We start from the raw sequence: 139,540 nt of genomic DNA on the forward strand, positions 1-139,540 counted from the left end.
GGTTGTCGATGTTATAATAAAGAGGCGAACGGAAATGAGTTACTAAATTTTGATGAACTAAAACTTAAATACCATAGCTAAAAAAAAAGCTTTTTTTTGAAAATATGGTTTTAAAAATTTTAAATAAAGTAATGTTACGTTTCAAAATGTATTAAAAAAAATTCATTAAATTTGAAAAATGTTTTTGTGATTTTTATTCAATTCTTTCCCAAGAAAATCTTGATAAAAGAGTTTGACTTTGACTTTTGTATATTTAAAATTTACCCAATTTATTGGAGACGTCCCCCATGAACTTTAGGGGGGTTAATGTTTCCAGTTAATTAGTTTTTCGCTAGAGCTTGTAGCAACGTAAAGGATTTCGCGAGCGGAATATTTTTTTCCAGAAAGTTTAAAAACGGGTACCGTATCAAAAATTACGGAAATATTTTAATAAATTTTTACAATCGTAATTTTGTTTTATTTCTAAATTTTAAATAGTGTTTTAAAAACTCTTCTGCTAAAGGGGATTACCCGCTTTTTTTTTATGGCGTGTGATTTAAAAACTTCGTAAGATTTTGGGTCATGGAAATTTTTCTGTGTTTTTACAAAAATCTTTAAGGTTTTTTTAAAAAGAAGTTTGATACTTTTAAAAGACATACTGTGTTTAGTGTTAAAACCTTTTACAGTTGCCCTAGTTTTCCCCTTTTTTTTATTGCATTGCGGCCCAAAGTGGGAGACTCTATGATGGATAGTTCGAAAACCCCTTTGGGATGAATTGTTTTAAATGTTGGTCTTCTGTCTTGCTTCGTGGGCCCCTTGTAGGTGATTTTCTTGTTGTTGTTTCCTTTTAGGACTTGAGTTTTTGTTAGGGTCTTAGATTTTTTTTTTTTGTTTAAAATACTTTTATGTTTTACTTATTTCTTTTGAAACCCATGACAACTTTTAGAATTTAAATGGGGGGATTATTTTATTTACACTGCTCGTTTTAGAACTGGTGGGCAAAGAGGGGGTTTTTGGGCCCCCTTAACTTTTAAAACCCCCAAGAGTCATTATTATGCTGCTACCTTTTAAGGCGGCGCCCACTGTTTTCCCTTGATGTATGTTATTTTTGTTTTCTATTTTTGGGTTTTTGCGGCCCCTTGTTTTTTTCCTTTGGAAGTATCTTCCCCATTGCTCTATTTTTTTATTTTTTGATTATCCCCCCTCCCCCTTTCCCCCGGTTCCTGTTCTTCCCCTTTGTGGGGCCCATTTTATTTTCTTTGAATTCCTAAAGAGTTACAAATTATTTATCATTTTTAAAGATTAACCCGTGTGCTCTGTATTTCCCCCTCCCGTTTTTTTTTTTGGGTCCCCCTGGGCTCCTTTTCCCTTGGTTCTTGTTGCTGGTCAAAGGGGGTTGCGTTCTCGAAAGCCGCTTTTTGTTTATCTTTTTTTCATATTTTAAAAGAAAATGACGATTCATTTGATAGTTGATTATTTTAAGTCAAAAATTTACGTGAAGTAAAAACTTGGCAGGGCTAGAAAATTTTTTAGGTGCTCCTTTGGATGTTGAATATCCCTAACATTGTTTACTCGAACAAAGTTGGGTATGGGTTTAAAATAGATGAATATTACCCTCCGTATTGTGTTTTTGCGCCCACATGTATATATGGGAAGGGTGGGTTTAACTGCTGTTGCCCCTTTGTTGTACGGTGTGAAAAAAGCCCAAAAGGAAAAATTTAAAAAAGTTGCGGGGTCGGTTTTAATTGAGCTGTTATGGAAGGTACTGGCAAGTGTAAGGTACGTTACCCCCCTGCCAAATTTTGGCTAAATTTACCCTATCCCCGGATGAACAAGTTTTTCCGTGACCCCAAATGCAAACGCCGTTTTTAAAATTTCAGCAAAAACGGACCCAATTTAGGGATCATTTGAAGATATCTTTTTTTTTTTTCTGCACCACAAAATTAAAAACATAATTAGGGAACGGTTATTGGCTTTTATTTTATGTAGGTATATTTCGAGACTTATGTGTTTTTTTTTTAAAAATTGACACAAAAATTCTCTTTTTTCAGGAAACGCCGATAGGTTTTACCTTTATTCTTTTTTGTTCACTGGAAAACCCCCAGGGTGGGAAAAAAACTGAGTCGTTCCCACAAAATTAAAAAAAAGCCGCCCTCTTTTGGAAAGAAAAAGTATGGTTTTGTTTAAAACTTTTTTTTGGGAAATGACTGAAAACCAAATATGTTTTAACACCCCTACACTTTTTTTCCTTTCGTTCGGAAATATTTTGGGCTTGCAAAAACTTTTTTGAAAACAAAATTTATAGCGAATTGCAACCCCAAAAGGGGAGCAAAAATTTTTATGAAAATGTGTGGATACGCCCGCATTTCCCTTATTCCTTTTTTATATCGTTTCCCCTTTAAAATCAATTATATACTCTTTTTTAAGAGTTCCCCAATTAAATTTTTAAAACAAAATTTTTTGCATCATTTACTAAATTTTTTTAAAAAGGGGATTTTTTTTTTTTGGGGAAAATAATGTTTTTTTACAAAATGATACGACGCAGTAGAAAATAAAATATGTTTACGACGCAGTTTGTATTTTCATTGCGGGCCCTCATTTTGGGTTTTTAAAAACTTTTTTAAAATTTAAATTTGTTTGGGTTTTGCTAATAACGATCCAACAAAAAATTTAAAACCCAAAAGCAGAGGTAAACTCTTTGGTTCCATAAATTTTTAAAAAATGTAATACAATTCTTTTTAAGGTGCATTTTTCGGGTCCCCATTTCAGAAACCTACCATAAGCATCTACAAATTTTTTGAAGTTTGTATAAAATGCAATATACTTTAGACACTTTGATCGCCCACCCATATAAACAACGTGTTCCATGTTTTTTTAGCATCCCTTTCTAAAATTTTTTCCCCGTAAAGGTTCAAAAATGGGAGTGATTACTTTTTTTTTTCCAGTTTTAAACCTCCCCTGGCCCCCCTGTACTAATATTAATCAGGAAGCCCTTTTTTTTTTTAAAAAAAAGAGAGAAAAAAATTTAAAAAATTTTTTGAAAAGGTCTTTTTGCTATGGGAAGATTTAGCGCAAATTTTGATGCCTACCTTTGTTACTTGAAATTTTAGCAAAAATTTCCTTTCAATTCCGTTATTACTTATTCTTTTACGGGGGCGATTTTTTTGTATTCATTTTTTTTTAATGATGGGTTTGAGAACAAAATGAGTTTTAAATTAAATTTGAAACTGTTTAAAAAATTTTAAATTTTTAAAAAATTTTATATTAAAAAATGGTTAACTACTATTTTAAATGCGTTCCCTTTAGTCAATTTATTTTCAGCCCCGCGAAACTTTACCTCTGTTTTTGTCGTATTGCATTTCTTTATCGCCGATGAGGTTTGGGGCTACGGGAAAGTATTTTTTTTATTTTTTGCACTTTAAATATTATCTTCTCCATTAAAAAAAATTTAAATTTTTCATATGAATGATATGATTAAAAACTACAGATTATTTTGTTTAAAAAAGTTGTCCGTTTTGCCCAAAAGGGATTTAAACCCGGGGCACCGATAAATGTGAAAACAGAACAGGCAGACATGATCTTTCAACAGTATTTAAGAAGTTTTCAAAAATATTAAAAAAGAAAAAATTTTGGTCCCGATTATCACATCGAATTTTCAAAGACTAGAAAACATGGCATTTTTAAACCCTTTGGTGCCCGGGCCCTGTGGCAGCTGTAAAAAAATTGCCCCGTAAATTTTACTTCCCGTGTTGTTTATTTTTGGTCCTTCGGGGTCATTGGGTGCCACACTATTTAAGGGGGAGAATTGAATTTCCCCTTTAAGCCGGTGCTAGGGGGGGTGAGGATGTTGCACTTATTCATTTCTCTCATGTACAGGGCTCAATTTAAAACCGGGGTCTGCAATTTTTTTATGTAATTTTGTTTATTAATGCTTCCCAGGGATCACTTTTTCCAGAATTTCATTTCTAAAGTTTTGATTTTTATTTGATTTAAAAAATTGCCGAAAAATTAAACAAATGTTTCAGAAAATGACTTTTACAGAGGATTACCCCCTTTTTTTATATTGAAAATTTTTCTGCTAGTCTACCGAAATTTAAAAAATTTAAATGTTTTTTCTCTTTATTTAAATTTAAATCAAAATTTTATAATCTTAAAACTTTACGCCAGAAATTAAAAATAAAAACTTTGGGTTATTAGCAGCGTTAAAAAAATTTTTTTTGAAAAAACAATTTAGACAGGTTTTTCCGACCGTGGCCAGCTGTTTATGTTTTCTGAAATTTAAAACACTTTAAAATGAACTTTCTATGAATTTGAAAAAACCCTCAAGGGTTTTTTTTATTCTTTTTTGGGGTTTTGGGAAAAACCCATCAAGCTAGTTTTCAAAATTTTTCGATGGTTCTCTGCAGGGGCAACAATTTGTCTTTTAAATAATGCACCAAAAAGGGGCAAACCCGAGGTCCTCGCCCCCAGTTTAAAACTAATGTGAGAGTGAAAATTTTTAAAACAAACCACAAAAAAACAGTCTTTACCCAGAACATGCAAACCACAGTTAACTAATTAATTATCATTTTTTGATTAAACCTGTCCGTGCTCTGTCCTTTTGCCCCGTCCTGTTTTTGTTTGGGGGGCCCCCTGGGCCCTTGCCATTGGTTCTTGTTCTGGGGCATGTGGGGGTTTCGTTCATTTAAAGCCGCCTTTTTCCTTTGGGTTTACTTGTTTTTTCATTATTAGAGCGTTTGGGGCCCGCCAACATGAACTCAAGTTAATAGATTTCTATATTTCCCCCAGTTTTAAATTAAAGGTTTGTAGCTAAAAACATGAATTCAAGTTTAAAAGATTTCTATGTTTTTTGGGAAAAAAAATTTGGGAAAATATTGAAACATAAAAGGAAAAAATAAGGAAAAATTTTTTTAGATATTATGGGTCCCAATTTGGGAAAAATGTTCATGTTAAACTTGGGAAAAATAGTTTTCCCCAATTTTAAAAATTTTTAAATTAAAAAGTTAATTGGACATGACACATATTGTATGCTAAATAATCAACAGAACATTGCTTTACACCGCAAATGATCTGGGTTTTTATCTAGCGCAAGTGATTATTCCATAAAATAGAAAAATATTGCCAAATTATCCCTGTTGAATAGACTGCCAAAAATACAACTGCGTCGTATCATATTTTATTTTCAACTGCGTCGTATCATTTCGTAAAAATCATTATTTTCTTAGAAAATAAACATCTCTTTATAATAAAATTTTAGTAAATGATGCAAAATTATATTTCGAAGTTTATGGTGAACTCTGAAACAAATATATATTTGATTTGAAGGAAAAAAACGATAGATAAAGCAATATGAACTGCGTCGTATCCACACATTTTCATAAAAATTCTGCTCCGCTTCGAGTTGCAAGTTCGCTATAACTTTTGTTTTACAAAATAGTTGTGCAAGCAACATATACCGAACGAAGCGGAAAATAGTGTAGCGTGTTAATACATATATCTTGTTTTCAGTCATTTCAAACAAAAAGAGTTATAAACAAAAACATACGGTTTTCGTTCCAAGATGGCGGCGTTTGTTTACATTTTGTAGGATACGACGCAGTTTTGATTCCCAGCCCTGGAATTAATGATATTGGTGTTCGGATTTATTTTCTTAGTTTGACCATTTTCTATCATTCTAGATAGTTTTCAAAACAAAATTCAACAAAAAAGTTGTTTGTATTTATCAGATTTTTCAAACAAAATGGCGAAAGAAGTCCCTTAAAATAAATATGAGTTTTGACTCCGCCCACTTTCATATTTATATTTCATATTTATTTTTAAAAAATATGAAGTATATTTGACTGATATAGCACCATGTTTCATGGGTAAAATTAAATAAATGTATATATTTTAGTTAGTAAGCTATATATTTTTGTTCAATTTGTAAATTATACTGTAAGTACGCTATGTTAAAACTATGAAAACAAATAAAATATTCGAATCTACTCAGCAAAATATCTGCTTATTTGTATTACAAGATTTACTATAAACTGTTGACTATAAATTGCATGTGATTTAAAAAGTATGTAGAAGTTTTGTTTTTGTCTTATGTTACGTTGCGTTACGTTACATTCCGTTATATTATATTTTGTTTGTTATGAACGCACAATTATTATACATGTATATGTATTTTGCTACTGCTACTGCTGTGCTACTGCCAAGTTTACGTTTTATAAGTTTGCTACTGCATCTACTGCTACTGCTAAGTGATATTATTAATATTTTAGCATCAGAATATCATTTTTAATTGGCGCCATCCTATTCTATTCAATCTACTTTAATGTAAGAAACCAGTTATTTGGAAATAACCACATCTGATATCTTTGCATATATCTTCGAATCAGTGTATATATCAACATAAAAATGCTACTCTTGTTTATTTACATGCTTCTCAGAAAAAATGAATTTTCACCATGTTTATACTTGCATATTTGAAATTGTTGTTCGGTGTTTGCCCATATAAATTTCATTTACATGTACATTGACCAAAGGTCTGTACTGCTGATTTGCAGGGGGGGGGGACCCGATTAATACTACCAACCGCAGAAAATATCATGAAAGAATGAAAACATTATGAAATTATTAAGAGGATATTTTTTCGTTTGCGTGAAATATGGAATATATTTTCACGAAACATGATAAAATGCCACATATTTTCACGAGCCGGTACGGCGAGTGAAAATATGTGGCATTTTATCATGTTGAGTGAAAATATACCATGTTTCACGAAAAACGAAAAAATAACCTTTTTATTTAATTTCATTATCAAAGAAAATGGTAACGAATCCCCTTGCTTGCTACCAACTGCAATTGTACAGCGCGCAGTAATTAATGCGTAAGCACGCGCTGTTTGGCGCTACATTGTGACGTCATGTAAACAACACTTTTAAACGTCTGTACAGCGTTATTACTGAATTAAAGATATTGGTGTTCGGATTAATTTTCTTAGTTAGACCATTTTCTATCATGCTAGATAGTTTTCAAAACAATATTCAAGAAAAAGTTGTTTTGTATTTATCAGATTTTTCAAACAAAACGGCGAAAGAAGTCCCTTAAAATAAATATGAGTTTTGACTCCGCCCACTTTCATATTTATATTTCATATTTATTTTTAAAAAATATGAAATATATTTGACTGATATAGCACCATATTTCATGGGTAAAATTAAATAAATGTATATATTAAATGAAAGTTACGTACCTTCGTCGTCCAGTTTGTAAAGTGGAGAAAAGATATACATCATATACACATCATTTAATGATAAATTACAACGTTATGTTCGGTAATGAAATCAATTATATGTTCAGAAGTTTCAGCCAGCATTACAAAAGCAAACGATTCGATTGTAAAATTAAACTTTCTATAAAAATACAATTACATATCTGATGAAACAATTTATATAAAATTGTCTTTTTTCTTTCTAAAATATGTCTCTTTATTTAATTTTACCCATGAAATATGGTGCTATATCAGTCAAATATATTTCATATTTTTTAAAAATAAATATGAAATATAAATATGAAAGTGGGCGAAGTCAAAACTCATATTTATTTTAAGGGACTTCTTTCGGCGTTTTGTTTGAAAAATCTTTTTCTTGAATTTTGGTTTGAAAACTATCTAGCATGATAGAAAATGGTCTAACTAAGAAAATTAACCCGAACACCAATATCTTTAATTCAGTAATTAACGCTGTACAGACGTTTAAAGAGTTGTTTACATGACGTCACAATGTAGCGCCAAACAGCGCGTGCTTACGCATAAATTACTGCACGCTGTACCATTGCAGTTGGTAGCAAGCAAGGGGATTCGTTACCATTTTCTTTGATAATGAAATTAAATAAAAAGGATATTTTTTCGTTTTTCGTGAAATATGGTATATATTTTCACTCAACATGATAAAATGCCACATATTTTCACTCGCCGTACCGGCTCGTGAAAATATGTGGCATTTTATCATGTTTCGTGAAAATATATTCCATATTTCACGCAAACGAAAAAATATCCTCTTAATAATTTAGAATAAATGGTTTTCTAAATAACGTAAGTGTTATTGTTTAGTAATTGATGTTGAATAACAAAATGAACACTGAAAATCGTCATATTGTAAAGTTGTAATATGTATGTAAAAGCTAAATGATCGTTGAAAATATATTATTCATGTCACTGCTCAGCTATTTCTGTGCTACTGCTCCTGCTGTGCTATTGCTAACTGCTGTGCTACTGTTACTGCCAATTTCACATTTTATAATTTTGCTACTGCTACTGCTGTGCTGCTGCTACTGCTAACTTCACGTTTCCTACTGCTGTCGCTGCTACTGCCTCTTCCCATGCATCAAATCCAAATATTGTGATACCAAATTCTGTGATAACGTCACAAGAAACAGTGTCCTGTCTATTGCATATTGCTTAATGTCTATTGCAATGACATTGGTCAAAGAACTATAAGTTTGAGTGTTTGTGTATTTACTCATAGGTGGTAGTCACATAATAAATGTGACGCACGCATCCAGGCTATTTCAAAACTGTGTTCACTGCGACTATATAAAAACCTGGTTTTAATAAAGGATCGATCTTTTTATTCTTGATTTTACTACTTCTGGACCGAATAACATGCTCGATTTCGAAATATTCACTGTATATGCCTTGCTGGGGCTTGAGCGGTCAGAGAATCCTAGCGTATAGTATACCTTCCACCGACTACCTCACGATCGATTGGTGGCTGGTATCCAGGATAATAAGTATGCCCTAAACATTGGCATTTATACCCCCCACTCGGATCCTGGACATTGGCAGCGATATTTGAGACAGGTGCGTATACAATGGGTGTATTTCAATAACACTTGTCTTTAGGTTTACAATATTTACAAAGACGCAATTTAAGTATTTGAATGTCTACCAGTTTCAATGGCCAGATTGTTCGAGGAACATTTTACGAAATTCACTAATATTTACAAGGATATCGGTTCATCCATGCATTCTTAAAGTTTGGTACCATATATTGAAGAATTGACATCCTATATTGAGAAAATCAACTTATATAATGCTACCTTGGTTTCATGCACTAACAGTATGGTTTCATTTTGTAACTGTCGATTAATATGACTTCCGGTTTAATATGAACGTGTTTTCAATTCATATGTATGGTTAAATTAATTGAAAATGAACAATATAAGACAGGCATGGTTTTCCATACAATCCCGTGCATCCCGTGCATTCCTTTGACGTTGAGTATATAAGTTGCGTATAACAGCTACTTTTTGTTGTGTGTGTGTTGTTTATGTTTATTTGTTGGTTTTTTTTAATTTTTTTTTTTATAATTTCCCTTTATGACAATAAAATCGCAATGCGGTTCGCTCATAATTTTCTCAGAGAGAAAGAGAAAATAATCGGGACACAGTCTAACACGTCAACAGGTCACATGATCGATGGAGGAAGCCATTTTGGATTTCCGAAAACATACACACAAAATGTCTATGTAAATTTGACACATTTTCTCGAAGATAGCAGTTGACAGTGCTCAAATAAGTCAATAGGCGTCGTCAGGATAAAATATGGCGTTGAGCAAAGTAAAAGGGACACTCGAAAGAGTTTTAGATAAGAATTTACAAGATTTGGTGCGCGGCATCCGAAATCACAAGGAAAATGAAGTGAGTGGGAGTTGGCCATGTTAAAAGTTTAATGCTTGTTAAATGAATAATAAGTTTATTGGGAACGGAATTGCTAACGATGGAAATCCTGTCATTGGCCTGAAACTGTCCAATTTGCACCATTTGGCCTTTTCATGATTTTTAGGGTCTGCACAAATCATGTGCTTTTAAGACTTGTGCTGTTTTTCTTCTTCTTAAATATATAATAATCTGAGTGGTTCTGGCCAGGAAGTTTTAATTACTGTTCAGAACTAGCATCTGTGTGGTTCAGGACTGGTTATGTCACTGTTTCCTCTACTGGCGCTACACAACCTCAAAGTTTGGGACAGAAAAAAAATTGTCTGGAACATGTTCCAGTCCACTCGAATTCGGTTCTGACTGTTCTGGACCATAATTTGAGCCGACCCTATGCCACTGTTCAGGGCCAAAAAACCCTTCTTTGTAGAGGCTGAATATAGGCTGTTTCCCCAACCAAATTAGCCTCTTTTTTCGCCCAGTTTGGTCCTCAAAATTCCCCAGTCTTTTGAAATTTCCCATAGAATTTAGAACAAAATTAAATGATGGTGTTGAATTAAGGTCTTTTACTGCCGTATTAGTATTTCCCAGTGCTTTTTGCTTTTCTATTTTGAAGAACACGTTAAAAGTTTGTGTTAACTTTGAGACCCCTTTTCCCAAATTATCCCAAAATCACGCATATTTTCCCCAAGAAAAAGGCTGAGGCCCCTTCCCAAAAATTGGTGTTTTGGCCCTGCTGTTCCCACTACACAACATCCTCTATTGGGACAGAAAAACATTGTTCTGAACAATTTTCCTTTCCACTTGAATTCTGTTCCATGATTTGTGCAGACCCCTAGTCAAATTCTGCCAGTATTTTACAGATTATTTGCTTGTATTGTTGGTTTGTTTTCCCATTTTTGTCAAAGTTAGAACAACATTTTGAGGGTAGGCCTATAAACCTGCACTTTTAAGTCATGCCAGTTGACTGCTTCCTGGACATCATATATCTAGTATTACCCCAGTGTGGATTGTGAAAGTCAAAGACAACTGGGACATCATATAATAGGACAGGGTTATCTTTTTGTCTGTTTGTTTGGGTTAAAGTTGAATTTAAAATCTTTGGTTCTTTACCAACATAGTCTGACTGGCTTTGACAGAATTTTCCTGAACTGAGTGACATTTTACCAGTCAGGTCTGTTACAGCGGCACTTTTTGGAATGTCTGCACATTCAAGACTTCATTAATATTAGTTTCCTTTTATTAAAGTTTGGTATGTTAATGAAGTGGTAAAATAAAAAATTTGTAAATCACCTTTTATAATTTTTGAAGAGAAAAGTTATTTGTATAAACATTAAAAGCACATTGTATTATTTTCTTAACCATCCATGCATATTTTGCTATATATTTAGGTTAACCCTTAAAGGGCAACCTAGTATTAGTAGTAATCCTATGATAAAACATTATGTTTGAAATTTGTCACCATATGACCTACTATGTGTTGGTGCGACATCTGTTTATAATCCAGTTTTGGAAAAAGAATCTCTTCATGAAGATGAACCTTCCAGAATTAGTGCAGAATCAAAGTGATAGTTAGTATTAGTAACCCTGCTTTTATAACAATTCATATCCTCACCAAACATAGTTTAGAGGTGGGGCTATATCATATAGGAATCACTTTAGAACCAGTAGAGATTTTAACTTGAAACTTGGTAGAGCAATGCAATATTACAATGTCAGTTTCATAACTCTTGATAGTTAGTTTGACACAATTTGCCACATTTCAGTGTTCTTTTTTCCCAATATTTAATTTTACAGCCAAATAAAGGCTGTTTCCCCTAGCCGGTAGCCCAAAATAAGTATATATTCCCCTAAAAATTTCAGAAACTCTTAATTCAATTTTCGGGGAGTATTGTTCCCTCTTACATGCTTGATTCCTCAGAAAAGTACTATTGGCTAAACTTTGCAAGCTTATTGTTAAAGTCCCTGTCATACTATACTGCAATTCAACTGGATTGGAATAGAATTATTTTAATTTTCCATAGAGCCATAAGATCGCAAGAAAAATCTCATACTTTTCATAAAAATGGAGATTTCACAATGTTGCCACTATAGTCATTCCATTGCTACAGACCTTTCATTGCATTCTGTTGTTTTCCTACAGAGTTTCTTTTAGTTGAGTCAATTCAAGTGCTATGTGGGTGACTCTCAACCATGTTCAACTGACTAAGATAAATTATGATATTATTAATATAAGTCTAAGTCATATTGTTAAAATTTTCCAGTCATTTTGTTTTTATTAAATCAGATGTGAAACATTCAGCCTATTTTTTTTAAAACCGTATAGAATTTATATGGCATTTCTCACACTATCCTTAAATGGTAAGTGTATGTCAGGTAAATGCCAACATATTGTTGAATATACAATTTTACTTTGTAATAATAACAAATCAGGGAAATAAAATCGATAGTTTGTTTAATTGCTGTAATTATTTGATACTACTAGTGGTATTCTGTTGAGAGCATGATAAAAAGCACTGTTATATGACAGTAAATCATGTTTATGTTTCTTTTTGACTTGCATTAGTACCAGGAGGTAAGTGAAATTTAGAGACTGGCATAACCTATATAAAGCAACCTGGGAATATATTGTATGTTTTCATTTTACTCTAGTGAATTTCATTACAGGTTTCAGTATATGATCTACCGTTCTAGTCTTCTACCTAACACACATATACAGTAGTAAGATCATTTGGTGCTTAAAAGTTGAATAATTTATTTGTTTTTTGGCTTTATAGTGCTTTATATTAAGGTTACTATTTTAGAAAAGTTGGTGGTTTTGTAATTGTATGATTGAAAAAAAACCACAAAGTATTACAGTATTTCATTTATCCAAATTGTTATATTACATGGCTATTAAGAGCAACTAAAAATTCTGGCACTTTAATTATATCAATTTAAAATGATTTACTGCTTTATATGAACTGAATTTATAAACTTAAACTCATTTTCCTGCTAACAAAAGTAACATGCAATTGCATGAAGTTATAACACAGGGTTTTTTCCCAGGATTTGGGGAACTTGACCCATACCCATGGAATTGGGAATTTCAGCGATATTTTGTTAAAAATTGGGAAAAAATGCATGACTGAAAATTTGCAGTGACTGAATGAATGCAAACAATCACTGTCTAGGATGGTATCCTCAAACATTTAAGCTCTACAACAGCGAAGAAGCCCTTATTTTTCAAAGATTTTAGAGTTTTTTATTCAATATTTTTATTTTGTGGATTGTCAAAATAATATACTATTTTCAATTGGGAATATGACCAAATATTGGCTATAAAACAAGCAAAAAAAGTCCCTGTAATATTATACATCCTGCAGTTTCAGGAAGGTTTGTACTATATTTTGGTATCTTATTTCTAACTTTCAATAGACAATAACATCATTTTGTGTTCTTCAGTGTCTGATCAAGAAAATTGAAAACATAATTGCACAGTCAGTCAAGAGGTCATTAGTATCTATTCTATAAATATCTTGGCTCGTGAAATTCCCTTGAGTATATGATAATTGTTTACATACATTTTTTGTATTTATGTTTGTGTTATGTACTGAATGGATGCAAAGAATCATCATGCATTCAAGTTACCAGTTTCAAGTGGTAAAATGAAGCAATGCTTACAGTGCATTTATTTTAATTAACAATTATCATGTTAAATGGACTTGTCCAATCCATATTATCTTTCAAGCAGTACAAAACCACTTATCATTTTACGTGAAATTTCAAAATATGTACTGACTGAATGGCAAACAGCTCATGGCTTAAAATATTAATCAGTATATTCAGATATTTTGCATGCATAATACAATTTTAAAAAATCGGAGAGAATTATCAACTGAGAAGATATCTTTTATTGACATGTATGAAATACTGTAGTTAAATGTTCTCCTTGTTACTGAATGATGCACAGGAAATAGTTCTCTGTTGTTAATGAGGTAGCCTCTTTTATTATCCGTGTGATGTCTATTATGAGAATATTGATTATATCTTTGAGTTAGGACCATTTTTACATCATTGCTGACTGGATTGTAATAATACCAAACTTTCTACAGGCTTGTCGTGTATATTTACACTTGTCTTCTCCCATTGGGCTCTCCTGCTTGCATGATAACAATACTACTATAATGTATTACAGTGTCTGACTACAAGAAACTCTGGTGAAGGGAATTTATTTTAGACAGTACATGAATATACTGTCGACTTTAATCAGTATCTAAAGGTTCCCTGCTTATATTCCTTGCCATATTTGATATTTTATTTGTTTATGTTTTTGTATACAGTAACAAATTTTTTTAATTATGTCTGTATTGTGTTTATATCTCATGCATTGTGTATTTCTTCAAGCACTCTGATATAATTGTATACATTGGGCATACCATTTTAATTATTTATATACACTGAATGTTTCATATTGAAAAATAATGTTTATTTATTGTACTATTTAAATTAGAATTATCATCTTTTATCTCTTTTTGATACAAGACTTGAACTTCTATATAAATATTGTTATCATTATTGAAATGTGTGATGTTTATACTGGTGTATATATAGAGCTGATTCACATTTAATTTATCACTTTTGATAACAAAGCCATAATAATTATCCATGATTAGTTACTGGTGATTGGTCTAATTTTTGCATATCCTTTATTACAGTATTTTAGTATTTAAGGAACCATTCATCCTCAGAGTGACACCTTAAGTTTCCCTCCACCAGTAAAACTTGAGTCGCCATACAACCTATACTGTGTTGGTGTGACCTAAAATCCAACCCAAAAAGAATTATTCCATCTATCCTTTACAACAGTATTTCAATTGAAATACTGTTCACCATTTTAAGTCAATATCCATGATATTATAAGTGTGTTATGTTTATAGAACACAGAGTGATAAATGACCAGCAGATGTTTTCTATATATATCTTTTATACTGTCAGGAAGCTAGTTGTCTAGAGGCCATTTATAACTAGTGTCATTATACTCCATTGATTATGTCCCTTATGATTTTCTCAGTAATTTCTCTATAACAGGAATATGAATCATGGTCTTTTCTGTCCTTACTTAAATAATGCAGTGTTGAATTGAATTGTCCATTAATTTTAATAATAAATCAAATGCCTTTTCAAAGGCTATTTTGGGAGAAATCTCTGGTTTAAATTTTATAGAAAACTTTTCTAAATTGCATGTTTTTTGTTTGTTTTTTTTTAAACTGCGCAAAACATATATGTCATTTCTGAAATTTCAGAAAGTTGAAGAACTTCAAAATGTGCCTTATGTATGAAACCTTTTTCATTTTCTTTATTTATTTTTTTTATGCAGCTGATTGAACTTTTTTTTGAAAGAAGTTATTTTGGATTTGGTATGGTGCTTACAATACATGTATATCAACCTGTGGTGATTGGGCAAAAATGCCCCTGTATTTTATATTTTATAAATGCATTGTTACTTATTCAAGTGATGTTTATAAATTCAAGCTCTTACTGAAACAATATACTGATATAGCTCAAGGGATGGTTTGGTGTACTATAAACTTTAATAATGTACACAATTGCTGATTTATAATCATGAACTTCAATCAATAATGATTTTATATTGTAATCAACTAATGGTAGTCAATATTTTCTCTTTGCCATTGGCCATGTGCATCTGAGAAAATATTCCACACTAAAACCAATGTTTTCAAGTGAATTCAATTTTATAATTTGTTTTATCCATTTTCCCTCTGAACATGTAGAGTGTTTTGCAGCCGCAGATATGAGAAAATAGGTTATACTGTCAGTAGTTTTTGAAAGTGGTCAAGATTGTGCAAGAATGTTTTTTTCAGGGTTTTTTTTATGTGTAATATTGCACAGAGTTCATTTTAGTGGTATTTTATTAAGTTGTAGTTCATTGAAGCTTAAATGGAAACATTAAAAGCAATGATTTCCTATACATTTTTGAAATTTTATCTAATTAATACACTGTGTATAATTTTCAGCACAAGTATGTTGCAGAATGCTTGGATGAGATCAAATCAGAACTTCGTCAAGACAATATTGCTGTTAAGGCCATGGCAGTCAACAAACTCACATATGTAAGTGAATCATGTTAAAATGTTAAACTCGGTGCATCAGGCAGAGATCATTTAAGATTAATGTAACCAGTGAAGAACTAGGTGAGCCAGCACCTCTGTGCTTTTTTATCATGAAACCCAGAAAATAAAATTCATTTATGTGGAGTAGACAGTAGCTAGTTTTTTATGAAAATTCAGTGAGGAAAGCCCCCCCCTAGTTGCTGCATCCGAATTGCAGCCACTGTTTTTCTCTTTGTGATTGTAAGAGGTGACTGGGTTCTATGCATCTCTTAGCTCCAGAAGGTGTTATGGTTTTAACCCCTGGTGTTGCTTTAAGTTTGTAACACACATGGTTAGCCAAAATCATCTTTCCTGTTTTCGTGCCATGTGACCTAAATTGTGTTTGTGCACTGTAAAACCAGACAAAAACAAACAGTGAGGAAAGGTGTTATATAAAGCAAAACTAGAAAAGCTTATTGTGTGTTAGAAATTGTGTATTGTTAGCTCTACATTCATAATTCATAGCTGAATGTCTGCCAGTCATAAATAATTATCTATTTGGTTTGTAAATAATAAACTAAAGTGGGTTTGTTTAAAATGTCATAGATCATTCAAGTTGTCTTGGAGCAATATTTAATACTCTCAGAATTTTGCATGCTAGTTTTAAGCGAAAGATTTATTATGTGCAAATTATTTTGATATCTGCTTGATGCTATTAACAATTTATTGGGTGTATTTTAAGCGATTACTTTACAAACCAATGTATTTAATTGCATGTTTGTCATTGGCATTCTCTCTCTCAACTGTTACTCTGAGACTAAATGAAGTTTATGAGAGAGAAAACTATAGTCAAAACCAAATTATTTATTAAATGAAATTTTATGTACAAATTGTATTGTTCATAGTAGTAAAACTTGTTTTTATGCCCCCTTTTGAAAAAAAGGGGGTATATTGCTTTGCACTTGTCGGTCCGTCGGTCCGTCGGTCCGTAGACCAAATGGTTTCCGAGTGATAACTAAAGAACCCTTAGGCTAGGAACTTCAAACTTGGTATGGTGATTGGTCATGACAAGTACATGACCCCTATTGTTTTGGGGTCAAGGGTCAAAGGTCAAGGTCACATTGACCTTGTAAGCAAAAAACGGTTTCTGATCAATAACTAAAGAACCTTAAGGCCTAGGAACTTTCAAACTTGGTATGGTGATTTGTCATGATCAGTAGATGACCCCTATTGATTTTGGGGTCAAGGGGTCAAAGGTCAAGGTCACATTGACCTTGTCAGCAAAACGGTTTTTCCGATCAATAACTAAAAGAACCTTAAGGCCTAGGAACTTCAAACTTGGTTTATGGTGATTTGTCATGATCAGTAGATGACCCCTATTGATTTTGGGGTCAAGGGGTCAAAGGTCAAGGTCACATTGACCTTTAAGGTAAAAAACGGTTTCCGATCAATAAGTAAAGAACCCTAAGGCCTAGGAACTTCAAACTTGGTATGGTGATGGTCATGATCAGTAGATGACCCCTAATGATTTTGGGGTCAAGGGGTTCAAAGGTCAAGGTCACATTGACCTCTTGGGTAAAAACGGTTTCCAAATCAATAACAAAAGAGACCCTTAGGCCTAGGAACTTCAAACTTTGGTATGGTAATTGGTTATGACCAAAGCAGATGACCCTATTGATTTTGGGGGTTAAGTGTCAAAGGTCAAGGTCACATTGACTTGTAGGTAAAAACGGTTTCCGATCAATAACGAAAGAACCCCTTAGGCCTAGGGACTTCAAACTTGATATGGTGATTGGTCATGATCAGTAGATGACCCCTATTGATTTTGGAGTTAAGGGGTTAAAGGTCAAGGTCACATTGACCTTGTAGGTAAAACGGTTTCCGATCAATAACGAAAGAACCCTTAGGCCTAGGGACTACAAACTTGATATGGTGATTGGTCATGATCAGTAGATGACCCCTATTGATTTTGGGGTCAAGGGGTCAAAAGGTCAAGGTCACATTGACCTCTTAGGTAAAAACAGTTTCGGATCATCAATAACTAAAGAACCCTTAGGCCTAAGGAACTTCAAACTTGGTATGGTGATTGGTCCATTCATGATCAGTAGATGACCCCTATTGATTTTGGGGTCAAGGGGTCAAAGGTCAAGGTCACATTGACCTCTTAGGTAAAAAGCAGTTTCCGATCAATAACTAAAGAACCCTTAGGCCTAGGAACTTAAAACTTGGTATGGTGATTGGTCCATGACCAGCAGATGACCCTACTGATTTTGGGGTTAAGGGGTCAAAGGAAAGGTCACATTGAACCTTGTAGGTAAAAAATGCCTTTCCAATCAATAACTTAAGAACCCTTAGGCCTAGGAACTTCAAACTGGTTTATGGTGATTGGTCATGACCAGCAGATGACCTATTGTTTTTTTTGGGTCAAGGGGTCAAAGGGTCATGTAACATTGACCTTGTAGGTTAAAACGGTTTCTGATCAATTAACAAAAAACGCTTAGGCCTAGGAACTTCAAACTTTTGTATGATGATTGGTGGTGACCAGCAGATGACCCTATTGAGTTTTGGGTCAAGGGGTAAAAGTCAAGGTCACATCGACCTTGTAAGTAAAAAAACGGTTTCCTGATCAATAACTTAAGAACGCTTAGGCCTAGGAACTTCAAACTTGGTATGGTGATTTTTCATGACCAGCAGATTACCCCTTTCGATTTTGGGATCAAGGGGTCAAAGGTCAAGGTCCATTGACCTTGTAAGTAAAAACGGTTTTCTGATCAATAACTAAAGAACACTTGGGCCTAGGAACTTCAAACTTGGCATAGTGATTGGTCATGATCAGCAGATGACCCCTATTGATTTTGGGGTCAAAGGTCAAGGTCACATTGACCTTGTATGTTAAAACGGTTTCGGATCAATAATAAAAGAACCCTTAGGCTAGGAACCTTCAAACTTGGCATGGTGATTAGTCATGACCAGCAAATGACCCCTATTTGATTTTGGGGTCAAGGGCAAAGGTCAAGGTCATGACCAGTAGATACTTTGATAACCCTTATTAATTGTTTGATCACTGGGTCAGAAGTCATGCATAATTACTATCACATGAATTAATTTGGCTGCTGATAGGGGGCATACATGTTTTACAAACATATCTTGTTTTACTAGTTACTAAATTCTTGTATTATGATTACATGATTTTAACCTGAATGTGAAAATTCCAGTTATTGCTGTGTATGTTTTCAGCTTCAAATGTTGGGATATGATGTTAGCTGGGCAGCCTTTAATGTGATTGAAGTGATGAGCTCTACAAAATTCACCTTTAAGGTAACTATAACATGTATATGGTTGAGATATTATGATATGTGTAGTAATTGATATACAGAGAACAGAAACAGAATCTAACAATTCTTACAGCTGTTTATTGATTTTCATTTTTTACCCTAATTATAAGATATTAAAGATGAAAAAAGTATGTTTATGCTGAAATTGGACCCTTAGTAAAGGTTTTACTACAATGTTGATACTAGTAGAATCTGTCCTGTAAGTAGGTCATTGAAATGAAATAACCAGCAATTTAATCAGTCTTCAGTCAACCTTATTAACAACTGTATAGTATAGTTTTATTGATTGTAAGTCTGCTACCTGCTGTACATGATTAACATTCATATTGGAGTACCGTACCTATTATAGAGACAATGCCAGTATTGCCGTGAATAATTCAGCTGCTACCATTATATTAAATTATTGTGTTTCAGTTGGAAAAAAGGTTGTTCACAATTTATCATACTGTCCTTAAAGGCCCATTGTGCCCTAGAAATGTCTTATTTTTATTTCTTAAAAGCTTTTTATTTCTGTTGTCATATTATAGTTACCATAAAATTATTTATTGGCCTATTACCTTTACCATCTGTTTCTTCTGCTTTTCAGCATATAGTAACATAAACTAGGATTAGTGAGTGGGGGGGGGGAGCATTTTGAAAGCATATGTATGGAGAATGTATATCACTTATGTTAATTATGTTAATCCATAGTACTGACATATACAATTAATACCTTACATATACAAAGTATGAGCAAAAATTGACATAAAACACCTTTTCATAATGATACATATATTTCCTGTAGTTACAATCAGCATTCTTGAAAAGTAAGTATACAGTATGTTCAGCATTATATAAATAAGATATTTGTAAATTTTCATTTGTAGAGGATAGGATACCTTGCTGCCTCACAGAGTTTTCACGATGGCACTGATGTTCTTATGTTAACTACAAACATGATACGCAAAGTAAGTCATAAATAATGTGATTGAACTACAAATATGATATGCAAAGTAAGTCATAAATAATGTGATTAAACTACAAATATGATATGCAAAGTAAGTCATAAATAATGTGATTGAACTACAAACATGATATGCAAAGTAAGTCATAAATAATGTGATTGAACTACAAACATGATACGCAAAGTAAGTCATAAATAACGTGATTGAACTACAAACATGATACGCAAAGTAAGTCATAAATAATGTGATTGAACTACAAACATGATACGCAAGGTAAGTCATAAATAATGTGATTGAACTACAAACATGATACACAAGGTAAGTCATAAATAACGTGATTGAACTACAAACATGATACGCAAGGTAGGTCATAAATAATGTGATTGAACTACAAAAATGATACGCAAGGTAGGTCATAAATAATGTGATTGAACTACAAAAATGATACGTAAAGTAAGTCATAAATAACGTGATTGAACAACAAACATGATACGCAAAGTAAGTCATAAATAATGTGATTGAACTACAAATATGTTACGCAAGGTAAGTCATTAATAATGAGATTGAACTACAAACATGATAAGCAAGGTAAGTCATAAATAATGTGATTGAACTACAAACATGATACGTAAAGTAAGTCATAAATAACGTGATTGAACAACAAACATGATACGCAAAGTAAGTCATAAATAACGTGATTGAACTACAAATATGATACGCAAAGTAAGTCATAAATAATGTGATTGAACTACAAACATGATAAGCAAGGTAAGTCATAAATAATGTGATTGAACTACAAACATGATATGCAAAGTAAGTCATAAATAATGTGATTGAACTACAAACATGATAAGCAAGGTAAGTCATAAATAATGTGATTGAACTACAAACATGATACGTAAAGTAAGTCGTAATTAACGTGATTGAACTACAAACATGATACGCAAAGTAAGTCATAAATAATGTGATTGAACTACAAACATGATACGTAAAATAAGTAATATATAATGTGATTGAACTACAAACATGATACGTAAAATAAGTAATATATAATGTGACTGATTTGAAAACACAGATTGGAATGAATTGGTTGTATCATCTGTGTTATTGATAATTATGAGATAAATTGTTTCACGTAAGGTTCTTGGTAAATAAAATAGCCCCATATGGTACAGCCATTTTACAAACATTATATAGTACACAAATATTACATGTTTTATACACATAGCTGATAACATATGGCTCAGGTTTGTCGTTTATTGCCTACCACAGTCAATAAATAGCTTAATATAGTCATTTATTGTATACATAGAACTGTGAAGTTTTGTGAAACATCCTATTATAAAACTGTTCATATTGGCTAAAGTAATTTATTGGTTTACAACATTATTATATCACCATAGTTAAATTATTCTCACAAAACATTATAATCACATACCTGATAGAATACAACATGAGAATTTCCATGTTATTAATGCTTTTTACAGTCATGCAAAGAAAATTTGAGCCGCGCCATGACAAAACCAACATAATGGGTTTGCGACCAGCATGGATCCAGACCAGCCTGCGCATCCGCGCAGTCTGATCAGGATCCATGCTATTCGCTTACAAACCGTGCATGGATCCTCATCAGACTAGGCAGATGGGCAGGCTGGTCTGGATCCATGCTGGTCGCAAACGCACTATGTTGGTTTTGTCGTGATGCGGCTATTTTATAATTTTTGATTTCGGATTTGAGTATCAGGTCAGTATGACAGTGGCATTAATGGTTCATTTTCATCACCCCCGACCTCGTCAAATTTTCCCTATATCAGATTTGGGAAAGGGTTGGACATTAAAAAAATTTTAACAAAATTATATTCAATTTTTGCGTTTTAATTATTTTTTAAAATTTTTCCCAAAAATTTTGAAATTAAAAATTTCACAAATTATTTATGGGTATTTTCCCGAAAGTCACTGCAGTTTTTGTTTTTATTTTAAACAATAAATTGCTTTTTTAAAATGACACAACAAAACCATTTAGAAAGAAGGGGCCCTTTATTAAAATTTCCCGCATTCCCCGAACTCTCGCGCCTTTCCCCGCTGAAAAAAAATGGAGGATCCGATCAAGGCTATATTTCATTAAAACGATTTTTGCCCAAAAAAAAAATGAAGCTGTGATTCAACCCCGGCATTTTCTTTTTTAAATTTAATTTTCCATTTATTGAAATTTGGGTGTACTTAAAATCCAAAAACCCAAAAAATTATTTAACATTAAAATTTAAAATTTTTTTAAAGGGGATATTAATAAATTTTTATTTGATGGGTGTGAGTCTTATTGAGATTATAATTCAGTATATTGTCAAGTTAGATAATATTCATCCCAGTTTTTAAATTGTACCTAGCCAAAATAAAAAATCCCGATAGATAAATAAAATGTTTACCCACTGGGTAAAAATACCAGCAGGAATATACCCCCAAAGAAAATAAACCATTTAAAGTAAATAAAGCCCAACTAGAAAATAAACCCAGTCAAGGTAATTTTTAAACCCAAAACCAATAAAATACTCCGTTTGGGAAAAAGAAAACCTTTAAAGAAAAAAATGCCATGTTTTCCCTTTTACAGGTGATCTGCAGTGTGAAAGTTTATTAATTTCCGAAAAAACCGGGGAAAATTACTTTCATTTCACCCCTTGTTCTTCAAAATATTACAAAATAACAACGGGTTTTCATCAAAAATCATTAAATGTCATGTCAATTTTATCTTATTACAGTTCATTTTATTTTTCCCCCCATTTTACTACCTTTAAAAACAAAATAATTTATACATTATTGGTAATTTTTTTTTCATCCCCTTCAAAACACTTTTTTATCCCAACAGAAGTTAAAATTTTGCATTGGGGTATTTAAAAAGTTGAACTTTTCAATTTTAAAGTTTTGAAAAAATGATATTTTTAAAAACATTGAACAGGGGGTTTTTATTTGTTTTATATTATTTTGTTTAAATTGGGAAAAACTCATAAACCGTCTAGGAAAGAAATTAATAGAACCTTTAACAAATCTTATTCATAGGTAAATATTCTATTTATTGTTCATGGGAATTATTATGCCCCCATTTCGAAGAAAAGGGGGTATATTGCTTTGCACTTGTCGGTCCGTCGGTCCGTTGGTCCGTCGGTCCGTAGACCAAATGGTTTCCGAGTGATAACTAAAGAACCCTTAGGCCTAGGAACTTCAAACTTGGTATGGTGATTGGTCATGACCAGTAGATGACCCCTATTGATTTTGGGGTCAAGGGGTCAAAGGTCAAGGTCACATTGACCTTGTAAGCAAAAACGGTTTCCGATCAATAACTAGAGAACCCTTAGGCCTAGGAACTTCAAACTTGGTATGGTGATTGGTCATGATCAGTAGATGACCCCTATTGATTTTGGGGTCAAGGGGTCAAAGGTCAAGGTCACATTGACCTTGTAAGCAAAAACGGTTTCCGATCAATAACTAAAGAACCCTTAGGCCTAGTAACTTCAAACTTGGTATGGTGATTGGTCATGATCAGTAGATGACCCCTATCGATTTTGGGGTCAAGGGGTCAAAGGTCAAGGTCACATTGACCTTGTAAGCAAAAACAGTTTCCGATCAATAACTAAAGAACCCTTAGGCCTAGTAACTTCAAACTTGGTATGGTGATTGGTCATGATCAGTAGATGACCCCTATCGATTTTGGGGTCAAGGGGTCAAAGGTCAAGGTCACATTGACCTTGTAAGCAAAAACAGTTTCCGATCAATAACTAAAGAACCCTTAGGACTAGGAACTTCAAACTTGGTATGGTGATTGGTCATGATCAGTAGATGACCCCTATTGATTTTGGGGTCAAGGGGTCAAAGGTCAAGGTCACATTGACCTTGTAAGCAAAAACGGTTTCCGATCAATAACTAAAGAACCCTTAGGCCTAGGAACTTCAAACTTGGTATGGTGATTGGTCATGATCAGTAGATGACCCCTATTGATTTTGGGGTCAAAGGTCAAGGTCACATTGACCTTGTAAGCAAAAACGGTTTCCGATCAATAACTAAAGAATCCTTAGGCCTAGGAACTTCAAACTTGGTATGGTGATTGGTCATGATCAGTAGATGTCCCCTATTGATTTTGGGGTCAAGGGGTCAATGGTCAAGGTCACATTGACCTTGTAAGCAAAAACGGTTTCCGATCAATAACTAAAGAACCCTTAGGCCTAGGAACTTCAAACTTGGTATTGTGATTGGTCATGATCAGTAGATGACCCCTATTGATTTTGGGGTTAAGGGGTCAAAGGTCAAGGTCACATTGACCTTGTAGGTTAAACGGTTTCCGATCAATAACGAAAGAACCCTTAGGCCTAGGAACTTCAAACTTGGTATGGTGATTGGTCATGATCAGTAGATGACCTCTTTTGATTTTGGGGTCAAGGGGTCAAAGGTCAAGGTCACATTGACCTTGTAGGTAAAAACGGTTTCCGATCAATAAACTAAAAACGCTTATTCCTAGGAACTTCAAACTTTGTATGATGATTGGTTGTGACCAGCAGATGACCCCTAATAAGTTTTGGGTCAAGGGGTCAAAGGTCAAGGTCACATTGACTTTGTAAGTAAAAACAGTTTCTGATCAATAACTTAAGAACCCCTTAGGCCTAGGAACTTTAAACTTGGTATGGTGATTTGTCATGACCAGCAGATTACCCCTATTGATTTTGGGATCAAGGGGTCAAAGGTCAAGGTCACATTGACATTGTAAGTAAAAACGGTTTCTGATCAATAACTAAAGAACGCTTCGGCCTAGGAACTTCAAACTTGGCATGGTGATTGGTCATGAGCAGCAGATGACCCTATTGATTTTGAAGTCAAAGGTCAAGGTCACATTGACCTTGTATGTTAAAACGTTTCCGATCAATAACTAAAGAACCCTTAGGCCTAGGAACTTCAAACTTGGTATGGTGATTGGTCATGACCAGCAGATGACCTATTGATTTTGGGGTCAAGGGGTCAAAGGTCAAGGTCACATTGACCTTGTAGGTAAAAACGGTTTCTGATCAATTAACTAAAAACACTTTGGCCTAGGAACTTCAAACTTTGTATGATGATTGTTCGTGACCAGCAGATGACCCCTATTGAGTTTTGGGTCAAGGGGTCAAAGTTTAAGGTCATGACCAGTAGATACTTGATAAACCCTTATTAATTGTTTGATCACTCAGGGTCAGAAGTCATGCATAATAACTTTATCACATGACTAATTGGCTGCTGATAGGGGGCATACATGTTTTACAAACATATCTTGTTTATCTTTATGTTTGCAATAAGCTATATGGTCCTATAAAGCAGATAATTGTAGCTTTTATTGTTGATATAGATGTTTAAACATTACCTTAACTTAAAAGCATAAAAATAGGCTAATTAGGGACATACTAAATAAATAGCCTCCTTTAGTTTAATTTTAAGATCATTGTGTAAATAATAAAGTCATCAGTAGCAAGTTGTTGTAAACCACAAGTTGATTAATATAATTTTATAATTTGTGTGAAGGAGTAACTTGAAGTGTGGAAAACTTTTGGGGAAAAAATCTTAAGGTCTCCAAGTCTATACATAAGGAAGGTAAATCTGATTAGAAAGTTACCTGGTATTGTATGCTGTGCATACATGTATATTTTACTAATTTGACAATTTAGAGACAACTAGTTTGTATACAAAATCATAAAACAAAAACACACCAGTTTAGTCTGTACAAATTTATTTTAGTTTGATTGTGTTAGTAGCTATAAGCTTATTGAAACACTCGAGAATCCTTTCCTGGAACCAACCAGTACTAAGCAATGAATGTGAAGTTTCTTGCCTAAGGAAACAACAGCTTGCCCCTGACAGGGTTTGAACCCACATCTTCAGCAATTGTTAGATTACTAGTTCGACACATTAACTACTAGGTCACACTGCCACTCACTCAAGTTTGATTTCGAGTAATACAGTAATTAATGATTTAGATTGCCTTCTTTATAAATCTGTCTTTGGTTGTGTAATATTGCTGTATGTTATTGAATTAATACTGTGTATTTTATTTGATGATTTATAATTTCAGCACATCAGCAATGTCTCTCCTGTATGAATGTATCAACACTGTGATAGCTGGTAAGTTTGCATGTTGGCATGATTTTGTTTTGGTTTTTTCTCACATTTAGTTTTATCTTTTTATTTTTATTTATGCATATTTTTACATACTGGTATTGAAAACTTTTCATCATAAGTCTTTAATGATCAAAATATTTTTAATAAGAAAAAAAAAATGAAATTAAAAAAAACGTGTTATTTTTTGTATACAGTTTACTGTCAACTATGAATGAAGCTTTTTTTAAACTTTTTTTTGTTGTTTTTATATTTTATTTAATGCATATATTCATTAAGTTAATATTGTTTTCTGTTGTGTAAAGATTATGTTTATGTGGGTATATATTAGAAATCAACCTGTCTATATCAAACATGATTGTTGTCAAATATATTCAGCCAGTAAATGTTGTTATTTCCTCCTCATTTTACAACATACTATTTATTTATCTATTTATGAGATATAAAAGGATATTAGATGAACATTTATATTCAATACCAGTTTATAAATCAGAATGATAAGACAGTACAATTTGCATATGTTAATGCCCCCACTACTTTGAGGGTGGGGATAGATTTGCCCTTGTCCATCCCTCACGTTGCCCGTCAGTATACTGACAAAACAGTAGGTGCTTCCATATCTAATGAACACATATCTGGTTTATAATGTAGCTGTGTCAAATCCGTGTTCAAGAACCATTGTACAACACTCTTGAGTACATGTATAAATCAGCAAATACAATTCTTATAATTTACAGTGAAAAAAATAAATATTGCTTTGATAAATTATTGTGTTATTGTATTTTGTTAATTTCTGTTAATCACTATAAATTTTTAAACCATAAAGCTTATCATAAAAGTTCAATAAACACTGGCTGAATATATCAACTTTTTGTCAGTATTAGTGTCTGCAGTGAATCAAATTGGACATTTTAAGCATGTATAATACAATTGTTCATATTTATATACCCAGATTTATATGTTGTATATTTTGTAAAGATAATGCCTCTTTATCCGAATGACTTGTTTATAAATTTGACATAAATTTTGATAGAGTATAGTGTTGATATTTTACTCATTATTTAGTGTTTTTTTTATATTTTTTAATTTTAGTTTTTGCTTTTTAATCTCTAATACACAATATTTTATATGATACTACCATTTGTGGTCATAGTTTACAGACAATTACACTGCTGCTCTAATATTGCCCCTTAACATACATGATAATAGTTACATTAGCACTATACTAACATCACATATATTAGAACTAGTGTTTTTGTGTACTTGCTAGTATTTCACTCAATTCTGGTAAAAATTCAGTTTTAAATTCAATACATTTATAAATGGTCGAGTGTAAGCATACAGTCTAACCTTGGTAGGTGGGGAGGGGTCTATATTTAATTGGCTTTGAACATGTTAGACATAATGATGTTTTCTGACTGCCTCTCGGCTTTGAAATGATTATAAATTGTTTTAAAGCTAACATTTAGTTTTATACCCCCATTTGAGAGACATAAATTTGGTGTTGTCTGTATGTATGTCAGTACATATATTTTTGCAATGACAGAAAGAAGTTTATCAAATCTTATACAAATCTTTATTTTGATATTAATTTGTGTACATAGGTTATACATTTTATATCATCTAGTTATTACCATATAAGATGGTCTTTAACTAAAGTCAAGATTATGGTATGATATACATATGTTCTAATGTAATGTGACCAGACCATTCTCAAATATTTATTTATTTGGTCAAGGTATAGTAAAAGATTAGGGCAAACATGTCCAGTAGACATTGTTATGGTGTAATGTAGTTATATTCGGAATTCCTTAAGTATGTATCTGTAATTCTGGCTAATGCAGACATTGATCCACTGGTATACATAATACCACAGGGTACATATAAAGTGAGAACTCTTATTAAATTCTTATATCTTCCTAAAAATCAAAATTGAGAAAATGCAAGACACATCTACACGTTTTAAGATGCACCTAAGGCTTTAAATTTACAGGAAACAGAAACGATACAAGCTTGAAATTCTTAACTGTACATTATCAGACCCATTGTGGTGGGTTTATTATCTTGAGAAAGTGAAGAAGATGGTAGACAATTTGAACAGTAGAATGAATCAGATCTTTTTTCAAAGTGTTTCACAAAACACCATAAATAAAGACAATTTTTATTGCTAGGTTAACAGGGTGATAACAGTTTAGAATTTAGTTTGATTTCAAGTCTAATCTATATGCACATGTTTCTTTTAACATATAGCTTTTATATTGAAAAAGAAAGAAATTCCAGCTTGTATGAGAAGTATAAAGTGTGAAAAATTGAGAGAAGAAAATAGTGATTCACTGCGGGCACTTGTGTTATAACTGATTCATGTTTATTCTTACTTACAGTACTCATTTCTGTATCTACAGGCATTCCAAACCATACCGCCTCCATACAGGTAAAGTAACATGTTCTCTTTTATCATTGTCAAATATAATCATCCCCCCTAGCTTATGGGAAAGGGTGCTGTAATATGGCTTGGCTTATGTCTTCTCTAACAGATGCTTCTGCTATGGAAATCTCTTTGCTCTTACATCTAGAAAGAAGATCAAAGCTTTAGATGTTTCAATATAATGTATAAACTTTTGTAATTAGTAAAACAATACAAATAGGCCATTGTGGTTAGCTAATATAATAAAGCATATGTTGTAAAAGTGTTATACTATGTTAATGTACTATGTCATGTGGTCAAATAACATCTTAAAGAATGTTAAGAGCAAAACAATACAATATATTTTTAAAATGTCATATTCTAAAGACAGTTACATAGAATATATGTCATTTTTATAGGGCCGAAAATATTTTTGGCATATATTGTTAGGCATGTGGTCGTCTGTTTGTTAGCAATATTTGTGTTCCGTCTGTATCTTTTGGATCGGTGGAAGGAAATTGAAACTACTTGGCAGAAATGTTAACCATAGTCAGACAAAGTGCAGGGGATTTTGATTTAATATAAATTGTTTGGGCATGTAACATGCACTTATGTGGAGCCAAACAATAATTGTTATTAATCATGCCCCTATGGTTTTAATTAAGTTTTAATGCCCCTTGGGTTAATATATGGCCCGCCCCAGGACTCACTTTATTTATGTAGACTGACATAGACTTATATAGAAAAACAAATTTCAGTATTATTGTGTGAAAGCCCAAAGCTTAGGATATTTTGCCATGTAGCATCAATTGTAAGATTTCTAACAAAAAAAATTCTATAATCATGACCCGCGGGTCAGAAATTGGCCCTGCCCCTGGGAATGCAACTTTCTTTATGTAGATTATAAAGCTATAGGAAAGGACATTCTTATCATTTTTGTAACAAAAATACCATGCCATAAAATTTTGCATGAACTTGCCAAAGTAGACCTCTATAAATAGTTCTATGAATCATTGCAAACCAGCATTAAAAATTGCCACCACCATCGAGACCTAATAGTTCATAAAGAATAATTTAAGAAATAAAACATTTTTATACGCCCCGCACACAAAGTCACAGTTGCACGACACACACCTGGAATCAGCTTGTCGTCCGGGGCCGGACGTCCCCGGCCGTCCGGCTGTCTGTCGGTTTTTTTTAAGCTCGACTAATAACGAAGTATATGGAGAGCTGTTTCCTACTCCGGCCCCAGCATCGGCGTCCAACGGGCTGCGTCCAGATTTTCAGATTAAAGTTTTGGTGCAGTAAAATATTTTTCAAACTAATAACTTTGGTCATTTCTTGGTATCAAACTTCAAACTTTCAAAATATATGTCCTTATCATCAACCACATTCTTATGTGACAAGGTTCATAACTCCTAGCAGCCAAATATTTTAGGATTTATCTCCCCTTGAACTTAGAATTTTTCCCTTAAAAAAATAACTATTTTTTACTGTTACTTCTTTATTTTCTTAAGGGAATCAACCTCAATAAACTTCAAAAATATATGTATCTTATCATCATCTCCATCTTAGTGACAAGGTTCATAACTCTAGCACCAATTTTTTCAAGATTTAATCACCCCTTGAAACTTAGAATTTTCCTCAAAAAAATACTATTTTTTTACTGTTACTTCTTTATTTTTTTAAGGGATTCAACCCTCATACTTCAAATATAATTGTTACCTTAATTCATCCCAATCATTACCCCCCATCTTATTGTGACAAGGTTCATAAACTCAGCCCAAACAAATATTTTTAGATTTATCTCCCCTTGAACTAAGAATTTTTACCTTAAAAATATTATTTTTTAACTGTTACTTATTATTTCTAAAGGGATCCCAACTTCAATACTTCAAAATATATGTAACTTATCATCAATCCACATCTTATGTGACAAGGTTCATAACTCTAAGCACTAATATTGCAAGAATTAATCTCCCCATAAACTTAGATTTTTTTTACTAGAAAAATGTTTATTTTTTTACTATAACATTTTTAGTTTTAAAGTACCTCACCTCAAAACTTCAAATACTTATTCCTTATCATCATTTACATTTTATGTGACAATTTTTTCGTAACTCTTGAAGCAATATTTACAGATTTATCTTTCTTTGAACTTAGGATTTCTTTAAGAAATATTAATAACTTCTTTACTTTTTAAGGTATCTACTTCAAACTTCAAAAAATATATATTTTTTTTTAAATCAAAATTACCAAAACACATTGTTGTGTGACAAAGTTCATAACTTTAGCATGACTAAATTTCTAGAATTATTCCCTTGATCTTGGAATTTAGTTAACAAATAGAAATTTTTTTACTATAAACTTAATACATAATTATACATAATTGTTTTTCTTTTCATAGTTTTTTGTCCTCCTTACTGCATCCAGTATTTTATTAGTCGAGCTTGGCTGTCTCCTATGACAGCTCTTGTTTCTTGTCCGCCCAATAACTTAAGATTCCTTTGACCCACAGTCTTCATATTTGGCATGGAGGTTAGTCATGATTAGTAGATGACCCCTATTGATTTTGAGGTCACTTGGGTCAAGGTCACAGGGGCCTTGGCTTCAAAAAGCTTGTCCGCCCAATAACTTAGAAGATTCCTTTGACCCACAGTCTTCATATTTGGCATGGAGGTTAGTCATGATTAGGGGATGACCCCTATTGATTCTGAGGTCACCGGGTCAAAGGTCAAGGTCACAGGGGCCTTGGCTCCAAAAAGCTTGTCCGCCCAATAACTTAAGATTCTTTTGACCCAGTCTTCATATTTGGCATGGAGGTTAGTCATGATTAGTAGATGACCCCTATTGATTTTGAGGTCACGGGGTCAAAGGTCAAGGTCATAGGAGCCTTGACTTCAAAAAGCTTGTCCGCCCAATAACTAAAGATTCCTTTGACCCACAGTCTTCATATTTGGCATGGAGGTTAGTCATGATTAGTAGATGACCCCTATTGATTTTGAGGTCACTGGGTCAAAGATCAAGGTCACAGGGGCCTTGACTAAAAAAGTTTGTCAACCCATTAACTTAAGATTCCTTTGACCTTCATTTTTGGCATGGAGGTTGATCATGACCATAAGGTGACCCCTATTGATTTTGAGATCACTGGGTCAAAGGTCACAGGGACCTTGACAAAAAAATAAGTTTTTCCCCTCAATTGCTTAAGAATGCCTGTCCGCAGTGTATTGATTTTGACATTTTCACATTTGAAGCATGTAGAATACATAACTTAGCAATGCACTGGCTTAGTAACCTCAGATTTGGCAGGGAAGTTGTCCTTGAGCTCTAATTGGCCACTGTTGATTCTGACAAAGTGGTATGCGGGGGTATTCACGCCATGACAGTGGCAGTTCTAGTTCAGGCAAGTTTTTGATTGGGTCTCTTCCCAAATTGATTAGTTATTTTTGATTACTCAAACAAATTTACATTTGGGTGTATATTGCCCTTCAGTTGTGGTGCTTAGTAACAAACTATGATTGTGATTTGACTATACTATAAAGCAATTTGAAAAATAAATTGTTAGATTGTTCTTTGTCTCTGTAAAACTCTTTCTCTCATTAATACTGGTTAATACCTGTAACATCTCTATGTCTATGCCATCTAACTCAGAATAAATTATTATTATATGTGACTCAATTTCCTGATGGATCAATACATTAAGTTAACCATTTTCAACTTTGAACGATGCATGATATTTTCCTCAGTAAGTTGAATAGTTAAATGTTAACAAAGAGGAAAAAAAATGTATTTTAACTAGCAAGGTTAGTGTATAGAATCCTTGATTATGAAATCAAAATAAGCAGATCTTATGATTGCAACTAGGTCAAAATATCTTGTGTGTGTGTGTGTGGTTTAACCAAATACAGAAAAAAAATTAGTACCTTGGTTAAGTTATATTGAATCTCAATTACAAAACATGATAAATGTTTGAAGGTATCATATTTTGTGAACAGATTTTAGAAATACCTTATAATGCTAGCTATCTAATTGTGTATGAGTCAGTCTCATAATTCAAACAAGAAATTGTTGATATTTGAGAAGTTTGATCTTGTAAAACAAAATAAAAATGTTAGAGGGATCATATTTTAAAAAGTTCATGACAGTCTTCCCAAAACCTTTCAGTAAAATGTATATAATATTGTGATAGTGAATGCATTCTATCAATTAAAACAACTTTGTTTGATTAAGCGTGTTCATGAGAACACCAAATTTATGTTTAACCACATGCTACCCAGAGTAGTTACACAGATTTATAGTAAGAAATTGCATTATATTTACGTGACACAAGCTGTAATATATACAGATTGTGTATAAAAGAAGAAAAAAGGTTGGAAGTCCGTTATATTTTAAGAAATGTAAATGTGACTTAAGATATTTGAAATATTGTTTCAAAAAACAATCTAATAAGTTTTTATGACAATGGGGGTATACGGATTTGTCCCTGCTTGCCTTATGTAGGCTGACAAAACAGTTGAATGTTCCATGGACACATTTCTAGCTATGAATTAAGATACTAAGTATTAACTTGCTTTGATTTAAGTTGTAGTTTTGATATTTATAAGAATAAACATCTGCTATGTAATTAAAGACTTTCAACTGTAGAACTTTTTTCATAAGTAATTGTGATGCAAATTTAAGTAGCAAGAATGAAAAACAGATACATTTAAATATATATTGTTATTGAACATTTATATTTATGTTTTGGTTGATGGTTATTTCTTTTTTTGTTATTTTTCTTTGGGTATGTTAAGGCATGTTTAGAGGGCTTTGATAAATCACCTATGGGATAATTGTAAGTTTTGCTTTTCAGCTTTGTGTTCAGAAACTGAGAATTCTTATAGAAGATTCTGACCAAAACTGTAAGTTGTTTTAAACAATAAATTATCTGTACAAGTGTATAGGAAATCATAGAGTTGATTTTCACAGAGAAATATGTTTTTTTCTACAACTTTTGCTTATTTTAAAAGATGTTAGTTGAATGTGCACCTGAAGAAATATCCTTGTTTCATTTGTCAGACAAGAATCTTAATATTTTAACTTCTAGTGATGTAATTATTGTGTAGTCCACTTGGAAAACATTTTAATTGTTAAATGTTAATTAAGTGTTCTCCAGCTTCTCGTAGCTTTAAATGTGAACCTGCACACCTACCAGAAATTGAAGAAATGTTTTTGAAGACAAATGCCTCAAATATATTTAGATATTTAGCCCTTAATATGTTGAATTTCTTTAATGGATATGCCCTGCTTTGAATTTGGAACATTCCATTAAAAGTTAAAAGGATTGAAATTAAATATCAAAACACAATAAATAAGCTATTAACAGTTTAGAGCCTGGTCAGACTGAAAATATTAGCTCGCTAGCCTGGCTCTACATCAGTGGCAAAGAATAATTTATTTTGACTTTTGTAGGTTAAGAGATAAAAATTCAGCTGTTCTTTCCAGTGATGTTTTTAGCATAGAAATAAATATTACAGTGTTTAATTATAATGTTATATCGTTATGCTTCCAGTGAAGTATCTTGGCTTGCTTGCTATGTCTAAGATTCTACAGACTCATCCAAAATCTGTACAGACACATAAAGACTTGATACTTCAGTGTCTTGATGATAAAGATGAATCTATCAGGTTTAGAGCATTAGATCTCCTCTATGGCATGGTAAGTGACCAAGGCAGTTATTTCATAATTTTTCTTCATGGCATATTCTATTAGTTAGGTTTTTATGCTCAATATTTGATAGATTAGGAGGGCATATTGGTTTTTGATTGTCTTTTGGCTGTCACAAAAAGTCCTTATGCCTACAGCCCCAAACTTCATAGTTTGAAGAGTTTTACTTGCCAGACTGACTAAGTCTTTAAAGGATTTGGGGTCAAAGTTCAAGGTCATTATTAACCTTGGCCTTAAATACAAATCTTTCCATTCGTGGCCTTCAAACTTGACACATGTATGCACCTTGATTTTCTCTATTCACTAGACCAACTTAGTAGTCAAGGGATCAAAGGTCTAGGGGTCAGGGGTCAAGACCCATTCCCCATCCTTTTCTCTCCCATGGACATAGAAATCATATTTGATAGTGAATGTTACTCTTGAAGTGAATTTCAAGTTTTCTAATTATGACTAGTAATTAGGTGCACATTATGAATATTTATATTATACATACAGGTATCTAAGAAGAATTTGATGGAGATAGTGAAGAAATTGATGATACATATGGATAAAGCCGAGGGAACAAATTATAGGGATGAGTTACTGGCTAAAATTATAGAAATCTGTTCACAATCTAACTACCAATATGTCACAAACTTTGAATGGTAAGTTTTGATGTTCACAATCATACTTATCATATGTCGGAATTTTTGTCTTGTGAGTGTTTTGGTACCATCTCTTCACAATTTGACTATATGTATGCTACAGACTTTGGATGGTAAATCTTTATGTTCATCATAATCTGTCCTTATGTCTCTAACTTTACAGGTAATTCATTAAGCACCTTTCTAATTAATTTGCTGTTCAATCTACAATTCATACTTTTGCATGAGTTTTAGGTGATGATCATGGAGTAATTAATGTGAGTCCTGTAAATGTATAAAAGTAAGTTTGATCCACTTTACATTTACAGAGACTTAAAATTTACCTAGTATAAACATGTAGTAATGTATTTATATAATACAACATTTGAGATATATTTAGGTATGTGAGTATACTGGTGGAACTGACTCGTATGGAGGGTACGAGACATGGTCGACTGATAGCCTCTCAGATGTTGGATGTAGCAATCAGGGTTCAAGCTATACGTTCTTTTGCTGTGGCACAAATGGTAAGATAAAACCGCAAACTGTTGTATTGTAATGTATATGCCCTCATGTTGGCATGTAGTAATAGCAATATTTTCATTTACATCTGTTCTCTGTTTCAACTTCATTTAACAATAACTAAACTGTATCAGCACAAAAACCTTATATTTTTTCATTGTTTTTTTCAATTAATTATAATTTCTTTTATAAATATTGCACATACCCCTTCCCTTGTAGGCATTTGATGTTCGACCATGCATACTAAAGTTTATAAGTATCATTGTTTATACATGAGAATATTGATTACTTTCCAGGCTGTCTTATTAGAGAATGCTCATTTACTGGCCAACAACTCACAGAGAAATGGTATATGTGAGGTACTTTATGCTGCAGCTTGGCTATGTGGAGAGTTCCCAGAGTAAGTTCTAGACTTGTTTCTTTCTGGCTCAAATCATATCTTAATACTTATATTCATTAAGAGTTACATTTATTACAAAATTAGAAATGTCTTGGCTATTCTGAATTGTTTGAATTTGTATAAGAAAACAAACAGTCATTATATTTTTGAAAAATCAAGTTTTGAATCACATTTGCAGTTATATCATGTTAATAATGACATTTGAATATTTTCAGTGAGCTTGAAGATCCAAAAGGAGTTCTTGAAGCCATGTTAAAACCAAAGATAACTGCCCTACCTGGTCATATCCAGAGTGTGTATGTACAGAACTCTATCAAACTGTATGCTAACATCATTAAACGGTCCGAGGAGGATAATGATACTGAGGTTGTGAAAGAAGTAGGTGAAATGCTGCAAGAAAAATTACCTATCTTTATACAGAGCTCTGACCTTGAAGTTCAAGAAAGGGTAAGATAGTGTCTAAATATTCTTTATAGTAGTGAAAATATCTAGATATGAAACAGTTTTAGAAAAAAAAGCCTTTGATTTCGTAGACGTTTGAAAAAAAAAATTCTATTGTTGAACTTATTTTATGAATTATTTTGTTTGGTAATGTCTTTGCATTGTGGTTTGGACAACTGTTAGATTTATGTATTTGACACTTTTAGTACAGTATATAAGGAAAGCTGCTTACATTTAAAACATTTATATTTTGGTTAATATATATAGGGTTTTAAAAAAAACTAGAGTAATTTCTTTATTTATATGTATATTGTTTAGGCATGTTGTATGGTGCAGCTAGTCAAATATGTGCTCAAACTTCAAGATAAAGGTGCTAGTGTTACAGGTATTGCTGAAGAAGTGACAGCTCTTTTTGCTGGAGAACTTAACCCTGTAGCAACTAAAGCTCAAAAGAAAGTCCCTGTACCTGAAGGGTATGTGACAATTCTGTTATCTTCAATGTTTTATAGCTAGTAATTGCTTAAAGGAATAGAATTATTTGTAAATGTCAAAAGATGTAAAATCATGGTAAGTTTTTTGTGTTTGTGTAGGCCGGTATATTTAATTTAGTAAAATCATCTTGTACTTCTTCAATTACTTTTCTTTACACTCATAAAAATGGGATGATCATACAGCATTAGCGCAAGACATTAACTTTAATTAACTATTAAAAAAGTGATGCAAAATATAGTATAAGTATCAGTGAGTTATGCTTATTTCTTGTTCTATTACAGATTGGATTTGGACTCTTGGATCAATGACCCACCTTCAGAGAGTTCTGATGATGATGATAGACGTGTTGGTAACTCTATATTCCTGCCACCTGGTGGCGATGATCATAGGTATGGTTAAAGCCTTTATGTTTCATATAGTTGTAATTATTTTTTGCATATATATAAATTCATAATAAATATGTACAAATGTATTTATTTTTGCTATCTATTTTCAGTGTCTATACTAGGAGGGGGGATTAACCCCTATTAATGAGAATTCCCCCAAGGGGGAAAACTTTACATAGAGAAAGAAGAAAAAAATCAACAAATATAATAAATTCTCACTTTTCAATAAAAATCCCCCCAGTTTTTCAAATTCTAGAATAGACAATGTATTTTTGATCATGAATTTATTTGTTTTGATTTGTCAAATCCTATTGAGTAATACAGAATTATGATTTCAATTTCATACATTGTATTTAACGTTTATATACAAAATGTAATTGTGTTTTAATATATTTTCTTATCACAGGTCATTCTATTCTGAACCAGCTCAGAAAGTAAAGGAAATGACAGAGGAGGAGCGGTCTAAGGTATTATTATGATATTGCATATTTCTTAACTTATCTTATCACCTTAAAGGCAAGATTAACGGTCCTTATGGAATAGCTTTAGTAACCCAAAGTTGTAAAAATATAAAATTATTTTTAGTCACTAGAGCATTATGCCTCAGTAAGTTGTGAACCAGTGACCCCATTCTCAAGTACAGCAATACCTGTTTAATAACCAAATCCTCTGTTCAGGAGAGTCAGCTTCATGTTCCAAGTTCCTTCATAATGCCCCTTCCATACCCATCACTAATTGGGCATATCCACCATTATTTTGGCACCAAAACAAAACCTCTGCATTGACAGAAGTTAAAAATTCATTTTCTGCTTTTTCAAGAGGAAGAGGCATAGGGTTTACAATATGTTGATGCGCTTAAAAGGTTATGCTAATTGTACCTTGCTACATCAGGTGTAACAGTTCTGTCTAGTTATGAAATGTTGCTTCATATATTGCATAAATTTTTGTATTTTATAAGAGGGCAGCTGATGTTAAATTGTGTAAAGTTTAAATTATGAAATCAAATGATGGTAAGTTGGTAACTGGATGTTACTGTGTGACTGCTTTTCTTTATGTAATTAAAGTGAATGTTGATATTTTTTATTTCAGGCAAGAGAAACAAGACAAGCTGAACAAGAACATAATCCTAACTACCTCAAGGGGGATACTAAGGTAAGTAAGTCTGTCGCAAATTATTATTTCATGCTTATATAATAACAACAATGGAAATATTTTAAGTTAGTTATGATGTGGATAGACCTGTATAAAGACAAAGCTAACCAAAAAGCTGTATTGGCCGTTTTGATTGACTCCTTAAGAAGAAATTGAGAAAAAAAAAAGAGCTTTATAAGATTTGATATTTTTCGTTCTAACCCATTTCCACAGTGCATATAGCTGAATCTGTATATCATGTATTGTGTATGTTCTGGAATAAAATATGTTTAAACTAAATTCTTTTTAGATGGATACATTTTCTATGGTCATTATTGAAAGATTTAAGGAATTCAGAAACTTTTTACTCTAATACAGGCAATTAAAGTTTTGTATAAACTTTCAGCAAAGAGTCTGAGTATCTGAATTGAATCATTTCCACTGGTGAAGGCATCTTATATTATATGAGCCGCGTCACGACAAAACCAGCATAGTGGTTTTGCAACCAGCATGGATCCAGACCAGCCTGCGCATCCGCGCAGTCTGATCAGGATCCATGCTGTTCGCTAGCAGTTTCTTTACTTGTTATAGGGTCTGTAAGCGAACAGCATGGATCCTGATCAGACTGCGCGAATGCTGGTCTGGATCCATGCTGGTCGCAAACCCATTATGTTGGTTTTGCCGTGACACGGCTCATATGTAAGATATAATGGTAGATGTAAGTGCACAAATTATATTTTATTTACAGAGAAAGAAGGCATCACTTGTAGAGGGTACATCAGGTATTCCTGTGGCACACATTGACTTGTCAGTACCACTCCATGTACCAGGTATGCTTTATGTTAATGGCTGTACCTTATTTTTTGAAACTGATGATTTATTTTGAGAAAAAAGATTGAAAGTAACAGACAAAAAGTTTTGCAAAATGTAATGAATGAATTATGATAGACTATGTTACATACTTGTACTAACCCCTTTGTTATTTTTGCCTATTATGTCAGAGTGCTTATGTTTTCTGACAATGAATCACAAATTAGTTCAATTATGTTGATTCAAATTCCGTTTTATAAGCTTGTTAAAGGAAAATCATTAGGTCTACGTAGCTGAAATAATGAATGCGTAGTGTTTCCTACACCTTTGTAGGTGGAAAATCATATTTGATGATATTCTTCTAACACAACTGATAGAAAAAAGAATTTTTTCTCCAATTTTGTTATGTTGATAATTTTGAATGACTGCTAGTGTATAAAACTAAGTTTTATTGAATGTCATGTCTAGTCTGTTTTTTGTTGATTTTGAAGGAAATATATAGGCATGGAGTAGTAAGGTTGAATGTCTACAACTTTTGAAGTTAATTAACTTTTTGTTATAAAGTTAATGTTTTGTTACAATTAAGCTAATAAATATATATAATTACATGTACAGGTGTTAACTCTGACAAATACATGCAAATGGATGCTGAAGGAAGGAAAAAGAAACAGAAGAAGAAGAAGAGAAAGAAGAGGAAAGGAGAAGATAATAGTGATGAGGAGGATGACATTCCACAACAACATCAAGTCAGTGTTGTCACAGAAATGCCTGAGGTATTATTATTTATATTATGATTGTCTCTTATGATAAACTTGCCAATTAGATTTTCTCGACACTTTAGCCTCATACATTAAAATTTATTAATGTCTGCAAACTTTAACAGTCATATTTTATTACAATTTCAATGCATTATTAATAAATTTTATTTTTAAAATGTTAAATTTATGACTTATCTCTATATTATTTAAGCTTTATTTGAAAGTGTAGACTTATAATTTGTAAGAAGAAATTATTCAAATACTGTTTTTACTTTTTCTTCCTATTGTATGATAGAATATTAATTAGGAAAAGTTGTATTAAATGGGTTAACATTTTTGTAAGTTGATTATGTTAGTACTTCATATATTATGTAAATAGAAAGTATTTTATTTCATTGATGTTTCTATGGTTACAGGGAGCATCAAATCTGTCAGACAAGGATGATGAGGGTGATGAACTATACAAAAAACTTGACATTAATTTAGATGAGTATGTCATTTATAACCAATCATCATTATCTTAATAATAATTGAGCCGCGTCACGACAAAACCAACATAGAGCATTTGCGACCAGCATTGATCCAGACAAGCCTGCCAGCCAGGATCCATGCTGTTCGTTTACCAACTCTATAACAAGTACAGAAACTGATAGCGAACAGCATGGATCCTGATCTGGCTGCGCGAATGCGCAGGCTGGTCTGGATCCATGCTGGTTGCAAATGCACTATGTTGGTTTTGTCGTGACGCGGCTCATATCATTCAGTTTTATTTGATAATCTGTTTCTTGAACCATTTGAACATAAAAATGACATAAATAAAAATTCTTGTTTTGTAGCTTGATAGATCAAATGTTCACCAAACAAAGCTGTAAAGGATTCGCCTTTGGTTGTGTGAGAGATCTTTTGTAATGTTCTTGCTTAAAATCTTAGATGTGCAGTTTTCAAGAACTATAACTATACCTGGTCCTATTTTATGAAAGATTAAGTACATGCATTTAGTTGTAATTGTGAACATGTTTATATTTTTATGAAAAAGAAAGCTGCATTTATTTTTGTTGAATATATAGGTCACTGTATATTTTCTCTGCTAACTTATGAATTTTCAGACCACTACAGCCAAATGAAATCCTACCTGTAAGAACACATAGGGTAGTATCTGATCAATTACCATCACCTACAGATGAGCCTGTTGTGAAAAAGAAAAGTAAACATAAAAAAGAGAAAGAAAGTAGAAAGGAGAAGAAGAAAAAGAAGGAAGAAAGGAAGGAGGAAAAGGTAATCCAAGATAATTCCAACCTATATTGTGACAAACATATTTCTATATTAATTAATTAGAAGAATACAATGCTATTAACTTAATTGCTAATATACACTAAAAATTGAGAAGAAACATAATTTACTACAAAATAAATGTGCAAATGAAATAATGAATTCTTTCATGTGAGGGATCTATTCAGTTTAGCTTGGTTTTGCTTTGTTGTATTAGTGAGAAAATTTTTCCACAAGTGTAGCTAGAAAGTTGTAAGATAAATTTAAACATTGTCATGGTGACATTGAAACACATTGTTAAAAATATGAGCCGCGTCATGACAAAACCAAAATAGTGCTTTTGCGACCAGCATGGATCCAGACCAGCCTGCGCATCCACGCAGTCTGATCAGTATCAATGCTGTTCACTTACGAACTCTATAACAAGTAGAGAAACTGATAGCGAACAGCATGTATCCTGATCAGACTGTGCGGATGCGCAGACTGGTCTGGATCTATGCTGGTCGCAAACCCATTATGTTGGTTTTGTCATGGCGCGGCTCATATATATTTATAGAAGAAGCATAAGAAGAAGGCACATAAAATGAATGGTGAAGATGAGCCAAGTTTGATGATGGAGGACCATGAAGAGATTGATGGTGATAACACACCATTACAATCTCCACGTGATAACGCTCCACCTGTAGTCAATAATGTAGATGATAAACCAATACAAAATGGAGATGAAAAGGTTTGGCTTGTTTTTAAACTGAAAGATTGTCTCTTGCAGAAGCGCTCATGGTTGTGCAGATAATATGGAAAAAGCTCACTAAATAATACAAGTTTCAGATTTTTTCAAATATAAGAGATTGATGGCATTTATAACATATCATAAATATAAAACAGACATTTTACAATCATGTCAAACTTAAAATTTAAAATCATTCATGTGAACTGTTTGAAAATTATTGTCACATAAAAAATAAAATGTGACCAAAAAAGTGATTATATCTCAGAACAGCTCTGTGTTTTGTATTCACCCGGATTATAATGATAAGTGTTTTTGTTTTGTTTATAGATGAATGACCTTGACTTCTGGTTGTCAGGGAATGATGCTAAATCTAACAGTAAGCAATCTGAGGAGCAGAATGAAGAGCCTGTGAAAGTGAAGGTCTCTCATGTACCAGAATTATCATCAGATGATGAGGACGTCAAGGTAATTTGATATACTCACTTTATGAAGAGAAAAAGTTTCTTGAAACATTAGTGTGATGTAATAGACAATGGTAATATAAAGTGATTTACATGTAGAAATTCTCTATCATTGGCCTTTAAAGTGTTATCTATCAATAATTGTGTATTTTGAGTATAAATATGTTATTTCATATTGAAATGTGTTATTTCTAAAATAGTTCTAAGATATTGAAAAATTTGTTTTTGATAATTTGAATGGTCACCATTTAAAAGTAAAGGTTTTACACTTGGTAAGTTAGTGATTTGAACATGTCTGTGGGTATAATTAATATACATGATTTTTATATGAGTATGCAATATATTTTGTAGACACGTTCCAAAAAGAAGAAAAAAGAGAAGAAAGAAAAACGAGAAAAGAAAGATAAGAAGGAGAAGAAAAAGTCTAAGAACAAGTTAACAGCAGATGGGTACGAGGAAACAGATGGGATAACTACACCTTCGAAAGAGGAAGTGTCGCCATCCCAACTAGACACTCCTGTTAATGCCAAGGTATGTTGATGACCTTTTTTATCATCATAGTAATTTGTTGTATACTTTGCAAAAACAATTGTTGATAAAATTTAATTGAGAATTATTTATTAAAGATGTAAATAACTATATAAACCTGGTTTAATGTCCAGTTTGTTTTAAAATTGATTTCATGAGAATGATTGTTAATATTAAATTGATTTTCATTTCAGCCTATGTCAAGTTACAGATTATTAGCAGAGAACCAAACTGTCAAAATGGTAAGAATTTTTTTTTAAGCTACTGAATTCCATATATAACCAATACAATGAAAATTGAACACATTTACTGTATAACTCTAACTCTAGCCTATTTAAAGACACATCAAAGTGGAGGTAATGCATTAGGAGAGTTATACCTTATTGTGAGGTATGATTTAAACCCACCATAGTGAATAAAAATTACTTAACTACTCTCTGTAGGCTTCTTGACACTAGAAATTTCTTTTATTCTGCCATTTATAACTTTATTCATATTTGTCTGTTTACCAATTAAGAGTATATAAATTATTGAAGGCATTGTTTTATTTCAGACATGTGAAACTCGAGTTAGTCCCCAGAGAACAGACCAAATAGTATTGTCAGTTGTTTTTACCAATCTAACCAGTGACCATATAAAAAGTCTAGAATTCAATGTAATGGATACCTTAAATACCAAACTTATCCGTGGGGTGAGTAATGTGTTTTGTTACTAAAATATAAGATAAATAAATGTTTTATCTTCATGTTGATTTGTAGAGCAACTGGTAATTATTGGTTAGTTATTTAGGAAAACCAGTTATCTGGACTGACTTACAATATTTGACCAAAGATGTGTTGAAATTAGTATTAGAACAAAGTATAAAACAAAATCTTTGTTATTCTTCTTTGATGTTTTACTGTTGAATCAACAATGGATATATTTTAATGTCAGATGATATTATACTTGAATTATAGGAAAGAACACTTTTTTTGTATGAAATTTTTTTTTAATCAATGCTCAATTTGTTACATTTGAAACATTAATATGAAAACTCTAATCTCATGTTGTTTTCTTTGGATACTTTTGAATTTTATGAATATAATATCCTTTGGTAGTTTGATTATAAGACATCATATTTACAGATTGGTCAGAATACACATGATGCTGTCCAGGTCCCTTTTGTGCTTCCAGCAGGGGTCAGTAATGAAGGCCAGTTTGCTTTTTCTGTACAAAGTATAGTACAACCATCTAAAATGAAAGGAACTCTAACATATATGGTGAAGGTAAGGACATCAGCTAACATTTCTCATAAAACATTGAAGTATAATAAATATACATGCAGCACTGTCAATTTTGACAGCAATATATGTATTTCTGATGTAGAAAAATGTTTAATTCAAACTTGAAAATGAAATTTTTGTGTATTTTTTTTCCATTCACTACTCAATTTATCATCATTGTTTTCAAGAAATATAAGTACATGTATATCAATTTTCACACTTGGAATTATTTTGCTGTATTTTAAGTGTATAAAGATTTTACAATGCTTTAGTATATCTCACAGTGCAAGACATCCTTTGTCATACACAGCAAAAGTGATCCTTTTACAATTCAATAAGATTATTAGTAATTGCATTATGTGTGTCACTGCGAGAAATTTTGAGTGAGTAAATGAGTGTATTGTTATGATAGTTGCATTTATCTGTTACAGACTGAAGAAGGCTCCACACATGATAAACTAGATTTCCGTCTTGAAATTCCTTGTAGTGCTTTCTTTGTTGCATTGCCATGTAAAGGGTAAGATATGTTAATGTAAATATTATATCTGTTTTGTAAAAAAAAATAAAGAAATCTCTTGCTTCATTTCCTCACATTTTCAAATTTAGATGATTTTCAATGACTGTAGGTTCAATACTGAATTTATTGAGTCATTTGAATAAAATTGTATTATGCAAGCCTCAGTGAGTTTAATAATGAATTAAGTAATCAAGCTATACAAAAATAGTACTCTTTTTATCACATACCCAAAATTAGAAAAGTTTAAAGTAAAAAATAATCATTTTTCATTGACCCCAATTCATTTAGCATACTGGTATGTTTACGCTTATAAGTTTGAATAATGCATATGACACCACATTATGATATATGCACGGCCGTGCCATACCGTTTCTATGTAGTTGGAAAAGCAGCAAGGGTATGTGATAAAAAAGTAATATTAAGATAACTTATGTATGAATTCAGTCCAATAAAATAACAAAAGGAACAAAAACCTGTTCATTATCTAAAGTGTGTGTTATAAATTATGAGAGGCAAACTTTTGAGTAAATTAATTGTTAAATTAAAAGTAACTAATAAAATTAACTTTGATGATTTGACATATTAGCTTCCTACCTTTCCTTAGTTTGTTATTTAAAAATATTTGTCTTTGATTATTTAATAGTTATTACTTCCATCTAGAATAGTGAATGATATGCTTTTTGTGTGTGATATTGTTGAAGAATTATTTTCTACATGCTAATTTGCTTCTTCAGGCCAGACTTTGCATCATTATTGGGTTCCGGAGATCTTACAGAAAAGTCTACTTTAAAATGTACACCACTAGATCCAAGCTTTGATGTTTCCTTGCTTAGAATTTGTTTCTTTAATCATTTTAAAGGTAAGTCAGTTTTGGTTTATTTATCATTTATAAATACCTTAAAATGCATAGTGTGTGCTCTTGATTTTATTATCTTTATGCACGGAAGAGGAATGTATTGTATTATTTATGTTTAATGATATGCAGTCAACATTTAAATACAGATATTGAACAGCCTTGCATATATGTTACATGATATCATTTGTGATGAACAAAGCATGAACCATAAAGTCATTTTATTCAACTCGTTCAAATAATTAATTGCCGAAGCTACAGCTAAGAAACATGTTTTAAAGAGTTTTTTCTGACAAGTCTGTAATAGTCATTATTAGAATAAATGGTGAAATTCTGATTTTGAATAAATATTATGTTCTTTATTTTACAGTTGTTGAAAAGGTTGATAACAGTGCCTCACTATACAGTCGTTCAATACAAGGGCATCATGTGTGTTTACTAGTCAAAAATGTAAGTCAGCATATCAACTCAATTAATATGAAAAGCTTAGCACTCAGCACTATGAAAATAGTGCTTCTACCAACCAATCTTTGATCATCATGTTACTTGATGGGATGGGTGGGGTATTGTCTGTAGCAGGATATTGTAGTGAAGAAGTTGGGCATTGTACTGCAAAGCAGACACTGACCAATATCAAAATATGGGTATATTAAAATTCCATTTCATTTAAAACTTAACTTGTGGTTTTATCAGTGGTATATTGATATGGCGTTATATATGGAATGGCCCTATCCAAACTTCCATCCATTAGCCACATTGATGTCCACTCAATAACTTGAGTAGAGAGAATAGTCATAGCCAGCAGGTGACGTCTTGTGATTTTGATGTCAAGGTCAACATAATTGTTCAAAGTACTTGTCCACTCAATTACTTGAGAGGAAATAAGCCTAGGTTTGTGAAACATGAGAGGGACATACAACGGAGATCTAATGATTTGAAGGTTGATAGGTCAAAAGAGTCTTACTTATTGGAAAATCCTTGTCCAGTCAATAACTTTAGAAGGATGAGATTACATTAAATTTTGTGAAACTTGATAGGGACATTTTCTATGAAGTTGATGGCCCCTATTAATTTTTATTTCATTGTTTTAAGGTTATAGTGACACTTGTCTAAAACTCTTGTCCAATCAATATGTTGTTTTGGTTGTTAAATTTCTTTTTTTCAAATGAATGCTATCACATTTTATCATTGTACATCTTAGGACTAAACATACTTTTGCAATATAACAATCCCTTGTGTTTGATATTACTACAAAATTATGGTGGTTATTTTTCAGAATGGTGGTGAATTAACAGTGGATGGTAAATGTTCCGAAAGTTCCCTCCTATCTAATTTATTAGATGATATCAAAACTACGCTAACAAGTGACATATTGTAGCAGTGATATGGTGATAAATCAGGGTAGTAAAGCAGCTTGTTATATAGACAGAAAGTAGTTCCATATAAACTTGATGACTATGCAGTAGTCGGTACAAACATCAAGGAACATTTGTTTGTAGAACTTAAAATAAATAACAATGTATGTGTAATTTGATGGTCAGACAATGATTTCAGTATGATTTAAATAAGCATCAGGCTTTTGTAGCATTTATAAAGGATGAAAATAGAACTATAATTCCCCCATTATATTCAGTATTATAACTTGATGTTTCTTGTGATTTTCACTATTTTTATAGAATAATAATCCTTCATTAAAAGATTTCAAATGAATTGGTACTTTGGTATATTGATGATCATCAACAAAAAAGATAACACGTGTGTACATTTTAAATTTAAACTGCCTGATTTTATAACGAGAACATACTTGAAAACAGATGTTTTATATCCTACTATTTTTACAGTTAAGATACATACAAAAAATACCATCTGGTGAATTCAGTTATGCATAAATTTTCCTCCTGGAATTTAAAAAGTAAATAAATAGCCAGATAAGAATTATAAAGTGTTTATAAAATAATAATGTTTATTCTTTATATGTGAAATAAGTTAAATGAAAGGGAAATTTATTAATGTACAAGCAGTGCATACTCACACCATATGTTACATGTTTTAGCCTAAATCCTTATATTATGTGTGAAGGTATTGGTTAACTCCCTTGTTTAATGTATATTTGTTCAAGTTTCATTACATTGATTAACATAATGATTGCATTTAGTGTCTAGATTATTTCCATATAACACTTTTAGTCATTTAAAAAAATATATTCCATATAAACAAAATGTGTTACCATTAAACAAATTTGTGATAATCATTTACCTTGTGTAAGCTTGTGAAAGATTTAATAAATGTTATATTTATTTGTGCAAGTGTTGTACAGATCAAATATATGTATTATTTGTATATCATGAATTAATGTAGCAATATTGTCATAATAATATGTATGTAAAATTTCAGTTTGAATATTGGATGTTAGATTGTAATATAACTTCATTACCTATATGTTAAAGTGCTGCCTTTTTGTTCTGCCAAAATGTTCCTGAGATAAGCTTGAATAAGTTATTCCAGTCATAAGCTATGTATTTGTTTTAAAGTATATATAACTAATAATTGCAATATTTCATTGCATTTAACACAATTTGAAAGTAAAATTGATAACAACATTTATCATTTATTTTTGTTTTAGGTGAGAATTAAGCTTATGATTTTAAATTCTTGTTATTGTCCTTTATTAAAAATTGTACCACTATAACGTTTTCATCTTGGCATCATGGTTTTCTCATCAATTTTGCAATTCTTTATTCAAGAGTTAATAGCTCATTTTAAACTTCTCAATTAGGAACAAATTATATTCCCTATATTATATATGTATACCAAAGATTAAACAATCACTAGATGATCTGTTTGGAGAGGTGTCACAGTAAATATACTAGTCTACATATGATGTAGTACTTTAATGCCATATAAATATGTTAATATATTATTGTCACAGGGCAACATCTCAAGTTTTCTATACTCTGGACTATTTTTGATCTATTTAGTTTTTTCTCATTTTCATGTTTATTATAGTCTGTGTAAAGATATTGTAAAGCTGATATACTAAATACCACAGGACCAATGACAATATAATATGTTCAAGTATGAAACCTTGTTGATAATTAGTGTTTCGATGACAGGACATTCATAAACAAGAAGAGTATGAATTCTGAATGCGATATATATATTTAGAATTAAAATGTACAATGTACTAGTAATAGAAATAAGTCCCAAATAGATTATTATGAGTAACTCATATAATTATAGTGAAGTCTAGTTCATTAGTCAATATTGGTGCATGGTTACCTAGGAAACCTAGAACCTACATAAAGTATAGTCATACTCGTTTTCAGATTATCACCCTTTCATTTACTTTTCATTTTAGTTTGGGTCCAAGAAAGATGCTCATGTTATTGGAATGGTTAATATTTAAATACAGATTATATAAAAGTAAAGTATTTTATTCATTGCTATTCCATATTATATTGCATGTAATTTCAAGGTATGTTAGGGTTTAATATATAGAATAAATGTAGAAATTATGATATCTTAAAGTAGCCTTCTGTACTGGTCATTGATAATGGTCGCATCAAGTATAATTAGCTAGGTTAATACTCAGAGGGAATTATCTCATCTGATAGATCAACTGTCACCATAGTAACCCAAGTAATATAAACAGAAAATAATGTTTAAAAATTTAGATTTTGAATTCTCAGTCATCTTTCAGATGTGTGAATGATATATACTACGAGAATCCTTGCTTAAACAAATGTCATTTTACCAATTTATGTGCAATCTTTTTTTGTTTGTTGTTAATTGTTTTATGTTATGTATATATTGTATGTTAATGACGTGTAGTCAGTGTAATTAAGATATGATGATATATGTGTGATGATTTTGTGAATTGTGTAATGTTATACAGCCAAATGCTGATAAAGTTCATTCATGTGAGAAATGTTATTTGATAAAATAATAAGTTTTCAATTCTAAAATATTAATGATTTATTGTCTGCATATTTGTCTGTTTTTGATGCTTTCTGATTTTTATAATAAGCTTTTTTCTATACTTACAAAAAGATCATATTGCAAATTCAGCTCGTTCTTATTTGAAACAAAAGAAAATGATAAGGGTCAGTATTATTTTAATAAAAATCCCTGGAAGGTTCAGGACACTGTATTCAGATATAGGAACATTTCTAGTTTATTATTGGTAATTTTCTTATTGAAGATTACAATGCCAAATGAAATTAAAACATTTTCGGCATCTTGAATTTTGATTACATATCAAAAAAATAATTTTTTATCTACTACATAATACATTGTGATTATAGCATATACTATATTACTTACAGCAGGGTATATGTCCTAAAAGAATTGATGATAAATGAATAATTGTAATTGAAAATGTAAAGAATTTGTAGATAGTTAAAACATTTACTTGTTCTGTATGATTACATTTTGAGATCACATTTATGTGCTTGTTTACATGCTTATTTTATGAAAGAATAAAAACTAGATTTATATGACCACATTTCTCTTGTTTATTTATTTTTTTATAGAAATATATTTTAACATTTTCCTTTAACATTGACAATAACATGTAATGATAAAAAAGGGATATTTAGATAGCATTGTGAAGAGAAAAATTTAAGACTTTAAGACTGAGATAGTGACAGTATTAGCATGGCGCAGGAAGGTATCCTGCAAAGACTGAGATTGGAACTCGGTTTGGAAAAAATGGAAGGGGGCAGTAAGTCCTCCCAGACTATTACTGGAAGCTATAAGTCTTCTATTTCATAATCCACAACCACAGCTAGTGACGATGATACCACAGAGTCTGGCACTAGTGGTAGGCCATTAAGCCCTACATGTACAGTGAATAATTCTGACACTGCAAACATAGAATTGTCAACAATCATGACTTTTCAAAGGCAACAAGCTGAAATGCTGAAAAAAAATGGTTCAATGAAACAGACAATGTGCCAGATTTCTGGGAATATGGCGGATGATGCCAGTGAAAATGAAGAGCATGGTGGAATTTCCCCAAAAAGTTACTCTGCTGACCGATCAGAATCTGACCCGAGTCAAGGTCAAAAAGGTTGAAGAAAACAACAAGTGCTCCATTTTGGGACAATGTGCAGCCTCATTTTCACTATCAGAGATGAAGGGGTTGTCTGTGTCTGTTACTGTTTAAGTGGAATTATCCTGGCAATTGGTCAGAAAAGTTGTTTTGATGACTTTTAGGTCAAGTTCGAATATGGGTCAAAAACTAGGCCACACAGTACAAATGAAATGGGATTGAGCCTTCATAGTCAGGTGAGAGATAAAAGGGCAATCATGACCCTTTTGTCTAGTTGTCTTTAAAACAATTTGATAAAAAATCAATGATTTTTTCCTTCTGAGTTATGGTACAGTTTACATGCAATTAACATTGAAGGTAAATTGTATAAAGTTTCATGTTCACATTAACATTGAAGGTAAATTGTATAAAGTTTCATGTTCACATTACAGTTTGTTAAAAATTTTAGTAGTGTAAAGCCAATCATTGTAATATTTTAGTTACTATTATTTTAAAAAAAGTCTGATGCAGACAATCTTTCTTTAAAATAGATTTTATAATAAGTTTATATATTATTTCTAATAATTTTTTATATGTGTTTAACCATGTTTGTTTTAATTACTTGGTTTTTCATCAAATGAAAATTAAAGCCTAAATTTGAAATTGTTTGATTGTCTATTTTTGGTAAATTGTTTTGAACAACTTTTATTAAACAGTTTATGCAATTAAACATGACGTCTATTTTGAAAATTTGCTCAAATGCACAGATTTAAGACATTGGAATTAGACACTGTTAAAAATGGTGCAATTTCATCCAAACTTTACAGGAATGATCAGTACCAAGTTTAGTTGTGCATTTTATTGGCATTTTCCAGTTTTATTGTTTTTATGCATATAGTTGCCGCTTTGACCCTTCCTCCGTCTGTCTGTTCATCCGTCCGTCAGCTATTCTTTTCCGGGACATATCTATGAAACCCTTAAGAGATATCAACATAAAACTTTATAGGTAGATAGCTCTCATTGAGTAGAAGTGCAGTGCAAAAGAACCATAACTATGTTTTGCCTAGTTTTGAAGTTATTGCCCTTTGTTCATTTTTATCTTTGAACTATCTCTATAATTATAAGAGATATCAACATGAAACTTTGTAAGTAGATAGATCTCATTGGGTAGAAGTGCTGTGCTAAAGAACATTAACTCTGTCTTGCCTAATTTTGGAGTTATTGCCCTTTGTTCATTTTTACACTTTGAACTTAGTCAGGGTCATAACTCAAAAATTATAAGAGATATCAACATGATACTTTGTACGTAGATAGATTTCATTGGGTAGAAGTGCAGTGCAAAAGATATAGTTGCCGCTTTGACCCTTCCTCCGTCTGTCTGTTCATCCGTCCGTCAGCTATTCTTTTCCGGGACATATCTATGAAACAACAAGAGATATCAACATAAAACTTTATAGGTAGATAGCTCTCATTGAGTAGAAGTGCAGTGCAAAAGAACCTTAACTCTGCCTTGCTTAATTTTTGAGTCTTTGGCATTTGTTCATTTTAACACTTTGAATTTTGTCTGTGACATAACTCTGATACTACACAAGGTATACTTTCCAGTGTCCAAAACCTATTCGGGGAGCATCACCTGTTTCAACCTGTTCTTGTCAGAGTTATGGCCCTTTAATCATTTTTTTTAAAAGTTTTTTTCTGCCGTACTCCTTTACAACCAATTATGCAATATGAGTGAAACATTACAAGATTGATTGTTACCTCAAGTTCTTGTGCATAATGGTGCTTCCAGTTGAATGATTTTTGGGTGAGTTATGGCCCTTGAATAAAAAAGGTGTTTTGGCATGTTAATGATTTTTAAAAACGGCTTGTATTGTAGTTAAATTTGCCCCTGGCGGGCAGGCGCCGTCCAATTTTGTCTAGGAGCATATCTCCTACATGCATAGAGGAATTTAAATGAAACTTCATAGAAATGTTCACTATCAGAAGCTGTGAAGTGCACATGAACCAAGTCAAAGGTCAAGGTCAAACTTAGAGGTCATTGAAAAGCGCTTGTCTGGAGCAAAACTTCTACATGCATAGAGGGATTTCGATAAGATTTGGCACAAATGTTTAGCATTGCAAGGCAGCGTCACAAAATTTAGGTCCCTGTGGCCAAGGTCAAGGTCACACTTAGGGGGTCAAAGTTCAGATGAAAATATGAAAGTGTGTTATTTAGTCATCATTTACTGAGGGAATGAACTAGTAAAATCTTTAAAAACATTCTTGTTGGAAGGTACAAGGCTGAGAGTTTTGATATTTGGTATATTATAACATCTATATTAGTACTCTACCATAGTTGGTCAAATTTGCCCCTAGTGTCAAAATTGGCCTTGACTCCGGGGTCATAGGTTTTCCTTATATGTATAATAGTAAAAACTTAAAAAATCATCTCTGAATTGACAAATTTAAGAAGCTAGAGGTTAGATATTTGGCATGAAACATTGTGTAGTAAATTTCTACAAACATTGTTCAAATTATAGTCCTGGGGTCAAAATTGGCCCCACCCTGGGGTAAATGATTTTCATTTATGTACATATAGTAACAATATTTCCTTATTATCCCATTTTTATCCTCAGATGATTAATATCCTAAAATATTGACATGAATAAACTATCATCATAAAATATGTTACTTGACCAGAAAATGAAATATTTCATAAGTCTAGCATAATTTGTGACTTGGATATTTGCATTTTTAAAAAGTGTATGTCAGTCCTGTGACTGATTAGCAGAAAATTTCGATGAAAAGTTGGTAAAATAGAGAGAAATAGAATCTGTAAAGAAAGTCCAAAATGGCAGAATTGAAAATGTTGCAGGCTCGGTTTGATTGAGCCTGTTCATGGACAGTACTGGAAAGTGCAACCTACTGTCCACGCCCCTAGCACCAGCTTAAGCAGAATTCAACATTTAAACATGAAATGGTAAAATTTGGAATTTAGAAACATCCGCAGATGTGTTCATACGTCGGTTATCAGGGAACCTTCAATGTGACACTTCAGTGTATGGTCGCCAAGTAACAGAAGACATGTGCCCTAAAAGAGAAAACAGTTTAGGCGGAACTAAACAAAATGCAATTTTGAAAGGGAATCAGAGGTTATATCAAGCCTGCGTATCACAGATTATTAAAGACGTTAAAAGACAAAGTTAAAAAGCAGGCAACATATCCTAAGGGTGATTCAACATTATTCAATTAGGAATATTGGAATCACCCAACTAGTTGAAACTAAAATGTACCACAGTCACAACAATAATGTTGTGCTGAACGATATTTAAGAATCGGATATATAATTTAATTAACATCTAAAAAAAAAACTGATGTCATTTTGCAAAATAATTGGATTGCTAATCCTATCTATATAACAAGATCAGTTTTTTGGTGTCAAGCACTTCAATCTGCTAGAAAAGCCACCTCTTTAGCTTTTAAGGTTGAATTAGGGACCATTTCTCATAATGTAGATCTATATGGGAAAATCAATGCGAGATTCTGACCAAGATGTTAATTTAGTTCCATATGGCCGTCAAGGGAGACAATTATTACGAAATATGTCGAGAAATCAAGCGAAAGGACTTATATCAACTATTTTGAGCCATCTTAAAAGGAAGAAACTTAAAAAGGAGCAAATAAAGCAAGAAATTGTTGGAACTGATTTTCATGGCAACAGATATATTTTAAAGCATGCAGGTATAACAGCTGCCTTAAGATGTCATTAGTTTCCGCGACTTACTCTTGACTTAGAATGGTCCCCTATGGTACCACTGTTCTTATTATTTCCAGCAAATTGTACAAATAAAAAGAACTTATATTTACTATTTTATTGAATTGTGTTTACCCGTCGTATTTTGACTTTAAAATACACATGTCATTCATAGAATAACTCAATGATTTTAATTAGAAACATCTATGGTCGGTCAGCCATGTTGAGAATGGGAGCTTATACGGAGAGCACTATGGTACCGTGGTATGTTAATTGATGGCCCTTTGTGGCTTCAGTATAATTTTTTGTAACAGAATTTGCTGTCACTACAGTTTCAGCAGACGACCTTCACTTGTCGGAACATGAAATTTTAAGTTTAACAGTTATATATGGGGTAAAGTAAAGAAGTTTTTTCAGCACACACAGGCAGCTTTGGATTTTCCTATGAATGACAGAATTTATTTGAAATGAAAAAATTTCTAACAATTTCTATCCAAATTCACAAAAAGCAGCACTTCCACTTTCACATTAATGGTGGAAACAGTATTTGGTGGCATTCAATGTGTAAAGAAACAAATTGTCTGATTACATCGGAATTGGCAAGGACGCGGTACCTGCGGGGACTACTATACTCAAAATTTATGTAATAGATCGATAAATTTAAAACGGTTCTTTTAAAACAACGCATTATTTATTTTGTATTTATTTTGCACATTGTAGCCACAGGCGTTTGGCACAAATGTCTTGTCAACAATGGTCAAATTATCATACAATAATGATAATAATCTCCCTTCAACAGAAGGTCAGTATAAACAAGCAGAAATATCTTTTGTTTTGCTTACAGTTACGATCATTCTTCCTTCATATTGTCTTAAAAAGATATTTCCCTGTGTATCAGGCTAAAAAATACTGTAACTGCAAGTGCATTGCTGAAGAACCATAACTCTGTCTTGCCTAATTTTGGAGTTATTGCCCTTTGTTCATTTTGACACATTGAACTTTGTCTGGGACATTTCTCTTAAACTATAAGAGATATCAACATGAAACTTTGTAGGTGGATAGATTTCATTGTGTAAAAGTGCAGTATTAAAGAACCATAACTCTGTCTTGCCTAATTTTGGAGTTATTGCCCTTTGTTCGTTTTTACACTTGAACATTGTCTGGGACATTACTCTAAAACTATAAGAGATATCAACATGAAACTTTGTAGGTAGATAAGTCTCATTTAGTAGATGTGCATTGCTAAAGAACCATAACTCTGCCTTACCTTATTTTGAAATGATTGTCCTTTGTTTTTACTTTTGTCTGGGACATAACTCTAAAACCATAAGAGATATCAACATGAAACTTTGTAGGTAGATAGATCTCATCGGATAGAACTGCAGTGCTTAAGAACCTAAACACAGCCTTGTCTAATTTTGGAGTCATTGCTGTTTGTTCATTTTTACACTTTGAATTTTACCTGGGACATAACTCTGAAACTATAAGAGATATCATCACGAAACTGTATAAGTAGATAGGTCTCATTGAATAGAAGTGCAGTGCTAAAAACCATATCTCTGCCTTGCCTAATTTTGGAGTTATTGCCCTTTTTTCATTTTTATATGCCCGAAAGGGCATATTATGTTATACCCCCTGGCGCCCGTCTGTCTGTCTGTCCGCACTCACAGGACAGTAATTATGTGGCTAGAGGAACAATAGGTAACTGTTCTTTCTCTTTGATGTCATTCATTCCTTAATGCTTTTATGTGGCTATTTTCTTTTGTGTGGCTAAAAAGAACAAAAGAGAGAACAATAGAGTAGCCACATAATTACTGTCCTGTGAGAACGTCCGTCCGTCCGTTAGCAATTTGGTTTCCGGAGCATAACTTAAGTTCCATTTGGCCCACAATGTTCAAACTTCATAGGATGATTGTCCATATCGGGTAGAAGACCCCTATTGATTTTGGGGTCAAAAGTTCAAAGGTCAAGGTCACTATTACCTTAAAACTGAAAACAGTTTCCGGAGCATAACTTAAGTTCCATTCGACCCACAATGTTCAAACTTCATAGGATGATTGTCCATATTGGGTAGAAGACCCCTATTGATTTTGGGGTCACAAGGTCAAAGGTCAAGGTCACTATTACCTTAAAACTGAAAACAGTTTCCGGAGCATAACTTAAGTTCCATTTGGCCCACAATGTTCAAACTTCATAGGATGATTGTCCATATTGGGTAGAAGACCCCTATTGATTTTGGGGTCACAAAGTCAAAGGTCAAGGTCACTATTACCTTGATACTGAAAACAGTTTCCAGAGCATAACTTAAGTTCCATTTAGCCCACAATGTTCAAACTTCATAGGATGATTGTCCATATTGGGTAGAAGACACCTATTGATTTTGGGGTCAAAAGGTCAAGGGTCAAGGTCACTATATCCTTAAAACTGAAAACAGTTTCCGGAGCATAATTTAAGTTCCATTTAGCCCACAATATTCAAACTTCATAGGATGATTGCCCATATTGAGCAAAAGACCCCTATTGATTTTGGGGTCACTAGGTCAAAGGTCAAGGTCACAATCACCTAAAAACCAAAAACAGTTTCCGGAGCATAACGTAAGTTCTATTTGGCCCACTATATTCAAACTTCATAGGATGATTGTCCATATTGGGTAGAAGACCCCTATTGATTTTGGGGTCACAAGGTCAAAGGTCAAAGTCACTTTTACCTTAATACTGAAAACAGTTTCTAGAGCATAATTAAAGTTCCATTTGGCCCACAATATTCAAACTTCTTAGGATGATATTCCATATAAGGTAGAAGACCCCTATTGATTTTTGGGTCACAAGGTCAAAGGTTAAGGTCTTTATTAATAACTGAAGTATTAATCAACCTACAGCTGTAAATTTTTATAGGATGAATAGCTAATTCCCATGTCTTACAAATGCTTCATCCTTACTAAAAAAAAAAAAACACTTTCGGGCATATAATGCTCCGCCTAGAGGTGCTCTTGTTTTAATACTTTCCTGTGTCCAAAACCTTTTCGGGGAGCATCAGCCGGTTCAACCGGTTCTTGTTTTCAGTATTGTTAGAGTAATTGCCCTTGACTTAATATAAGTTTGCAATTTGTTCATGCATAGCTCAAAAAGTATTCAACCTGTAAGCCTGAATGTTTACAAGAATGTTGCTCAGCATGTGTACTTATGCACCTTGGGATTTGCTTGTAGATTTATACACAGGCGTCCGGTAAGCTCAGTAGGTAGAGTGTTGGACTGTGAATCGGGCAACCCGGGTTCAATTCCCAGATGGCACAGGTCACTTTCGTTGCAATTGATCATGAAATCCTTTCTATTGTCATTAGCACTGTACCTCTGCTCTGGCATGTACAGAAGTTTCAGTTCCTTGCGAAAGTGTGAAGGCAACTAGTACTGGTAAACTGCTTGACAGCCTGCCCAGGAACAATGCAGTGGTTGAACTGTGCTGTGGTGAATTTAATACTGCTTACTGTCTTGATCCGGAGTGAAAACTACCAACACCACCTTATGGATTTATTCAGTATTTGTTAAGTTCTTGCCCTTGACTTAGTAAAAGATCTTTAGTTTTCAACTTGTGTAGCCCAAAAAATATTTGACTTAGAGTCATAATATTGACAAAACAGTGGAGTGTGGGGTCCTATGGACACATTTCTAGTTTGAATTAAGACATTTTCATATCTTCATGTACAAACATCGCACAATACATGTAGATATATCTTTCAGTAACTGTTAAAAATATTGAGCCTAATTTATCTTCATTTGCGATAAATGAAATACCAAACTTGAAAAAATTACCTTAAAATTGCGAGGTCAACATGTTTTGTGCCAGCAAAACTTCCAAATCAACCATTAGTAAACATACATTTTGCCCCTTTCCATTCATATAAAAGTATTCCAAGCAGGTTAAAATATTGAATTCAACTGAAATATGCCTTTTGTGGACGAATTGATTTCTCTAAATTATGCAATTTAAGCTCAATTTTTTCACTGTGTACATGTTGCCACCATTTCCCCAGTGATCATCAAGAATAAAATTACTATCCAGCACCCATTTACTACTCATGAAATTACAATCCAGCACTCATTTACTAGATATAATAAAACAAGGTTATTAAAATCGTCAATTTTTTCATTTCATCTAATGTGCCATTTATTTCAAAGCTTATTAATGTTTACTACATGTTAAATCTTTCACTAGCTATGGTGCATACTGTGAAAAATATTGTTTTGATTACGAAACATAATTACTTTCTAGTCTGTTCAGTTCATATGACTGATCGAGATACAATATAATTATGTACATTATTGTCATTTGAACAAGTTACACCACTTTAATAAGCTGTTTTTGAATATTTGATATGATTTTTATGTTTCTCATGTTTCCACGTGTGTAGTGCAACTTTTAGGCACCATACAACTTTGTCAATAGTAACATGTGGACACTGCAATATTTAGCCTTAAATGACCGCATGTTACTGTTTTTTTAGCTCGCCTGAGCTAGCTCAGGGTGAGCTTTTAGGATCGTTGAATGCCCTTGCAGTCTTCTGTTGTCCGTCCACATTGGTTTGTAAATAACACTCTAGTGGTCACATTTTTGCCTCAATCATCATCAAATTTTGTCAGGTTGCTTGTCTAGGTAATTGCATGGATGAGTTTGAACACGGGACATCTCGGATGAAAACTAAGTCACAGGACTTAAAAATAGAAAAACCTTGTTAACACTCTAGTGGTCACATTTGTGACTTAATTGTCATCAAAATTGGTCATGATGCTTATCTAGGTAATTACTCTGATGAGTTCGTACATGGGTCATCTCAGATGAAAAACTAGGTCACAGGAGCTAAAAATAGAAAAATCTTTTTAACACTCCAGTGGGTCTGTTTTGATTTGAAAGTTTGTTTTGATGATTTCTTGGTCAAGTTTGAATATGGGTCACCTTGGGTCTAAAACCAGGTCACACTGCCCAAATATGGACAAATTTTGTTAACACTCTAGTGGTCACATTTTTGACTCAGTTGTTATCAAACTTGGTCAGGATGCTTGTCTAAGTAATTGCTCGGATGAGTTTGATGGGTCAGGTGAGCGATCTTGGGCCATCTTGGCCCTATTGTGTTTTTCAGTAACACCAGTCAAAAAGAAAGATAATTCCATGTGGGGTTTATGCATTTAAAGGAATTTAAAAAAAGGAATGAAAAAAAAAAAATCGACTTACCGGTACTATTGAGATATTGCTCTTATCTAACTGGTATTTTTGAGATATATTTGACCTTCAAAAGAATTCCATAATTAACCTTTTATTAATAAAATAGCAAGAGAACAGTCTTCCATCAAATAAAACATATTTTAAGTAGATCTATAATTCTAGTTACTGAGAAGTATGTTGCAACAGAGGACAAAAATTCAACTCGTCCCCTTGTAATTACTATAGTAGAATTTAAGAGAATTTGATGCCGGACAAGTAGAAAAATGATGCCTGCACATTTGATTTAAAAGTTACTTGCCCTGCAGGATGAGTGACTCTGAAAATATTTCCATGCCTTTGCAAAAGAAAACCCATGCCAGTAATTATCAGTCTAACAGAATAAAAATGCGGTGTTTTGATTCAGTGTTGTGCGGTGTTCCAATATTCGTGTCAGTGGGTCTTTTTCCACGCTATATTCCCTGAAATTTTCAATAGAAACATACCCTTTTAACTTTAATATATGCTGAACCATTAACAATGGTCATAGAAACCACACATTATTGTTATAGCACAGGATTTTGTGACAAGCAAGATTAACAATGAATTGTTTCGAAAATTTGATAGAATAATTAAAAGTTGGAATTTTCCAATGTTTAGTGGTAAGATACATTAAAATTATTACATGCAATTTGATTAGCTAGCAATTTCTATTTTGTCTGGAAAGATCGGTGTATCAGTCAGAAGTATGACGTTGATGTTGCACGGAATAGTTGTCGTGAATGCCTTATCACCCTGTATACATGTATAGCAAACATTTGATATAAAAGTTACTTGCCCTGCAGGATGAGTGACTCTGAAAATATTTCCATGCCTTTGCAAAAGAAAACCCATGCCAGTAATTATCAGTCTAACAGAATAAAAATGCGGTGTTTTGATTCAGTGTTGTGCGGTGTTCCAATATTCGTGTCAGTGGGTCTTTTTCCACGCTATATTCCCTGAAATTTTCAATAGAAACATACCCTTTTAACTTTAATATATGCTTAACCATTAACAATGGTCATAGAAACCACACATTATTGTTAAAGCACAAGATTTTGTGACAACCAAGATTAACAATGAATTGTTTCGAAAATTCGATAGAATAATTAAAAGTTGGAATTTTCCAATGGTTAGTGGTAAGATACATTATAATTATTACATGCAATTTGATTAGCTAGCAATTTCTATTTTGTCTGGAAAGATCAGTGTATCAGTCAGAAGTATGATGTTGATGTTGCACGGAAAAGTTGTCGTGAATGCCTTATCACCCTGTATACATGTATAGCAAACAGATGCTGGATAGTAATTTTATTCTTGATGATCAAGGGTAGATAATGAGATTGTGTCACTCTGTAATATAAGTGTGTCATGCATGTTTGCTGTATTATATGTAATTCCGACTTATTCATTTTCAGACAAGGAATTAAATATAAAAGAGTCTCGTTTTGTTCTCCCATCAGAAGAAAATGCAATGATGTATAAAGAAAAGCTTGGCATGGGAGTGCCACCTGAGTGGAATGGTATGTAGAAATAATATACTTTTATACTAATTACTATATACTATACTTTGTAATTTTTTTCATTCAGGTTTATAAATGTAGTATGTCATTATCCTTTCATTTCTTGCCTGAGTGAAGGCTGTATTTACCTTTAATCTAATGTTCAATGAAATAAACATTGTTGTGTGTAGGATGAAATTTAATGATATGTAAAAAAATAAATAGAGGATATTTGTTTGTTTGTGTGTAAGATGAAATTTTATTTCATCGAGTGGGCTTTAAAAACAGTATTCTCACGAGTGGCGTAGCCACGAGTGAGAATACTGTTTTTAAAGTTCACGAGATGAAATAAAATTACATCTTACACAACAAACAAACAAATTTTCTTTTTATTTTATGCTAAAAAACAAGTTTAAACGAAATTTCCATAATATTAACATAAATATTAAAATTTGTTTCCCCATTGAGAGCCTCATTTCGTGCGAATTTCTCATTAAAAACAAGAAGTCTTGAGCTGAAAAATAAGTCCGACAATCAACATTAAATGACAGTGATATTATTTATTTTGTTTAAAAAATATGAATGATCGCTTGTTTTAATAATAAAAACAAACAATTCGTGTAGGAGAAAATTCCAACCATCCATCCATATTTCTGTTACTTACTGCGAATTTATATTAGACCTGGCTTTGTTAAATGTAAGCGGCAGCCATTTTTTAAAGTTGTGTATTTCACGGGAGGAAAATAATTGTGTTTGATTCAGAGGGATATCATTTGGAATTGTTAGTCATACACCTTTATAAAAGAAAGAAAACATATTTGAGGATTGAAACAGACAAAAAATAAGTGTTGACAGATGTGAAAACATGAAAAAAGCAGCTATGAAAATGGAAGACTTGGAACTTGCTCGGAATGCTGGGTGGTTTACTTGTTCTACGAGCTGTAGCTGTCATGGCTTTTCAATTTTTCATAAAGCATACGGCAGTTATTACTCGTAGGATACTTTAATATGCCCAAATGTCATCAAGAGCAGTTTGCATGTGGAAGGAATGTATTTTTCAGACTGTAAAAATGAAACAAAAAATTTAGAGACGAAATTTGGTGATTGGAATTTGAATGAATAGAAGTAAGTTTTCTTCTTTTTATTACTTTTGACGTTTAAGGTATTTATCAATTTCAGCTTTGCTTTTTATTTAAACAGCCTGACATTGTCAGAATTGTCAGCAAAAATAAAATTGAGGTACCACATGGGGAAAATCTTAAAAAAGTAGTTTCGTCATTGAAAAAAGTGAAATTATATTTTGATAATTTTCACTGTGAAATTACCAAATATAATTTTCACGGATAAATCAGTAATCCACTGAAAAGCATAAAATAAATAGAATTATTCAGAAATATCAGAGATCTACATGTTGCTTAAATATTGTCAGATTCTTTCATTTTAGTGCAAGAAAGGTTTTCAGAAGTTTTCACTAGGTATTTGTACTTTGGTTTGTGTGACTTCCTTTGGGAAATTAATGTTCCTTGATATGCAAAGTATTCATCTGTTTCAGAATATTTATTGCATTAGTTTAGTGTAAGTGTGTAACCTTAATACAGATGAAATTTTAAGAAATTCAAAAACATTACTTCAATTTACACATATTTACACTTGAAAATACTTTAAAAAAAACCCCAAAAAGTTGTTTAAAATCGGATAACAGTTCAACAATTTTGTATTTCAGCCACACAAAATATTCCTAAAGGTGTAAAGTTATTTGAGGATGGCACTTTGAATCATTTTAGCTTGTGTGTTTTGAAGAAAAAAGTCATATGATCACTGCTGCGTTGTTGTTGTTGTCATGCATATACTTTAATGTTGCCCATTAGTCAACATTTTAAATTAATTAGTTATCAACATGAAACTTGAAATACTTGCTTATCATGACAAGATGCATTTGTTACACAAGGAGCATAATTCTGAAAGCAATATGTTTTTATTTTTGGAGCTATTCCCCCTTTTAACTTGGAATAATTAACAGACAAGCATTAACACTGCATTCGATTCTCTTGTTATACTTAGAGCGATATACATGTACCTGTAATGATTGTTACAAATTATTTCAGCTTGGCTGCGATTTAGTCGAGTTAACCCTCCAACTGAAGAGGTAATTTGTTGTAAACTTTTTATGATAAGGATTTTACATTTCACAATAAAAAATGATATAGATATATTTTGCATGGTATAATTTTACTTTTGTGTTGTTAAGAGCAAAATGCTTCAAATGAGTTTTCTGATGTTAGATATCAAAGATAGTTCTACCAAAATAGCAAAACTTCCTTCACCATACAATAGTGGTGAACGGTTTAAACAAAGTTTTGACAATACCAATATAGATCTATTCATCATAATATGCCTTCAATTTTCATTTCTTTTTCACAGGGTTATGTCAATAAACAAGTTTATTCTCAATTATATGTGTTTAACAAGCAAATGAATCCGTATTATTCTATTTTTATTGTCTAGTATGCCTAGTTATGTCCTGAGTATTACATGTAAGTTAATACAATGTTATGTATGTTAGCTTATTTAGAGAGATGTTTTATTATAATGTTCTTAGATCATGTTTTTAAATATAATTTGCAAAAGATTTTTTCAAAATAAATATTTTAGGAGCTGGAGAGGAATAGAATAAAAAAGTTGCAAATACAGCAGAGGGTGAAAGAACTAGCAGAAAAAGAGAGAATGGTGAGAAATAACATTCTTTACATAATATTAATTTGTTAATCCCCTTCCGCATAGCGGAAAGGGGATTATAGGAATGGCCTCCGTCTGTCAGTCTGTCTGTCTGTCCGTAACACTTTTATGTCTGGTCCATAACTTTTAAACTGCTGAAAATCTTTCGAAACAACTTGGCTCAAGTGATCACCATAATAAGAGGATGTGCAGAGCGCAATAATTGGGTTGCTCACCCCAACGTCACACGTAAAGGTCAAATGTAAAAAAATCTTCAATTATAATAAAAAGTCTACATTTCGTGTCCGCTCCATAACTTTTAAACCGCTGAAAAATTTTTGAAATAATTTGGCTCAAGTGATCACCATAATGAGACGATTGCAGAGCGCAATAATTGGGTTGCTACCCCTAAGGTCAAGGTCACACTTAAAGGTCAAATGTTAAAAAGTTTTCATTTCATAATTAAAAGTCTACATTTCATGTCGGCTCCATAACTTTTAAACCGCTTAAATTTTTTTGAAATAACTTGGCACAAGTGATCACCATAATGAAACGATTGCAGAGCGCAATAAGTGGGTTGCTAGCCTCCTGGTCAAGGTCACACTTAAAGGTCAAATGTTAAGAAGTCTACATTTCGTGTCTGCTCCATAACTTTTTAACCACTGAAATTTTAAAAGATAACTTGACACAATTGATCACCATTATAAGAACATTTGCAGAGTGCAATAATTGGGTTGCTACCCCCAAGGTCAAGGTCACACTTAAAGGTCAAATGTATAAAAGTTTACATTGCTTGTCCCCTCCATAACTTTTAAACCTCTGAAATTTTTAGTCCCCTATCGGTTAACCGGAGGGGACTTTAGTTTTACCCTCTGTCCGAACGTCTATCTGTCCGTCTGTCAGTCCCTCCGTCTACAAAACTGGATCCCGCGATAACGCAAAAGTACTGAAAATATTTTAATGAAACTTGATATATGGATAGATGGCAGTATGGAGATTATGCACGTCTTTTTCTTTTCTTCCTATGTTGAAAATTCTGGTTGCTATGGCAACAAATAGACTGAAAATATGGCAAATTGTAAACATAAACTGGATCCAGTGATAACGCAAAAAGTACTGGAATTATTTTTATGAAACTTGAAATATGGGCAGTCTGGAGATTATGCACGTCTTATTCTTTTCTTCCTATGTTGAAAATTTCTGGTTGCTATGGCAACAAATAGACTGAAAATATGGCTAATTTTACACATAAACTGGATCCAGTGATAACGCAAAAAATACTGGAAATATTTTTATGAAACTTGACATATGGGTAGTTTTGAGTCTCGAGATTATGCATGTCTTTATCTTTTCTTCCTATTTTGAAAAAATTGGTTGCCATGGCAACAAATAGGCTTAAAACATGGCAAATATAACAATATTTGTGATTAGTCAAAAAGAGCTGAAATTTTTTATGAAACTTAAAATATGGATAGATGGTAGTATGGAAATTATACACATCACTTTAATCTTGACTGTAGGGAGTATATTGAGAGCTGTCATACGTCGGCAACCTTGTCAAAATTTTTGATTCTAGTTTTTCGGCTTTTTACTATAAGTTCTTTATTTCTTAAGTTATTTATTTCAAACTTTGAATATAACTTTCTAGTCACCAACCACATCATATGTGACAAGGTTTACACTCTAGCACAAAAATTATCAGAATTGCCTCCCTTAATATACTCAAATTTAGTAATTATTTTAATATTCTGATGTAATGAGGTACTATTATATCTATAAATATGTACTATTATATGTATAAATGTAAAAAGAATTTGAAATAAATGGGGTTACCAGTTGGGGCCTGAAAAAAAAAAAAAAAAAAAAAAAAAAAAAAAAAAGAATTGCCTCCCTTGAACTTAGAATTTCATGAAAAAAATGTTGTTTTTTTTTAAATTTCTTTATTGCTTAATGTATCTTAATATATGTTTCCTATTATCACTCAAATCATTTGTATGGAGGTTCAATACTCTAGCAAGACCATTTCCAGAATTATGTCCCCCTTGAACTTAGATTTTTTTCGAGAAATTGGTATGTTTTAAAAATCAATAAGGGTTAATTACTGGTCATGACTAGTCACTAGGTAATTGTGACCACAAAGGTTGTATGCAGCAATTTTATGACAAAGTGATTACAAATCTGACCAAATAATACAGTGAAAGTTGGGAAAACCGGACGGCTTTCGGACTGAGGGTTTTGTCCGGTTTTCTCAGCGGTCCGGTATTCTCAATGTCCCCTTCAGCTGTTCAGGATCTTATATTATAACAGAGCAATGACTTACAAAGGATGCTATATATTTGCATTTTCAAGATCATGTGTACGTATATTGCTAAATAAAGAAATGATAGAAATACAAAAAAATATGTTTTTATAGTTTTTGTCCCATTATTGCATATAAATACAATAACAATTTGGATTTAAATGAACAGCAGTTACCTCATAACGATCAAGTTCGAGTACATTCGCATATGTTTACATTTGGGTAAGGGATAATGATTTAACGAACATAGTTTACTTTGTTTGTTTATAATAAAAACATATTGGTCAGATTTTTAAAGTAGATCTCGGCAAAGTTTCACTGTCTTTAATTAATTTAACTTTGTCACTTTTAGACATATCTCGTCGAATTCGGCCATGGAATAGAACTTAGCGCCGATAAATGTCGTTTTCGTTGCGTTGTCATTTTAGGAAATGAATATACAAAAAGCAACACAGTAGAAAAATACTCTATTTTTTTATTCATACTGATTTTAACCGATCAATTCCTCAATGCATTTTGACATTTATATAAAACGGTAACATCTATACCTTACAATATATCAAACTGTGAAAAGAGACATTATAAACAAATAAGACAATCATTGTGCCGTTACCGCTCAGTTAGCGTATTAGACACAACCAATTGATAAGTACACAAGGTTATTCACACATTCGGCGTCCGGTATTGTCAGGGTAATCGTCTATATAATTGACTTTGTAGTCCCCAATCAACCGTCCGATATTCGGTTTTTACAGATTCCGGTATTGTCAATATTAAATACAATAGTTTAAAGAAGGGAAAATTTGGGACTGAATTATTCGTCCGGTATTTAGAGAGTTCCGATTTTCTCAGCGTCCGGTTTTCTCAAATTTCACTGTATATGCAAAAATTTTATGAATCATGTAGGCCTCATTAATCACAGCCATGACATAAGACCTTGAAATGTGTATACCAAAAGGATTTTTAGTTTAATAAAAATATATCAACCAAGGCAACTTGAGTTGTTGAGTAATTGGTCATACATACAAGTCATGGTCAATATGACATTGACGTTTGACACTTAAATCAATAGGGGTTATCTTCTGGCCAAGACCAATGCACCTGTGAAGTTTGAAGGTAAAGGGCCCATGAGTTGGGATATTGATCAGAAAGCGTTGTTACCTATAAGGTCAATGTGATCTTGACCTCTGACCCCTTAACGCCAAAAACCATTGAGGTCATTTTGTTAAGAAAAGCAATGCATATGTAAAACTTGAAGTTCAAGGGTCCATGGGTTGTCCAGTTATTGATATAAAAGCAGTTTGAAATACAAGGTCAATGCAACCTTGACCTTTGACCCCCTGACCCCAAAATCAATAGGGGTCATATACTGGTCAAGTCCAATGCATCTACCAAGTTTGAGGGCCAACAGCCCATGGATTGTCAAGTAATTGATCTGAAACTGTTTTTACCAACAAGGGCAATGTGACCTTGATCTTTGACCTTTGACCCCAAGATCAAAAGGGGTCATCTCCTGGTCATGAAGAATCATCATACCAAGTTTGAAATTCCTAGGCCTAAGCTTTCTTAAGTTATTGATAGGAAACCGTTTTTACCTACAAGGTCATTGTGACTGACCTTTGACCCCAAAATCAATATGGGTCATCTGCTGGTCATGAACAACAAGTTTGAAGTTCCTAGGCGTAAGCGTTCTTAAGTTAATGATCTAGATAAACTGCAATTTAATGGTCTGTGTGATGAACTTTTTTGATGTGCAATTCTGTGTGTTGATTATAGATGCTTCCCATTTGTTCAAATGACTGTACTAAGGCTAATGCCCTTTTACTTGTACAAAAATTTCATTTGTCCATATTCAAAAGCTGCATTGTGCATGAATTTCACTGTATAAGAATTCCTTTTAGACGTTCGTGGTTATAACATTCCCAAAACATAGGTAGAACATGTTCTTTTGACATGTTCAACCATTGAAGAAACATATTTCAATTATGGTTTGAACATGATTTGACTATGACCATTTCTGCAGGGAAGGCAGTTGACCAGTGAGTGCACACTGGTAGACACCTTTGCTCTAACTAGAGCATTATTTGTGAGTTACTTTTGTATCAAATATGCAAAGGTTAGCCCACATCATGGTCTTTTGGGGACATAGTTTAGTTATAAAATTCCAAATTTTAGCCCTAAAATTTCTATTATGTACCCTAAAATTCCTAATTTTAGCCCTAAAATTTCTAAAATATTGCCCTAAAATTCGCCCTAATTTTATGTCGGAGGGTGCTGGACAGCCTGCAACTGCCAGCACCACTGCAACCGCAACTGCCACCACCACCGACACCACCACCACAACCGCCACCACAAACACCACCACCACTGCAACCGCCACCACAACCATCACTGAGCAAAATGCGGTGGCTACCACAACCACCACTGCCGCCTCAAATACCACAACCTCCACCGCCACTGCAACTACAACCCCAACCACCAACACAACCGCCACCACAACCGCCACCGCCACCACAACCACCACTGCAACCGCCACCACCACTGTATTATAAATATATAAATGCGATTATATATTATATAAATTGTATATTTATATATACAAAATATATAGACAAAACTAATGTGACAAGACAGACCTATTAAATTTTTAAAAGGAAACGTTAAGATTTGTTCAAACATTTCTTTGTTTGCTTAAGAAAAAGTAAAAAGTCGAGCGTTGCCCCCGTCCGGCGGTGGCTCTTGTTACCTACAAGGTCAATGTGCCTTTGACTTTTGACCCATTGGCCCAAAAATTAAAGGGGTCATCTGCTGGTCATGAACAATCATCATATCTAGTTTGAAGTTCTGAGGCCTAAGTGTTGTTTAGTTATTGATCGGAAACTGTTTTTACCTACAATGTCAATGTGATCTCGACCTTTGACCCATTGACCCCAAAATCAATAGGGGTCATCTGCTGGTCATGAACAATCATCAAACCCTTTTTGAAGTTCCTAGGTCTAAGTGTTGTTTAGTTATTGATCAAAAACTGTTTTTACCTACAAGGTGAATGTGACCTTTGACCCCAAAATCAATAAAACTTTATTTCTTTTAAATAATTTCTTTATTTCTTAATGTATCTACTTCAAACTTCATATATATATTCTAGCTTGAGTTTTACAGAAGGGTTATAAATCTAGCGTCCATATTTCCAATATGATCTCCTTAATCTTTGCATTTTTCTTATTCATTCTTTAACTTTCTTATTTCTCCATGGATTTACTTTAAATTTAAAATAGACATTCATTTGTGATGAGATTTATAAGTCATGGGTTTCCATGATTTTTTTTTTCAGAGTGTCTTTCAGTCTGTCTGTCTGTCCATTCCTAAAAACTGTTTCCTAAATCACTTTTAAAGAACTTTTCCAACAAATTACTTAAAGTAGAGAAAAGTTGAAACATCAGTAAAACTGTTTAAAAAATATTCATTCTGAGAAAATTGATCTTTTGATTATCTGTTGTATAAACATAATTTCCTTACTAGGCAGGGAAACATTACTATGATATAGACAAATTAAGACTCCAAAGATTAAAGTTCATTCATGTCATTCATTCATTCAATGGCATAATTTATCACCAATGGCCCTTCAGAATGTTGCTGGAGTTCTAACCGGTAGGGGACTTATGGATTGCTTGCAATACTATGATATTTGCTTGGTTTAGTGTTGAAGAATTGGGCACACTCTTTCATTACTGCAGTGTCCATGTTAAAAATGTAATATTACTGTAACTTCGTTACATTTTTACCTGAAGTGTTAAAATATTTATATGCTGGCAGTAATCATGTACAATTTTACTATACCTGCTGAAATGTCAATTTATTTATGATATAATATGCAGTTTAAAGATCCTGTAACACAATTTTTTTATGGTTTTATAAAATAAATATGATGCTTAAATTAAGATTTATCAATTTTGTAAGTTCCAAAAAGCATTATTTATAAAGATATTACCGAATTTAACATTTCATGTAAATAAAGGGAGGTAATAAAAATTTATTTTCTATAAAGTCTACGTCAAATTTTTCAGTAAGAAATGAATGCATATATTTTAATGGTTACCAGTACATATAATATTTACAAATAGCAGTACATATTTTACATATTCTACAATGTTTCAAAATTGTTTTATAAGCATAATTATATACATATATATAATTTCACTTAAGTGTGGTATACAACCTCAATTACAACATACAGGATATTTAATATATTATAGTAATCTATTGAAAAAGCATGTTATAAATATCCATTTAATCATTCTTGTTGTAACTGAACATAGTTTACATGTCTATTTAATAGGAGAATCAGATAGAGGGTGATACAAAAAGTACAGAAATAACAGAAACAATATCTGGTGATACAACTAAAGGTACTGGCTTTTATACTAACTTTATATAGTAGAATTATAAATTTAACCAAATTTGTCAAAATCATCATAAAAATAATCTTGTGAGAAGTTACTAGAATCATACTTGAGGCAAATATTTCAAGTTAAACAACATAGTTGTACTAACATTCTTATAATCTTCCAAATTGGCCCTGCCCTGGACGTCACTTAGTTTATATAGACTTGTATAGGAAAAGGCATTTTAGTCTTCTGTTGTGAAGCTACAATGCCAAGAGCTTAGATTTGGCATGTAGCATTGGCTAGTGGACCTCTACAATAATAATTCAAGTCCAGACCCTGGTGTCAATAATGGCCCAACCCTGAGGGTCAATAAGTTTACATAGACTTGTATAGTAAAATGTCTTAAAACCCCTTTTCTCTGAAAGTACAATGCCAAGAGTTATGATTTTTGGAGCATAGAATCACCTTGTGGTCCTCTATAAAAATTGTATCAATTATGTTATATAGACTAAGACTGAAATAGTAAAACACATTTAATTAAATCTTATTGTGTGAAATTACAATGCCAAGAGCTTAGATATTTGTTCTGAAGCATTTCAAAGAAGACATGATGTCACATCTACAAATATTTTTTAAAAATTATACAGTTTGGGTAAAAAATGACAAACCCAGTGTTTCATCATTAATTTACTGACTTTAACATGAAAGTGTGACCTTTTCAGGTAATCATGGCCCTCTTGTTTGTAGTTACAATATATAAATAACAAAATTGGAAAATAAGAAATTGTATTGTTTACAGTATTTTTTTTTCCTTTCAGTTCCTTACCCAACATATGATGATTTACACCTAACACCTGGTCAAATGCCAAAACCACCGAAAGATTGACATTCTATCAACTATTGACATTTTAGATTAAGTTATTATATATATAGTTCTGATGATATTTTGAGTTTTTGTTAATACACAATTATTAAATCATACAAAAAAAGGTGAAATTGTGTTTTTAATTATAAGATATTTGTATGACTTGAAAACGAGTTTTTTATACACCCGTTTGAAAAAAGGGGATAGAGGAATTTCAATATTTAATTGTTCACCATTGTGAGGAGGAGTTTTGCATGCAAAATTTAGGTCCATGCATCCAAGGTCAAGGTCACACAGGTGTCAAAGATCAGATAAAAATATGAAAATGTATATTTGGACCATTTAGTCATCATTCATCGAGGGATTGACACACAATCATTATCATGACTACTGGTGTTAAACATGTAATTAAATATTAATTATATATGCAAGGTCAAGGTTACTAAAGAGATTTGTCCAGAGCATATCTCCTACACATATGGAGGGATTCTAATGAAACTTCATGCAAATGTTCACCACTATAATAATCAGTTTCATGCCCATAAACTAGGTCTCCAGGTCATTGTTACATTAGAGGTCATTGAATAACATTGAATTTTAAATAATTTTTTAGCCAGTTACAGCAAAAAAATAGCAAAATTCAGTAATTTGACCTTGAATTTCAATGTTATTTATGACTCAAGGTCAGTCTGATTATCTTGAAGGAACATTCCAAAGGACATTTTTGTGTCCCCACTATAAAGGGGGCAGTTAGATTTGCCCTTGTCTGTCCATCCGTTCCTTCATCCGTGTGTGCATTCTCCTGTAGTGTCGCATGTTGCTCTGAAAGTGCTTGAGCTAGTGTCAACAAAATTTACAGGAATGTTGATCAGCATGTCAAGTTGTGCACCTAGGGTTTCGAATGTGGATTAATTCAGTTTTGTTAAGAATTATTGCCCTTGACTTGGCAATTTTCAATTTGTGTTCAGCTCAAAAAGTATTTGACCTTGTTATGAAACTTAACAGGAATGTTGGTCAGCATGTGCCGTTATGCACCTGGGGATTTGCTTGTGGATATATTCAGCATTTGTAGAGTTATTGCCCTTGACTAAGTAAAAATTGGTCAAAGACAGAAATGGCCAGGTTGAATTTGTATACCAAATATCATGTGGCTGTGATGTTATGAAAATTTTCTACCATTCACCATAAATGTCGAAAATTTAACAAAGTCGGTAAACAGGAAGTCGATAAGCAACAGACCTAAAATCGAATACCACGGTAAGGGGCCGTGTGTTAATGCTGTATACCAAATATCAAGAGGCTGTGATATGTAGTTGCTGAGAAAATGTTACAAAAATTTCCTACCATTGACCTTTAATGTCAAAAATTTAACTAAGTCAGTTAACAAGAAGTGGAGGAGAGACAGACGTGAAATTGAATCCCACAGTATGAGGCCATGTGTTAATGCTGTATACCAAATATCAAAAGGCTGTGATACATAGTTGCTGCTAAAACTTTTACGAAATTTTCTACCATTGACCATTAATGTCAAAAATTTAACTAAGTCAGTTAACAAGAAGTCGATGTGCGACAGACCTGAAATCGAATCCCACGTAGTTGCTGAGAAAACTGTTACGAAAAATTTCCTACCATTAATGTTAAAAATTTAACTAAGTTGGTAAACAGGAAGTGGATGTCTCAGGATCAGATCTGAGTTAATGCTGTATACCAAATATCAAGAGGCTGCAATAAGTAGTTGCTGAGAAAACTGTTACGAAAATATTTTCCCTGCCCACCCGCTCGCCCACTGCCGGACATTCACCATACTATAACCTGGGTTTGCACCTGTGTCACCATAGTATAACCCGGGTTTGCACCTGTGCAACACGGCCAAAAATTTGCAATTTTCAACTTGCGTGGCATGTAGCTCAAAATAGTTTGACCTTTGATGAAACTTTTCGTGTTGGGCAGCATGTGTAGTTGTGCACCGTAGGGTTTCGTTGTGGATTGATGCAGTATTTGTAGAGTTAATGCCCCTTAGTGAAAATTTGCATTTTCAATTTGGGTCGCATGTAGCTCAAAAAGTATCTGACCTAGAGTCATGAAACTACAGAAATGTTGGTCAGCATCTGATGTTGTGCACCTTAGGTTTGGCATGTTGGACTAATTCAGTTCTGTTAAAGTTATTGCCCTTGACTCTGTAAATATTTGCAATTTTCAACTTCTGTCGTACATACTAGCCAAAAAAATTTGACCTAGAGTCATGAAACTTTAAAATAATGTTGCACAGCATTTGCAGTTGTGCACCTTTGCGGTTTCTTGTACATTTAATCAGAATTTGTATAGTAATTGCCCATGACAAAAAAAAATTCAAAATGTTGTGTCATGTGTACCTCTGAAAGTACTTATACTAGACCAACAGGCTGTGCACCTTGGGTTTTGGATTGGATTATTTCAGTTTTGTAAGAGTTATTGCCCTTGACTTACTATAAATTTGCAATTTTCAAATTGTGTGATGCGTACCTCAAAACTATTGACCTTAAGTCATGCAAGTATTCAGGAATGTTGGCCAGCAGGTGTATTTCAGAATACATGTATATGGTTGGGAAAAATCAGTATGTCAAATTTTGAATGTTGTTTTTGCTTAAGGATAGGGGGAATCATGTAGAATTTTCTTTTGTCTGTCCCTGTGTCACATTGCTGGCTTGGGGCACCTTTGTCCTATGGACACATTACTAGTTTTGGATATTTTCTAAACTAATAAAAAAGGGCATGCTGTCAACAGCTCTTGTTTATAAGTCTAATATGGTTATCACCACTGATTCTTGACATGAAAATTGTGTTTTACTTTAACTTTTAAAATGACCATTTGAATAGCAAATAATTCATGCATAACCTGCTTAACCGAGTGATTAGGCTTTGCCACTATTAGACAAAGGTCTATACTGTTTGTACCTCTTGATATTGAAGTCCCTTAATATTTAAATGGTTGATCCAAATTGAAAACAGACAACAGATTACACAAATTCAGTGGGTTGTCATCAAAATTAAAATACTGCTGATTATAAATATAATTTTATTTAAAATGTACAAAAGGAATGTTGTATGGTGACTGTACATTTACAATGATAACAAAATGGTTTACATTGCGTAAATACTGACATAACAAAACATCCTTTTGAACAAACTAATACAAACCAATAAAAAACAAAATATAATGTATATGTTCTATTATACATGTACATGAATAATCTTAACAACATGGGAAAAAACAATGATCACTTATTTCATATAAAATTTAGAGCAAGATATATTGCTGTTTATTCCTTAAATCATTTTAATTGATAAAATAAAATTCAAATTTAAAAAAAAGAGGAGTCCCATTTAAAAATATATAAAACATATTAGTTTTGGAATTTGGAATATTTATTAGCCTTTGGGTATGGCACAATTTTGCAAGAAAAGAACATTTAAGAATGAAGTACAGATGGGCTGGCTATCTCACTAACCTTAGAATAATAATAATATAATGTTGGTATGTCTTTTTTAAACAATAATTTAGTATTACACTCATTTCACAGTGTGCATTGTTTCAAGAAATGAAAGGAAATGTGGAGAAAATAGTGTGAAATTGGTAAACGTAAAATCTTTAAATGACATTTTTTATTATATTTTTGAAACTTTTAAACTATAACAACTTTTTTAAAACAGCTCAAATTTAACAAAACAAATTTGGTAGCTTTCATAAAAAGGAAAAATGCACACTTCATATAACTTGTACCTGTTGTAGGCTCTGAGTGTGACATCATATAGATCTGATCTTAATTCAATAAAATATTTTAATATGTAATTATGGTTAGTCTTTTTACTGAGCAATGTTCATAATCTCCTTATTACTCTCTAATTAAGATTGAAATGGTGTAGATAAAAATTATTTTGCTCTGACAAAAATAAATAGATTTTCTTTTATAGCAACATGTACATGTAGAAAAGAAATTTTATGTTATTCAATATTTGTTCATTCTTTCACATTTTTGTAACAAAAATACATAAACTGATAACTAAATTACAAAATTGGTCCAATCTCCTGTTAAAAAGGTTATATATCTATATGTCTTGAAAAATAGAAATATAAAAGAAAATATTCAAATAATGCCACTCCAATATTTGAACATCACAGTGGCCTGTTCATTAAATGCCCATTAGCCAGACTGTAAAAGTTGATAACACTTTTGTATTTATAAATGTGTATACTGCTGAATTGGATGATCTTAGGTTTTCAGGCAGATTGCCTTGTCCTCAGTAACATAGTAGATTGCACTATGTGAAGAATATGGTTTAAACATTTTATGATCTTGCCTATCCAAAAATTACAAGTATTTGAATAAAAGATATAAAGATGCAAGCACTTTCAATGACATTTGATCTCTGCTCAAAAGTTGAAAATAATCTGGAGAATTGCAACAACTCATGCAGCTACTAACATTCATGTAATATGTTATCTCTTTATGAATGAGTTATGTTTGATAGTCTGAACTACAAGTGCTGAACAGATGATGAGAAGGGTGCAAATATGGAAAGATTTTTGAGCTCATCACAAAAACACACACCAAAAACAGTTCTTACATAGAAATAATTAATTTTCATTTTCTTAGACCAACTGTATTTATATGCAACAAACTGCCAAATACACAACACTTGAAATTAAAATATAGAAGTTTCTCAAATACACAGAACAATGTAAGGATTTTGGTCTGAGAAAAGAGACAATGTGCCATATACATGTAGTAAGAAAATAAACCACCTGTGAAAAAAAAACACTCAAAATACACATGTCAAACCTTAATCTATTCAGAGACACTTTTACATGAATTAACTTCATACTTTTAAGCAATGATAATCATAATCACCTGAATAAAAAACTCAAAGATATTGATTTTAAATAGTTCCTAGCATACTATACTTAATTAATTTGAGCAGAAAAGAATCTGGCCACAACAAATTATCATTACCTTTCTTCACATACAGTTTTTCATAAAAACATACATACAAGTATACAGTTATACAGCCTTAAGTCTGAACTTACAGTGATGACATACCAATGGTATACTTAACAAGAGATAAAAACAAAATGTATATCTACATAAATCAATACATTGTACTATGAAACTTCTAATTCTATATTTATGTTTCATGTTCTTTGCTGGTATGATATATAATTATGTTGCGATGTCTCTTTTATCAGACAAATATCCTTTTGAGATAATGTGATAACAATTTAACAATCATGAAAATCATCCTATAGTTACACAGACAACTTTCAATTTATTCTAAACTTTTCTTTGGTGCAGCATGTCATTAGCTATTTTTATGAACTACATGCATTGTACAACATAGTTACATTGATAACAAAAACTCAAACATAAGGATATAATAATTTATCCTGCTACTGTCTATATCATCAGCTGGATAAAGCCTTGCCGGATAAACTTATCTATCTCCGGTCATTAAGTCACATGATGACGTCACATGTTTAGCAGCAAAACAAAACTGCATAAAGATGCTATTTTATCGTGGAAAAAGAAGAATGAAACCATTTAATTATTCTAAAAACATGTTAAAAAGCAGGATAAATCAAATACATGGTTGATGTCGGGATGGAGAAGGTTTATCCGGTTCGCTGCGAAAGTGAATCTTGGCTCGCTAGAGCTCGCCAAGATACACTTTCTCGCTCACCGGATAAACCTTCTCCATCCCGACATCAACCATGTATTTTCTATATTTTGTTGCATATTGATTTGTTCCAGTTTACATCATAAATGTAATGAAATATTATTATACCACTATCTAAGAAACAATTTCTGTATTTATCAAAAGCTAACATTCTTTTACTCACTGTTTAGCTACATAGATCTTTCATTCTATTTGTTTTTTTAGATTTCATTGAAAGCACAATATAACTTATTAAATTCACTAGTGTATGGACTTTCTGCTTCATTTTTATATTTCAGTAAAAGTTCAATCATGGACACTAATCTCATTCAGGTGAGGAGAAATAGTTGTAACCACATGTATGTAAATCCTGGCATTTTCCTGAACAATTGCAGTCATTAATTACACTCTTTTTCTGATCAACCATTTGCAATCAAAATTTTCATTCAACTAAAACACAGTTCTGCCAAATAATACATTGGCAGATTAGTCAAGTTCATATACTCAATTTTTAACATTAACAAAAACCATTCACTAACAAATTAATTTATAAAAAAAAACCTATTTAAACCTATCACAAAAGTTGGCCTATCATTCTGCTTTATGGCGACGTGTTTTTATCATATTCTTTTGCTTCTTTGACATCTTTTTCTTGTCCTTCTCCTTTGCATCAATTTGTTTGGCTAGATTCCAAGCTAGAAGAGCACTTATGAAGAACAATGGCGACAGACAGAGAAGAACATAGTAAATGAATTCCCATGGATTTGTTGCTGCCCACTTCAGTGTTGAAGCCATGTACTCCTTAAACCAGTCTTGATCAAATGGCCACATCTTGAAATTTCACCTGAAAAAGTTATTGCATGAATAATAAAATTCTGTCAACCTGTGCATCCCCAAATCTGGCAAGTACAATCTCTGACATCTCCAAGAATCTTTAATTTAATAAATTACACATGTTCCGGGTATGTTATAAGCTACACAATCCTACAAAGGAATTTTTTTTATAAACTGCATTATTTTGATACATCAGAAATACTGCAAGAAATCTCTCAGCTTTAAAGAAATTAGTTTATTTCTAAAATTTTTCTACTACTCAAATATTTCAAATTTCTTTCTTGAAAATGTTAAAACTTTACATGTGTATAATTAAATAATATGTAAATAATAAATAGAAAAGTTAAACTTAAAACAAAATACATCAGTCCTTACTTAAACAAATCTGCATTATTTATTAAATTGCTAAAACTACCAAGAAACACAAGTCTTAAGAGATTGAGGGATAGATACACAATAAAATTTAACAGTATTAAATGGGACATTTCGGACCATGGACATATCAGGCCAGACACTTCAGACCAGATTTTGGGACAGTTCGAAAAAGATTTCTGGACATTTCAGATCAGGTATTTGGATCATGCATTGGACACTTTAGACAATGTGCTTTGGACATTTAGGACCAAATAAAAATATTAATCTTTGAGACATTATGTATCAGTTTAAATAGTTTTTACCAATTTAAGAGTAACTAGAACATTTTTACTATCCCATTTTGTGCATATATATATATTAAATACCTTGCACTTCCAACATGACTTCTCTTAATGAAAAATATAAATGATACAAGAAGCACCAGATTTATAAGAATCTTAATAACAAAGAACAATTAATATTTGTTAACTATGAATTAAAAGCAGATATAATGTCCTAATCATAAACTGATATCATAACATTCATATCTAAATCTGAAATAGTGCAAATGTATATAAGGTTTTTCCATATTTGAGTAGTGTCATCTACTTTTTAACCCCAGATGACCTTGGGCTAGAAATCATTTAATCAACTATGCCAACAAATTTCCAGGATATATGGGTTGAAAATGTAACACCTAGAGAATTAACAAGGTTTTTCCATATTTCATCTGTGTGACCTAGTTTTTGACCCAGGATGACCAATGTTTGAATTTGAGCTATAAATCATCTAAACAATATTTCTGGCAAATATCAAGAATATTTGGACCCAAGCAGTAGCTTCTAGTGTGTTAACAAGGTTTTTCTACATTTCCCCTATGTGATCATCATCTAGTTTTTGACTCCACATGACCAATATTCGAATTTGAGCTAGAAATCAAAACAACCCTTTTGATGTATTTCCAGGATATTTTCGACCAAAACAGTAGCTACTTGAGTGTTAAGATTTTTCTATTTTTGGCTCCTGTGTCCTAGTTTTTATCCAACATAATCCACATTCAAACTTGTGTGAGAAGTTACTGGGACAAACATCCTGACCAAATTTGTTGACAGCTGAGAAAATATGTGGATGGATGGACGACAGAGGACGGACATACAACAGCTCTTAAAACTCACCCTGAGCCAGCTCTAGTGAGCTAAAAAAAACAAGTTATGAATGACAGTGCTCACAAGTTTACATTTAATTAGCCTCTGAATAACAAATATAAATTATCAAATTATGTAAAAAAAATACAAACATAATAATTCAATTGAATAAACATGTGAATAAAGGCTTTGATTAGGATGCTATTGTACTTAAACACCAGTCAGACCCAGAACAAAGATTGAGTAAAAAAGTGAATCTAAGAGGTAGAGACGATATGAAAATGTGTGTCGATTCATAATTTACATATCATCAAATGGTTGAATTGAGTAAGTAAATCTATCTTATTTGTTTTATTCACTACATAAAACGGTTCACATAAAATAACAACATAGCATGTCATAAACTTTTATTTTGTATAAAAAGGACTTAGATAAATCTATAACATAAACATTTTTTTTTTTTTTTTTTTTTTGGGGGGGGGGGGGGGGTTCTTATCCAAAATATCAGACGTATGCGCTTGTTATGTTGTCAGTGTGAGCCACATTAGAATGTACGTGAGCGAGCGAAAAGGCAATAAAATATGTTTGGGTCGAAAATATTTTGTACAAACTGAATAATTTATTACAACTAGAAATTATACTGAATGCACGCGTATGGAATTCAAAAATGTAAGCTCGTTATCAAAAATACCTTTATTAATATCACCAAATGAAAGTGGTCTCTTTTTAGAACATAATAAGCCTGATAATGAGTAACTTGTTTATTTCTTTTGACTTCCTGTTGTTGTTGTTGTTTTTTTTATCAGTAATGAGTTTTTGCCGTTCAATACCGTACTCGAATTGGTGTAACTAAAATACGAAAATGACTTTTTCTGACGAAAGTGAGCGAAAGTGTCATCAAAAGTACTAAATATAGCGTTTACATTGAATTATATATTAATATTGCAGTTTGTAGACGTATTTTCAAGGTACTTTATACCGGGAGATACTTTTTACCAGGAATGTCCAGATATTACAAGTTTTGAGTGTCACACAAGTTGTCCTGATAATGTTCAATATCAGGATTTTACTTTCTCTCACATAATTTATAAACACATCCGACGTGCACTATTCCTGCCTATAACACTCGCAAGAGGGGTTGGCAGTACTCAGAGATTGATGGATGGATGGATGGACAGACGGTCGGACGGACGGATGGATGGACGGACGGACGGACGGACGGATGGATGGATGGATAAAGACTCTTTCAAAGCAATACTAAAACAAATCGGTGACCAGATGGGCACAATTAATACCCATAGGAATTCCTATATATAAATCTGTTTGAATGTGGTATTACCAAACCTGACATAAATGTTATCTTTAAGGAAAGAGAGTGCTTTACAAACTACTTCACAGATCGACATAGTATCATGTTTACAATGCAGTGGATTAAAAAAACCTTTTTGAGAATAGCATGCAAGAAAGGTAACATTTTCACGTGCAAAATCTTTTGAAAAAATAGAAATTAGTTAATCACTAATTTGTATAGGTGGTAGGGTTACAAACATGGTTGAAGCTTGATAGTTCTTAATTTTAAATTTATTTAAAATTTCACTAGAATTTTTAATAGACCAAAAGAGATATTTGCCTGCATTTTCGTAGACTAAATTATCACAATATCGAATTATATTTGTCTCAATGGCAGTCAGCCAAGTCGTCAATAAAATAATATTATTTATTTTTTACTTAGTTGATAAAATGCTGACCGGCCTATGGTTTGTTTCTACTAAAGGATCATTTTTTTCTTATATAATGGTGTAATCTGAGCTTTCTGTAGTCTGTCAGGGAATTGTTTTTTATCTGTTAATCAATTACATATAGTCACTTCTTTAATTATCTTCAAGGGTCTAAAATATAACATCTTTAATTTAACGTAAGGGGCGAATCAGAGGTTATGAAGGTCATCACAGGCAAGACGGCAGAAGACAAATTTAAAATGCAGGCAACATATCCTAAGGATGATCATATATAGTATTCAAGCAGGAATTCTTAAACCGCCCAAATTGGTGAAAAATTAAATTAAAGGAACTAAAAACAGAACAAAAATGCATACAACATTAATGTTGTGCTGAACGATATCGTAAGCCTAATGTTAAAGTAACATCATAAAAGGATGCTCATCTTATTTGATTAAACGCGAAGGTTCTAAAACAATATATTCAAGACTTGGATATTTAAATCGATTCTCAAATTGTTCACACAAAACAGCTCTATGATCGTTCCCACATAATCCACGTGGTACCTTTATAGGGCCTGGGTTTAGAGTTACATCTCCACACAACATGAATAGCATAAACAATTGATTTATACATTTATTTGTTAGGTTCTCAAGATGAACGTAAAATGGATCAGGGTATGCATATGCATATAGATTTCAATGTAATATCACGGCAAATCTTTTCGTTTGCTATTTTATTTGTTACGATAAGTTATAAATATTTAAAAGCATGTAAGCATTTTTTGAATGAAAGAGGCCATTGATTACAGGTTTTTGGTAGCTTAAATATGTCGGGACTGCATCCTGTAAACGTTGCCTTTGCCTTGTTGATCTTTAATTACTCTCTTTTTTATTATTATTGAGAACAGTGAAGGCGGCCAATAAAATAAAGAAGAAGAAGAAAAAAACACCTATGAGTAAGATTTTTAATATTATAGTCCTTTTTAAAGAGAATATGTCCAATTCGCTGGCATACATAATTCATCGATCATTAACATCAAATATGCATGTAGATTTCAATGTAATATCACAGCAAATCTATTCGTTTGCTATTTTATTTGTTAGGATAGGTTATAAATATTTAAAAGCATGTAAGCATTTTTTGAATAAAAAAGGCGATTGATTAAAGGTTTTTGGTAGCTTAATTGTGTCGGGGCATCATCCTGTGAACGTTGCCTTTGCCTTGATGATCTTTAATTATTCTTTTTTTATTATTATTGAGAACAGTGAAGGAGGCCAATAGAATAAAGAAGAAGAAGAAGAAGAAGAAGAAGAAGAAGAAGAAGAAGAAGAAGAAGAAGAAAAAACACCTATGAGTAAGATTTTTAATATTATATATAGTCCTTTTTAAAGAGAATATGCCCAATTCGCCGGCATACATAATTCATCGAACATTAACATCAATTACTTATTAAATTTAAATTAAACTTTTATTATCATTAACATTACAAATATTTTTTCTTGTGTGATTATTGTAATTTATAAACATTCATTGTGCCCATAATACAAAACTATCTCTATTGCACTGAGAATATGTCCGTTTCACAAGCATGAATGAATAACCTTCCAAAACATTAAAATCGGAAGATTTCCTATCGAATTTACGGTATACTTATTTTGATGCTACATTTGAAAAATATCTCCATTGCGCCAAGAATTTGTCCATTTTGCGGCAATTTTGACGGCATAGAATCCTTCCAAACAACCTTTTGCAGCTATTTGTGAAAACAAACTTACTTTTCCAAAAGAAAAATTATAGGCCTGTAAGTATTCTGCCCACTTTCTCGAAGATTTTTGAACAATCAATAAATAAACAACTAGTTTCATACTTTGACAACATTTTTCATAATTTTCTGGCAGCTTTTAGATCTAAATTTGGATGTCAAACTACTCTTTTACGGCTAATAGAAGACTGGAAAAATGCCTTGGATAGACATGAGTATGTAGCAGCAATACTCATGGATCTGTCAAAGGCATTTGACTGTCTCCCACATGACTTGATCGTATTGAAACTTAAGGCCTATGGCTTATCTGACACAGCCGCAGAACTTATGCACAACTACCTGTCAAATAGAAAACAAAGGGTTAAGCTTGGTAAAGCATGCAGTGACTGGATGTCAATAAGTAAGGGAGTTCCCCAGGGATCCATTCTGGGGCCTCTTATTTTAACATCTTTATTAACGACATCTTTTACTTTATTAAATTAGCCACTGTGTACAATTATGCTGATGACAACACATTATCTTACTGTGATACCAATATTGACTCTTTACAATCTATACTGGAAAATGAAAGTTTTATCTATGATAAAATGGTTTGATAATAATCTAATGCAAGCCAATCCGGACAAATTTCAGGCAATTTGTATTGGAAAACAAACAACTAGTAAATTAACCTCTTTTGTCTTAATAGTAACAGAAATTGTCTGTGAAAAAAGCGTGAAAACTTCTTGGTGTTGAAATAGACTCTTTACTAAATTTTGACTTACATGTATCTAACATTTGCAAAAAGGCTGCAAAACAAATCAACATTCTTGCTAGACTGAGTAAATTCTTAAATCAAAATACTAGATTGTTAATCTACAAATCCTTTGTTCGTTCAAATTTTAACTATTGTCCTTTAGTTTGGCATTTTTGTAGTAAACAAAATCACTGAAAAACTTGAAAAGTTACAACATAGATCATTGAAGATAGTTTTTTGAGGATACAGCTCATCATATGAATTTCTTTTAAGTAAAGCTAATATGCCAACTTTACATATCAGTAGATTAAGACAATTAGCTATTGAAGTTTTTAAATGTTTGCAAAATATATCACCAAAATATGTTCAAGAACTAATTAAAGTAAATTCCTCTTATTACTCTTTTAGAAATAACAACACACTTGAAGTTCCTAGAGTAAATACAGAGACTTATGGTAAGAAAAGCTTTCGCTATGAGGCCACCCAGGTCTGGATAGCCTCCCGAATGAACTAAGAACAGAAACTGATTACGGTGAATTCGGAGGCTTATCCAAACCTGGAGTGGCTTCAAATGCAAATGTTCTATGTGTGCCTAAGTGTTATGCTTTTTTTTGTTGAGTTTTGAAATGTGAATCAAATGAATCTGCATGCCTCTTTTGTTTCTTCTTTTGTTTTTCCTGTATTTCTGTCTGCCATAGAGTAATGCTGTATAAGACCTGTTTTATCATGTAATGCTTTTCATGTGCTTCTTGTGTGTATATTTTGTAATAGTCATTTGTCAGTGCATGTTAGTGTTTGTATATGTGACAGCTGCTGATCAGCTTTTCATATATCCCATAAAGGGGACAATAGCTTCTTTAAGTCTATTTTTTACCTTTTTATTTCTACTTTTATTTATTTTGGTTCTAATTAATTAAGTAATTAACTTAGACCATGATTTATCTAGGCCAAACTCAGATCAGGCATCTGTTACACAAAACTTCCAACATTTTAAGTTTTATTATTATGATACTTGTACATGTTTTAGTTACACCCATATTTTCATGACTGAGTACATATCAGATGCTGCTACTGATATGTGCTCAAGCATCATACTGGAAATTGGGTCAACTATATTTAAATAAAATAAAATTGAATCATTTACTTTAATTTATTTTAAAAATTTAAATTTTTATAAAGTTCTAATCCTTTTTCCGATTTTAGGGTTGTGTACATAAATAGAATTCTTGTATGATGTAATTTTATGTGATGATTGATTGTAATGTATATTTGCTTTTAATCATTTAATGCTTTCTTACCCATATTTATATGTGCTGATAAATCTTAACTGTTTTACAGAGTCTTTCATAAATGTACATTGATCTTCTTAATACTTTTATATATTTTCTTTTATACAGATTGTTTGTTTGAATTGTTATAGGATAATAAGTTTTGTCGGAAAATAGCTTATATAGCTAATGTTTATATGTTTTTATGAAACCGACTTTAAATAAAGATTATCTTATCTTTTTTTTTTTCCACTCAGTTAATCTGTTTTATTACTTATGTCATGATTCAGAACTGTTCACTTTTATGAGGAGAAAATGTGTAAGCGGTCGGATAGCTCAGTCGGTAGAGGTATTCCGAGAGTCCTGGGTTCGAGTCCCGACCTAACTGTTAACAATTTAGGGGAGAATATGCATATAAGAGGATGCTGGATACTCGGTCGGTAGAGCCGCAGAACGTTATTCAAAAGAGTCCCGGGCTCTAGTCCTGGTCAGGCTACATATTTTTTCACCTTATGAAACTTACTTAAATGTTTTCATAAATAAGTATATGTTGTACCAGTTTTGCTAAAAATGTCCATTGCGCCAAAAAAAACAACTCCTTTGCATATATTAGTCATACCTCCGGAACGGCACATCTTTCCGTAAGTACGGGTAAGGGGTTTTAGTTAACCACAATTTCAACAACAACAACACACAAATTTTTCCATCTATCAACTATTACAGTGGTAATTCATAAATTGACATTGTTTTACGTTTATTATTATTCATGTAGCACATTTTCATATAATTTGGCTCAAATTGACTGTTTAATGTACAGTAGAACCTGTGTGTCGGGAGTTGGGACCCCTTGGTTAATCTTAAATGAACTCCACTGAGGTTTCTTGGCTTGACGGGTACGAGGTTAATGTTCCGATATACGGATTGACAGTTTCCGAACTAGCAGACGACAGGCTTTTCTTATCAGTAGAATTGCGAATAAAGATAACCGATTGCGTATCTCACTGTATATAATAAAACGTATCTAAAATGGTCTGACTTGTGGCACAGGTAAACGTTGCGTGGCCATGACTTACACTACACCCCCGTTCCCCCTCTACAACCCAAAACCCTAAAAAAAAATTATGAAAAAAAAAAAAAATTTATGACTAAAATATTATAAAGGTATTTTACTCTACTTTCATTTTGCATAGAAATATCACTAGCATCTCAATTATCAGCGCATATATTCATCAATTTTTCACCAATCTTAACAATCTTGGTCTCAAATCTTAGATAAATAAATACTCTTTAAGAAAACAACACTGGCACCTTCGCTGATTATACGTAGCAAGAAATATCCAAGCCCAAACTGTCAACAAATGAAACTCGGAAGAGATCTGATTGCACCGTTTCGGTAAAACTCTCACGAGTAAAACACACTAAATTCACCGTGAAAGAATATTTCTTTGTATTGCGTATTTAAATATGATAAAATTAAGTTATTATTTGTAATAATTGTTCAATCAAAGCATCATATGAAACTATAACGCACCTTTTTTCCTATATGTCAAATTCTCAATCCAAAATGAAAGTAAATTGGCACAGCAGAGTTGTTTCCCTTTAAGTATTTTCATTGGTCCGAGGTTTTCCTGTGACCAATGAAAATACTCCATTTGAAAACAATCTGCAGGCCCATTTTACTTTCATTTTGGAATGAGAATTTGACATATAGGAAAAAAGGTGCGTTATAGTTTCATAAGATGCTTTGATTGAACAATTATTATAAATAATAACTTAATTTTATCATATTTAAATACGCAATACAAAGAAATATTCTTTCACGGTGAATTTAGTGTGTTTTACTCGTGAGAGTTTTACCGAAACGGTGCAATCAGATCTCTTCCGAGTTTCATTTGTTGACAGTTTGGGCTTGGATATTTCTTGCTACGTATAATCAGCGAAGGTGCCAGTGTTGTTTTCTTAAAGAGTATTTATTTATCTAAGATTTGAGACCAAGATTATTAAGATTGGTGAAAAATTGATGAATATATGCGCTGATAATTGAGATGCTAGTGATATTTCTATGCAAAATGAAAATAGAGTAAAATACCTTTATAATATTTTAGTCATAAAATTTTTTTTTTTTTCATAATTTTTTTTAGGGTTTTGGGTTGTAGAGGGGGAACGAGGGTATAGTGTAAGTCATGGCCACGCAACGTTTACCTGTGACTTGTGGTAGGTTTAACCTTAAATTTAAATACCTTCAATGTCAAACAATGTGATGAAATATATACTTAAATGAAGCTAACATCACAAGCTTTTCAATGGTATAATAAATTTTAAAATCGGACATTAAATCGCCCCAAACTAGCGGTTTAAAAACAGCTAAATTTGCATTGTTTTGCATTAGAGATATTGATTTTACTTGAAGCTAAGGGAAACAACTTGTGTTTTTTCACACGATATACCTCGGTTATTTACGTAGTTCATATAGAGACTGTCAATGGGTGTATTGATGTAAATCTGGACCAATAACTTGTGTAAATAAAAATCCAGGTAACTCGCTCACACCGTTTTATTCTTTTTGTGGAAATTGACCCAATTGCAATGCTTTTCACTCAAATACACCCATAAACACTTTCATTATGATCTACGTAAATAACCGAGGTATATTGAGTGAAAAATACGAGTTGCTTTCCTTATCTTCGAGTAAAATCGATACCGCTTATGCTGAAGCAATACAAAATAAGCCGTTTTTAAACCGCTAGTTTGTTGTGATTAAATGTCCGATTTTAAAATGTATTACACCAATAGAAAGCTTTGGCTGTTAGCTTCATCACAGTATAAACTTTAACACATCTTTTGACTCCAAAGTATTTAAATTAACTGTTAAACCTACCATATCTCAGACCATTTTACATACGATTTATACAGTGAGATACGCAATACGTTATCGTTATCTTTACTCGAAATACTATTGATAAGAATAGCCTGTCACATCTGCTAGTTCTGAAAGTGTTTATCGGTGTATTGGGCTAAGGATAGCAAAAATATACGATTTTCATTGTATTTCTTATCATATTTCTCAGTTATCTTTTGCGATTATTACTGTTTTAAGTGCCCCAGCTAATCTTTGTAAGAAATAATTGAAATTCATTTTTGGACATCAGTGGAGTTCCTTTAAGAGTTTAAGAAATAATTGACAAACTAGACCCTATTTTGATCACATTTTATATAGATATAGTAATATACTAGAACTAATATAAACTTCTAGATTAGACCTTGGCATTAAATCTATAATGTAGCCCTTTTTTCTAGGCAACGTTAAAACAAGTCGAATCGACCTCAAGTTATGTCTTACGAAACAAGTCAAAACTTTCAAAGCCTCAAAATAAGTCAGATCAGCCTTAATATATAATTGCGTTGTCTAATCAGCGCCAAAAAGTCAAATCCACCCAGTATAAGTCAATTTGGCCCGAAGGAAAAATTCCTATTTTAAAAAAAATTCTGAAAAAAAACTGAAAATTGCATAAATTTTAGAAATATTTGCAATGATTGTTGATTCCTTTCATTATAATTAATTCCAGGAATGACTTATATTTATTGTTACTCTTCATATTTTTAGACTTACTATGGTAGTAAATTATTTCACCTGTTTATTTCTTTAATAATTTACTTCAGTGATGTTTGCATGTTACAGTTACAGTATGAATTTAAGATTTTTATAACAAATTGATGCCCGACTGATCGACAGGTAAAACAACAAAAGAGCAGGTTAATGCTAACCTGCCCATGCTTTTCACACCTGCTGCGCTCATAAGTGTCTTAATTACAATTGTTTATTGTATTTGACTGTCACATTTTAAACAAGCCTTATATTTAAAGCAGATATGTCGCGTTATATCTACATGAAAAAATAAAATCAGCAAAATGTATGATATTTTGTTTGTGGGGAGCCATGGTCTATGAGCTTTATACTGCAGTTAGCATTATAACTGGGTGACAGTGTAATTCATTTTAATTAAATTATTATGGTTATAATACCACTAATTAGGTACAGACAAAATACATGGACAGATGATTCTGCTGAAAATTCCAAATGTTGAAACAAAATTTAGGATTCTTAATGGAATCGCCAGTGTAAAGCAATGAAGAAACATTAAAAAAGTATTAACTTTTAAACTATCAAATATGCAATAACCAAATTGAATATTTTCACAGAAAACAGACAATTTTTCATTTGTCACATATTTTTGAATGTGGATTTTTTTTACAATAATAAAAAGATAACAATGATAATGAAAGATCCTAGAATAAACCAGTTACAAACCATCCTGATGTTTGATGTGTATTCTCTCCTCTTGATTTACTTGTTAATAATGATAATTATAAAAAGCAAAAGGAAATTGTATTTTGTTAAGCTCTGTTGAAATACTTTAAGTAAAGCTCATGAGTCAAGGCAGTTTTGAAAATGTTGATTAAGGCCCCCACGGTTACATGTTTAAACGGATTCGTTTCGATTTTCATTCGTAAACGTTTATGCTATTTTTTAAAGGAAATGACCACATTGTCTTAACAAAATATCCTAGTTATTTCCTGTTGTCATGAATTTTATCAATTCTTTATATTGATTTATTCTCAGTAAAAAAAGATCCAAAACAAAAAACGTAGCTTACAGCTTTTTTGAAGGGCATTAAAACTAGCATACAGTTTTTACTTTGGCTAAACACCGACAGTATGGTGCTTCGTTAATTAGAAAATAACACCAGTGTTTACTTTAACCACCACCATTGTTAAGTAAAATTGACTACATAAACAAGCATGTGTCAGACCAATAATGTTGTCAGACTTCTAATAAGCAATGCTCTGATTGGCCAATGATAGCAGCCCGGAATAAGGGTGTCCCAGCATTATTGTGCAATAATCACTCGTGACTATATACCATTTTGGTAAAGTGGATTTTCCTTTGATCTTTTAAAAGTGCGAAATGGGGATACAGTGCAGAAAATGTGTGTTGACTCCTTCACCATGAGCCATGAACATTATTTATTTGTACATGTAAAAAAATAGAAAGTAAGTCATCATTTCACGACTCAATTACAGGGTATAGTATAGTACATAGAAGTACCTCCCTTTAAACAGAATCATTTTGGTTTTTTAGCAATCAGTTAAACATTTATAAAAAATTGTAAACATAGGAGCCTTACTGTTAATTTACTTTTAGCATGGTGAGTAGTGTTTGTTTCATAAATGCACCAGAACCAAAATTTCTATGGTATCAACATTTTGTTCTGTACAGTGCCCATATAAATTTGTATAATTATACATGTACTACTTTAATTAGCATTTTGTATTAGTTGCAAAGGATTGTCAAAGGTATTTGTCAGATAATTTCAATGAGGTTAAACACATCTATGCAAGTTAAATTTCAATGATTACATGTATTTCTGACACATTTTGTCTGAAATGTGCACAGGGCATTTTAGGGGAAAATATTAGCATTTTTAGGGGAAAATATACCCATTTTGGGCTAGGGGAAACAGCCTTTATTTGGCTGTAAAATATAGGGAAAAAATCACTGTATTGGCATTGAAAATATATTTTTATGTGTTTAAAAAAGTTTTTGTTCATTTTATATTTTGTTTGGTTTTTATTTTCCAGACAATTTCCTCATTTCTTGTTATAGGAAATACTTAAATGTATTTTTTAAATGAAATGCTTGGTCCAAACTTGTTCTCATACAGTTGAAGGGCTATTTATAAAATTGTTTTCATATTTTCTTGAAAATAAATTATTGAAAGGGCAATCAACATTGCAGGGAATTTTAAGATTGTAGTTGAGTTCTGCCCCTTCATCATTTAAGGTAAAAATGATTGCAATAATTACAGGTTTCGTGATTGAATTATTGGAAAGAAGCTGTCATAGAATGTAAATAATACTGTAAGTTGTAGGTATTCAGATAAGTACTTGTTGCATTCATGTTAAAGGAGCTCCACTTAGTACAAAAAGCCAAATATCATAAAGTATGAACATCTTACATACATGTAGATCAAACAAAAGTCTTATATGGAAAACTCTGCAAAGGATATAAGATTTTTTATTGCGATTCTTAGCTGGATTTAAGTGAAAAAGCTTTGCAACTGTTTTCATTTTGGGTCATTTTACACAATAAAAATGGTAAAATGGCTTGAGGGAATGATCTGATAATTTACACACAAGTTATTGGTCTAGACCTATATCAAATGGTACACAAATCTCAAAAAATATTTCCAGTCCTCTCATGTAAGAAAAGCTCAGTGGAGTCCCTTTAACACACATGTTATAGTCCATGATTCATAATTAAATACATGACATTTACAGCTGGGATCATGTTCCCTATGCTACATAATAATATTATACAATGAGAGTTTGAATATCATCCTTACAGCTATGTTTTGATGTATGATCAAAAATTTATTTTCATCTACTGTTGTTAGATCCAGTTTCCAAAAAAAAAATGTAGCTATTGTAACGACCTTCTTGTCGGGATTGTCCTTGACATTAACATATCAGTGTTGGTTAACCTTTTTCATTAAACTCTATTTTTTTTAAAAAAAACTGTACATGTAAAAGCTGTCTACTTCAAACTTGATATACATGTTTATTGTCACAGAAGGATGCCATTTTAAAAAAACCCCAGACAATCCTAAAAAATAATTTTTGTAAAGTTATGCACCTTTTTTTACTACATGTACATGTATTTTCTTTAGGTCAATTTCTCAAAGTCTTTAAACTTTGATTCCTTCGATTTAAAAGTTGAAATGCATTTCTACATGGTAGGTAACCTTATTAATTTTGCTCAGTTACATGTATGCCCACCTCTTTACTTTGAATTTCTTGGTTAATCTTTTTGAAAAATTATTTAGAATATTTACTATTTACTTGGAGCACTTGATCATTATTAAATTTGAAATGCTTTCTATTTTTATATGGGGCTGATAATCTTTAAAGCCATTTTTGCTTTATTATTTTCCTTTTTTGACTCATAATATTTGGCTTTTTCTCAAAAATGTAAAAGAAATTCACTTCAATTTAAAATATTTGTTGACTATTAAGGGCAAGTAATTCTGCTTGGCACTTTTGTAGGATTATGACCCCTTTTCAATGTTGCTTTGATTTAACTGTGCTGCACTGAGAAAAGTGGAGTGTGCTGTTGGTGTACAGGTCTTGTTTTTCTCTGCATTTGAGCCGCGCCATGACAAAACCAACATAATGGGTTTGCAACCAGCATGGATCCAGACCAGCCTGCGCATCCGCGCAGTCTGATCAGGATCCATGCTGTTCGCTATCAGTTTCTCTACTTGTTATAGGGTTTGTAAGCGAACAGCATGGATCCTGATCAGACTGCGCGGATGCGCAGGCTGGTCTGGATCCATGCTGGTTGCAAACCCATTATGTTGGTTTTGTCATGACGCGGCCCATTTGTTTGAAGAAACTTCATGTAATATGTTAGTCAATAGTGAGTGAAATAATATATTTGCAGTGCTTAATAATATTAATTAAAAGAATTGAAAGAAACATATATGTAAACTTCCCATTATCTCTTTCAGAACAAAATATTTGTGGGTTGTAAAATTATGCTGTACTCTTTGTTTCTTAAAAATAACTGAAATACTTCTACTTAAATTCATTGGATTATTTCAAAGTATATATTGTTTTTATTTGCCTACAGAAGTATGTTGGTGTAGGTAAGATAAACATTACAAGGCTTTTCTTCCCTTACTCTCTTTTTAGCCAATCTTTTCATGTTGAATTGATTTGATTATAGTGTGTTTCCTTTAGTTGCAGATTTCTATTCAACAGATCACCATACATTGTGCTGCCATTGTGTTACTGTCCATTTTAAGGTGAAATATTTAATGTCCATAAACAAACAAAATATTTCAATTAATCCACAATAAAAACTGTCCTTTTCACACCACTACTTCAGTTGATATATTTGTAATGCCCTGGCGCAATTTTACATGCTAAAGTGATCAATTTTAGATTCAGTTCAAATTATATCAACATGGAGATGCGATGTAGCAGTACAATGGGCCAGCAACAGCGCCCCCAGCCAAATGTCCACTTTAGCTTGGTCATACCAGAGTGTGTAGCACTAGCATATTAAAACCACTTAATTTTGGTTGACTAATTTATGATTTTGTTAGTATTATATTAAATAGAGAATATGTCCCCATGTATATAGAAGTGTTGTCTAAAGAAATGTTTATGATGAGAGTGTTATTTAGTTAGTATGTATTTGTCAATGATTGAAGATTTTATCTGTTTATGGTATATTTTTTGGTCAAATGTCTGTATTTACCAGTCTCAGTTGTTCATATTGACAAAATACATGTAGAATAATAGGGACTTGTAATATATATAGATTGAGGTAATTGTAATAGTAATTTAAAATGTAAATGAAAATTGAAAAATGTCGTTATGTGACGTTTTTTATGTTTGTTTGCAATAAAGATCAGATACACTTAGAGGTTAACTATTTTCTAAAACAGTAGTAACTAGTGTAATTCTATATTATAATGTAATACATATGGGTTGGATAATCTGCTAAAGCTATGTAACCATTAACCTTAAACTTACAGATTTACATTGTTCAAATGTCATACCCATGCCAGTTGTAACAACCCAATCCTATTATTTACCAATTACAAATTTAACAGACACTTTGGAATTTTGGAGTGAAAATTAGCTTTGTCACAATGACTAAGCAAATTTATTGCACCTAGTTTGCAGTTTTGGACTTCAAATGTTATTTAAATTGCATTATTTATACAGATTTTGTATTATATTGTTGAGGATTGAGATAATAGTAAATTATCTTAATTTTCATTTTGTCCAAGTTTGGTCAACTATACAGTTTGAATGCTGTAACATAAAGGAGACCTGATATGTAAATTATATAGAATATTGTATGAAAAATCTTAGTAGTTTATAATTTTTGGCTCTTTTAGCTCTCTGTTTACCCTAAGAGAAATAATTCCCTTTTGATGATTTTCCATGGTTGTTCATAAAATTTTATAAAAGTGTTATTATGGCAAACTGACATTGGAATGCATACATAACAGTTTATGATCAGAATTTCCTAAGAGTTAGTGAGGGCAGTCACAGAAGCACATTAATATGATTCAAGTTTTTGAAAGATTTAGAATAGGGCAATTTTCTGGATACGTATGTAGATCTGATTAAAAAGTTAAGTTCATATGCACTAGTGTATATTAATTTATTATATAGATTATAGAAGATTCATATAGATTTATTACAAGCTTGAAATGTCTTTTATTTGAATAGATCTTATGTAATAAGAATGAGGTTTAAACTGTTGGACACAGTAATAGGCCTTTCTGTCTGTGTTTGCTTACATGATATTATCATTATGCATTATTGATAATATCTGGATCAGGTTACAGTGAGGGAAGTTTGCACCGATACAACACTTTTATCATTATAGACTAAAGTATTTATTTATACATTATTGCAAATAAACCGCCGTTTATAGACTCTTGTCAATCCAAAGTTAAATTTAGTTTTGTGACCGTCACATTACCTTCTATCACAAGGATATATTACTTCCCAATACTGATTGAATAGCGTACCGTCGTATCTGTATGCTTATGTGGTTGTCATTAAACCGTTTTTGCGTATATATTTCACTTTCATTTGTTGGTTACCTGTATTCAGCCATGTGTATATTTAGTCTCACGTTTTCACCTACACTGAGCATGCGTGGAAATAATACAGTGTCATTGTAATGGAAAAATGATTGAGTGTAGTTAAGATTATGAAGCAGTGTATGTATTCAATGACATTATAATGGTTTACAGATCACACAATTGCTTCTTATATCAAACTCTCTCACTTACTGACAGGAAATTATATTAACTTATATCTATAATTTTTTTATGGTATGGGGATGAATTTATTGTAAATCATTCAGTTAACCTCCATTCATGACAGACTTTGATAGTTTTTGTATCAGTACATGAAGTAGGTCACTTCATATAGTATTAGTTTATGAGATGCTCTGATTTTTCTTCAAAAGTGATTCAAGTAAAGTACTCTCAGATGATGAAATATTAATTTTTAAACAAATTACGGAGAAGACCTGTACATATAAGTCATATTGATTATTGATATCATAATTATGATTGATTGATTGATTTAATTTGTGTCCACCCTTTAATTATTTCATATTCACCTATTTCGTATCAAATTTTATTTTTCTAAATTATAGAGAATATTAATATTTTATTGTAGATAGTCAGTTCACAGGCACGAGTATCGGACCTGGGATGAAAATATATGGCCAGATTGATAATTAAACCTGTGTTCATCTTAAAAGTGTCAAAAACCAAAAAAAAAATTGTAAAAAATGACCCCCTTTAAAATATACTATAAGTTAACTTATAGTATATTTTAAAGGGGGTCATTTTTTACAATTTTTTTTTTTGGTTTTTGACACTTTTAAGATGAACACAGGTTTAATTATCAATCTGGCCATATATTTTCATCCCAGGTCCGATACTCGTGCCTGTGAGTCAGTTATCTTAAATAAAAATGCTATTTACCCAATATCATGAAAAAAACTGTCCTTGACATTTTACTTAGATCAATATTCTGCTATATTAAATCAAAGAATCATGTTTAGGATAGTTGATGATATCACACAATCCTCTCCTCTCAAACGGCTGGTCAGAATTAGGTACTGTAGCATGTCATCAACAGCTAAATACATAGCTAAAAATAGATCAGTCTGTAAACAATTTATCATAATGATGATCCAATATATTTATCATCTTTTAACGCCTTTTCTTGAAGCTTTAGCTATAAAATATGTGGAAACCTTTTTTTCATGAACTTATAGATGGATCCTTATAAATAACCTTTGATGATTAGATAAAACTGTGATGATCATTCTCACCACACTTTCAGTGATCGCTGTACAAGTCCTTTTTGTGAACTTTTATTTTGTACTTTGATGGTTCTCTGTAAAGTTTTACACCAAAGTGGAAAATAAAGACAATAATGTTTTTTTTTTCATTAACATCTTTTCATGAATGAATGTAAGATTTCATTTAGTAATTGATGATGGACAGCTTGTTTTTGGTTGGCTTTCTAGAAATAAAGAGGAAATGATGTCTGGTTAAATAAATAGCTTTGTTTTATTGACATTAATCAAAATAATGCCTCACATGTTGATAAATCCTGGAATATGTGTTATATCCACTTGTATAATGATAGATGGTATTGTTTCTTGATGAATGTCTTACTTAGTATTTTCAATATTTCCTTTATACAGTTTGTTGTTTACCATATGACATAAGCTGGTGGAAGTTAATTGCAAAGACAACATAACAGCTTTTAAACTGTTGTAATTTATTTTGACCAGATTTTACAAGATATTTGTTTATTTGTACTTAGTTCACTGGGACTTTTTGACTAAATACTGACAGTTGGACATTGTATTGTTAATGTATTATTATTATAAAGAGCAATATTAGCAAAGAAGAATTATGATTATCATATTTTACTCTATTAATCGATTACATTAATATATTTTCAGATAAAGCAAGCTCAGATAAAGAGACCGTGGATGGGTGTAGATTGGAGAACAGTTCGTGAACTTTACCATACAGTCTGACATCTATACGACAATTCGAGCTGGTTCGGTCTGCCTGGATGTTGGACATGATGTATCAATAAAAAAAGGTAAATGAAGATCTTTGATTAAATTCAGTCATACAAGTCACTGTTCTGAGCGTGCAAAAATGCAGGTCTTCCCCTGAGATAAGTTTCACAAAGCTTCATTTTTATGATTTAATAATTTAAACATTGAACTGCAGAAAACTAGAAAATGACCATTTTGTTTATAAAACAGAACAAATACATTACTAAGAATAATGAAAAAGTAAATATGAGATTACAAATGATGTCTTGTTCATTGTTTTATGACATACCTCTAGTATATTATAAGAATCTGACACCCGCTGCTGATACAGAACAGAATATCTAGCTCAAGGGTAACTGTTTACAGCGGTAAACGAGGCTCTGTTGAGTTTCCGCTAAACAGTTACCCAAGAGCTTGATTGTCCTATCTGTGATGACAGCCAGTGTTTGATTTTTTTTCTTGCATGTTGAATATTAATCATATTTATGGAGAAATTAGGAAATCTGATATTTGCATTTAGTACTATTTTCTTCTAGTAGTGTATGAATTAACAACTTCTCAAAAACTATAAAATTCTTAGAACACAATTCATTCATAAAAGACACAAGGAATGACCTCATTTAAAACATGTGACTTGGGTTATACAGGGGGTGTAAGATAGGTTTTTCTAGCACCGTAGATAATTGTGTCTGATATGCAAGAAAAACAATTCTGTTGTATAGGATGTTTGTGGTAGGTAAAATATTTAACTATTGTGCTAAATAAACCAATGTCACAATGGTGATTGCCCTCTGTCTATCATATATAGAGATTGACTCCAGGAATTATTGTTTAGCCAACTTCTAGCCTTTTTTGCTGCTTTGTAAAATAGGATTGAAATTAATTTTTCAAGAACATCTCAGTAACTGGAATAAATAGATTTACATTCTTTTGAAAGGTCGTGTTTCGAGCTAATTAAAAATGACATTTTGAATCATCAGATTTTTTTTCACAGATATTATTGTTTTATATAATGTTTTTCATTTATAGGTGAAATTGGAGCTTTGATGAGAAAAAGTATATAATAGAAAGGATCACTGTATATAAGTAATGGTAAGCATTATAATGTATTAAACCTCAGCTGTAGAGAATAACGAAGTCAAAGCTAGAAATTGATTGTTAGGTGTCACTACTTTCCATGGTTACAATGAGTTTATTTTACAGCCCTGATATTTTGATAGGAGTTTGTTAACTTAATCAAGTTCAGTTAGATTAAAGTATTGTTTCTCATAGCACATTTGTTAACACAATAATGTGCATGTGCAACTTAGGTAAAAGTAGATTTTTCTGCTTCTTTTGGAATAGCTTTTATGTATTAACCAATTTCATAGTGCTTTTTTTTTTGTAGAATCTTTACATGAAATTTATTTTTTGGTAAAGTTTTATGTAGATGGTGTGAAAGTCACTAAGAAAAATAGTTTATGTTATTATTTTCTTCATAAATTTGTAAATTGTTCAGAATGCAGCATTAGGAAGCAAGCGTCTCCATCACCAATATTCTTTTTTTTTTGAACAAGTAGGTTACTGTAGGCTGACCGAATAAATTTTGAGTTAAAGGATTAGAGATAGACACTGATGATGTGTCAGTGACCGTTTGACCGTATTAGTGATGTAGACAGAGTTGGTACTAGCCGGCATTTACCCCTGGAGGCCATTTGTCATGTAAGGACAAACATTTGATCATATTTGTACGATGTAGGTAAATTGAAAATTTTTATTGTGTTTTTAATCGTGAATACAACATTTATAGAATTAAGTCAAGCATTCAGATATAGAAAATTGTTTAATCATTACTATAGCTATTTGTGACCAAAAGTAACATGTTATACTATAGTGTTTAAGTTGACTATATTTGCATATGACAACAAGTACCTTATGCAAGTCTTAACTTTTTAATTTCTTTAATTTTCTTGTATTTCAAAATTGCTAGTGCCCTGTTGTGTTATATAACTCGTTCCTTGTTGAGTGATATAACTTGTGCCCTGTTGTGTGATATAACTCGTGCCCTGTTGAGTGATCTAACTCGTGCCCTGTTGAGTGATATAACTCCCCTGTTGACTGATACAACTTGTGCCCTGTTGAATGATACAACCTGTGCCTTGTTGACTGATACAACTTGTGCCCTGTTGACTGATACAACTTGTGCCCTGTTGAGTGATATAACTTGTGCCCTGTTGACTGATACAACTTGTGACCTGTTGACCTGTTGAGTGATATAACTTGTGCCCTGTTGACTGATACAACTTGTGCCCTGTTGATTGATACAACTTGTGCCCTGTTGACTGATACAACTTGTGCCCTGTTGAGTGATATAACTCCCCTGTTGACTGATACAACTTGTGCCCTGTTGAATGATACAACTTGTGCCTTGTTGACTGATACAACTTGTGCCCTGTTGAGTGATACAACTTGTGCCCTGTTGACTGATACAACTTGTGCCCTGTTGATTGATACAACTTGTGCCCTGTTGACTGATACAACTTGTGCCCTGTTGACTGATACAACTTGTGCCCTGTTGAGTGATACAACTTGTGCCCTGTTGACTGATACAACTTGTGCCCTGTTGACTGATACAACTTGTGCCCTGTTGAGTGATACAACTTGTGCCCTGTTGACTGATACAACTTGTGCCCTGTTGACTGATACAACTTGTGCCCTGTTGACTGATACAACTTGTGCCCTGTTGAGTGATACAACTTGTGCCCTGTTGACTGATATAACTTGTGACCTGTTGACTGATACAACTTGTGCCCTGTTGAGTGATACAACTTGTGCCCTGTTGACTGATACAACTTGTGACCTGTTGACTGATACAACTTGTGCCCTGTTGAGTGATACAACTTGTGCCCTGTTGAGTGATACAACTTGTGCCCTGTTGACTGATACAACTTGTGACCTGTTGAGTGATATAACTTGTGCCCTGTTGAGAGATACAACTTGTGCCCAGTTGAGTGATATAACTTGTGCCCTGTTGACTGATACAACTTGTGCCCTGTTGACTGATACAACTTGTGCCCTGTTGAGTGATACAACTTGTGCCCTGTTGAGAGATACAACTTGTGCCCTGTTGAGAGATATAACTTGTGCCCTGTTGACTGATACAACTTGTGCCCTGTTGAGTGATATAACTTGTGCCCAGTTGAGTGATATAACTTGTGCCTTGTTGAGTGATATAAATAATGCCCTGTTGGTTACATAAGAAAAATACTATTCAAAACTGCAACATTTTGCTTTTAGTTTCAAGATATTTTTAAATTTTATTAATGTGAAAAAGACAATAAGTTTGATTTAATTGGGCTTTGCAAATTGTAAAGACCATTTATAGCTTTGTTTAGAATCAATATTTTATTCTTTGCTCTTTCATCAAAGTACTTTTAAATAAATATTTAATAAATCACCTGTTTACCTTATCAGAAGCGTGTATTCATTTTTCAAAGTAAAGACCTACTGCATAATGCAGCTACTTCATTTCGTAGCGACACAGAAATGCACAATCATACAATGTGGCCTTCACCTTGGTGAAATTCACGTTCGCATAAAATTGACAGGACAAATTGTAAACTGAAATCGGAAGCACTAGTGCAAAACATAACAATTAGGAGAGTGTAAAATATGTTAAGTCATTCACTTTACAGATACTGTAAATTTTTTGACACACAGATACCACCAAGTTTCAGCTAATGGTCATTTTGTGTGTGTACTTTAAAGTTTAGATAAAATTTCCTAATATTAAGATGATTGAAGATATCTCTTTTGTCTTTATAAGCTAAAGATGAATTATAAAGTAACATAAGTATTTTACAAAACATATCTGATAGTTTAAATGTGGCAGGATGTATCCACCTATGTCAGTTAATGGTATTTAATCTAACTTTAATCCAGTGTTTACCATTTCGTCAGGTTTAAAACCAAATATTGACTTTGCCAAGAAAAGCTGGAATTATTACATTAGAATGAATTAGCATTAAATTTAATCATACGTAAGCTTGCAGTTTTATAAGTTTTATGAGAGAAAAGTTGAAAGCTTTGAAGGACAAATATGTTTCTGAAATAATACTTTTCTCCATAATAATCTGGGCTTTTCATATTCTTTTATTGTCAACTTTAAAGTTTAAAGTTGCATGACTGTCAACATTAACATGATCAAATTCTTGTTTTCTATCTGAATTAAAATGACTGCATCAAGCTACATGTTTTCATATCTTATTCATAGGGGACTTCTGTAAGCTTATTTGCAAAGGTTGTAAATAACTTGCCCCTCATGGTTGTAGGTTTGAATCTACCACAGGAAGCTATACAATTAACATATAGTTGGTTACTTAATTATTCTACACCCCCCACCCCTGATAACTGTGTGTGCATGAAATAATGTGTTGCTGTATTATATATATATATATATATATATATATGGGCCTTCTCCTTGTGTAAAGCTAAATATTTCTCACAAGATCTAGTTATTGCAGGTGTGTATTCCTTTAACCACTAAACTTGTAAATCATTGAAGGAAAAAACAAAACAAGTAAAACCTGTTAAGCTAAAATAATAATATTGTTTATTAAAGATAAAGTTTGTCAATAATAAAGTAAATTCACAAGTTAATAATTATGTATATCAGTTAGTATGTGCAATTTTAAAGTGTATAAAGCTACATATCTGCTGTATGTAGTTAACAAAATTATTGTTTCAGTTTTACAAAATAATAATTTAAAAATATCAGTATGAAAATATATTTGTACACTTCCTTATTAGTGATTGGTATATGCAAGAAAACATTGCAAAACTACTTAGGATAGGATATCAGTATAATAACAGTGTCTATTCTAGGAGGGGGGATGGGGGGATTCACTCATATTTTTGAGAATTGCCCCCTATTTTTTCAGAGGCAGGGGGAAAAGTTTACAAAAAGATCATCAAATGTAATAAATTCTCACTTTTCGATAAAAATCCCCCCTGTTTTTCGAATCCTAGAATAGACACTGATTTTATATATTTCACATACATATTATACATGTATGTAAATAAAAAGAATCTGATACATTCTATGTTACAACTGTTTCAAAAATTGACCATAAGATAATGGAAACAACATCATTTTCCTGTTAATAAATTTTATTAAAGCATTTTTGTAGATATTAGCTTACTACATTTTGAATGACATAAGCTTCTATTTTAATTAAAGTTTCTAGTGTGCAACAAACAGAACTGTTTTAATAATGAATGGTTTACTGACTGAGACTATAATTTGATAAATCATTGTGAGAAGGAAATGATAAAGATCTAAGAAATCATAATGTCAAATTTTAAAAGAGATTGATTTTAAGAAATAAACGTGAGGCTAGACTGTGAAAGTATGTAAAAAATGTAATAAGGGATAGACCTTGAAATAACTAAAGCTAAGTGAAATGTTGAGATAAAGTTACATGAAGGTATGAGCAACTTGATAAGACTGATTAAGATATGCAAGCTATGTAAATTTTGTTTAAAATATATATTCCAAGAAAAAAAAGTTCATTTAGGTAATCAATCTAAAATATGGTAGAATATTTGGGAATAATCAATATACAAGAAAAAATATGACATATTTGCAGTAAGGATCTGAATACCCATCCCTTGGCAAGTCTCGTAACTGCCAAATGGGCGAGTACCTTTGGGTCAGATATTCCCGTCCCAACTGCAACACATAGCAGATATTATCTATCTGTGAGTTATAAACATTATACAATGCTGATGTTTTAGAAGCAGGTTTTATTCATTTCCACACATACTGTTACATTTATTTTATTCATATATTGTGCCCTTGACTTTGTCAGTTGTCCCACTAATGTAATTTGCCTGTTAGTGGAGTGATAGTCTTTGAACCTGGGAGTCTCAAGTTTGAGTCCTGTGTAATGCAGGTGTTTCTAATAATTAGGTTGTCCAGCATCTGTATGTCCTCTATTACTATTTCAAATATTCTTTTTGCTACTTAGCCTTATTTGTACACTTACTGTAAAACACTTAAATATAAAACATATTTAATAAACCGATTGTTTATTCATGAAAGGTTTTCTGTTGTATGTACATTTCTTAAAATCTTGATAAATTTTCACAAGTTTTGTTTAAACATATTTATTCAACAAAACATTTAAAATGTGAAGAATATTTACAAAGTACATGTTGGGATTAGACAGAAAACTATAAAGCTTATGAGTGTCCTTAAACAAGTTTGAATGTTTGCAGCTTTAAGATATAAGAGAATGTGAATATATCTTCAAATACAATGTATTGTTTAAGAGCACTTTGTACCAATATAGAGCTATGTATTACTAGTCATTTATATGGGATTCTGTTCCATATCTGAGAGAAATGAGACAAGTAACAAAAATGAGATACTTTTGACATTTTTAAGGACTTTACTGTATTTGAAATGGTTGCTAAGCAGCAACTTTGTATACAAGACATATATTCTTTTCTCAGGTGAAATGAAGAGATTTTTTTGTCAGGTTTATTGTGATACTATAGTTTCACTAATCGCAACAATAAACATCAGCTTTGAAAGAACTGGGTAGATTTTCAGTGCTTCTTATAGATGGATCTTTATTTAGTAGATTCAAATAAACTACATTATATCAGCAGTTTGAGTTGAAAATACAAATACCTGTTGATGACATCTTCATATGAATCAAGAGAATAGTGCACATTGTCTCTCAAATATTCTCATTGGTTATTGTCAAACAAGTTTAGTTACCCTAGTAACCCCTTTGGACCAATGGAAATAGCTGTGCTGCCAAAGCTTTACATACTTACTGTATAATTATGTAAGTTGATATAAACAGTAAATTGTTGTTAACTAAAATATGTGATGGTGAATGTTAACTCTTTTAGAGGCATCACTTATTGACCAAAATCTTACTGTATTTAGTATTTTTAGTCCCCTTGCATACACATTTTCCCTTTTTATGCTGTTAACAGTTGCTTAATTAAAGTTGAAGAACTTTAATTATTATTCTTATCCGCATACTAGTAGGGCAATGCTTAATTTTGGGGTTTCAATGGCAGTTGTTGTGTGTTTAATGTCAATGTTAGTGAAGTTAGGAATGCAGTATTTTGATTGCATTTTTTTTTTCGATTTTTTTTTTATAATAGCTATATTTAAACTTGTCTATAAACACATTAAATCTATAGTGCATTATCTAAGAACCTTTCATGTCTTTTGAAATCTTTCTTTGATATTGACCATTTCATCTTTTCTTTAAAAACTTGTAATTGCATTCTATTTTAAAAGCAATTTGCAAAATAATGCATTATAAAAAATCCTGTAATAATAATTGCTGTGTCATCCTGGTTCTGTGTGCTTTACATCAGCACTCTTTGAGAACGACAAAAATGCTGAATAATTTATATAAGATATTTACGTCAGTGAATAGATCTCTCTGATGTTATACAGATTAACATTACTGCCACATCATTCTTGACAGTATTATTATGGAAACCTACACCTTATAGGACCCACCTACCCGCAAAACAAACTCCACAGGATCCTGGTCTAACAATCACTTGATATGATTCAAGTTTGATAGAAGTCAAAAGCTAGTAATTCTTTGGCTGTATCAAGTTTAGTAACAGATCTGTCTATAGTTACTTTTTAGGGAGACAATTATTTGATTTATTGTAGTTTTACTGCTGGAACATCACAATTTAAGTCTTTAGTGACTGTATATTTTTCCATTTTAGTGAAAATTGATGATTAAACCTGTTATTATTACATGTTGCTTTACACAAGACTTTGATGTTTTGTAAGAATTTTTTTAACTTGAGCTATAAATTGTTTTTTTTTAAATGTATATAAAAGTTTTTAAATGCATATAAAAGCAAGTCACTTGTCTGAATAGCATTGCCTGAGTTTGATAATTTTAGTTGTGTAATATAGTGATTGTGACACCATTATCATGCTGATTTTTCAAACTCAGAAAGGCTGTTGAACTCTGGAATATTTAAGGTTAATCTGGTTGGTCCTTGAATGTCCAGCTATTTTAACTTAACAGAATTTTTCTTGCATTGCTTTTGTTACTAAACAAACATTGCTAACTTTTCAGAATTGTTCTTGCATTGCTCTTGTAACAAAACAAAACATAGCTAACTTTACAACATTGTTCTTACATAACAAAACATTGCTAACTTTACAACATTGTTCTTACATTGCTCTTGTAACAAACAAAACATTGCTAACTTTACAACATTGTTCTTGCAATGCTCTTGTTAAAAAAACAAAACATTGCTAACTTTACAACATTGTTCTTGCATTGCTCTTGTTACAAAACAAAACATTGCTAACTTTACAACATTGTTCTTGCATTGCTCTTGTTACAAAACAAAACATTGCTAACTTTACAACATTGTTCTTGCATTGCTCTTGTTACAAAACAAAACATTGCTAACTTCTTGCATTGCTCTTGTTACAAAACAAAACATTGCTAACTTTATAACATTGTTCTTGCATTTCTTTTGTTACAAAACAAAACATTGCTAACTTTACAACATTGTTCTTGCATTGCTCTTGTAACAAAACAAAACATTGCTAACTTTACAACATTGTTCTTGCAATGCTCTTGTTACAAAACAAAACATTGCTAACTTTACAACATTGTTCTTGCATTGCTCTTGTTACAAAACAAAACATTGCTAACTTTATAACATTGTTCTTGCATTGATCTTGTTACAAAACAAAACATTACTAACTTTACAACATTGTTACTGCATTACTCTTGTTACAAATCAAAACATTGCTAACTTTACAACATTGTTCTTGCATTGCTCTTGTTACAGAACAAAACATTGCTAACTTTACAACATTGTTCTTGCATTGCTCTTGTTACAAAACAAAACATTGCTAACTTTATAACATTGTTATTGCATTCCTCTTGTTACAAAACAAAACATTGCTAACTTAACAGAATTGGTCTTGCATTGCTCTTGTTACAAAACAAAGCATTGCTAACTTTACATTGTTCTTGCATTGCTCTTGTAACAAAACAAAACATTGCAAACTTTACATTGTTCTTATATTGTTCTTGTTACAAAACAAACATTGCAAACTTTACAACATTGTTTTTGCATTGCTCTTGTTTCAAAACAAAACATTGCTAACTTTATAACATTGTTCTTGCGTTGCTCTTGTTACAAAACAATACATTGCTAACTTTACAACATTGTTCTTGCAATGCTCCTGTTACATAACAAAACATTGCTTACTTTACAACATTGTTCTTGCATTGCTCTTGTTACAAAACAAAACATTGCTAACTTAACAGAATTGTTCTTGCATTGCTCTTGTAACAAAACAAAACATTGCTAACTTTATAACATTGTTCTTGCATTGCTCTTGTTACAAAACAAAACATTGCAGGAATAATAAGAGATATACTGGCAGAACATTTTTCTCACTGTGTATCTGACAATACATGTAGATCAGATGTCAAGGAACATAATAACCTTTATGAAATCCTCACCATACTTATATATTTCAACAACTGTAAAAGCCACTCTTCATGTTTTTTTCTTTCTTTCAAGATTCTACAGGCAACCTATATCTAAAGTCTGCATTCAATTGTTGCTGACCCCAGCTTTAAGCAACACATTTTGGATTATGCAAAAATAATACCATTTATACCACCTCAATAATCATTTATTCAAGTTCTAGAGTACAGAACAATAAGACAATATTGTCTCTTTGTGATGATTTAGATTTATTATATGTACTTTAATAAACAAAAACAAAAAACAGATAAATATAAATAAAATCATTGCTCAGCGGTATGCAAGCTTTTAAGGTAGTCACTGACTTACTTTGTTAAAATTAAGTGATAACGATTAAAAAAAAAAAGAATAAAAAATGAACAAAAATACAATGTATATGCAATGAAAGAGATGCGTTAAAATATTTACAAGGAAACAAATGGTGCATTTTTTTGTTTGATAGATATTTCAGGTGGTATAAGGTTCTCATTATTATTCAGTATATCAGGAAGTTAGGTCTATTCTTTCAGAACAATGGTTTCATATACCTACTAAATTATAGTTTTTTGCATCTCTTATATAGAATATCATTATTCTTGTTACAAACTTATGTTGGAATTAAATCAGGCAAAAACCATTACGCAACAATTTGTTAACCAGAAGAACCACATTTTGTGTAGCTGCTAGAGTTGAAAACATGTTGTCTTAATTAGGTTTGGTTTATAAATTATGTTCTACATCTGAGTCAGTCTGTAACCAATTAACTGTTATAAAACCAGTTTGAAAATTACCCTTAATTTAAGATGGTCAGGAAACTTTCAGTTAGCTAACTTGAATTTTTTAGGATGATACTTGTTGCACTGGAGCATCTGTGACCATGCGGTTACATTGAAACACTTGCTCCTTATTGCCATGAGTTTAAATCTTGCCAGTGACTTTGAATTCACTTTTATATGAGAACGCTTTTACATTAAGTTAAGTTTTTTCTTGCTATACAAAAATGCCATTTTCTCTCTACAGCATCAGAAAATAGGCCCAAAAAATTTCTTTGTTCAAGCAGTATTAATAATTTGAATAAATGAATACTTGTCAGGGTCATTAAACATTTCTAAGTGATATTTTTCTATTTTCAGGTTGAACAATTTTTGGATATTGAAACACAGTTGACCTCAGCTTATTCTGTCATTGGTTTGTGTGATGGTTGTGATAAATAAGTGAAAAGTAACATACAGTCAACATCTCTGATTTCTTTATATCCGTCAACAGTCAATATCGAGATTTTGATCATAGTGGCTGACCAGTGTATTGCGGCCTCAAGCAATATTCTGTTATTGAGATGTATGGTAGGTCTACCTATAATAATTGTATATTTTGTTGTGACTTTTGACCAGTAATTGTTGTGTTTTAGTGTGGATTTGATGAATATATGTTGTGGCATTCATTAGACTATACAGGTTGGTAGGATTTTACAGATACTGTGATATTACTGGATAACACTGGGCATAACATTTACTTTATGATCTTATTTAGAGACAGGTAAATTGCTGTTGAATTTTCTAGATTTGTTTTTTCTATAATCTATTGGTTTAGCCAATGGCTAGCTCAGAATTGAATATTTTTAGGAAATGAATGGCAATGTTAAAATAGACAAATGTGATTGTCACCAGTATAGTATCTCTATACTGCTCGTTCTTTGAATACCTGATAGAAAACAATGGATGGATGGAAGAAAAATATTTGTAAGTGAAGACATCATAAATCTCTATACTATAGATTAAGTTGACATCAGACCTGGCAAAAATGTTGCTTTTATATAAATTGTCACTAAGTAATAAGAAATGAAGGTAACAAATATTTTAATACATATAAAGAAAGGTTTTTCTTTAGTAAAACCCACACAGCAACTTCATATATATTTTTAGTATTTGCATTAGTTTTGACAAGTATATTTTATAGATATTATATTGTTGTAATACTACAGCATGGGAGCAATGAATTTCTTTCTGTGGTAAGCTGATACTGTACTGTAATGAAAAAGTTATTTAAGGTAAACAGGTGGGCAGATAAACTTTATGATCTTTGGTACTGATGAAAATATTACAGAGAATATCTCTTGTGAAGATGCCTTAAAAATCTGAATTATTATGTCAGTAAGTTTGTATCACCTTTATTAAGTTGCACTATGTAATATTACATTCTTTAAGGACAGTGTAAAGTATGTATCTGTTTGAAGTATTTCATTCATTATGCCGTCACCTTACATCACTTGTTAATCTCCACTTAATCTATATACAGACATATAATAACCCTTGATCTCCTGATTTTGTGTAATAGATTTGTCCTGTATAGACCATTTGATGATTTAAGTCATTTCAATATCAAAATATAAATATTGACCCACCAACAGTGTAGAGAGCTGGTTCAGACTCCACACTGTCCTCATGTGGAGGCTGGCCTGGCTCCACACTGCCCTCATGTGGAGACTGGCCTGGATCCACACTGCCCTCTGGCGAGGCTGGTCTGGCTCCACACTGTCCTTATGTGGAGCCTGGCCTGGCTCCACACTGCAGTCATGTGGTGGCTGGCCTGGCTCCACACTGCCCTCATGTGGAGGCTGGCCTGGCTCCACACTTCACAGATGTGGAGGCTGGCCTGGCTCTACACTGCCCTCATGTGGAGGCTGGTCTGGCTGCACTCTGCCCTCATTTGGATGCTGGCCTGGCTCCACAGTGCACTCATGTGGAGGCTGGCCTGACTCCACACTGGTGGCACACGATGCAATGGGTTAAGGGTTAAGAGATTTTCTGTCAATCTACCCATACCACCAAGGTGGTGATGGCTTAGGGGTTATCATATTCGCTATTCAACATTCAGAGTTTAGATCTCTATGCCACCAGTGCTGACCAAGGTGGTGATGGCTTAGGGGTTATCATATTCGCTATTCAACATTCAGAGTTTAGATCTCTATGCCACCAGTGCTGACCAAGGTGGTGATGGCTTAGGGGTTATCATATTCGCTATTCAACATTCAGAGTTTAGATCTCTGTACCACCAGCGCAGACCAAGGTGGTGATGGCTTAGGGGTTATCATATTCGCTATTCAACATTCAGCGTTTAGAAGTGCAGACCAAGGTGGTGATGGCTAAGGGGCTATCATATTCACTATACAATGTATAAGATCTCTTTATAATGAAATAACACCATGTTATGTAAAATCATACATTCCATTCATAGGCTAGTCCTTATTGTTGTTTGTTATTAATTGCAAAAAAATGTGTTTAGTCGTATTGTATTTAAAATATTTTACTGGTTGAATGTCAAAAACATTATTCTTCACAAGAATTTGTTTTTCTTTTAACTTTAAGCTTTAACTTTAAAACCAGCTTAAGACTTGATATTAATGCATGCAATTAAACAAACCATTTAAACCTTTATTCAAAACAAAATGCATTTTTTTTGTCATTTAAATGTGTTAATAGACTACATTTAATTTGCATTTTAACCTCTTTTAACTTTTTATATCACTTTAACACCACATTTGTGCAAATATACGTGAGATATAATATACCTGTGGTCAGGAGGTAGTTTATGCAAATATATACCTCCCATACATTTTGCTAAGTCATTCAGCAATGTCATATATTGACTAAAACTTTTATGAATGAATACTGTGTTTAAACCGTGACATAACTTATGACGGAGGTTAAAGTTTATGATGAATATATGTTATGTAGAGTAAACAATGTACTAATTAGATTATTAATGTCCTGATTTGTCGAATTGTTTTTATTCAATAAGTGTTTTATTCAATCATTCTGTGTTATTTTCAGTTGAGAGGACTTGCGACTGTGAATGTAGCTGTATGACGTACTTAACGTATAAGATGAAAAGAAAGGTAAAGTGTATAGGTGTATAGATTTTTGGTGATTTTGCTTATAATCATGTAAACGTGACACAGGCTGCAGTAGGTATTTTTTCTGTGTCATGTTGGGTTGTGAAGTCATTTAACAGTAAACAGAACTTTCTTAATATGGTGCCTGGATCAAAGATATATAGAGATGGGGTTATTTAAATTTAATGATACAGTATGGTAGGAACAGTAGAGCTTGTTCATTGATGTATGAAGGTAATGGGAGAGCTGTCTTGGTCCAACATTCATTGACAGTTTATTAGATATGATAACATTATAGTGGTAGTACATCAGAGTCATATCAGTGTTTATATCACTGCTAGTACTAACTTATACTGTTATATCATTATAATATATTCACTAGAGAGGCAAAAAACAGTGGATTTAAGGAACTGATAATCAAGAATTTTAAAGGTTTTTATTTTCTTATTTCGCTTAATTTAATATACATCATAATTTTATTTTGCTATGTTGTATATTATTGTAGCAATTATTATTATTGTATTGTGGTACAATTGATTTATTTGAATTATGTTTTACGTTAATTAAGTATTTATTTAACTGGACACTTGCAGAATGCCTTTGTACTGAAAACATGATTTTGGGTTGACAGAAAATTTGATCACTTTCGTTTGTTTTGTGTTATAATACTTGTAAAATATTACACTACAGAGAAGATTACAACTGTATAAATATTTGAATTCATTATTGTGCAAAGTGTACCATTTTTTTTTCCATAAAAATTCTACTCTTTTTAATTACTATCAGAATAATTAAATTTCTGTATTTTTTGACAAAGTGCTTTTGACTAGGTTAAATCAGTATCTTCAAGTTTCATACATGTATCTTATGGGTAATGTTCCTCAAATCAAATCATTGGCAGAAAGGGTTGATAATTATATATAGTTTTCTTAATAAGTAAATGATTGAATGAATAATTTGGCATCATAATTATGAACATCATTGCATAAAGCCTTTTTCTACAACCTGTTTAACCTTTTACCTCATATAAACGTGTTTTGAGGGCTTTTTGCACCCCCCCCCCCTCTTTTGAGACCTGAAACAGTGAAAAAATGACATATTTAGGCCCCAAAAACAAAAAATGACCCCTTTTTCTGGGGGGGGGGGGGGGGGATTGAAGTGGGGCTGTAGTCCCCCTCATCTACAAGAAAATTTTGGACATGTGACAGGCTAAAAGTGGCCTCAGGTCGATCTTAGGGTAACTAGTAACCGATGCTGAAAAGCCTATTACTCTATCTCAATTCATTGAGAAGTTGCAGCACTTTGAAATCCGTTTTGATGGAAAAAACAATGCAAAATAGTGATTTTTGGCAATTTTGAGACGTCCCCCCGTTGCCATGGTAACAGGAAATTTATGATTGAGCATGCTGTTACAGTGGCTATGGTCCAGTCAACATTTGTGCCAAGTTTCATCAGTATTGAAGCATTTTTCATAGTTTCATAGCAGTTTGAACTTGTAACAGGAGGCTTTTCAATGAAAATGGCCATTTTTCACAATATGCTCATGGGGTAAAAGGTTAACTTAATTGCCATTCGTGTTAGATCATTGTGAGTTTAAACATAATTTATTTCTGCTTCCATCTCATCAGCTTTGTTATATGAGGGATTTCATGTAATGTTGCAACATGAGTTCGGTCCTAAATTACTATGTTCAATTACCCTGGATTTAGAGGCCAACACCTTAACCACTAGGCACACCTCACTCTGCATGTTTTTAATAACACATATGTTTATAGACTTTTAACCCTTTTGGGGCAAATTTTTGTTATGACACCTTGTTTTCTAAGAATGATTTCCTTACTTTCTCAAAAAACCATCACAGATAATTAGCACAAACTTAAGGTAGGTGATTACCAGAAATGCAGGTAATATTGCCAAGTACTTTTGCAAAGATATGCCCCTTTTCTACTCTTTTTTTTTGTCATACTATCCGGCACGGAGAAAAGTGGAGTGTGCTGTCAAATAAATGTTCAATGTAAGAGACAACAATACAATTGTCAAACCCTAAATGCAGTACAAAAATTGTCATAGTTTAATCAGTGTACTTTTAATTAATTGGTATAGATTAATTATAATTATGTTGTTTATAATATTTTTCATTAATGATTTAAACCATCAGTCCAATAGACCTTAAAGTTATAATGTAAAAAATGTGTCTGGAAACTGTTTAATTTTCTAAATTTATAAAGCCAGTAAAGTCATGATAAAATTGTTAAGTCTTGAGTTAGTTGCCCTGTACCCTTTATGGTGAGCCAATTGAGCCAAGCTGTGCCCGTGATGATTACAAAAAGCTGTATCATTCCCCCTCACCTGTCTGTTTTATCAGCTATTACATTAATCATTGTTCAATTTTAATATCAATTCTGCTTGTGTCATAGCGAACGTGAAGCAAATGCGACCTTGACCTTCAACTTAACAAATCAATAATGAAAAGTAATTAGGGTTTAAATTTGTTTCAGTGGTAGTAGTGAATATGTTAAATCTCAATAGGGCGTAAATGCTTGCTCTACCAAGTACTTACCTTTATAAAATACCTACCTGTCATATCTTAAAATGTCCTTACACCAATGTTTTAAATTTAAATCCGAGGTAATGTTTACTTTCAACCGACGAACTCACGTTCACTGCACTATTGATGCGCAAGATATCCGCGTATTCATGCAGTTAGGTAAACATTACCGATAGATAATAAGGAATGTCTTTGCGTTTATCTCAATCTAGGTTATTGATAAATAACACTTCATAAGATTTGCATACCAATTCTTATTCAGAATGAATTTTCCTTGTATGGCTCATTTAAATAATTCTGAACAGTTTAAGGTGTTTGAAATCAGTTTAACATGCAAGCAGCCAATGTGTGCTAGCAGAAAGTGTTTGTTACATGTAACCCATTCATTCATTTTTTATTGCATTTAACGCTTGAGCTTGTATTTCATCAATGAAATAGTGGCGGAGGAATTACTAGGATGTTGTATTTAATATTTGACGTGTTAAAATGAAACAAGATTATGAAACAATACCAGCTTTGTTATAACTCGGTCATATAAAGTGTGAACTTTCTACACGGTAAGTGGATAACTTTTATTTGGTTAAAAAAAATTACTAATGTTAACTTTTTTTTTAAGAAGATCGTGTCCTCTCTGTTTGGGGATTGAGATAAGGTTGTTGGATATACATGTATATTGATACATGACAATACATGTAAATAAAAGACAAGTTCAGTTTTGACAGACAATATAATGCAAAGAATAAAAAAAAGTTTATCAATGGCTTACTGAAAAAAATGGTTGCTATTTTTTTTTAAGTTTTCCCAATGTAATTTTTGGCATGTTTCAATAGAGGTTGTGGATAGACTATGATGAAATAATGTGATATATCATTTTCACCTGGATTAGTAAGATTATTCATGTTTGATCTAAGCAACAGACATTATCCTTAAATGTCAATCTAAATTCAGACTAAAACATCATCAAGTATAAGTTTTGTAAGTATGATTGCCATGTAGTTTAAAAACATCAAACAGATTATTGTAGAAGTATTTAGTTAATAGCTGTTGTAAGTTTAAAGGTAGTGGTAGAAAGGACAGATGAATATGGTGGGCAGAATGCATTTAAACTGTTAGGTAATAAATCAATTAAAACTGGCGTTATTACATGATGGATGGGAGTTTATTAATGCACCTGGACATTTGAAAACACATATTACTTGTTTATAAACAGCTGTTTTTATGTAATTAATGATAAAAACAATGAAATAGTGTTTTTGTTAGAAGGTATAGAGTGCAGAAATGTAAGTTTGTTGTTTTTTTTTGTGTGGAAAAAAACCTATGAGGAGAAAAGTTTTGCTAGAATATCATTTGACTTAAAGTTATGATGGATGAATATTGTAACTGCAGAGAAATGTGATAATAAAACAGTAGTTTGTGAAATTCTTATGTTTTATTAAGAATTATTTTGTAAGAATTTTCAATTTAGAATATAAATGCATTCTTATATGTGTAAAGTTAATATCATTACAGGAAACTAGCAGAGACAGTTGTGTGCTTATAGACATTAAATAATGACCTTTCTGACACTACTAGGGTACATGTTTGGAGAAAAAAAAATTCAGCTGGCGGTAAAACTTTAAAGAATTAAAAAAATGAAAACATTAAAATATTAATACATGTGTAATAGATTGTATAAGATGGAATTTTCCAGACCATTTAGGTAATGGTTTTGATTTACTTGTACTTCAGTATTAATACTCTCTGATCATATACCTATCCTTTAGAAATGTTTCAGTTATATATTAACAGCTATTATTCTCTCTCACCCACATAAAAACAGTGATTTCATATTCCAGTATGAAGACAATAATTATTTACTGTATTATTGATCTATGGTTTACAGAGCTAGATTTATTTACCTGGCTTTGGAGTAGTCAATGACGTCGTTAGTATTGGACATTGAATGACTCTGCAGTTTTTTCTCTCGTTCATTATCGTCATAATCAAACTTATTTACAGATCACTTGGTGTTGTTATCACTTTGTTTGAGAATATTTTACCTGGTATAACTGCTAGCAATTATACTTTTATCAGTGAATCTAAATGATAGCAATGTTTATCAGATACAATACCGTTTTCAGATTGATAAAGTTCTTAAATAAAGACTGTTATTTTGATAGATTAAAATATTCAAATAGAAATTAAATTTTCAGGATTCTTACAAGACTTTGCTAATATTTTTGAACAAATGTTTTTTTTGTGTGTTAAAGTTATTACTATAAGTCCTTGATAAAATATTATTGAAACAGTTTTGATGTATACATTTTTTTGGCAAATGAGCCTATACATTTGAACGAAAAGTTGTAAAATTAGTTTGACATTTTTCCAACTTAGAAGACAACAATAGACACAATTCTGCATGCCTTGAAGACGTTAATTTGTAATTTTCCATATAACAATGTCACAATTAAGATATTTGCCAAGTTTTATTGTTACTAGTTACCTGTTGCTGAAAAAAACTAAAGATAGTTGATTTAATAATACATTCATCTCATTCATCTGCATATAAAAATGGTTAATATAAATTAGTAACACTGCATAAATATACATGTACTTGTGTTATCTAAATAACACTTACCTTTACATGGAACTGCTTCATTAATAGACTGATACTTACATATTTGTAGTATAACATGTATAACTACCTCCAATGGCTGGAGTTTCATATTGACTGGGCCAAGATCACTGAAACTTACAAACTTTCCATTTGGCCAAATTTTTAATCCATCTTAAAAACAAGGTGGCTGCTTGTATTTCTGTTATCTTCAAAGTCACAATATACAGAAAGGACACTTTAGAAGGATAACGGCTCAAGCATGACCTGGTTATGGACTGCAGGTGGCTATAATGTACCAGCACTTCTCTTGTGCTCCAATTTCCATGCTTAGTAATTGTTGTCTTTAAAATTGTATGCTGCAAGAGGAGTGGCCAAAATTTGCATAATTATAATGTTGCTTGAAAATGAAAAAGAAGTCTCCATGACTCTTTTGTATTTGATAAGCGCAATTTAAGAAATTAGCAAAAAGCAGTCAGTTTTTGTATTATTTAAAGACACTGATTACATTGATCTATTTTTCTTTCTCTTAAATGAGATAATTTCGAACATATTTCACCTTGAGGACATCCTTTATTAAAGAAAGATTAAAAGATTTTGTGAACAAGAAATTTCTTGTTTTAATGGTGGACTGATAACCAACTTATCAGCTTGAAAAAGAATTCCTTATACATATACATCACATGTTTTTTTTAAACATATCTATGAATTATATAAAAAGAAAGATGACATGGATGTCTTGCATATAATGTCAGAGGTAAGGCATGTTATTAAGAGTATATAAATGATATATTATTTATGGTTCTTAGAGATGTGCTACATTATTTTTCAGTTAACTATTCTCTCCTTTTATTGATTATTCCTTCAAGATTTTTGCTTAGTCATCTCCCACTTACTTACCTGTTGGTACTGTGTGTGTGTAAGTTGATACTGAGATTAGTTTAGTGTCTGTGACTGTACTGAATAAACTCACCTTCAATATACAGGATAGTGAGATGATTTGAGCCATCAATAAGTATATATGAGCCGTGTCACGACAAAACCAACATAATGGGTTTGCGACCAGCATGGATCCAGACCAGCCTGCGCGTCCGCGCAGTCTGATCAGGATCCATGCTGTTCGCTATCAGTTTCTCTACTTGTAATAGGGTTTGTAAGCGAACAGCATGGATCCTGATTGGACTGCTCGTATGCGCAGGCTGGTCTGGATCCATGCTGGACGCAAACCCACTATGTTGGTTTTGTCGTGACGCGGCTTATATAATTTATTATTATATAATTTGCTGGCCTCAACATTCTCCATCCCTAATATCTATGACATGATATTTCAATGAGCCTAGGGTCAGTAGAAGCTGTTTGATACAGTACCTTTATCTTGCAGGCATGCAGATTGCAAAATTTGCCAAATTTCTAGTATTTTTTTTTTATTGAAAATACAAATTTTGTAACATGGCTAACAATTTTTTAGGATTGACCATTATAGGCAAGATGAATTGTGAAGATTTTAGATCATAAATTAAGAAATGTGTAATTAAATGTTCTATTACTCGAATATGTCATTATGAACATGTATAAAGATAGTATCATTATTTGATATGTTAGTATTTAATTAATTTAAATGTCTCATTGAATGCTACAAAATCTATTTGACATTATTTGATATAACCTATCTCTAATGATAAACAATAGAATACATAATTACTTTACAATTTAATGCTCCCCTACAAAGATTTTACATGAACATGTTGGAATAGTGCCTTGTAATGTATGCTAATACATTGATACAGGTCTTGTTTTAAAAAAAGAAACTTCCTAACTTTTTATAATTCACTATATCTGTATTAAAAAGTTTAAAACCCAAGTGTTAATTTTGTGACAATATTACCAATTCTAATCAAACTGTACAGTTATATGACCTTACTACGTTGTCTGTACAATTGTTTGTTACTGAATTTTTGAAGCCATCTCTAGCCTTATGTAGTAATTTTAATAATATAGTTTCAGAGGTGAGTGTTCAATTACCATGTATCAGTTGATATAGACAATATTGACTTAGTAAAATTGAGTCACCAACAATGGAGTACAAACCGAGCCTGCACAATCCCTACAGTCTGACCTGACTATACTATTAGCGATGTTATAAAACATAGAAATCTTGAATGTTTACAAAAAAATTTCACCGGATAAAGATTTAAAATGATTCTTTTTATTTAAGATACCATAGATGGTATTCATTCTTTATAATGTTTCATTTCACATAATTATATATCTACAAAATACGGCCTAGATTACAGTTTATATTACATTATATTCTTCTATTGTCTGAAACAGATATTCATGTTTATGTGACTTATATTCAAATTAGTAAATACAATACGAGAATTCTCTGTCAAAGTTTATTTTATACTGTGAATTTAATCAGGGTAATTTTTTCATGTTAGCCAAAACGAATTACCTCAAGGATATGTGAATATACTCTCTCAGCTCCTGTTCTATATTTAACTACAACTTTATCTTCCTCAAGTATTTTTCTTCTTTTCCAAAAAAGGATTGAGTCATTCCTGTTGCTGCATGGTTAGGTATAAATGTTTTATGAAGTTTAGACATGATATTGCTCTCTTTTTGTGACATTTGATCTAGATTTGGTCATGTAAATTTTAAATTGAAACCAGGTTATTGCGTGTTTCGGCTGAAATAAATTTAAGGGACTTTTCTGTGTTTAAAAAATCTTCATTGACGAAGCAAGTACAGAACTTCCTAAAAATTTGTTTCATCTGTGTTTAAATTTTCTGTAATCCTGTTATTTCTTGATCTGCCATTATACTCACTGTAAAATTATTATTATTATATATTATTGAGATTTTCAATGTTCAAAATACATTTCTATGCTTTTTCAGAAGTCTTGAACTGTATAATTTGTCATATGTTTTATGAAAATTTTTGCAGTCTTATACATGTATCTCACCGACAATATGTTATAAATTTACTGTAAAAAAGAGGTGATACTGGAGTAACTAATAGTTTTGTTTGTATACAAGTTCATGTTGAATATGTTAAAAGTATAAAATGCAATTTTAATGACATTGCTTTGTATTTCATAGTCTCCAGAAATATTACCTCAAATGCCATAAAACATGATATTTTATGTTGTAAAGATACTTTATATAATTTATACAAAGAGGGCAGATAAAGCTATATTTCAAATTTAGTGGTGGCAGGGATGGAGTTACAATCTTAATGAAACATTTACCCACTGATTTTAGAAACAAACTTTTACTAGAATGAGGCTTTACTAGCAGTGCTAATCAGTGTTTCCTTTAAATAATTTAATAAGTGTGTAAAAAAAAGATTTTTGTGATGTTCTTATGTGTGCTTATTCAAATTGAGATAATCTAAGCATTTTTTTCTTAAACCTTGCTAACTTTAATGAGTCAATGTATACAGACAATATACAAACTGTTTATTTACTGACAATCATTATATAGACGTTTTTCCTGTTTATTTATAGTTAGAAGTCTTGGAAAGTTGAAGTACAAAAATAAATTGATGGCATTAAAGTCAATCAAATGTTAATGAATTAGATAACTTTAAATGTTATATACTTGAATATAATCTTGTTTATTTAATATAAGATGCTTTGAGAAAAGTTTTAAATGAAATGATGGAATAAAATATTGTGTTTTTGAGTTAAATTATTATATGATCAATTTTATTAATTATTAATAATTCATAATAATTAATAACTTGTATATATTTAAGTGTAAAAACAAGGAAAACAAGAAATGAACATCATTTGCTCATATGCTGTATTGACTTATTTTTATCTAATGTTGATAAAAAGTAAACTTAAAAAGAAAAACCCATGAAATCTGAATCATCAATATATTGTGTTTCAGTTTCAAGGAAGGCCGAAAAACTGCAAATCATTATACACAAAAGCAGCAGTCAACTACCAATATCTGATACCAGTCAACTACCAATATCTTATAGTTGTTTTTATATGACCCGGTTTTCTATAAGCTATATTGAATGACACACCTGTATATAATTTTTGCCACACATGAAAGAGCTCCAATATTTTGGTATGGCTGTATTGTAGCTGATTGGTAGACAGGGTTTACTTCGGTATTATCAAGTAGAAGTTCATGCTGTACACATTGTATTGGATTATGAAATCTTAAAATACTAGTCGCGATTTCGCGATTCTATTTTCCATCGTTTAAGAGAGGATACTTAAAAAAAAATAAGAAATTAACTTTTTCATATTGAAAAAAAGTTAAATAAGAAAAAAAAATGTTTATTTTAAATAATATGAATATTTTGTTGGACATATTTTGTTGGAGTTTATAGAAAAATTGTGAATAAAAAAGAAATAACAATACAAAAATTAAATACAAATGGATAATATGTCTCATGAATGGATTCTAATGATTTTATTAAAAATCTGATTTTAGTGTTTACTGGTAAGAATTAATTAATTAATTTGTTGTTTTACAATATTATCTTTTCTTTAATACTTAAATAATTAATGGATTTAAAATATCTGTTTTGTTATTATAGATACAGTTGGTATTTAATTGCAATAGATTATAACTTTATTTTCATATTAAGTCATTTTCAGGAATTATTTTAATTTAATTAAAATTTAAATTTTTCATGAGTTAAATTTTAATTTATTCATCATGAAAAAAAAATCATTAATTATTTATTTGAATTTTAGATTTTAATACACAAAATGGATATTTGAAATGAACTTCTGTTCCCAAATATTAAGAATTTTGGTGGAACTTATGTTGTCTTTTATATGAACATTGATTATTTGATTAATAATTACAACAAGATAACAGAGGTGTGTTTTTACATTTACTAAAAAAATAAAATTATATTTAAAAAAAATCGCTCTAAGTTTGTGAAAGTCATTACTTAATATTAAATATGAAAACATATTGTTAATGATTTTATAAAACAAATTAATGGAAAAAAAAGCAAACCCCAAAAAAACAAATAGAATTTTGTTAAGAATGTTTAGAAATGGGCGTATGATATTTGATAAAACAAAAATGGTGAAACATCCGGGCAAAAAGTGGTTGGTTGTAATGGATAATAATGCATATGCATGTTTCAGTTAAAGTTCAACATAGTTCATGAAAGAAAGATTTGATTTTAGACAATTTCATGTAAATTATAGTTATTTTCAGAATAAAATGAGGGTATACTTGATATAAGGTAGTAAATATAAATTTGGCAAAATAATAAAACTGAGAAATACAAAACTTACTTTAAAAATCTTATTCTCAAATGTTTTTATACAAAGAAGAGTTGATGTTTTTGGCTATTAATATATATAATAATATATTGTAGTAAATGTTTTATATTGAATGACATTTTATTTATATTTCAGAATCCCTACAGAGTATGAAGATATTCTATCTTCTAGATCCATTTTTATAAAGTTCAGCAACTACAGCGACCAAAATGCAGGGTAACACTGACGTAGAGCTGACGGAATTTGAGAAAAAGATCAATGATAGGGTGGGGTTCTCATCCTGCTACAGGCCACGGCCTGTTACCACAGAGAAATCTGATGGAAATATGCACTTTACTATAACGAAGCATCCAAAAGAAGCATTAGAAATCATGAACACTTTGCGTAGATCTGAAAAATTGTGTGATGTAACGTTATTAGTTGGAGAAGAAAAATTTGTGTGTCATAAAATAGTGTTAGCATCATCAAGTTCATACTTCCGTGCAATGTTTACCGGCGGCATGAGGGAGGAGGAAATGAGCATAATCCCGCTGCACGGAATCCATCCGTGCACACTGTCAGTTTTAATAGACTTCGCATACACTGCAGAAATTAGAGTAAGCGAACAAAATGTGTGCTATCTTTTACCGGCAGCTACTATGTTCCAAATGAATCACGTTGTTGAAGCGTGTAGTGTATTTTTAGAACAGCAGCTTGATGCTAGTAACTGTATCGGAATAACGGACTTCGCTAGCGAACATGGCTGCACAGACCTTGAGACAAAGGCCCGAGAATATATTTATAAACACTTTTCAGAAGTCATCAAATGTGATGAATTTTTACAATTAACATCATCTCAATTAGTTAATTTAATTAAACATGATGAGTTAAATGTAAAGTGTGAATCAGAAGTTTTCAATGCTGTGATACGATGGGTGCAACATGACACAGAAAAAAGACTGTGTAAATTAGAAAATATGTTGTCTGCTGTTAGGTGCCACTTTTTATCCCCAAATTTTTTAGAAAAGCAGTTGAATCATTGTACTGTTTTAAAGAAAATGCCCCAGTGCCAAGAATATTTGTCTCGAATTTTCCAAGGGCTAAAATTACATCAGGTTTGTCCGGAAAAACCAAGAAAACCTTGCGCACCTTTAGTGATTTTCTCTGCCGGAGGATATTTAAGACAGTCTTTAAGTAATTTTGAATGTTATAATCCACAGACAAATCAGTGGTTAAAACTTCCTGATCTACCGACACCACGCAGTGGCTTGTGTGGCTGTACAGTGAAAGGTTCATTCTATGCTGTTGGAGGTAGAAACAATTCTTCTGAGGGTAACTTAGATTCAAATTCAGTGGATATGTATGATCAGTATAGACACTGTTGGGTACAGAGATGTCCCATGATACTGCCTAGAAATAGAGTTGGGGTTTGTGCAATGGACAATATGATATATGCTGTGGGTGGCTCACAGGGACAGATTCATCATAATTCAGCTGAAAGGTGGGTAAAATGTCTAGTCTACAAGATACCTTCATAACTCTCTATGTCCTATATCTATTCATAAAACACAACATTGTTAACAAAACAAATGAAAACTCACATCTGTTTTTCTGACCAGTTCTGAAATAGCAAAACAGTTAGCTGTAAATAATTGTTACTACAAGATTTTCACAAGACCTGACGTAAAGTTCATCCTGTACAATATCTTTTGAAAATTCTTAAGCTTTTTTCAATTTGAAAAAAAAAATCTAATTAGATGAAAAAAAAGAGAGAGGGAAAGAGATGGTAAAATAAATCGGTTATAAAATCTTCATGTTAGAAATAACAATGGTCCTGCTATGAACCTAAATAAAATAAACAACTATAAAGAAAAATGTGTAGAGACAGCAAATTTAATAATAAATATCTTCTGGTGTGATATAATTTGTAAATAATTATAATAGTTATTTAGTTTGCATAAACAGAAGTTAAAAGTATATATGCGGTTTGTTTATATGTTTTATTTTGAATTGATTAAGACAAATAGGAACTGTCAACTTCAAAGTTTTTAAATATAATGATTCTTGCAAATATAATATTTTCACAAATCTTTATTTTTTAAAATATAGAAATTTCACATTACTGTTATTAAACCTTAGCCTATTGGTTGCTACAGGTTTTACCCATACGACCAGTATAGACCAATATCTGCAAGCACACCCGTGTCATCTGATCTGTTTATTATTTAGTCAGTACATATTACGAAATTTTCCCTAAATTTAATGAATGGTTTAGTCAATAATTATAGAAAGATGGAAAAGTCCATTTAAGATATTTAGTGTAGTAACTGTTAATTGACAAAGGTGTGCCACAGACAGAATATCATTTTATTAGTAGGAGAAGTGTTTGTTGTACATGTTGAGACAGATGGTCAGACAGATATATCATAAACTGAGTATAAAGTTATGATAATACTAGAGGATGACTGTTACTGACATGTAATGGCATTTATGATGATCTTATAACTTCACTCTCAGCCATTTATGTCGATAGTTCATAATGGTCATTATCGGCAATATTTTACTGTTGTTATTAACAAAAGATTTGCAAGTCATACCTAGTGTAACATAGTGATGACAGGTCAATCTATACACTAATTTATTATTTTCATTATTTTTCTGTCATACTCACTGTAATATAAGAGTCATAAGTAACAGAAATATTGATTTGTTAACATAAAAAGAATTTCAAGATTTTGTTTATTTCTCTTGTTATATTTAAAAGTGATGTAGAAATAAATGATGGTAACAAGACACTCAGATTGTGAATATATAAAATTATCTTAAATTAAAAAAATAGTTTTTTCTGTTGGAAGGATAGAAAAGTAGCAAACAGCCTTCTAACCCGATATAGTCTTTGTTTTTTCCTTGTCAAGTATAGCAAATAATTGTTTAATTTTTGGACGAACGTAAGTGAGGGAGAAAATAAAAAAGATCAACCTTTTGTTTACACAGTAATGTTATATAGTTACCAACTTTTCTTCTTTAGTAATTAAAAATAAAAATAAAATAAAAATATTTTTTCTATATTAGTGAATAAAAAGAAGAAATACAAAATCATAAGATAATTTAAAGTTGACCACACAATGACTTATAGGGCAGAATTTGCTGTGTAAGGCACTGATTGTAAGAAAGGAGGAGATTATTTGGCACAGCATTATCAGCCATTGTTTCTGGTGTAGTAATCTGAATTGATTTGACACCAACTTGAATACATGACTTCATATCAGATAACGGGACCTATAAATTGTTTAATGAGCGTTTTGTATTGATAAAGACTTGAAGTTTGATTACATTATAATATAATGACTTTGCTAAAACACACGGAAATTTTGTTTCAAGTCAGTAGTATAATAAACAGAGAGATAAAAAAAAATTTCATGTCATGAAAAAGAATCTCAATAATTATATCATTAACTCTATAACTATTATATTTTACACCAAACATCAAAAAAATGTTCAAGAGGTCTTTGGAAAAAAAATGTGGTGTAAAAGATTAATACAAATTAGATCTGAGTGAAATTTTAACTGCTACACCATTCATTTGATATTCGCAAAGAATATAGTTAAAAAAAATTAATAAATAAAAAAAAAAGATGAAAATAAGATTTGAAATTACATAAAAACATAGATAATATGCTACTGTTTTAGAACTTTACAAAATGAACTTTTACAGAATCAATGCTTAAACCATAGTTGATATTTTAGTTGTGTGAAATATGATTATTTTGTACTTTTTTCTTTGTGGAGAATATCAGTAGAGGTGTTGAATCTCAGAATAGTGAGAATACTCCTTGTTTTGTTGTTTGTTGTTTTTTGTACTTTTAAGATAGATTTTATCCTTTATTGAAGTCAACTCAGCATGTTCTAATTTTAAGCATTCAAGTAATTTGATTTGACATGTTCTGCTCTTGTGATGATCATAACTTTGTAGTGCAGTCAAATACAAAAATAAATTAATACAAGATCTTTTTTAATTTTTAGCATTATTGTTAAGATGCTGTAATTTTAAAGAATATAATTATATTTTGTAAATGCAAACTTTCAGTATATTTCCTTAAAATAAACTAAAACGTCTACAGCGGGAAAAAATATAAAGTGGAAAACTACTTTTCTACAATACAATAGATTACATTTAAGTCCTTTTATTGATAAAATTGAAAAATTAAAATGGTATAAAAACTTCCCCAAGTTTTTATGGTATCTTTACATCAGTCAGTCAGGTACTAAAATAAGGGCAGTCAGATTAAAATTAAGTTGCATAACGCCACTTTTCTTTATAATACTTTATTACTGTAATGCGTTGTAAGCCTATTTGAGGCGATTTAAGAGTTTAATGTATTGTCCTGTATGTTTGAATATGGACATTAAAATAAAGTTGACACACTATTGACCAAATGTCGGACACCTGAATGTTTTGATATATTTCTGTGTATACCAGGTGTCTACAGCAAAATATATATGTAACAATGCAAAATACTGAAATTAAGTTCATATGTCAAAATGATTTAAAATTAACTTTTTATTTTCAACAAGTATAGGATTAAGATTTATTTTAAAACTTGGGAAGTTTCAAGTAGCATATGCCATCTGGTGTCATTATTGTTTCAATGAGGATATCTAACATGCACTGCACTTTTAAATTTTTATAAAATCTTTTTTTTCTTTTTTTTTCTTTTTTTTTTCTTTTTTTTTCTTTTTTTTTTGAGAAATCTCTTATTATCAATCTTTTTCTTCTTTTCTTTTTTTGTGTGTTAAACAGATAATATATGATAAAAGTTTTTTGGTCTTGCACTCTGTTTTTGTCCATTTTCATCTGAAAAAAAGGTTAAATATATTTTCAGATACATATATTTCTATTTGATATCTTTCGATGATATACCATCCATAGAATAACCCCTTGAACTATATTCTCAATAAAGAAAATTGCTACAAATTTTCCCCTCACATGGTTATGAAAATGATGATATTGATACAGAAAAAAACCTGTGATTTTTAATTAGTTGATGTACTGTTATTATCATCTTTTTTCAGATATGATCCAGATCTAGACAAATGGCAGAAAATTGCCCAAATGAACAGTCGGCGTATAGGCGTAGGTCTGGCGTGTGTTAATCGACTTCTGTTTGCTGTAGGAGGGTATGACGGTCAACAGCGCTTAAAAAGTGTAGAAAGATACGATCCAGAAAATGATGAATGGTCATATGTGTCACCTATGAATACAACAAGAAGTGGTGCTGGTAAGTCACTTCTACCTCTCTCTAAATGTTGAGATAGTGACCTGCCTATATCATCAATATAGAACAGGGGAGTCTGTATTGTATATCAATGCAATTTGACTTGAAAATACTGTCAATTTCAGCATTTTAGTTCGGAATTCATCAAAATTAAAAATTCAAAGCAGGGTTAGCCATTTATACATATTTAATTTTTTTTAGCAAGATAAAAAAAGTCTGGATGAAAGAAAAATTTTGCTTTGTTTTCAAAGTGAAATAAGTTTACACAAACAGTTATATAAAACTAGTAGCAGATGTAACATTTTCCAATTATCCTGCTTGTTTAATTTACAATACTGAGGCAAAAATGAACATTTTCAGTGAGTTGTATAATCTAGAAATAAGACAGAAATTTGAAACTTGATATCTCAGATAACATATTATTGTTTTACTAGAAAGGTTTTTTTTGATCATGACAAAAATTAAAATCAGTTTCCAGTGAAATTGTGAGGTTTGTTATTTGTCCTGAAAGTAGGTCCATTTATAAAAGTGGTTTGCTCCAAATTCAATTGTTATGTATGTATGAGTTGTTAAAACTATTTAAAAAATTATTTCTTAAGATATTGTTCAGTCTTGAATTTATAATATTTTTTAAATGATTATTTTCATTATTTCCAGAATTTTTTTTTAAAAAAAGAAAGAAATTTTTGATAAAAATGATTTACTTTTTATTTAGATGAAACAAAATAGATACTGGTAATTATCAATGGATTTCATATGTCACAGGTCAATGATAGGTAAATTTCTGATGTTAAAGTGTGAATGATTCATTGTTAACTTTTTGGTCAGAGATTCATTATTTGTATCATGATTTTCAAAAAATTGTGATTTTTTTTTTGTGTCCCTCACTGGAAATGACGCATTATGAAGTGACAGTGATTGATGGATACTTCCAGATCAGTTTTACATTTGACATTTGGTTGCATTTAACAAGATATGTTTAGGTTTATGTGTTATAACATTGATACTCTATTTACTGGGTTACACGTTTTAATTAGTGTTTAAATGTCAACAAGGTCCTGTAGGTAAACTTTACATGTTGATCTCCCTTTAAATAAACTTAGGAGGATGAACAAAGTTACCTCCCTTACTGGTATGAACAAATTGTATTAGATCAAATATAAAAATGTTAAACAATGTATGTTTGTATTGCAGGTTGTACGTCCCTGGATGGTTGTGTGTATGTTGTTGGAGGGTATGACAGTACCAGTCAATTACGTACAGTAGAAAGATATTGTCTTATGACAGATAAATGGGAGTTTGTAGCCCCTATGAGAAGTCCACGTAGTGCTCTAAGTGTGGCTGTACTTGGTGGAAAACTTTATGCTTTAGGTACAGAATTTTTTGAAATCAGTTAAAGAAGCAAAATTTATAATTGTTTAATAGAAAGAAATATTTCCTGCTGGAAAAGTTGCTGCTTTTGATCTAAAACATATTTCAATGAACAGCTGACACTGTAAATGCTACTTTGATTAATAAATAAATTTTTTAATATAATGAATCACTTTCATTTGTCAATGCCATAATCTGCATTGAAAATGCCTTTACTGATCATGTGATAGGGCTATTCATCTAGCACCGTGAAGTCAGTTGCATAATTACAACAAACTGTGAAAATGTTTGTTTGAGTTCTTATTTGGCAAGTTAATTTTGAGGCAGTACAGTCTGAAGAAAATGATAACGATGATTTGCTAAGTATAGTCATTTATTATATGACTGTAGATATGACTGTAGATTAATCTGTGCTTTTTAGCTCACCTGAGCTTGCTCAGGGTGAGCTTTTAGGATCGGTGAATGTCCGTCGTCCGTCGTCCGTCGTCCGTCGTCCGTCCGGCCGTCCACAATTACTTGTGAACACTCTAGCGGTCGCATTTTTGCCTCAATCATCATCAAACTTGGTCAGGATGCTTATCTAGTTGAAAGCTCGGATGAGTTCGAACATGGGTCATCTCGGATGAAAAACTAGGTCACAAGAGCTAAAAATAGAAAAACCTTGTGAACACTCTAGAGGTCACATTTTTGACCCAATCATCATCAAACTTGGTCAGGATGTTTGTCTAGGTGATAGCTTGGATGAGTTCGAACATGGGTCATCTCGGATGAAAAAGTAGGTCACAGGAGCTATAAATAGAAAAACCTTGTGAACACTCTAGTGGTCACATTTTTGAACCAATCATCATCAAACTTGGTCAGAATGCTTGTCTAGTCAATTGCTTGGATGAGTTCGAACATGGGTCATCTCTGATGAAAAACTAGGTCACAGGAGCTAAAAATAGAAAAACCTTGTGAACACTCTAGTGGTCACATTTTTGACCCAATCATCATCAAACTTTGTCAGGATGCTTGTTTAGATAATAGCTCGGATGAGTTCGAATATGGGTCATCTCGGATGAAAAACTAGGTCACCGGAGCTATAAATAGAAAAACCTTGTGAACACTCTAGTGGTCACATTTTTGCATCAATCATCATCAAACTTGGTCAGGATGCTTTATCTAGTTGATAGCTTGGATGAGTTCGAACATGGGTCATCTCGGATGAAAAAGTAGGTCACCAGAGCTAAAAAATAGAAAAAACCTTGTTAACACTTTAGCGGTCACATTTTTGCATCAATCATCATCAAACTTGATCAAGATGCTTGTCTAGGTGATAGCTCGGATGAGTTCGAACATGGGTCATCTCGGATGAAAAAACTAGGTCACAGGAGCTAAAAATAGAAAACCTTGTTAACACTCTATGTTGGTCACAATTTTGACTCAATTGTCATCAAACTTGGTCAGGAAACTTGTCTAGGTCATTGCTGGGAATAAATCGAACATGGGACATTTCGGATGAAAAAACTAGGTCACAGGAGCTAAAAATAGAAAAAATCTTGTTAACACTCTAGTGGCTACTGTTGTGATCCAAATATTCTGTTAATTGGTCTGAAAGTTTGTTTTGATGATTTCTAAGTCAAGATCGAACATGGGTCATCTTGGATGAAAAACTAGGTCACACCGCCCAAATATGGAAAAACCTTGTTAACATTCTAGTGGTCACATTTTCGACTCAATTATCATCAAACTTGGTCAGGATGTTTGTCTAGGTAATTGCTTGGATGAGTTCGAAATCGCATGTGAAACTAGGTCACCGGAGCTAAAAATAGAAAAATCTTGTTAACAAACTCTAGTTGCTACTATTTTGATCCAAGTATCCTGGAAATTGGTCTGAAAGTTTGTTTTGATGATTTCTAGGTCAAGTTTGAATATGTGTCACCTGGGTAAAAAACTAGGTCGCACTGCTCAAATATGGATAATCCTTGTTAACACTGTAGTGGTCACATTTTTGACTCACCTGTCATGAGACTTGGTCAGAATGCTTGTCTAGGTAATTGTTTGGATGAGTTTGATAATTCAGGTGAGCGATCTAGGGCCATCATGGCCCTCTTGTTTATTTCAGGTGGTTATGATGGTAATGATTTCTTGTCAACAGTCGAGTGTTATGATCCTGATAAAGATGAGTGGACGGATGTTTCCTACATGACATGTGGACGTAGTGGTCATGGAGTCGCCGTCGGTGCTGAACCTGTCGGCAGCTGATAGCAATAAGTCATAGAGGAATATAATACTGAAATAAAATTGAAAATATATGTGAAAAGAAAGAAACAAAACCCCATACTGATATAAAAATGAAGAAACATTGGACTATTGTATGTTGAAACATCAAATCTCCCCACATAGTGTGTAACCATTGACCAAAAGCTGATTATGCTACCTTGTAGCATGTTATTATTCCAGTGTAGCTCTTACAACAAAACCATAAATACAACAAACAAAAACTGAATTAAAACAAGATTTTGTGTTTTAATTCATATTTAAGACATTCAACACCAAAGATAAAAACAATTTTTAAGGAAAGAAAGAAAAAAATCATGTGAAAATTGCTCAGAAATTAGGCTTAATATAAGAGAAAACTATGACAATTTCCCACTGATATATGGATATATGCTACTGTACAAATTCATATATAAAGTAGCATTCAAGTGAAATGAGAAAAAAAGTTTAACATTTTAATCCAGTTTCTGTAAGAGCAGCAGGCCAGGATAAGAAATGCATAAGTTTATAATGGCCAATAAATACAACTGATATAAGATCAGACTAACCTGAAAGTGAATAGAGAGGGATTGATCTATAAAGTGAGAAACAGAAAAAGGAGGATGTAGTGAACATTTATTGAGGATAGAATATTGAGGATATAATATTGAACATTAATGGGGATATAATAATGACATGTAGAACAATCCAAACCGAACAAACCTCAGCTAGTCATCAAAGATTTATGTATTGTAAAGTGTGTAACTTCATGACTATTGTACATATATATATTTACATGTATGATATATATATATGTGTAGTATGGAATAGTCTTAAAATACTGTGAGAGAAGTGTGTCCATGTTTTCATTCTGAAATAATGTTGTCTTACCTTCAAATGAATTTATATGGCATTTCAAAAGATAAATATATGTATATATTTATAAGAATTTAAGGATGTTATATTTGGCTTTAAGTATATATAACAGTATTGAACATAAAAATGCTGGAGTTTTCTATTACTTTTTTGTAAGTTCTAATGAATATACAAAGACTTTGAAGGCAATACGTGATTTTAAGGCCAGTCAGCTGTTCTATGTATTCACTTCCATTATATACATTTGAAATCTGTGACACATTAAGCTCACCATGTGACACGGTACTGCTTTTAGCATATTCATAAGTTGAAAAGCCATGTAATTACAATGCCTATAGTTACAATGTGTAGTAACAATGTGTAGGTACAGTTGAATGATGTCTCAAAAAGACTTCATGATTGATTGAAATCATTTAAAACTATAAAACAAAATTTAGAGAATGGTTTCTCTGATATTAAATTAGACAAGATAATTATGGGCTTTCATTTATGTACACACACTGTATTGTTTTAGACAATATTTTGAATGTGCAACAATCACTATATAATCAAAACATTTAGTGTCTGTTTATAGAATTGAATGTAAATTTGATATGAATAGATAGTTTAATATTTCATATTGGAAGTTCAACAAATTATTCAGAGAACACATAATTTGCACAAGGTTGCATTGACTTTGTTGTGATTTAATTAAGAAAAAATGATTGTGAGGGACTATGTTCACGAAGTCCAAAATCTGCTCAATACATTCTCCATAATATGTTAAGGAGTTTTCTTTGACAGTAAGACTTTTTTCATGATGATTTTTATTTATAAAAAAGTACAAATTATCATGTGACTTTCTTATTTCTTTTTAATAACTTTTTAAAGAATTAAAAAAGAATGTTTTGACTAGTGTGATAAATTTCTGAATGACATTTTGATTTTTCAATATTTGAAAGACAAGATGGAATAATTTTCAGTTGTTAAATATGAAATAGTAAATTAAAATGTTAAAAAATGATCAGAATTTTACCATTTTTGTCAATTTTCGATTATTTCGAATATATTATGATATAAAATGGTAATACAATAAACTGATCAAAAATACGAATGTATTCTTTATATCCCAATATAGCTGTTGGAATAGATTTCCAGTCAATTTATAAAAAGATTTTGAAGACTTTTTACAATTTATTTACTTAAGAGAAAGTTTTGTCTAGAAAAACAGAAACATGATGATTTATACCATATAAGAATAGTTATGTTCAAGAAGTACATAATCATGTTATAGAATACACTGTTTTCATATGCTCCCTTTGTTAACTGGGGGAGAGATACCAGCGTCACATGATAATGTGATGAAGTTACTGTTTACATTTATTGTTCATGTTATTATGTTATCATGTTCGTTACACTTTTGGAGATCTGCATAATGTTATTGTTACCTATTATAATGTTTACCACTATGATTACTATGTTTTGTTATAATAACTTGTTGAAGCATTATAAAGCTTTTCAAAAATGATCAAAACTAGGAAAAATAAAAAAAGAAATCAAACCTATTATGTCTTTCTTATGTTTTATTATATTGTACCGTTGCTGTGCTTAAAGGGTTTTCTACCATGCATATATAAATACTTGATTTTATTTTGACATGTAAACATAAATGGTTCTAAAGTCTGCTTTGACGAAGAAGTCAACTTTGATTATACTTACAAAAAATCATTACTACAACACTGCCTCCTTATTGATAATTGTTTTATTGTTGTCCTGTTTAAATTAACACCAACTCGCCAAAAGTGATGTAGCTTCACTGGTAAAGAAACGACCATTCCCACTTCTGTGTACATTTGTATTTTCCTCTGTCACAAGTTTGAAAATAGATCGACCAACGACTGACACAGAAAAAATGCTATAAACCAAAAATAAATGAAACCCTCTGCAAATATGGTCTTGCGCTCTTGTCTTGGTATAAATAGAAACACATCAAATAATCAAACAAGCAAACTACAATGCAGTCTCCATTGTATGACTTTTTTGTTAGAGATTTGAAACTTTTCCAATTTACAATTGCAATTGGCACAAATGCCAGGGTATTAAATTAAAAAAAAATATTTTTTTTTAAAACTTTAACTTCCTGGCGCTTGTGCCGATAACGGAACAACCATCTTGCACAACCATACAATCGAACAGTCTTCAAGATAAAAGTATCAATGAAATGTGCAAATATAAGCTTCAGATTTAGGTAGGAGGAATACTGCACATCTACAAGAAAGAAAAGGGATGTTTTATTTATGATAAACAGATATATATATATATCTGTTATGATTAGATATCACTACAATTAGTTACTCTATATCTATTAAAAGTAACATATATATACTAAATATTTGCAGACTACTGAATTTACTCAGTTAAAGTCGAAACATTTTTTGTCTGCAAATATGAAAAATATATTATCAGTTATCTATTTTGGGCACCTACTGACTCGGATTTGGATTGATTAACTATGTTGAAGTTTGTATTTCAAGGAAGTTAAAGCTGAACAAACTAGACATTAAAACTGTTACCTCGGAAGTCATATTTCTTTATCTGTTGAATCATGCTACAATAATGTTACAAATTAAAACACAAGTTAAATAACAACTTACAGTATTACAGTATTTAAAATTAATATATTTTATAAAATGGGTTGCTCGAGACTTTATATAAAATATTCTACTCGTTAACATTGTTATTATCTTCCTTTTTTTCTTTTCTTTTTTTTGTTTGGGGAAATTTTGTTCACCTTGGTAGGCCCTATGTCTTCCAAATAATGTCACATAGAAAAAAGCAGTCAAAATCACATGTGACAAAAAAAATCAACATTGTTAAACAATTATTTCAGTAACCATTTACCTATTTAATGTTAGTTGCAGTAGGCTTTTCATAATGTTTTGTTGGGAAACGTGTTCACCTTTGTATGTCTTCCAAATAATGCCACAGAGAAAAAAAAACAAGTCACAATCATATGCGAATAATCATACAAATAAAGATTTTTTTAAAGAATTATTTCATATTCTTCTACAGAAATGTTACATAACGATAAATATTTCTTCTATTAAAACGAAAAGGTTCAAAATGATTTAAAATGGATATCAATTATCAGTGTTTAGTTTAAAGCCTTCTTTTTCGTCCAAAGCTCCATTTTCTGCTTACACATGTTTAAATCTGTTAAACTGACAACACACGTGCATATATTGAAGTCATAAAAATGTTAATTGAACGTTTCATATAAATGGTTAGAGATGGTTTGTGTTGTGTTTATTAAGTTAATGAGTTAATATTTAAAATGAAATGGATGTTAATCAAATTATATAATAATAATTCTTTTAAAAGAATGAAAAACGGGTGGGGTGTATATAAATTTAATTCTCGTAACAATCTTATCAAATTATTTGTGGTGTTATTTAACTATCAATAACTCGAAATTTCTTCATGCCACAAGTATGATCGTGTGTTCTATATACGTTTATATATTTGATTTGGTTGTATGATAAAAATAAGATAGAAAATAAAAGGGCCTAATATGGACACATAATGACGGAAGCCTTTTCTGACTGTTCACATAAAGGAGTTAATGTTATGATGTTTGAAAACTTCAGTGTTGTTACATTTTTCTGGTCCTTTGGGATCAATGATTCCAACACTTTAAAGGGTTGAAAATTGAGTACTGCTCAAGCCTGTGCTACGGGGCGTCAGGGATGTTGCACTATTTCATTATCCCTCAAATGGCTCAAGTACAGACTCAATCAATCGAGTTTTCAATTTTCACGTAATTTTGTTGCGATTAATGTTTCCGAAGTTTCCCCCTTTTCCAGTTTTTTTCTGTTCTGTTCTAAGTAGGGTTGAAACAAGTTTTAACGGTACGTATGCTAAATGGAACATTTTAATCAGTGCAATAAATATTGTGATCTCTAAAAGCAAATGCCTTTCCATATCTTGAATGAATGCCCTTCTAACACAGCCATCATAGGTCCATTAAAAATAATTTTCTAAAACATAGAAATACTTGCGTATTTTATGAAATTTTAGTACATCTTGACTGTGTTTTAAGAAATTTTAGAAAATGTTAATAAAATATTAAATAATCATTAGCAGTAGGAATTAATAACATTGACCAATTGCTGTGATTCCAATCATGTTGAATTTGCACAGATACCAGCAACAATGGACAGACCAAAACGAAAGGGTAATGCGAGATATCTTTAACATCCGTGCAAACCTGGTCTAGTACATAAAATCAGAACACTTCTAAATATGGTTTATTTTGATCTATGTTCAAAACTGTTTAATTCTAGTTGCTGTGGGTAACATCAATATCTTTCATCAAGATAAATTTGTACTAAAATTGAAAGACCATGACTCTCATGACAAAAACTATGGCATGGAATACAGTGGTTAATTTTTTTAAAAGATTTTTTCCAAAATAGAAATATACTCCGGGTATATAATAACAAACTGATGACTCACTAAGCCATATACATACTTTTCAATATTTTAATACACACAATGTCGAGGTCTTTTTCAAATTCACGTTCACTCGTATGACAAAGTGTTTTATATATACCTATCGTTTTGATTTAATGGTTGGGTTAATATACAGCTTTCGATTGACAAGGCTTGGAGTACAATGACTAGGAAATATTTTCACAAGTTGACAACGATTTAAACCTACTCTGGCTCACGTTAACATGAGACTGCATGTAAAATGAATTTAAATACCTGTCGGTTTATGAAATGATTAGTATAATAGAAAGCGTATCATCCAACGGTCCGCTCACGTTCACAAATGATCTTGCAAGATATTTTGCAGACTAATGACCGATTAAATTAATATTTGTCAAAGGGCAATGTTTTGCTATACAGCACATTCACATGCCGCAGAAGTGCGATGATGGTATAAATACTATACAGAACTAATTGAATGGCACTGCTGAGGGGATTGAGTCCTTCAGTAGATAGAAAGATAAATTATGTTTCTTTAATTTGTTGATATTTAACATTAATGCATGCATTAAATGAATAAACTATGTCAACCACTACATTTACAAGGATTACTAATATGCCATTTTGTACCTTGTAATATTGTATGTTGAGAAAAGAATGATTTTCACATCTTTAATCACAATACACGCAACTGACACAAAACAGAACTAACTTAGTCATGAATGTGTCTTGCCTCCAATGAAAGAAATGTGTCCATTTTGACATAAACAATCGTAAAAGTCGACATATACAAATAAAAATAAATTAAGAATATGTTTTTCAAATCATTTATGTCCTGAGAAAGAGAGTTTCAACCATTAAAGCAAATGACATTTTGCCAACTACCTTGAATCAAGCATGTTGCAGTTGCTCCTGGTATTCCTTTAACCATTATTGACAGCCACAAATAGTAGCTACATATGAATTTAGTCTAAAGCACGGCACGGTACTATCTGGTTTACTATATTTTTCACCTGGTGATCACTTAAACAACCAAGTTGATCTAGACCATATATGACACCTGATGTAAACCAAGTTTTATAAGTATATTTGATTTACTTGTAACTTTATTACAACCTATGACCCATTACACCAAACAGAACATGTAAAACCAAATGATATTAAAAGCAGCCTCCTAGAACCTCGGCATATAAGAAAATATTTCTTACGTCTAAGCATGTACATTAATGCCACTCGTGAATGAGTTATAAGAGACTTCAAGGCTATCAAAAATAGTTTGAAATAATATTTGAAGTTGAGACAGGTATAAATTATTACCTACAACTAATTTGAGTGACAAGCTAATGAGTTGTTAACGAAGGCGATGATTGGTAACCAGTTCTTTTCTTACCTGGTAGGGAGTCCATCATATGAAATTTTAAAATAATTGTCCTTATTACACCACTCGAATTAAAGTACCGTAGATTTTTCTTTCTGAAAATTTGCAACAACAATAGCATATTATATTTGAAAGTCTAGATTTCTAGATACTCGTACCATGTATATGTGCTTACCTAAACCTTTCTATTCATAGAAATGACATTCGCCAAGTTTTCTTTTATGTTCTAAATCATTATTTATTGAGATTAATCGTATGATGTTGCAATTAAGTTAACAAGGGTATATTTTACAGGAGAGAGTTTCATATAAGCTTTCTACTCAATCCTGATTGTAATTTATATGCCTAGTTATAGTGTGTTGTACACACTGAAGAAACAAAATATTATTCAAACCATTATTTAGCCATTTTGTTAAAGTCCTATCGTCAAAATGAATTGTTTTAGTTATATTTATTAAAAGGACCAGGTCACTAACTTTCCAATGCTTCTTTCTAAGTAAATTGCATTAATAAACATAGTAAATGAGTTTCAAAAACTAAAACATTATCAAATTGCTTGCCCATAAAATAATAAATCCTTAAATGTAATACAACTAAAGGGTCTGAATAAAGTAAAAGCACATGTATATGGTCATTACTTAATTACTTATTTAATTGTTTAATCAATCCTTTAAAAAAACTACAGCATGACACAACAATGCCATACATGCATTTATAGCTTTCCTATATAAAATTTAAGAAATACTGGATTCGTCTTCATAAAAAGAATTAGTTCAAATACATGGCATTCGATCAAGTTTTAACGTAATAAATTACATTTTTTTTTGATAAAGGATGATAATTTTTAAAGGTAAGATAATCAAAATGATGATACTTATTAAAGGTGTGAGCATATTTAATTTTAATTATAATGATAGAGCTCTAATAATTTAATAATAGTGATGATAATAAGTAAAGGTAAAACCATTATCAATGTTAAATAATAAAATGATAATAATTGAGACATGGTAAGGTTCACATATCATTTACAAACCTATAAACAATTATTGCCCTGCCTTTCTAAATTCTGTAAGGAGTATAACTTTCATACGAAACAATTATGCTGATAAGCCAAATGAAATAATTCAATTGCGATGCAATATTCATGTATGATTATGGAATAAAATGCTACAATTGAAATGTAAATGTATAAAGTATCATAACTCGAAAGCTTTAATCAGACCTATTGTTTGAGACCAAAATAGTTTGATTTTGCTTATAAGTTATATTAAGTCTGAATCGTTTCAAAATAATTTTTATGATTTGAAATCGTTAAAATATTGTGTAGAAATGATATTGAATATATACAATATACCGATGGCTAATTGTACATATCAAGATTTTAAAAACATACAATGTCGAGGTCTTTTTTCCAATTCACGTTCACTGTATGACAAAGTGCTTTCGTTTTGATTTAATGATGGGTTACTTCAGCCTTCGATTGACACGGCATGGGACACAATGACTAGGAAATATTTTTCTTAAGTCGACATCTATTTTAAACCTACTGTCACTCACGTTAACATGAGACTGCATGTAAAACGATTTCAAATGTGAAATGATTAGTGTAATAGAAAGTGTATCATCCAACCGCCCGCTCACGTTCACACTAATGACCGATTTATTAGTCGGCGTTCCGAAGAGTACAAAATGGTTTTAAACCGCGTTGTGATCTGGTATTACATGTTTTTAAGATCATAGAGTTAACCAAGAACTGAAAAGCATTTTTGTTATTCTTAGAGAAAATTTTCAGTGCTTTTAAAACTTTTTTGTAAATTAGTAATTTATCATTTATTTCACGAAATCATATTACAAGGTTAGAAATACAAAGAAAAAAATCTGAATCCAGTACCTGAACACTTTGACATTATAGCGGTGAATTATATTATTCTACGCAATTTGTTTATAATTAATAATGATTATATATTTTTGATATCAACATAATCTTTCTTACGTGCTGCTTGCAAATAGAGTTTATAGAGTTTCGGGATCATTGATGCCAGCACTATTAAGTGTTGAGAATTGAGTACCGCTCAAGCCGGTGCTAGGGGACGTGAGGGATGTTGCACGTATTAATTATCCCTCATGTACAGACTCAGACAATCAAACCGAGTCTGCAATTCTCTTGAAATTTTGTTGTGGTTAATGCTTCCGAGGGATCACTTTGTTTGCAGATTTTTATAGCGATGCTGCATGGTAAGTATGTACGGAAAACAACGGCCGATTGTCCTCTTATTTATACTTAAAAAACAAAACCAATTCAAGTGTACAGTCTTTAAATCACTTATTGTAAAACTATGTGTGCTTTGAATTTGTACAATATATTCAGTCTATAAGAACATTGTTTTTTTTTCACATCAGACTTTTATTCTGAGCTTCCCTTTCATAAATATTTGGTAATCGCTCATTGAATTAACACACTTCACAGGAGAGACAAGGTCTAGTGCTGCAAAGGTATCTAATAATGTCCAAAATATACATTAATTTAAATGATATACATAAGTTTTAAGTAGGAAAGATAATCTTGAACTATTATTTAACAAATATTGTATTTGTTATCTCCCATAGATATTTGCAAACTAATTAGACAAACCTAGTGCTGTTATAAGCCGGGATAATGTTTGGTTAGGATTTTGCATTCCACTTACAATTCCACTTACAGCAGAAGTCACTCATGTGAAACTAGCATGTCTTTGCAGTTAAAGTTTAAGATCCATATATATTTTACCGATTTTGGGGACTTCGTTCCGTCTTTGTTGATCTTTGTACTCCAAGTACACCGCAAAGTAAATAGTCGATCTTTCATTGAAGCTATGACGCTTTCCACTATTGGGGTTAAAACTATTGGCAAGTGATTAATATGAAGTCACTAAATGCTGGATCAAATTATAAGCTCTCGTATTAACTTCAGTGGTTGTGCTAAAGGTACTCACCTTTGCTATTAAAATCACATTTCACTGTACATCTAAGATATATAGAATATTTGTTTCTTTTGTGTGAGATGAAATTTTATTTCTTCTTTTTTTATCGAGTGAGCTTTAAAAACATGTGTTCGCCACTCTTGAGACTACTGTTTTTAAAGCTCACCACGAGATGAAATAAAATAACATCTAACACAACAAACAAACAAATTTCCTTTTAATTTAATGCTTAAAAGCCATTTAAATTTCCCGAATATTCACTTGATTATCACAATCTGTTTTCCCCACTGCTAGCCATTAATTTCAGAATTAATCTCATAAAAACATGAAGTCTTGAGCTAAAAAATAAATGGTGATTATTTATTTATTTTATTTAAAATATATGAATGATCGTTTGTTAATAATAAAAACAAATAATTCTAATAAAAAAAAGACACACCATGCCGACCTTATTTCCTTTATTTTCAGCGGAAGTTTATATTAGATGTAAGCGACCGCCATTTTTAAAAGTTATGTATTTCACAGTGTTTGATACAGAGGGATTTCAGTTGGATTTGTTAGTCATACATCTATTTATAAGAAAGAAAACATATTTGAGGATAATGTTACATACAATGAATAATTGTTGATAGATGTCATGGATGTGTAAACATTCAAAAAGCAAAGGAATTTGGAAAACTCGTAATTGTTTAAAGGCTGTCTTGCGAACAATGGGTTGTTTACTTATG

The 139,540-nt window shown here is 31.8% G+C and overlaps 3 protein-coding genes across 7 annotated transcripts; all 3 read left to right on the forward strand.

The window, feature by feature from the left end:
* The first annotated feature begins 9,426 nt into the window (after positions 1-9,426).
* LOC132738131 (AP-3 complex subunit delta-1-like) lies at positions 9,427-49,975 on the forward strand. Its single transcript, XM_060725583.1, has 31 exons — positions 9,427-9,666; positions 15,699-15,794; positions 19,011-19,091; positions 19,975-20,055; positions 23,051-23,103; positions 26,135-26,184; positions 28,560-28,609; positions 33,435-33,483; positions 34,134-34,279; positions 34,784-34,932; positions 35,312-35,438; positions 35,730-35,833; positions 36,049-36,280; positions 36,593-36,747; positions 37,048-37,155; positions 37,559-37,619; positions 38,242-38,304; positions 39,032-39,113; positions 39,709-39,866; positions 40,268-40,341; positions 40,958-41,126; positions 41,677-41,850; positions 42,178-42,315; positions 42,663-42,842; positions 43,034-43,081; positions 43,393-43,530; positions 43,964-44,104; positions 44,533-44,618; positions 45,353-45,477; positions 45,842-45,921; positions 46,748-49,975. The coding sequence occupies exons 1-31, from the start codon at positions 9,571-9,573 to the stop codon at positions 46,847-46,849; spliced, it is 3,396 nt and encodes a 1,131-aa protein (XP_060581566.1). The 5' UTR covers positions 9,427-9,570; the 3' UTR covers positions 46,850-49,975.
* A 4,013-nt stretch (positions 49,976-53,988) lies between these two features.
* LOC132738121 (NADH dehydrogenase [ubiquinone] 1 alpha subcomplex assembly factor 2-like) lies at positions 53,989-71,365 on the forward strand. Its single transcript, XM_060725549.1, has 6 exons — positions 53,989-54,223; positions 60,887-60,991; positions 63,076-63,116; positions 63,623-63,697; positions 70,321-70,390; positions 71,188-71,365. The coding sequence occupies exons 1-6, from the start codon at positions 54,004-54,006 to the stop codon at positions 71,253-71,255; spliced, it is 579 nt and encodes a 192-aa protein (XP_060581532.1). The 5' UTR covers positions 53,989-54,003; the 3' UTR covers positions 71,256-71,365.
* Positions 71,366-96,326: 24,961 nt separating this feature from the next.
* Positions 96,327-131,548, forward strand: LOC132738122 (kelch-like ECH-associated protein 1). Of its 5 annotated transcripts, XM_060725550.1 has the most exons (8): positions 96,327-96,472; positions 97,461-97,523; positions 107,099-107,308; positions 109,796-109,860; positions 120,400-121,744; positions 125,317-125,522; positions 126,714-126,890; positions 128,995-131,548. In XM_060725550.1, exons 5-8 carry the CDS (start codon positions 120,474-120,476, stop codon positions 129,132-129,134), a joined length of 1,794 nt encoding a protein of 597 aa, XP_060581533.1. In that variant the 5' UTR covers positions 96,327-96,472; positions 97,461-97,523; positions 107,099-107,308; positions 109,796-109,860; positions 120,400-120,473; the 3' UTR covers positions 129,135-131,548. The 5 variants fall into 5 exon arrangements, with proteins under 5 accessions (XP_060581533.1, XP_060581535.1, XP_060581536.1 ...); XM_060725552.1 differs by lacking the exon at positions 97,461-97,523; XM_060725553.1 differs by lacking the exons at positions 96,327-96,472; positions 97,461-97,523; positions 107,099-107,308; positions 109,796-109,860 and adding an exon at positions 109,949-110,289.
* Positions 131,549-139,540: the final 7,992 nt, after the last annotated feature.

The sequence above is a fragment of the Ruditapes philippinarum genome, unplaced genomic scaffold, assembly GCF_026571515.1.
Source record: "Ruditapes philippinarum isolate M1 unplaced genomic scaffold, ASM2657151v2 ctg94_1_1_1_1, whole genome shotgun sequence".
NCBI lineage: Eukaryota > Metazoa > Mollusca > Bivalvia > Venerida > Veneridae > Ruditapes > Ruditapes philippinarum.

Excerpts from the sequence above, each read along its gene's own strand:
- LOC132738122 (XM_060725550.1), top strand. The coding sequence starts at position 120,474 with ATGCAGGGTAACACTGACGTAGAGCTGACGGAATTTGAGAAAAAGATC. Across the intron at positions 125,523-126,713 it reads TACAACAAGAAGTGGTGCTG|GTTGTACGTCCCTGGATGGT; the intron begins GTAAGTCACTTC and ends TTTGTATTGCAG. Across the intron at positions 126,891-128,994 it reads TGGAAAACTTTATGCTTTAG|GTGGTTATGATGGTAATGAT; the intron begins GTACAGAATTTT and ends TGTTTATTTCAG.
- LOC132738131 (XM_060725583.1), top strand. The coding sequence starts at position 9,571 with ATGGCGTTGAGCAAAGTAAAAGGGACACTCGAAAGAGTTTTAGATAAG. Across the intron at positions 23,104-26,134 it reads TTAACAAATCTTATTCATAG|CACATCAGCAATGTCTCTCC; the intron begins GTAAATATTCTA and ends TTATAATTTCAG. Across the intron at positions 39,114-39,708 it reads AGTACCACTCCATGTACCAG|GTGTTAACTCTGACAAATAC; the intron begins GTATGCTTTATG and ends TTACATGTACAG.
- LOC132738121 (XM_060725549.1), top strand. The coding sequence starts at position 54,004 with ATGGGAAAATCAATGCGAGATTCTGACCAAGATGTTAATTTAGTTCCA. Across the intron at positions 54,224-60,886 it reads ATATATTTTAAAGCATGCAG|ACAAGGAATTAAATATAAAA; the intron begins GTATAACAGCTG and ends ATTCATTTTCAG. Across the intron at positions 60,992-63,075 it reads AGTGCCACCTGAGTGGAATG|CTTGGCTGCGATTTAGTCGA; the intron begins GTATGTAGAAAT and ends AAATTATTTCAG.